This window comes from Sabethes cyaneus, chromosome 3, assembly GCF_943734655.1.
Source record: "Sabethes cyaneus chromosome 3, idSabCyanKW18_F2, whole genome shotgun sequence".
Taxonomy (NCBI): Eukaryota; Metazoa; Arthropoda; class Insecta; order Diptera; family Culicidae; genus Sabethes; species Sabethes cyaneus.
This window is the reverse complement of record NC_071355.1, coordinates 193,082,670-193,226,848: the sequence shown is the minus strand read 5'-3', so window position 1 is coordinate 193,226,848 and position 144,179 is coordinate 193,082,670. Positions and strand designations below refer to the sequence as shown.

The following is a 144,179-nucleotide window of genomic DNA, read 5'->3' as shown; positions in this document are numbered from 1 at the left end:
GTATCAAACCTATACAAATAATGCACAAACATGCCGTTGTTGGCGCATTTGGTGCGCACCAACGTAAACAATCGCAAAAACAGCAACAAAGTATATGCATAAAAAGCGTGTTCTGAAAATACCGGAGTCACGGTTCAGTTGCATCATCCACAGTTTATATTATTGTATGCATATCGGTATTAGACAGAAGGTAGCTGTAGGCATAAGCGCACGTAGAAAGCAGAGTTTCTGCTTCATTCCGGTGGCGCATTTTTGTTCCGCTGCGGGCATTCACTGGCAAGCACGCACACAGACACCAGTCACAAAATGTGGTCTCTAGGGCCCAACTCCTCCGCACAACAACGCATCGTGTTGGTGGAAAACCAACGCATTTCCCAATCAATCATCCGATCGAAACTGTGCACTGTGCACAAAAGGATGGGTTGAGCAAGAGTGCATCCACGGAGTACCTTTACCTACCTATGTTGCATATGGTTGGAAAAAGCCCGCTAGGTGTTTTATGCCGTTCAACGTGGAGATAAACTAAAAAATTGAAAAGTTTCAATTTCGAAGGGTAGATCGGAATAAATGGGGAAATTTGACTAAAAATTATTCTAAATATTTTGATCGGTTTTTGAAAGAATTCTGCGTCCTTAGCTAATATTTGATTTATAAGCAACCCTTCATCAGTGATTCCTAATAATAAACTGCTTAGTAATTAATTCTCACCGTGTTTAATTTAAAACTAAAAAAAAAGAAATATTTGTTCGATATTTTCCTAATTTTATGCTCCAAGTTATCTCACCCGATTTGCACTACAAACTGTTTTCCACGCGCAAGTATGAGTGGTATACTAATGAAATGAACTTCTTTTTTGCTCTTCCCCTCTTTTAGTTGCAATGATTTATGCATCTTACCGTCTATGATAGATCTTATCGGATTTAGTTAATAATAGTGTATCGATGCGAAAATATACCACCGTTTTCACAGCCCGCAGTCGAACAGTCGAACCAGGTCTATTATGAAATCGATCGTATCTAGGAAAATGGTCTATTTTTCATCGCTACTATCAACTCGATCGTACCGTGGACACTACTCTCATCATTAGCATATGTTTCGCTCTACCGCATCAGCCAGTCAGTGCCAGCATAGTTGAAACGGAGAACAAACATAAACCATTAAGCCACAGGTTTCGAGAGTAGAAAAAAAACTGCTAGCGTGTGACAATTCATCACTCGTGTAAACTCCATCTGCTACATAGACCATCTACCGGTTGTTGTTCTCAGCGGACCCATCAAATGACCACTAGTTAGTATGCTTCACCGAACACTGCGACGGTGGTGGTATTTTCCCATGCTCAGGTGATCCAATTCCAATGTAAAAAGCATCGAATTGTATTATGTGATACTATCGCGCAGCAGAGGCTGAGTATTAGAGGGTGGAGAACCACCACAGTAGTGCATAGAATTCATATAATTGCACCGGCTTCCACCTTCAAAAAGTGAAGAATACACGTGATTGTGAGAAATTTGTTGCCTATGTGTGCTGCAGTCGACATCCAGCACGTTATGGCATTGGGAGTTTCAGTGCTACCGAATTGATGTGCTGGTTGCTGGTTTTGTTGGTGTCGCCGAGAGTTGGGGAGTGCAAAAATCAGCGTAGATTATACTCAGATTGCTAGTTTGCAGGTGGCACTCGTGTGGTGAAAAACTGTAGGTATCTGCTGGGGTATGTTCTGAACAGCGATAAAATTTGGTTTCAGTACTGATGTGGCATTTAAATCGGATGAAAGTGAAATGGACCTGTGAAGTTGATGTACAGCTCGAGTTGGGACGGAACTTGAACTTTGTAGTGTAAACAAACGAAAGTGAAAATAAAATGATGATGTAGTGCTAATTCTCTCTAACCGATCTCTGTTTGCTGGTTTTCGAAGAAATAACATATGATTCTAGCACCAAGAATAAGCTGTTGCAAACACTCATCAAACATGAGCAAACAGGTCATAAAGGTAAATCGTTTTTAAAACCTAGTTAATAAAAATTTTTACAAATCAATTTTATTGGATAGATAAAGTGCGTACTGGAATCATTTCTTTATTTTAATGACTAAAATCCAAATTTAAATATTAAAATCCTTTACTGGAATTTGGAGACTCTCAAGAAACCTTAGAAGCAAAATAATAGTAGCATTTCGATGTATGTGAAGTACAATACCACTTTCACTTTCTCCACTTTAGAAACGAAACGTATATTTTTTATAAAACTGAGATGTCAGAGGTGATACCTAAAATTCTCTAACAATTTCCAATCACTAAACTGTTTAGTGATCTGCGATCTTTTTTACTGAGACCATTTTTTCAAGCTCGTTATAAATAATAATTAACTTATACAACAATCAAGTGTTAGTTCATTTTTTGTTCTTACCCATAATTAAGCTTTAGGGTAAGAATGTGGTCTAAAAAGTTTGACGAAATAAATAAATAGATAAATTTAAATAAATAAAAAATTTGCGATCAAGTGTTCGTTCAAGTGCCAATTAACCGTCACGTCTCTGCTGCCAGAGGAAAAAGAAAAGGAAGACCAAATTTTATTTTTTCAATCATATTTTTCCTCTGATTTTTTTAAAATTTATTCATTTATGACCCCTTAGCCTTAAGAAAACGAAATGTTGACTAAAGTTGGAAAAGCACCCCTAACTCTACCAAACCACAGATAACCGAACCTTGAGTCCCCAAGGTTCGTGTAGATAGTGGTCCTGATGCGTCAAATTCATGAATTCACTATGATGGATGTTACCTACATTTTTCTTGAAGCCGTTTGAACCAGACTTGCTAGTTCGATTTTACGTCAAATTTTACAGCAGCTGTAAGCATTACGCAATCATACGTCATCTGTGTCATCTGTTTATACCGGTGGTGCCCAGGCATAGGCATGGTACGGGCCAAATCAGATCTCCCATGAATGCCGCGGGCCGCAATAATCTCTGGCCATTCCTGTGCATAACAAAATGTAAAATAGGCGACAACAAAAACTATTTTCTTGGAATCACCATGAGATTTAAACTGGAAAGCATTCAGATTCACAACATGCGCGAGGCATAACTGATGGACTCTTATGTCATCTAAAAATTTTCTCCCAAGTTCACCATCTTTCAAATCAGTCCGCGGGCCGCACGAATCATCTCAAAGGGCAATCATCACAAAGGGCGGGCCGCAGTTTGGTCATCACTGGTTTATACCTATCTTGTGCTTTACCACTGAACCACCGACGAACCGATTAACATCCCATGTATTTTCCTTAAATAACTTATGTCCGAAAATCTGAATCATAATAGGGTAATTTGGGGTAATTTGGACACCCTAAGCGGTGATTTGCTATTATCCCAAAATCTAAGCATAAAAACTCAAAAAAGTTGAATCATTTACTGTGATTTACTTGTTTTCTGTTTACTAGCGGAGTTTAACAATTGTATCTAGCTTAGTTTCGCTAAAATATGTTAAAATAAAAATAATGACTTTTGGCATCAAAATTTTGTTTGGGGTGATATGAACACGCACTGGGGTGAAATGGACAATATGTAAAAAACTGTTGTTTATAACGAAATAACTTATTGTGGCTCATAGCAGATAACTTAAGAACACATTAACTAGTAATAGTGATTCGAACTCAATTCCGTCTGTCTGAGTGGAAAAGCTAGTTCATAAATTATAACAATATCACTTTAGTTTTTTGCAAGTAAACAAAACCATACTTCGATGAATTTAGATCTTATTTAAGGTCTTATTCCACATTTGTTACATGCAAGTACTCCTGTATTGGTTTCTGGTGGCTCAGAGAGAGTATGTCAAACCTAAATCTGAAGATAGAATGGCAGTTCGACATATCGATTGGGATAAAATACTTACGATGATTAAATGAATGTGACATTGCATTTTGGACGACCATGGAGGCATTGGAGGCATTAGCCCCGAGTGCCGAACAATTCACATATATTAATATGAAACTGAGTATGAGAGGCAATGACTAAAGAAATATTTCATTCATTTTGTTCTCATACACATCGAAACCCAATTATTAAAAGCCTTGACTTTTATTGCGAATGCTTCCTTTAGCGATCATACGTTATTGCGTATTGCATTGCGGGCGGGATTGCAAATACTCTTAAATACTCAAGATCCATTCTTGATTGCCTATAATGGTCTTTTCGGTGGATTTTTGTTTCAACATCACATGCACATCTTTTATTTTTTTTTTTTGTACTTTTACGGCATCTAGAATCAATTAGACCGAAGAAATATTTTAAAATCAATTTGACCATTTCACCCCAAAAAAACTGTCCATTTCACCCCACACAGCATACAACAATATGAGTTTAAAAAATTGGATTTATTTTTATACAATCTATACTATACTTTTCTATCAAACAGTTTCACTTATGTAGCCAGAACTGCACTGCACAATAATTTGAAAAGTTTGTTAAATCACTGAAAACCCCTTAAAACCTAGAGCATAAAAATTACATCTTGTGTCGTTTTGGGCAGTTGTTTTGTTTACGTTTATAGTTAGCAACGCCTGTCAAAGTTAAGACCAAATTTTTTACGTTAATAATGGTGTAAGAAGATAAGGAAGAAGTTGAGAATAGTGTGAAAGCAGAGAAACTGGAACTTTCCGAGATAAAGCACCAGTCCATTTTACCCCAGGTATCCAAATCAACCCAAACGACCCTACGTGGAACAATAATTCCGTCTACATATCAAATTGGAGCTACCCCAAATGGTATAAAAACATTTGGCATAATGCCAAATGTTTTTATTTGTCTAAATAAAAACGTTATTACATAAAAAGAAAACTTATCCAATTTAATTCTACCATGTATATATATTCTTGAAAGATACGTATTTCGTACGTCTGTTTCCGAAGAAGCCTGCAAGTCGTAGGCGAAATACGTATTCGTAAAGAATAAATATACACAGTAGAATTAAATTAGATAAGCAGGTTTGGCATGCACTTTTCACTTTGATGCAACTCTTTTGACTACTGCACCTCAGCCAAGCAAAATTTGAAAAAGTAGTGTATGGGGTATTTGTAGAACAAGTAATTGTCTACAATATTACTGAAGAGAGTAATATTTTATCTTTTGTATTTACGGTGCTATAGGGCTACAATGCCATTGCTAGCAAAAAGAGCGGTCTTTTTGCTACCAATAGGGTAGCAGCCTTATAGCATCGTAAATCAAAAGATAAAACATTAGTTTCTTCAGCAATATTGCGGATAATAACTAATTCTACAAATACCCCTTACACCACCTTTTCAAATCTTGCTTGGCTGAGGTGCAGTAATCAAAAGAGCAGAATCGAAGCGAAAAGTGTATGTCAAGCCTGTGAATAAGTTTTCTTTTTATTTAATTCCAGGTTTTGTATTCTACTAAGACGCTCCAAAAACTTCAGTCAATAACGTTACAGGTATACCTCGATAGTACGTACCCTCGATAGTACATACGTACACTTTCCAGCAACACTTTATTTGTTTCATTCCAAGTTTCACAAAGGGCAAAATCATTGATTTAAAAAAATTAAAATATACCCGCCATATTAAATCAATACCACTAAAATATATATTTATTCAATAGTGTATGCAAATTTGCAAATTTCATGCAATATTAAGCATATACATCAATGCTTCAAAGCCTAAGATTGTGATTCGATAGTATGTAGATTTCGGTAATACGTACGCTAAACGAAGCAAAGGTGTACGTACTATCGAGGTATACCTGTATTTGGTATAAATCCATTTGTCATAACCATCTTTTGGTATAATGGTCATTTGGCATAACGACTTTTGACGTAGGACTACGTCTTTGTTTACTATACTGGGACTGGGTAGCACTTTGTGAAAACGAAAATAGAAATGTAACGGTTGAATGAAAGATTTTAAATACTAATAACTACTAAACTACTGAACGAAACTGAACAATTTATATGTCGTTGGATAGATAAAATGAACAGCAATTTTCTGAGGGTAAGAAAGCAATTTGAAGGAGGGCGTAAGACGAGGGGGGCTCCTATCCAAAAGGAACACAAATTTCCTCAAAACTCGAGAACTAATCAAGCAAAAGGAACCAAATTTGGCATGTGGGGGTTTTTGGAAGTAAGAATTTTTCTATAGTGTACTGAGACCCCTTTCCCTTCTAAGAGGGGGGGGGGGCTCCCATACAAATGAAATACAAATTTCCTCATAACTTTAGAATTAATCAAGCAAATGGAACCAAATTTGGCATGTGGGGATATTTGGAGGCATGAATTTATTTTATAATGGTTTGAGACCCCTCACCCCTGTGGATAAGGACTCTCATACAAATAAAACAGAAATTTTTGCGTAGCTGCCATATTTTCTGTTATGTAACAAGCGGTAAGCTGTGAAAGTAAACTAGTAAAACCTTCTCGGAGCAAGATACAGTGAATCGGCGCCGCTAACTTACGTGCCTATTGCCATTCATGTCAAAAGAAAAGGACATTCGAATGACACATCATATTTGCGATGAACGTGCTTAGGCTTTAATGGTATTTGTAACCAATGACCCTTTTAAAGGCCACAAGCGAGTTAAAGTAAGATTATTGAAACATGTCAAGCTACGCATAATCATATTTCATATAATCATCTGTGGGCTGGTCATTCATTACTATTTCAACCTTAATGATACACACAAGCAATTTTTAAAAGAAATCTCTATGTCTCAATGGTTGAAGGCGTTGTACCAATGAACCCCCCCCCCCCCCCCTCATTTTCAAAGTTACCATTGCATTCAATATGAAGAACTGAAGCTGAATATTTCGCTCTTCTGTTTTCAACATTCACTTAAGGGGGCATAGTACTTTTTCAACATAAAAAAATCGAAATTTTTTTTAATGATTATTTCGAAAGGTTAACATTTTGACCATATGTGTTTCAAGTCATTTCAATGAATTCCAAAAATTGACAAAATTACAGCTATTTGTACCGTGCATGTCTGGAGCGATTACACGGCGAATAAAAAGTTCAACGTCGTTTTTCTCGAAACCAGGTTTTGAAAGTCGGTACCATAAATATCTCAAGAACGGCTCAAGCAATTCTCATGATTCTTTTTTTGTTTTAAAGCCAACAAAATTATCTAGTGTTTGACCCATTCTTTTTTTGATATTACTATTTTTGTATTTTTTAGAAATGTTTAAAGTCAATTTTTTCGACTAAAAACCTTACTTTTATGTTTGAATCTCCGCCATTTTGTTATGCGTTCGAATTTTAAAAAAAGGATGGGTCAAACACGAGATAATTTAATATACTTTCATGTCGTTTTGGAATTTTGCAATTCGGATAAGACCCCCAGCGCCAATCCATGGTACCGCAAATCATGTTTTTTTCGAACGATCATGTTCAAGGAGCCGTAGGGGAGAGGGGAAGGGGTTCACATATGCAAACAAAATTGTAAATATTAGTATAAAGTGCAATGTTTGGAATGCAAAAAACCCGAATCGATTCGCTTTTCGCGTTATCGAGAATAAAATATTTGAAATTAGGCAAAAAATATGGTGTAAAAAGTACTATGCCCCCTTAAACAATGGCCCTCACAGATTCTTATAAACATACATATGCCAGAAATGCAGTTTACATTAGTCTTTAATAATCTGATATAGTCCTACGTCACCCTTTCGTACAACCCTTAGGGATGTATACCTTGAAGTTTTTTTCATTACTGTTAATTTGGTCAGATTTTATTGTTTAGTGCTTGCTAACATGAGGTAGTAAGGCAGTGCACAGAGAAGTATTTGGGCCAAAAAACTAGCCAAAATAAGGAAGATTAAAATTCGTTCCATCACTCCAATTAAATGCCGCTGTTTTCTCAGATACCTATCACACAATGTAACGTCCACTTTCAATCCATTTCCCGGTGTTCAAAATACCGTTATTAAAAAATAAAATAGGCCATTTAAACGGAAAATGCCAGTTGGTTTGAATTTTCATTCTACACATCTGAGCCAATTTTTTAAAAAATCTATCGACGAATTTTTGAGTTTTTGAAGTTTTAAAGAGCAGATTGCTCATATAAAGTAAATAAAAATCTTCAATGACACTTCCAAAATAATCGTAAATCACAGCCCGTATTGACTTTTTATTCAACATATGCTGTTTAGCGACCATTTTAGGAGTTTTACGCTGTATTGGGACTAACCGGAAATGTTCCGGATTAAGTTATCGCTGTGGGAAATGGCCAGTATCGAACATGAACAAATACTTATCATGCGACACCTCAAATTACGCCAGAATTAAAGTCCGATCAACTACCTAGCGCCACGTTGTATCTGGAGAAGTTCCGGAAACTTCCAGGAACACCCTGTTTCGTCCATGATCAGAAACTTATGATGCAACATCTTAAATCACATTATAATTAAATAACTAAATCAATGGAATCCAAATTTGCTATCTAGAGTCAAGTTTGATCATATCTGGACATGTTTGAACATGTCTCGATGTAAGACAACCTCGACATAAGACAAATTCCTTTGCCATAGCTGGTAACGGCACCATAGCTAAAACCAGGCTTCATTTTCAATTTTTTGCTCAGTAGATGCTCATTTGACTGTAGCGCCTCAACGAAACATAATTCGAAAATGTGGTGCGAAGGACAATTGTAAAGCTAATTACTATCTACAGTATTGTTGAAGAAAGTATAATTCTACCTTTTGTATTTACGGCGCTCATTTGGCTACCAACGGGGTACCAATCGCATAACACCGTAAATACGAAAAATAAAATTATACTTTCTTCAACAATAATATAGATTATAATTAGCTCTACAATTGCCCTTTAAACTACTTTTTCGAATTGAAGCTTCGAGAATGAAGCTTGGCTAAAACTCAATGCTAGCTCAAACAATAATAAAAAGTTAAAAAAAAATACTCAACACAGACGTAATTGGCGACTGCTAATCCAAAAAAAAAAATAAAAAAAAATTCGATACAGTAATACCTCGACATATAGCAACTTAGATTTAAAGTAATTTCGATATACCGTAACTTGATATGAAGCATTTTTTACATCGATATAACGTAATCGAGAGTCTCAAAATTAATTTAACAAAAACGGAATTAATCCCTCTAGTGGTATAACATCGCCTTTCTACTGCGCAAGAACCACTACAATAATTTTAAATTTTAAAGTACAACTACGTCTTACCGCAGGGTATCACTCCAAAATTTAGATTCAGCCAGTGTCACTAAAGAATGAAAGATTTTGATCGTTAGTAGCTCTTCCAATTCAGAACGGATTTTGCTGATTCACATACCATTCGATTCACAAAATATGCAGCAATTGTGTGGTTTTTATGAAAAGATAGTTTTACAATCGTTAGATAGTGAACATCAACGAAAGCCTATCGAAAGCCTGCACCTATCTCCGATATCCGCATTCCACCAAAAATAATCCGGAACACCTATCGTTCCAATGTATATCTTATATCCGTTCATGTATATCTTCCGTAAGCAAAGTTACAGTCTCAAGTCCGTAGAGGACTACCGGTCTGATTAGCGTTTTGTACATTGTCAACTTTGTGCAACCAACCCCGGAGAAAAAGTAAGATCGCACACGAACAGGGAAAGAGGCACTCATAAGTGTCGGCACGAGAAGTTATAAGCCTTGCGAGTCATAAACATTTGTGCGAAGGTTGACGCTTCCTCAACCTGCTGAGCTTCTGCATGCATTCTGGTGAAGTTCATGACAGCGTCTGATTCGGAGCGGATGTCTAAATTAAGAAACGTGTTGTCTCGGCACTAAAACTTCTTGCGCAGAAAGGGCACAACTGTAAGCAGAACTAAAATTAGTTGTTGTAAGAGAAAATAGTTATTGGCATCATTCGGGGCCAGAGCAACCAAGAGGACTAAAAAGAAAGCGAAAGCTCTTGGTCGCTGCAAAAGCAGATTTCTCTGTCTCTTAATGATTAAGATAAGCAAACACAAGCCAGTTGATAAATAGCGAAAACGAAAGGGGGCTGGGAATACCCCCACGCTATGTCCAAAGGAAATTATTATTTAACTTTCATGCACCTCAGATTTTTCTTCACAGGATGTTAGGATTGGTCAAAACAATTAATTTAGAGAAGGTCTTAAAATATTCTATCTCAGGTTTTTACAAAATTCAATTTTCAAGGTTATATAGGGGTAATTCCCTCTTAAGTGATCATATCCGTTGTAATCGACCATCACCGATTTCATCCAAATTTGGTATAATTACTTATTCTGACCCCACATTCAATTTCCTAAAGTTTTGTACAGATTGATCAATCCCCCTTGCAGTGACATGCAATGAAAAATGAGTTTTTTCGAAAATCTAAGAAAATTGGAGAAGCGTCACTGCAAGGGGGATTGATCAATCTGTACAAAACTTTAGGAAATCGAATGTGGCGTCGGAATGAGCAATTATACCAAATTTTGTTGAAATCGGAGGTGGTCGATTACAACGGATATGATCATTTGAGAGGGAATGACCCCTATATAACCTTGAAAATTGAATGTTGTAAAAAACCCAAGATACAATATTTCAAGACCTTCCCCAAGTTAATTGTTTTGGCCAATACTAACATCCTGTGAAGAAAAATCTGAGGTGCATGAAAGTTAAACAAAAATTGCCTTCGGACATAGCGTGACCCCCTGAGGGACGTTAGAAACATTCGTAAGCACTTTAGAACTACTGTGTTACCTGACTCGCTGCGAATATGCGTTGTATTCGCGGGATCGTGTTGGTTCGAAAGGTTTCGAAAAATATCGCCCTTGTATCGAAAATATCGTTAATTTTGATCACTAAAAATAACGTACTCAAACGTTATATTTCATGTGCCAGTAGTACGCAATAATTGTATTGTGAAACTGATTTGTTATTTATACAACTTTTTACAAATTAAATGCAATAACAAAAGCACAACTTATAAAAAATCGTTTGTTATCGATATTAACTGCATAAGCGTTATAAACGAATAAAACGTATGGTCACGTTTTATTTCAATAATACGCATATTCGCAGTGAGTCAGGTAAAACAGTAGAATATTCAATCTCACCGCAAGGTAATCTGTTTGACAGATAGCATTTGAACTATAGGCGATCGATGAGCGGTAGGTTTTGAGTTTCTCTAATTTGCCCATCAGAATTTCGTGATACATTCGATCACATACTACCTTGAAACCAGTGTATACAGCATCAACTTACCCGCCATTGTCCATTATCTTATACAAGATTCTTAAATAATTCCGAGTGGCTCTCTTGTCACCTGTCTTGTGAACGAGGATCATAAATAAGGGTTTGCAGGAAATTTACTCTCTTGCAGTGACCTGTTGAATAATTGCATAAATGGATCAAGTAACATTCCCGAGTGCAAACTTCGGAATGGACCCTGGAATGCCATCAGTGCCAGCAGCATATAAAAGCGATTACCATTTACTGAGATGGTCCAGCCCTGGCATTATGTCAAATGGGCGACCCTCGTGTATTTTTATGTTTGACTAGAAATAAATGATATTTTGTTTTCGCAGTAATCAAATTAAATTATTTTAAATTTTAATGAAAAAAATTCATTGGTGATTTCGTAAATATTTCGACCATTTCTGATGACATATGAACTTGCGCTAGCAAAGCAATATTTACTGTAGGGTGGATCAGTTACAGTAGGAAATATTTACATTGAGCGAATGACTGAAAAACAGTGCTCATTTCTTGATATTCACATAACTGCTCAATTTTCTAAGTCGTTCATTTTTTTCTTGTGATTGATTAATTACTATGTTTGCTACAATGTAACAAAAAACAAACAACATTCAGCTGAAAACAATCTTTAGAAATAATAGGAACGCGCTATATATAACCTGTGCTGAAAAAACAGCAGATAAGTAGCAAAACAAACAGCACGATAATTACTACACCGACTTCTGTTCGTTTACCAGCAGAAACCTTTGAGCCCAGCATGACAGAGTACAAGCATCCTGCGTAGACCCCATGATTCGATCACGATAAGATGCTTGGAGCAAAAAGCTACCCCAACCAGAAGTGCAACTATGAGCTTACTTAATGCCCTACCTTGTGCTTAACGGATCTGATGGTTTGAATAGGGCCAGCGCCAGCACCAGCAGCACCAGAGCTAGCATACCTCGTGGAAATGAGCAATCGAAAAAGGTTGCAAGTTTTGCGAAAAATGGCACAACGAACGATTCGCTAGAAATTAAAAAACGATAATGCTCTAACCGAGACTGCACTTCATTCAAGCAGTAAATCAATTTTATTTTGATTACCAATGAAATAGACCGCGGAATGGAGCGTCTGGCAGAGTTTCAACATTTTTTTTGCTTGTTTCTATTCTGTTTTGATACTCATATTTGCGTGAAGATTTTTCATCAAGATTTTCTAACGCTATTCGGTTTGGGATTTTTTCAAATGAAAAAAAAAACTCATGAAAACTTTTAGAATTTTAGAGAATTATTAGAGATTACTATTAAATAATATTAGAGAATAAAATAAAATTATATTCATTAGATCAATATAATTGAGTACTTTTCTATGATCTTTTAACGTATTCATCAGAGAAGAACAGAATCAATTAAACCATTGAAACAGTAGTTTTTCAAAATTGTGTGAGTAGACTTTAACCAGTTCATTCCAGAATTAAGCTGCGTATCCAAATTAGTCTTTCCCGGGGCAGCTGGTGCCAGCCAGTCGACCATAAATCTAGAGCGACCGTGAATAATTTTCCGCCCGAATGCTCGCGTTGCGAGCCAAAGTCCGCGCCAGCACTTTCGGACGCGCCCCCGCCACGAAAATTGTTTAATCGCAGAACTGCCGTTCTTCGTACACTTTTACCAATGCCATTCTCGGTAACCATAGTTGTTTCCACAGCGCCGGGCGGGTTCCATTGTTGGGGAAGAACGTGTTCCCGCCATAATTTGAAACACACAGCAACTGTTCTGTATGTACACGGGTTTCGTGCAACAAACTTTAATCAATGCTTCTCGAAAAAGTACACCTCAAGCATGGTGGTTAGTTATTCCTATGCCGTGTATAGGTTGGGTTCATTGCTCATAAACGCGAAACCTTTCACGATTCAAATTGGTACGGCATTCCGTTCGTCTGAAATGCCATCTCGATAGTTTTTCTCATACGCCTCGAAAGATTTCGTTCGCTACAGCGACGAACCTAACGAAAACTACAGGCGATCCAAATAGAACCAAAGAGCAGTTATGTAATTACACTACAGAATGGTGACGAACTCTGGCCAGCCAGCGCGCGGTAACGATCGGGGCAAAAAGCATTTTCCTCTGTAATGGCTGATCCCACCGAAACAAGCACCAGAGTAAAATTATTGCTTCTGACATTTTAACAGACAAGTTATAGCGTATTTCGCTTCGTTCCCAGCTCATTCGTTTGGATCTGGTTCGTGATAGAATAGTTTGAAACAGCAAACGCGGAGTGGAAGATAGCAATCTGAACTGTAACAATTCAACTAAATTACCGACCATCCGCATGTCGAATAGACTTAAAAATCCCACAATGGAAGCAAGAATTAAAGAAAAAAGCATTCAGTAATTTTGTCAATTAAAAATACGCTGCAAACGCAGCACCCATTAGCAAGAACATTTGAAGCAAAACGATTCGTTTCAATAACATCACGTCCCAGGAAAGTTTCGCCCTGCAGTGATGGTGATCTGGTTACAGTACAACGTGTCATTTTGCTTTTGTTTTGCAGCTAATTTACCGCATGTTATTGTTTGTTATTAAAAAATAGTACATGTTTACCAATACGAAAGGTTTTTTTTTTGCAGAATCTAAAACTAAGTTCAACTAATCAATTTAGTTCATTCCAGCCGCTACTGTGGGATCAAATCCAGACTATTTTACGGTAGTTTGGATTTTTTTTGTTATGAGATCAACCGGCGTGACGCTTACCTGTGCCAGAGTTCCAATTTTCTACTTGCTCAGTTGTCAATTTTATTCCGCTTATTGCCGTCTTTAGCACGACCCGACGCATTTTAGTCAACCGGAAGTCAAGCCACCTCGTCGCGTTGTGTTGGTCCGATGCGAAAGATGTGAAAGGAAAAATTGTTATTAATTTGAATGAGCAGTTTATTGTGTTTCGTGGATGATCTCGACCTCTCATGCTCACTCAACCTCGACGGGTTCTGCTGGTACCTGGCGTACAATAGCGGAGACGGCAGTAAAAGCTGCTGTCTCTAATTTGGGGGTTTAAAATATGTAACTGTCTTTTGTCGTTCGATCGAAAATAGCACATTGAAACTAGGTTTACGGTTTTGATTGGTTTATAGTATTTTGTGTTGTGTTGTGATTGTTGTTTATTGCGTTTTTTTCGGTCTTTAAGGTTCATTTTTTATAGATGCAATAAAACTGCTGTAGATTGTCAATACATTGGCCTTATTTATAAGCATTGCATATGTATCTATTGTTTTTTTATTGGAAAATTTTCGACTCTTTGGCGCTTAGAGCGCTTTTTTATTTTTTTCCTAAAAGCTTAACATTTTTGCAGAACATGTAAGAAATTTTGCAATAATATAATGAAGACGCATGGTATTTTGTTTTTGGTATTTTGGCCAAGAACAGTTAGCAACGGAACTTCACTGGATAATATAAGGGGTTGGTAGGAAGAGAAACTACCGGAGGAGTACGTGGAAGGTGTGGTTAGTCCCATCTACAAAAAGGGCGTTCGGCTAGATTGCTGTAATTTCCGCAGCACTACGCTGGTCAACGCCACCTACAAGGTGCTCTATCAGATTTCGTTACGTCATCTATCCCCAGTTCTAAGAGAATTCGTAGGGCGGTATCAAGCCGGCCTTACGGAGGCCTGTGCTACTGCGAATCAAATTTGCACGCTCCAAAAAATCCTCCAGAAATGTTCGCAATACAACGTACCCATGCATCATATATTCGTGGATTTCATGGCATCCTGCGATATAATCAAACACGACAAACTGGACAAACTGACGCGGCTGTTCAAAGTTACCCTGGAGTGAGTGATGTGTTTCGAAGGCACTCTTGAGTATCTTCGAATCGCGCAGAGGGTTGCGGTAAGCGGATGAATATCGATATTGTAGGTGTGTTCCGGCGACTGAGCATCGAAACGAGAAGAACGATCTTCCGTAAAAGTAGCCAACTCGTAGCCTGCGTAGACGACCTCGACATTAGACATTACTAGAAACCTTGGAACGACGGAGGCAATTTACGACAGACTAAAAACGGCTAGGAAGATTGTGTTACAAATTAATGCGTTTAAAAACCAAATATATGGTAGGAAGAGGTTCCAGAAAAAAACAACGTGCGTCTCCCACGTCAGTGGCTATTGACGGCGATGCACTGGGAATGGTTAATGAGTTTAGCTGCAAATCGAGTCTACTTTTTCCACCGCAAGACGCTTCGATTAAGGAGCATACGCTTCCGTCCAAAGCAGGCGATGTACAGAAAACTAATATGACGTGTGCTGCCGCTACTCGCATAACAGTCCCATTTATATAGGAAACTCCATAGAAAATGGGACTGTTATGCGAGTAGTGGCAGTGTATTCGTCTACTCACTTGAAACAGTAACTTTGCTTACGGAGAACATACTTGCACTTGCCGTATTTGAACGAAAAGTGTTGCGGACTATTTTTGGCGAAGTACAAACGGAAAGCGGAGAGTGTCGTAGGCGTATAAGCCATGGGTTGCCACGGTTAAAATAACGACGAGTATTTCTTGAGAAATGATATAAAAGAAATGACACAAAATAAATTCATCTCACTCAAGTTGCGGATTAAGGGCCGTTTCTTCAATTACAGTATCATCAATGTGCACTGCCCTCATGAAGGTAGACCCGATGACGAGAAGGAGGCGTTCTACGCGCAGCTGGAGCAGGTGTATGATGGGATTACCTACGAATGGCCGAAACACAAATGGCCGAAATAACAAATAGGCATAATATATCTAATGGCCGAATCACGAACGGCCGAATCACAAATGACCGAATCACGAATGGCCGAATCACAAAAGGCTGAAACTCGAATGGCCGAACGTCATATTCGGCCGAAAATAATCACGGCCTTCAGTCTGCACAAATGTTGGGTATATGCTGTCCTTACTCGCTGCCGCTCGTTAGGACTCAACTAAGGGATAATCCCTACTAGTCAGTAAACCAAGAAAAATGCATGCCCCTAAATAGTAGTGGTTTCTGCGGGGGGCTGCCACAGTTTCGTAAACAAAACACAGCTTGGGAAAAACGAAAAAGAAGAAAAATAGATGCCTGAAAAAATAAAATTTTGTCTTCTTTTTCTTTTTTCTCTAGCTGTGTTTTGTTTACGAAACTGAAAAGTTATAAAAGTCTTTGCCAAGCTACTACCAACAAAACAAAAAAAAAGTTTGTTCCAATACGTTGTGTAGTTTCTGAGAAAAAGGTACATAAAGTTTGAAAGTCGTGGTTTTCTAGGAGCGGCGTTTTATTCCGCCGAAGTTGTTCCACACCGCACTGGTAGGCTTATGTGTATGATCGTTTTTCGACCACTTCCCATGGTCGGATCATTACAAATTTAGTATCAAAATAAGCGGAAAAGATTGCAAAATCAAAATCTGAAACCAAATATTCTTGCTTGTAATATATACGTTATTCGAATGATTGGGATTTTGGCCGTTCAGTCATTAAATTTTAGTAGACGTTATATTTGCCTTTTTACGCCAACGTTTCGACCCGGATTTGGATCTTCATCAGGGCTTCTACGTATATACGTTATTATTTTCCATGTAAACATCTACGAAAAAAGACAAAAACAAAAAAAAATTGTTCGGCCGATCACTCATTTTTCGAGTTTTTCAGGCTGTAGAACCCACAGTCAATTGATTTCATGAAAAAAATAACTCATCCTACAAATTATTTTTTTGTCCCCCCATTTTTCAAGCCAATTTCCAAGGAGGGGAGGAGTGACAAAAACTTTTAAAATTATTTGCAATGGCCTTAATGCCATTACACATCTAATTTAATGAATGTTTCTTGTAGGATTTTTTCTCAGCTTTCCGAGCTAAAATCGGTTGGCGAAAATAGCGATTTTTTGATTAAATCCGACATGGCGGCCGAATCCAAGATGGCCACCAATTTTTATTTTCACTTTGTTTAAAAGTCCTATCGCTCCTCTTTACACGGTTGTCGTTTGTAGTTTGTTTCATAACAAATTTTGGAAATATCACAATAATTGTTTGAAAATTATGGAACTTGCTACAGATTACTGGTTGTTTTATTCAGTCAATGCCATTGTCCAGCCAGCACCAACTCGTATAACAAAGTACAAAAATTATCGGAAATATCTCTTAATATACTCGGAATCATAACTAATGCTTAATAAAGTGCGCCCAAGTTGATTTTCTGTCGTATATAATGACAGTAACTGACACACAAACGATATTCAGCACAGAATCATATAGCAGCACGGAGCGAGCCGGGCATAATCGGATATTATCGTATATAATTATTCATATAGCTGAAACAAGTATAAAAAAATTTTTTTACTCCATTCGAAAGCTTTGTTCATCTTTACAGCACAGGGCAATTTGTTAATTGTTTTATTGCGAATTGCTAGTTGTTTTATTGCGAATTTGTTAGTTGTTGCTAGTATTGCGAGGTTTACTGAAAATTCAACTTTGTTTGAAACGGTTAGGCCTCTTGGCGAACGAGGGGTCCACTGTATCGAGGTATGAAAAGTGGAATTCTCATTTTTAAACCATTTGCAGCCAATTTAGTGCAAAAGTTGCAATATTTGAAGACCTAGTGTCAGTAGTGGCCTCGTTTCAACGAGAATTACTCACATCGATTGTTAGGAACTGTAACGTTTGCTCATAGGATCACATAATATATTCGTTAATCAGAAGATTTAGGTCGGTAGACTTAACTTTATTGTCAACCTTCAATCTTTGACAGAAAAATACTAAACTGACAATAAATGCATTAAAATTATATATAAAGGATAAATTCATAAGTGGGCACCACATATAGTTAAAAACCTTTGTAATAGCATCTCGCTTGTTATTTGAAATAGAAATCGGCACGACTTCGAAACATAATTCAATTGTATGTCATCGCTTTGTTAGTTGCTTCGTTTCGTATCACTCTTATTGACATAAATTTAATCTTTAAAAATAAATTGAATAAATTCCTGGGAAATTATATTCTGCACCATAACTTAGTTTACTAACAGTCAAACAGATTGCTCACTCAGGCACACTTAAAATAGGAGATTATTTTTTCAAGAGAGGTAATATCGTGTTGATGACATACGACTCATTGTGTTGTTTTAGGGCTTTCGCTGTACTATTTCCTCTTTAATGCTTACAGTAGAGATCTGTACGATATAGGGTAGGGAACCCATTTTAAGCAGTTTAGGCAGATCACTGGTTGTTTCACCTTATTAAAAGCGATGGGTTGAGTAAGTAGGGGATATCGACATACCAATCTTCTTATTAACTTTAGTTCTTCAAGCTGTTACCATTGAAAGCCACTATTAGTAAGCTAAACCTTCAATTTTTTACATTAGACATTAATGTGCTGGAACTAATTTTCATCTGCCCGAATACAATTTGATCACCAACATGCTTTCTTAAGCTGTCCTGAACTTTACAGATGTATTGCAAACTTGTTCCAAATTATAAGCTGGTTAAAGCTTGTGACTATGACATCAAATGACGTAAGCGTTCACCTGTCCGCTACAATATGGTATGTGAAAGTTGGGTCTTTACTTTTAGAAATGCTGTAATCAGTGCTTATGTAGTGAGGTGGTGAACAAAATACTGAACAAATACTCATTTATTTTCAACTGATTAAAATAGGCGACCCCTGGTTGATCCGTTCCTTACCCTACATAAATTCGAAACAGGGTTGTCTAACTGTAATGCAGTAATTGCAAATTGCCGGGAACTGTTACCGTTTGATGGCCAAATGTTTAAGTATATCAAAACTAGATACCGTCTAAATTGGATGCAAATTAGCAAAGTTATGATAATGTCAAATTATGGAGCTGTTATGCGGGTACTTTTAATGTGGGCCCACGTGACTTTTTGTTTTTCTTTTTTTTGTTCTAAACGTGTCACTTTTAATATGTTTTAATAAAGTACACTAAAAATGAAGATTAATTAACCACTTAACTCAAAAATGGTGAAAATCAATATGGGACTCATATGCGAGTATGAACAGTATAAGTCGAGACAAAATAACAATCTTAAATCAGTTCTTACGTTGCCACAGAAATTAAAGATTTGAACTTTCTAGTAAAAAATATATTACCGCTAATTGCAAAACAATCCCATTTACTATGGAATTTCTAACACATGGGACTGTTATAAGAGTAGCGTTTATAAGAGTTTATAATTAGGGAAAAGTATTCGTTTTTGGTAATAGTTGAGGTGTATGTTTAAAAGAATTGCGGATATAGTTTGGGAGAACTTTGTTAGTTTAACATAATGGTTTGGTCCCTCTGAGTCTGATCCAATTTGCTTTCTTTTGGATGAAACCCAACGCTTTCAAATGGTTGGTAACTGTTGCTACGGCCTTCTCATACAATCCAAGTTTTTTATTTAGATTTATCTCTCACCCATCGATGTAAAACGGGAGTTCGACAATGACTTTAAAATTTTACCTTTTACTTCAGTCAAAGTTTCTCACCATATTTTTTTACCAAATTTCACCAAATTTTTCTGCATATATTTTCCTCTAGAACTTTAAAATACGTTACAGGAATAGGTACCTACTACATGTCCATTTAATCCGTGATTGTACCCGCAAATATTAATACCTTCCAACCTGAACCACACGTCAACTTCCCTGTAGCAAGCGAGAAACCCCTCTCCATCATTAACATTGTCCACAGCAGTGTAGAATGTGCGCGAAAACATATAAGGAGCATGCGATCCGTGATCCATCGATCGGCACACGGAGAGTCACGCTGCTGCCTCGCCGCGCTCTGCGAAAGACGTGTTGTTGAGGCCGGTCGGCCCCCGGTCGGTCGGTGGAAAACACTCAAGCCAAAGCCAAACGCGAGCCAAAAGAAAAATGTTCGGTGCTCATTCTTCTGTATTGCAGCAGGCACACAGCCCGCAGCAATTGTAGGTACCTGTGTAGTTGTATGGGAGCCACGGTATGGCTGGCTAGCCAGCCAGCTAGCTTTACCCACGAAGCTATTTTTCCCCCGATTCACATTTCCAGCACTGCGAATGAATGACTCCGCGCGCCGGGAAGCGTTGTGCATATCATTTTTGTTCCACTGCTCGACGTGGAATGTTTGTGCCCGAATCACGCGCGCGTTGCCCCAAGTAAACTGGGTAGGAAAATTAGAGCCAATCATCCTAGCGGTCTGCGGTCTGCGGAGTACGAATTCAGTTCGGTGGAATATCTAATACCAACCAATTCGGAACGGGTCAAACAGTGCACCTTCAAACAAGCAAGCCAGCCGATCGGCGAAACAGAACGTAGTTCACTGTGATATTTCTGTGGTTAAGTTTTGTTGTTAGGTTTTTCTAGAATTTGTTGACATAGTTGACACAAATCGAACAACTCGTCAGTGTGGTGATACTTTATTTTCGTTACGGTTAAAAGGAACCGAGCTTAGTGCAGAGTACAGGAGAAAAATTCGATGTACAGTTTGTGAGTGCTATTAGCTTGGATTTCAAAATGCAGATATTGGATATTAATCAGAAAGACTATGTAGGTATTGCTTAATATTATGGTTAAAAAAACATTATCCTCGGATTGAACAAATATTGTTTATCCTTTAGAAGTTTAAAAATCTACAGGTTTATAAGAAAAAGCATACATCTGCACAAAAGAATTATTCTGTTGATGGTTAAAATCTGTAAAAATAACCTTTGTTTTAACTTCCAATAATCTAACTACTAATGGTTTGTATTTTATCAGATATCACACAGTATTCAAGCGCTAATTGAGGCTTAATTTCTTATATATGCGCAAGCCTTGTTTAATTTTAAGCGCATCGTTTCAACTTACAGCATTGTTATCTAACAACTACTCATGTTAACATTGACTACATGTTCGATGTCGTGATAACTGATAACCCTCACCACAAGCACAAAGATTACTTTCTGAGAGTCCAAAACGACGTAGATGTGCCTCGAACCAATAGTGTTAGACGACATAAGTCGAGGCATTATACAAATAAAATCACAACTTGCATCCAAATCTCCGAACCACGGTTTGGTCGATACTTTAGGAATAATAGAATGTAACCATCTTCCTAGATCATCATTATCCCAAGAATTTTGCCAATTGATTAATGTCCTCTGATGCAAGGAAGTAAAAAAATTCATTAAAGGCAACAGGTCTCTCAGAAATTTCACCGTTCATTGCACCTGCTGTTGATATTTTGGAATTTGTTACAAAATATTTGGGGGATTTGTAGTGTGCGTAAATGATTGGGAATACTACGAGTATCTTCCAGCATCGACGTGTCGAAAAATACAGTAGAATCGTAAATATTTGGTAAGTTCGCGGAATTCGAGGAGTATGTAGGATTAATATTTTGAGTCTCTTGGTTGTAATAAATTGTCATAAAACGAGTTTGAGGCTGAAGCTCGAGTAGTCTTTCAAAATTTTCAATTACCAATGGATTCGAAACTTCGCATTTAATTAGAATACGAGGGGTAAGATTCCAAAAGCGGTCTTTTAATGGGAACCCCTGCTAATACTCCTAAACTCATGGTGTGGGTTGAGTGCATACATACTAAGGCGATACGTGAACAACGATACTGTATCCACTCAAGCTTAAGGGGGCATAGTACTTTTTACACCATATCTTTTGCCTTATTTCAAATATTTTTTTCTCGATAACGCGAAAAGCGAATCGATTCAGGTTTTTTGCATTCAAAACATTGCACTTTATACTAATATTTACAATTTTGTTTGCATATGTGAACCTCTTCCCCTCTCCCCTACGGCTCCTTGAACATGATCATTCGAAAAAAAACATGATTTACGGTACCATGGATTGGTGCTGGGGGCTTATCCGAATTGAAAAATTCCAAAACGACATGAAAGTATATTAAATTATCTCGTGTTTGACCCATCCTTTTTTTAAAATTCGAACGCATAACAAAATGGCGGACATTCAAACATAAAAGTAACGTTTTTAGTCGAAAAAATTGACTTTAAATATTTCTAAAAAATACAAAAATTGTAATATCAAAAAAGGATGGGTCAAACACTAGATAATTTTGTTGGCTTTAAAACAAAAAAAGAATCATGAGAATTGCTTGAGCCGTTCTTGAGATATTTATGGTACCGACTTTCAAAACCTGATTTCGAGAAAAATGACGTTGAAGTTTTTATTCGCCGTGTAATCGCTCCAGACATGCGCGGTACAAATAGCTGTAACTTTGTCAATTTCTGGAATTCATCGAAATGACTTGAAACACGTATGGTCAAAATGTTAATCTTTCGAAATAATCAATAAAAAAAATTCGATTTTTTTAAATTGAAAAAGTACTATGCCCCCTTAATGATGTGGAGGTTTGCAGCGAAGCGAAAACAGAAACAACCATATTCTAAAACAGATAATATCGTTGTTTTGTAAAGTTTGATGAGGTCTCCTGAATGAGGTTCCATGTTTCGGTTACTGTACGAAGGAAATTGATTCTCTGGTGACATTTCTCAATCAAATACCTTATATGACATTTCCAAAGGCATTTGAAGTCAAACCAAAGACCAAGATATTTATGTACTAAAACCTGAAAAATCGTTTTATCCATCAGTTGAAGTCGTAACTGTGCTGATTCACGTTTTCTAGAAAATACTATTGATTTAGTCTGCAGAAAACTCTATACCTAACTGTGAAGATAAAGTTGATAAATTGGCTAAAGAATCATGCAATGGCCTTTGTAAATTGTTAGCTGTAGGGTCGGTAGTCGAAACTACACTATCGCACAGTGGTTCAAACAGCGAAATACGTGATCGTGTGATATTGCGCCGAAACGCGAAGTTTTTCGCATGTGCAAAATAAACTTAAGTTAGTTATTTGGAAGCTTTTCTCTTATTAATTGCGTCAAAAAATTTTAAGTTTACATTTTCATTTTCGAATCGGAAATAGGCGAAAAATTGTTAACTTAACTTGTTAGAAAGCGATTTTCAACGTAAACAAAATGGCGTTTATTGCATCCGAAGTACAGTTTAATTGTTTTGTAAACACGACAGAGATGGATTTTTAAAACAACTATAACATTTGAGGATACAAACAGATACAGACAATTGACATTTGCTTTTACAGGTTTTCCGTTGTACTTTTAAGTAGAAGTTGTCTGATCTGCCACCATTTGCCACCTTGGGAAATATTTAAGCTCAAAGAAGTACTATTTTTCACCAAAAAAAGCTCAAAATTTCCGAAACTTTAGAAAATAACATATAATAATGTTCTACAGAAACGTTGATTTTAGCAAGATAAACAACTTTCTAGAACACCATGAACACATAAAAATTGACCAGAATAAGTCAGGGTTTAAAAACTGTTTTAAAAGGTTTGTCCACGAAGAACGCTTCATAGATAATTTCCATGAAGAGATACAAGTATGCTGTCTTTGACAAAGTTGTTGGTATTGATATTTGCTACAATTTTGCCGAAGGTACCAGACCTGTATCTCTAATATACGAGAAAATAAATTTCATATCTCAATTTTAAGGGAATTAATCACCAAAAGATTTTTCACACAAGAAGGGGCTTGTTATACCAAGAAAAGTTTCTAAAGATACTACATGCGAAAAACTTCACGTTTCGACGCAATATCACACGATCACGTATTTCGCTGTTTGAACCACTGTATATCATCTACAAATTGCCTTTTTTTGTTTAGATTATAGTCACTTTAACCAGTTTTGGGTCATTCGTGACTTCTGCGGGGTTGAGATTTGAACCCGGGTCCTCCGCGTGAGAGGCGTGGATGCTAGCCACTATGCCGGGACGAAAAAATGAATCTCACATTCGACGTAAACTGAAATCCGATATAAGGTTTTTTTTCTAATTCCCGTCGTAATAAGTAAAGCCATTCTAATTTTCATCATTTGTTGGATGGATTTAATGAATACTCCAAAAGTTCTTGTGCTGATTTGACTTAAGCACACTTACCTTCCGATCCGTGAACTTTGAAATCACTGAAAAGCGACTATTAAAGCATATTATCGAAATTACGCAACTGACTTTATTTCTAAAATTCGTCGTACCGTTTTAAAATCCGTCCATCAAAATTTTTCATCGTCCGAACCAAACATCACAACAATGTTTACGAAGCTAACGCGCATGTGTTTGTGTAGAACGGCATGACAAATGTTATTCTACAAAATTTCTGCAGGTCAGGCAAGTTTTCCTGGCTGAAGAATAACGACAATGCCTTGCGTGAGTTATTTTCATTTATGAATGTTGGAAATTAAAACGATTGGTTGACATTGTCTTCTTCGTCGCACGAAAAAACGTAGAAAATTTGGCTGGTAGGACTTCTTTAATGATGAAAAGCATTTAAATAGATCTCAGCTCACTTTGATTGATCGTGTATAATAGACAACTAACTAAAATATTAGGGAATAACTAGTTTTGCATTATGTGTCATAAAAATGCTGATATTTTTAATAATTTGTGTGGGATAGGACGGGAATAGGCAATTACGTCAATGTAGCAACATACCCTATTTTTCCATTAAATAAAACGTAAACAGCCTAACCCGTTTTATAAGATGTATTTTTACATCATACTAAACGTAATAAATAAACCTTTAAATGAAGTAACACGTAATTTTATATGATTTGCGATGTTCCATTTATGTGCATGCCAGAAGACGTAAAATTACAAGATTTGTTTCAAGTGTGTAGCTGAACTTCTGTTGAAAGTGATGCAAGGCAATCATGTATTCCTTTGGCTCTGCGGAGTCCGAATTGGGAATGGGATAATACATCATTTGACTCAATCCAATGATTTATTCACCTTAGAATTATTTTTTTATATACTTGACCGAATTTTAAGGTCAAGACTAAAACACGAGGTTAGCCTAACTAATTAAGCCAAATGAGCACATTAAAATAACATTAGCGAGATATTTTGCGAATGGATTTTTTCGAAGTACACCTGGAAAAACCCGGAAAAGGCAGGGAGTTTTATTTAATTTTCGCTACATAATCGACACCATGAGATCGCAAATGATAGAAAATTGCATGTTATTTCATTTATAGGCGTAAGCTGTAAAAATATATCTTTAACAACGGTTTAGGCTGTTTACTTTTTCTTCAATGGAAAAATATACCTGATTTCAGTTTACGGAGAGTGTGAGATTCATTTTGTCGTTCTGTGTACTGTTCGGTGATTACAACCTGTTCGACTTAGTTTGTAATGTTCCTGTAAACGGTTGCCTTGGCATCGACTACTAAGGCTCTCACGCTTCCGCTGCTTATACCGCGCTTTTAGACGGTTTCTGTTTCCACAGTTTGACACAAATTAATCCTGCGTTGAACAGATGTAATCGCTTATTAGATCTGATGCTTGTCAATGATCCTGCCATACAACTTGGCTCGATTACCGAGGCGGCTGAGCCTATATCACGTTCGATGCCGATCACCCCGTTGTTGATATTACATTGAGTTTGCCATCTTCCGCCATATTTGAGAATGTTGTCGACGGCAGCGGTTTAGACTTCTACCTGACTGATTTTAACGGCCTAACTACAGCAATTGCATAGGTTGACTTGCGATCCTTGTTATTTTCTCTTGATGTTGACATCGCTGTCACCGACTGCGTTCCAATACACCGACCAGCTCGCAAGTTTCCATGGGGAAACGCGCAACTCCGTCGATTGAAATATGCAAGATCTGCTGCTCTACGCGCATTTCAAAAATCGCGCGGCCTAGCTACCAAACGACACTTAAACTGTTCCTGTATTAATTTTCGAACGGAAAACCGTCTTCTATATAAACAGTATGCTCTACGTATGCAAGGAAATCTTCACAGAAATCCGAAGAAGTTCTGGTCATTTGTCAACTCTAAGAAAAATGAAGATGGCCTGCCGGTAGATCTGTTTCTGTACGATAAATGTAACCTATTTGCTACACACAGCACAGCAGGTTTTTAATTGATTTCCTGCTTCCTTGAAACAAATTGCCTCCGCTGTTAAAAGCACTGCTAACGAAGTTGTCAACTTCAACGTTTTCGGGTAAATGAGGAGATCTTCGAGGATGCCATCAACTAACGAACTAACGAATAATGTTAGTAGCTGGACCTGACGGTATTTCATCTTGAAGCCTGGAAGTGTTCTACTGTTCTAGCTGGACCTCTTTCACTATTGTTCAATGCTTCATTCCAGCAGCGTAAGTTCCCTACTCAATGAAAAAATTCAGTTATGTTTCCTGTAACACAAGAAGGGTGATAAGCGCGACATATGCATCGTTGTACTCCAGCAAGACTTGAGAAGCTGGGAGTTTCGTACTACAATCGTACTTAACATACCTTAGGCTTAGTGTGAATATCGGGTCTCAGTTTTCCGCCTCGTTCTGTAACATCTCTGGCGTACCACGGGGAAGTAACCTTGGACCACTGCTTTTTTCTCTTTTTATAAATGAACTATCAGCTCCCCTGCCACTGCTGTAGGTCCTTTTTGGCCGACGATGTAAAAATCCTTAAGGTAATCAAAATAAATTCCGACTGCATTGAACTGCAATTCAATAGCTTCTGAAAACATTTTTTCTTGATGCATGTATAGTAGCAACACGTGGCATGACTGATCATCAGAAAAAATATCAAATATCTTGAAATTTATGCCACAAATTAGTACATTTTTAATAACCTTACGTTACTTGCACCAACTTCGATTAATAGGTATGGTAAACCAGAATAGAATTGAGTGCAATACAAACGCCGCTTGGTGACAAACTTCTGAAACTTTGTCCCAAGACACGCGATTTTTACTTTGAAATTGTCATAACCTTTGTTCCACTGGAATGATTTCAAGCATTGGCCCGACAAATGAAAAGTATTTTATTGGGATTTCCAGGAAAAATATATACGTGGGACTTTTTTTTTTGAAACAGCAACATTCTATTAAACTGTAAATTCTTTTTTTACTGTTTTCTTTGCATATTTTTTGGTGTAGTAGGGTATGTTGCTACATCGTCGTAATTGCCTATTCCCGTTTTATCCAACACAAATTATTAAAAATATCAGCATTTTTATGACGCACATTGCAAAACTAGTTATTCCCTAATATTTTAGTTTGTTGTCTATCACATGCGATCAATCAAAGTGAGCTGAGATCTATTTAAATGCTTTTTATCATTAAAGAAGTCCTACCAGCCAAATTTCCTACGTTTTTTCGTGCGACGAAGAAGACAATATCGACTAATCGTTTTAATTTCCGTCATTCATAAATGAAAATAACTCACGCAAGGCATTGTCGTTATTCTACAGCCAGGAAAACTTGCCTGACCTGCAGAAATGTTGTAGAATAACATTTGTCATGCCGTCGTACACAAATACATGCGCGTTAGCTTCGTAAACATTGTTGTGATTTTTAGTTCGGACGATGAAAAATTTTGACGGACGGATTTTAAAACGGTACGACGAATTTTAGAAATAAAGTCAGTTGCGTAATTTCAATAATATGCTTTAATAGTCGCTTTTCAGTGATTTCGAAGTTCACGGATCGGAAGGTAAGTGTGTTTTAGTCAAATCAGCATAAGAACTTTTGGAGTATTCATTAAATCCATCCAACAAATGATGAAAATTAGAATCGCTTTACTTATTACGACGGAAATTAGAAAAAAAACCCTACATTGAAAAATGTTTATGATGGCCATGCTGATCATTATGGTCGTTTCTTTTCAGTTTAATTCGAAAATTAAAATGTCGGAATGTTAAGGAAAGTTTTAAGCCTATGAAATTTTGAAGCCAAAAAAATTTGAAGAAAGTCTAATTAACGTTGGAATTTTTGTCGGTTTTTTGTTGCGAATGACACACGTGTCATTTAAAACTTTGTTCAGAAACTTTATTCCATAAAATCAACATCAACAGAAAAATATTTCAATAAAACCGTTTGACAAGAAAATATATTTCTTCTTAGAAAAGATTATAAAGCAAGTAATGTATATCTTTTTCCTCGTTTTTCTTCGCTTTTTCAAATGTGGAATATTGCACCAGCAATGCTTGCCATGGTCCAATTTGCACAAAAAAGAATTGTGCAAACCAAAGATATATTGAAAGAATGCAAAGCGCAAAAAAGTGGAACAAGACAATTTTATCTTTCAATTGAATTGCTGAAGCTTCTATGGGAGGTAAAATAAATCATTTTCCTTTGGACAATGCCATGTAATTACCAAACATTTCACAGACTTGATGCCGCTCATATTCAGCTATTATTTTCTTTACGGACAGGAAGAAACCAACTTTTACGATAGTAATCATTGAAGTTACGTCTAGTGTCGACAGGTTTATGAAAACCCTCATAACCGCGTGCTGTCGGCGGATGTCCCAACATTCATGGCTGCAAGCATCATCTTTCCCGCAACAGATACAAACCGTACAGTCACATCAGCACATTCAGAAAGTAGAAGCTAATGACTTTTTTTATACTGCCCTCAGCCACGGATACTCTTGCCGGATCATAAAATTTGCGTGATTGCCAACGCAGATGGAAAATACTATCTTTAGTTCTATCTTCTATCTATGTACAGTTATTCAATTCCAGTGTTCTGGCTGGTAGCTCGAAGTAGTATAACCATTAATTGCTCTAATTATAAAAGATCAAATGTACAGCACCATAAACGTATGGGAAAAAGTAACACAAATATCGTAGCGGAAATTCAACTAGCCGGGTTTTTTTTATGTATTGCGACTTGCAGTTGCAACCGGATTGATGCAAACTGACGACCATTTCACTTTCGTTCGAAACCGGCTGCAGTCGAACAGCACCTCGGCAAGACACGTAAGGCTCGCATCAGTTAAACGGGTGCAGATGCGTGTTTGGTTTAATTTAAACAATCTGGTTTTTCGAAGCGGAACAAGCCCCCGACAAGTAAATGGTACCTACTAAGCGAATTTTATGTCCGTTTAGTATTGACGTTGCGCGAGAGTCTAATTAGGAGAGAGGACTTCGAGAAACGATTTTTTTTTAATTTATTTAAGACTTCTATTAAAAGTTCAATTTTTGATTGAAAAGTGACATTACAATTATAAGTAACTAGCTGACCCGACAAACTTCGTATTGCCACAAATTAACCTGCGTTGTACATAAATCATGAATCTCGGATGATCTTTGTCACTATCTCGAGTTTTGCAAGCCCCCCAGTGGGCGGCGCTTCCGACGGCGGGTCACCGGCAACACTCGCAACCGTCTCGTCCTGAATGATCTAGTGTTACTATAGATAGTTTTTGTGGTCTTGTTATTGATTAATGTTTTATGGAAGAGTCTCGAATTTCTCGAGTTGGATTAGTTTTTGAGTTTCGCAAAAATTTCTGTTTTATTTGTATGAGAGTCCATATCCCCCTACCACAGGGGTGAGAGGTCTCTAACTATCATAAAATAAATTCAAGACTCAAAAATCTCCTACATGCTAAATTTGGTTCCATTTGCTTGATTAGTACTCAAATTATAAGGAAATTTGTATTTCATTTGTATGGGAGCCCACCCTCTTAAAAGGGAAAGGGGTCGTAATACACCACAGAAAAAAAATTCTGCCATCTAAAACTCTCACATGCCAAATTTGGTTCCATTTGCTTGATTAGTTCTAAAGTTATGAGCAAATTTGTATTTCGTTTGAATGGGAGCCCCCCCCCCTCCTAAAAAGGTAAGAAGTCCTAATTCATAATGGGAAAAATGGTTGCCTCCAAAAACACCCACATGCCAAATATGGTTCCATTTGCTTGATTAGTTCTCGAATTATGAGGAAATTTGTATTTCATTTGTGTAGAAGCCCCCCCTCTTGAAGTGTGGAAGGATCCTAATTCACCGTAGAAAATATTTTTGCCTCCAAAAACCTCCACATGCCGAATTTGGTTCTATTTGCTTGATTAGTTCTCGAGTTATGGGGAAATTTGTATTTCATTTGTATTGGAGCCCCCCCCTCCTAATGTGGGAAGAGGTCCTAATTCATCACAGAAAAAATTCTTGCCTCCAAAAACACCTACACGCCAAATTTGGTTCCATTTGCTGGATTAGTTCTCGAGTTATGAGAAAATTTGTATTTCGTTTGTATAGGACCCCCCCTCCTAAAGTGGGGAGGGGTCCCAATTCATCATTGAAAAAAAAATTGTCTCCAAAAACACACATATGCCAAATTTGGTTCAATTCGCTTGATTAGTTCTCGAGTTATGAGGAAATTTGTATTTCATTTGTACAGGAGCCCCTCCTCTTAAAGTGGGGAGGGGTCCTAATTCACCATAGAAAATTTGCTTGCTCTCGAAAACCTTCACATGCCAAATTTGGTTGCATTTGCTTGATTAGTTCTCGAGTTATGAGGAAATTTGTATGGAAGCCCCCCCTCTTAAAGAGGAGAGGAGTTATAATTCCTCTTATAAAGAGGGGAGGGGTCTCAATTCACCATAGAATAAATTCTTGTCACCAAAAAAAAACACCCACATGCCAAATGTTGTTCTATTTGCTTGATTAGTTCTCGAGTTAGGAGGAAATTTGTATTTCATTTGTACAGGAGCCCCCCCTCTTAGAGTGGGGAGGGGTCCTAATTCACCGTAGAAAATTTTCCTGCCCTCGAAAACCTTCACATGCCAAATTTGGTTCCATTTGCTTGATTAGTTCTCGAGTTATGAGGAAATTTGTATGGAAGCCCCCCTCTTAAAGGGGAGAGGAGTTACAATTCTCCTTATAAAGAGGGAGGGGTCTCAATTTACCATAGAATAAATTCTTGTCACCGAAAACACCCACATGCCAAATTTGGTTCTATTTGCTTGATTAGTTCTCGAGTTATGAGGAAATTTGTATTTCATTTGTATAGGAGCCCCCCCTCCTAAAGTGGGGAGGGGTCCCAATTCATCATAGAAAAAAATTTTGTCTCCAAAAACACACACATGCCAAATTTGGTTCCATTTGCTTGATTAGTTCTCGAGTTATGAGGAAATTTGTATGAAAACCCCCCCTCTTAAAGGGGAGAGGAGTTATAATTCCCCTTATAAAGAGGGGAGGGGTCTCAAATTACCCTAGAATAAATTCTTGTCACCGAAAACACCCACATGCCAAATTTGGTTCTATTTGCTTGATTAGTTCTCGAGTTATGCAGAAATTTGTGTTTCATTTGTATGGGAGCCCCCCCTCTTAGTGGGGGGAGGGGTCTCTAACCATCACTGAAACCTTTCCTGGCCCCAAAAACCTCTACATGCAAATTTTCACGCCGATTGGTTCAGTAGTTTTTGATTCTATAAGGAACACAGGACAGACAGACAGACAGACAGACAGACAGACAGACAGACAGAAATCCTTCTTTATAGGTATAGATTAAAAAGAATATGAAGTATTTTGTCTCGTCTTATAATACAAAATATAATTTTTTTATGTAGATGAGATTCAAACGCAAACTATTTTTTAAAATCTTATTTTACCTCAAATGGGACAAAATCAAATATTACTTTAAACTTCCTTTTAAATCAAAACTGAATTGACAGAATATTGAGATTGCTATAAACAAATGACTCAGAAATTGGACTACGTTGACATAATTTGTAGATCAACCAAACCGATTTATAAATGGGGTCAGTCACGTAAATGACGTCGTACCCAGCTAGCTCAATTATGACTGCTATGGCAAAAGTGCCATCAACAAAATCTCAGCTGATCCACTTTCGACGCGATTTTCATACCGCGAAAGCGGACACTATTTCGTATAATTTGCGGTGTGTGAAAGTAATTAGTTGTCATAAATTAATTTTCGTGATTGGTAAAAATAATTCTGAATTACTGAAAAATATTTTTGTACGGAAAATATAACAATAAATTTGTACAAGAAAATCCTAAAACCCAGAAACTAAAGATAAATTAAAAATATAATATCAAAGCACTAATCTGAATAAAAACAACTGCAAGCTTGAAACGAAAACAAAACCTAGTTCTAATTTCGAGATCTTTCTACTACAAAGCATATCATCTATCATATCATTCGTATCCAATCCGAGTAGTTGGAGGCAACATACCATCAGGATTCAATAATAATATATGAAGGCAAAGAAACACCTTGAAAGCCGACGCTAACTTCAAACGAAAAGCCTCAATCTCGTTATTATTATTTCACACGCTGGCTGGAAGCATTTCCACCGCAACCCACCGGCCGTTTTTCTCCTGCACTTGAGTATCGAACCATTTTCCAGCGATCGTCACAAATCCGCACGCTCTGCGCAAGTAAACAAACTGCACCGCCGCCGTGCCGGTAAATATACTCATTCATCATTGGCATTGGCCGTTCGGTTCTCTGTGTACCCGCGACGACCGACCGACGGCAAGTACCTACTGGCACGCGAAGATCGGAGCGGCTGCTGCCTGCAAAGGGGGAGCACGAAAGCATGAAAATAACGTTTCAAACCATTGTTAACTGCCTTCGGTCGGAAAATACCTTGGACTTGAAGTTTTCCTCCAGCGAACCAGGTGAACCACATGCGCAGTTACTGGTTAGATTGAAACTAATTTTTTTCTGCTTTTTAAGCCCTCTGTATGCAAATTAGGTTGTGTTTTCTCGCGCCCACACTAATCGAGCGGGAAAAATGCATTACTTTATGCTGGTACTTTCACGCATTATCACCGGAGGAACTGCATGTCCGGAAAAAAGTACCGTATTGAAAGTTTATTCACCTCAAGCGTTTACGATAGTTCACTGGTGGAAATATTTGCAAATAATCGTTTTGCGAGTCACACAGAGGCAAACAAACTTTGTAAATTATTTGCCTGCTGATAGCCTCCGGTAAATGAGGATAGGTGCTACGGACAGTATCTGCTTACAAAAATTATAATGCTGTCGTACATGGTCAGAGCTAGCAGTAGAAGGTCTTTGTGACGGAATAAGAAGTGATGGGGGTTTCACTGTCAAGTTTAGCTGCATCGTCGGTGGTCAGCAGGTGCTACATTGTTGTCGCAATGTACAGGTTTTTGTTCAAACGCAAAGAAATTGGAGCCTCATGATTTTCTCTTTAGTTATAATGATTATAAACATGCTGTTGGAGAGAAAATAAGTTAGCTTCAGCATTTTACCTAATGATAACCAGAATTTGACCGAAATTTAATCTTTTTCGGATCTCCTTCAACGTTACAACCTTCCGAGGACCAAATTTCTGATTTGGCGCATTTGACCTTGTATTGTAATTCGATTTTATGCACACCTAAGTACAATTTACCCCTAGCGAATTTGAAAACAAATTTTCAAATGCCTTATAAAATTGCACGAATTATACACGATTGTATATTTTATCGATTTTTGTACTTAAACGCGAGTACGTTAGGTTAAATAAAACTATTTTACTTTTGGACGCATTATCGAGTTGCTTGGAATCCATTATATAACGGTGATTAATATTGATTCTTAACATCGCAATTTTATCCCTAGTCTGGTAATGTTATCTGATATTTTCCTTCCGGGAATCTGGAAGATTTCTCTCGTCATTCCGATACATAAGAGAGGGGTTAAAGATGATGTAGAAAATTACCGTGGAGTTGCTAATCAATCGACTATTCCGAAGCTTTTCGAGTCGCTGGTTTATAGTCATCTTTACGATAATATAGTTGACCGCGTTTCTGAAGTAGCAGCTCGATTTCGTATTTTGGAGGGTTCTATGAAAACTGCGGATTAACAGTTAATCCGACTAAGTCTAAGTTCAGTGATAACAAATACTAGGGAAATTAACCCCGTAATCTTCGACTACGTTCGTTCGGTTAGTACTATACTGCGTGCAGAATATGTACGTGACCTAGGGGTAACATTTGATAGGTCACTATCCTTTGATAGACATATCGACAATGCGATTAACGAGAGCCTGAAACTTTTTGCGCTTGTCAGGAAGTTTGGCCGTGAACTCGATAAACTGTATGCAATACTGGCGATCTACAAAGGTCTCGTCAGAAGCAAACTTGATTTCTGCTAGCGTTATTTGGCGTCCGCAGTATGCAAGGCATACCGCGTACCCCCGCTGGTATAACCTTCTTTAATTTGAACATATTTAATCTGAACCCCGGTATACGCTAAGTAACAATTTGGGTTTTATTACACTCTTATGATAGCATTTAGGACCAAAATTGGTCATGAAAACCGCCATAAAAGTACAATATAACTCACATTGTTGATTCGGCGTTCACATTAAAAACTGATCAAGTGTCATACACAATTGACGGTTAAGTTGACCGGGCAAATTAAAAAAAGCAAAAAAAAACTTAATACGTTTCCTCTTGTTCAGCAGTTTTGGCAATATAGCTCATATGCAACTTACCTCTCTAGCACCAAAAATAGACCATTTTAGTCGAAACAATCGAGCCAATCCCTTCTTCTACAGTCCGGACGTTCAAAATTCGCAAATATTTGAAATGATTTCAAAACGTTTGTTTTCACTAAATCAAAACAACAAGTTCGTCTTGCGCACGAACATACTCGTAGGACAAACAGTTCGCCAACCTTCGAACATGTGATTAATTTTCAACAATAGCCCAGTTACACTTCGAAGACGTGAATCCTTTGACCCCCGTTTCGTTCTAGAAACTATTCACAGCAAGATTCCCGTTTTATGAACGCCTTTAATGCGGTCCAGCATATTATAGCTACTGACATGAGCTCGAATAATATTAACCATAGGCTGCATACTACAAGGACTTGTTTCTCTATGTAAGATTTGTCCTACAATTATTTGTAAATTAGTCTTAAGAAATGATAACGGGCTCATTCATATACGGGCCTATATTCATATTTAAATACAAATAACAGTTCAGCTGAGTGTTTGGATTGATTTGGGGTCTTAAAACTTTATTCGCATGGTGACAGAATGGAAAAGTAATTAATCAAGCAAAATTGTACCACAAACAAACAGAAATAATAGCCACTGTTCCAATCTTCTCACTCTATAGAAGTCATGTCAAATTTAAACACTTGTTTGTCCGAAGCGCGAGTGCGAACGTGCGAAGCGGAGTACAAACTGAAAGCGGAGAGTGGCGGAGGCGTATGAATCACGAGCTACAGGAACTGCTTGGGGAGACTCTCATCGTACACCTAAAGCGAAAGATAGCAGGCTACGGTGGGCCGGACAAGTCGTAAGGATGCCGGACGACAGTGCGACGAAAATAGTCCTCTTCAACAACCCCACCGGCACCAAGAACAGGGGGGCCCAACGGACACGATGGTTCGACCAGGTCGAAAGCGATTTGCGACTTCTAAGACAACTAGGAAATTGGCGACGAGTGGCCCAAGCCCGAGTTGAATGGAGACGAGTGCTTGAAACAGCACGAGCCACCCCGGCTCTATGCTGAAGAAGAAAAAGAATAAGTTGTCCGAATCGCACTGTTGTTATTAGCTTACTTACTTAATTGGCATGTCGTCCTAATGAATAAAATTACTACAATTCACGCGGTTGCGGGCACCGGTCTTAAATTCCTTAGACACCGTGATACTCTCCGCCAAACCTCGCTTCACCTGGTCTAACCATATTGCTCGCTGCGCCCGTGGCCGTCTTACTCATACCGGATTTTAAACAAGCACCATTTTTGCAGTGTAGTTAACCGGCATACTAGCAACATGTCTTGCCCATCGTATCCGTCCAGCTTTAGCTACCTTTTGAATACTAGGTTTGCCATAGAGATGTACGAATTAATGATCCATCCATCCATACTCCAATATCCTGTACGCCGCCGAAAATCATTCTATGCACTCGTCTTTCAAAACCTTCGAGCGCTCGCAGGTCCTCCTCGATCATGCCTGCCTGTATCATGCCCGTCGAGAGCAACCAGTCTAATGAGCATCCACAATTGCATGTGAAGCACATAGTAAGCACGACTTCCACTGATAATACGCCTCCGAAACTCATGGTTGGTGTCATTGTCCGCTGTCACCAGTGAGCCAAGATAGACTACCATCATCAACTACCTCAAACTCATCGCCGTCGATTGTTACACTGCTGCTCTAGCGGTGTCAGTCGGCCTCGATTCCGCCCTTCAGCATGTACTTTATTTTAGACGTATTTGCTCAATCTTTTCTGCCTAGTGCCCAGTGCCTAGTCTGGTGCACTGCTCAGCCACCGCTACAGATGTTCTGATGATAATGTCATCGACAAAGCAGACTAATTGACTAGATTTGTAGAATGTCGTACTCCGTGTATTGATAAACGTTCATAACACCTTGCGCTATATTTAACAACAAGCATAAGAGACCTTGATGAAGCCCTCTGTGTGATTCGAATGAACGTAACAATCCACCCGAAATCCGAACACAGCACTGTGTACCATCTATCGTAGATTCAGTCAGTTTGATGAGCTTCCTGGGGAAGCTGTTCTCGTCCATGATTTTTCATAGTTTTTTCCGGTTGATGGTATCATATGCGGCTTTGAAGTAAACGAACAAATGGTGCGTGGGAACTCTGTATTCACGGCCCTTTTAGAGGATCCGCCGCAATGTCAATATTTAATCCGTTGTAGACCGACCTTCGACGAAGCCGGCTTGCGAAATACCCACAAATTTGTCCGCAATTGGTGACAGTCGGCGGAAAATGATCTGGGACAGCACTTTATAGGCGGCATTGAGAACAGCTAGTTCTCATAGCTCAACTTGTCGCCCTTTTTATAGACCAGGCAGATAACCCCATCTTTCCGCTCCTCCGGTAGCTGTTCCGTATCCCAAATTCTAGCAATTAACCGGTGCATACAAACGGCCAGCTTTTCTGGTGCCATTTTAATAAGTTTAACTCCGATACCATCTTTCCCAGCTGACTTGCCGTTCTCTAGCTACATGATGGCCTCTCTAGCTTCGTTTATCGTTAGGACTGGCACCTCTTCGCCGTTTTTTGCACCCAGGGACCGAAACGTTTAAATTTTTTCTATACATTTGCCTATATGCAGGTCAATGTCTGAATCACAGCCAATACCGTCGCTTCGTACTGTTTCTCTATCGAGAAAGCCTATCTCTTGATGCGTTGAATTTAGCTTGATTACGTGCATGACAATAAGTAAACATTTTTATGTGTACGGTGACTGCCCGCTCAGTTAGCTCCGGGGTACGATGCTGGCCTAACAAGCCTGTCGTCGTATATTCGAGTCTCGACTGGGCGGTGCTGCTTATAGAGTCAATAGCATCTTTGCACTAGCCCCGTAATTTTCCTGTACTCTAATAACCAGTTGCAACGTCAACGTCGATAAAGAAGGGCCAAGTTCTTAAGGACGTTTATACCCATGACGTTGTACGATGACCAGTCACGAAAAATGGCGCAGTATAGAATACGACACGACGAGCAAGCGACGTTATCGCTATTCTGGCATTTCTTCTCGTTGCATATTTGAATCGGCCGCATGACTGATCGCAAGAAATAACGTTAAGTGTCTTCAGATTTTGGTCACCAACGAGCACATTTTACGTCCCTGGTTGCACCGTCGAAATCGTATTCCCCGTCGCCTTGGTTCTTCGCCTGGGTGCCATTCAGGTGTTCGTCGAAGTGCTGCTTCCACCTATCGGTCACCTCACGAACGTCCGTCAGAATACTGCCATTCCTATTCCGACACATTTCGACTCGCGGCGTAAAGCCTTTGCGGGATCCGTTCAATTTCTGGTAGAACTTTCCGCATATTCCTGCTCTTCCGGATAGCGCTTTTTTCCCGAAAGATTTGGTTCCACTGCGTCTTCTTCTGTTCGTTCCGACGTGTGACACTGCGCATCTTTGTCGTCCGTGCAGCGTTCTCCCGTTCCATCACCCTCCTACAATCATCGTCAAACCAATTGTTCCGCTGATTCCGTGCGACATGACTGATGGAGCTCTCCGCCGTCCTCGAGAGGGGCTTTGTCCAGCTCGTCCTCTTCCGGCAGCGCAGCTTCGAGTGAATGCGCGTAGTTTGCGAATTTCAATTATGCCAAAAGATCGTTATGCCAAATGGCGATATGCCAAACATCATTATGCCATATAGGGTAGCTCCGTGCATACGTCCCATTGTGTCCTACAATTTTAGTTTTATTTTAATTGTAAAGTAGATTTCAGAGGTTCCGATCTTATTCAAACCAGACATCGTTCGAAGTTACCCAGGTAATCAATAAGCATTTCCAGTGCAACTCAAATGCAAGCCAATAAGCATTTAAGTTGCCTTAAATGCTACTTAAATGCTATTTTGGTAAAATATGCGGCTACTTTACTGCTAGTCCTCTTGTAGTGCTGACAATGCTTATTTGCAGCTAGTTACCAACAAGAAGAATTTGAATAGAATTGTGGATGCAAATTTACAACAGTTATGCAGTCAAAAGGCTGATAAACAGCAACCTGCAGTATAAAACGCCAGGGATGCTAATAAACGATTGATTTACTGCTTATACTAATGCTTATTGGTTACCTGGGCAGTATCTCACTCACTAAACTAACATGATTATTTTGTTCCTAATTGCAGGACCAAAAGCGGCCGATATATGAGGACATCAAGATTGACACTGCGTTCCGAAAGATCAGTCCCAAGGCGATCGGCTTCCACGTTTGGCGAATACAGAACGATCACGTCGAAGCTCTACCCAAGGAGCAGTTTGGAACATTCTACGATGAGAACACGTACGTGATATATTCGGCTTCACTAGCCGGTACAATTTCCGACAAAAATACCATCGTAAGTCCTGTTTTTGTTTATTCTCAAAGAAGTGAAAATTTTCTCATATTAATTACAATTGAATGGTTTCGCAGTGTCGTGAAATAAAAACCCCCGGAGCAGTCGTGGAACGTTACATTCACTTTTGGCTAGGAGCCAACATCACATCCGATCGGTCGAAATCTGCGGCATACAAAATAATCGAACTTGATCTTCACCTCGACCACAAAACTACTCAGTATCGCGAAAGTCAGGGCCACGAAGGGATTCGGTTTTTGTCTTACTTCAAAGAAGATGGAATTCTGTAAGTCTATATTTTTTTTGGTTTCTTATAGACCTCACACTAAAAATTTTGTTGGTATATTCTGTAGTATTCAATCCGGAACCGACCCGTCTTCGTATCCCCAGTTTCCACGATTGTATCAGATAAAGGGTAAGACGACACCCCAATGCATCCAGCAGAAAGCAATCACATGGCAGCACTTCAACTGCGGTCACGTGATGATCTTACAGACGCCAAAGATCGTCTTTGTCTGGGTCGGCCGAACAACCAGCTCGTGCGAACGAATATTCGGACTGAAGATCGGAAACAAATTGAAAGAATCGTTCAAAATTCCGGAGATTGCCATCGTTGACGATGGCTACGAGCAATCGATGAGTGCCCCTCGTAAGGAGGTATGGAACAGTTTTCTGAGTTTATCCCAGCGCTTTGTTCAACCGATGGCACTGGTACCATCCAATGCGGATATTATGTTGAAACTTTACCAGTGCGATACCGTTAATGGAGTTTTTCGGGTTGAGCTGGTCAAGACGGGTGCGCTGGAACAGTCGGATTTGTATGGCCGAGACAGCATCTACATAATCGACTACTTCTGCAATGGAGTATGGATTTGGATTGGCAGGAGTTCGCATAAACAGAACCGAGCAGAGGCGATGCGTCATGTACGGGGTTATGTAATTAAGGTAAAACCAAACTTTAATGTTAAATCAAAATTTATAAGATTTTTTTACCTTCAACAATTTAGAAAGGTTATCCTGCGTCCACACCGGTCGCACGTGTCATCGACGGTCTTGAACCAGCCGAATTTACCAGTTTGTTTCCAAGCTGGATCAGCGCGGATGTTAACGGAAACTCCATAAAAGGATTGTCGGAAAAATTCGATGCTCTCACACTAATACAGCGTCCCAAGCTGGCCGCGCAGATACAGTTGATGGACGATGGAACGGGTGATGCTACCGTGTATCAGATCGGAATTGATGACGTGAAAGAAGTTCCGAAGAAATATGCCAAAACGTTCTACTCGGGTCAGTGTTACATTGTTCACTATCAGTTGTCTTGCACTTCGGAGAATAACATCTCTTCGTTGGGAAGTTCCATAAAGAACGTTGTCTATCTGTGGATCGGATCTAATTCTTCCATGGAGTACCGCCAAACGGGAGAGGCGTTTCTAGCAGAAATGTGCAATCATTTGAAGAAGAATGTAGTTCAGCTTAGAATCAGTGATGGGATGGAACCGCCACATTTCTTGCAGATTTTCAAAGGTGGTCTAATAGTTTTTAATGCCAAGAGTCCTGCCGTAGAGGGAAACATGAACATCCGGAAGTATCCAAGCAGCTTTGTACTGAAGGTAGTAGGCAACTCTACGTTCACATGTAAAGCTGTCCAGGTTTCGAGTAAGACCTTATATTACCCGGAAGATTGCTATATATTGAAAGCTCCCGATAATGAAATATGGATTTGGTGTGGGCAGTATTCCACCGGAGACTCGAGAGAGATGGCAAAATCGATTGCTTCCATCTTAGGAGAGTACAACCTAGTGATGGAGTCGAATGAGACAGACGAGTTTTTCAATTCAGTAGGGGAGAAATTCTTGAAGCAGTTGAGAAAAACTCATGGAAACATTGTGACCCCTACTATGAACGTATCTTCAACCTGGGAACGGCAGAGGATCGGGTTGTACATGTGTTCTTTGGAGCAGGAGAAATATGTACTGAGTAAGATCTTTGGATTCAATCAAAAGGACCTAAGGCCGGAGAACATTTTTTTGCTTGATGCTGGGAATATCGTCTACGTCTGGATCGGTGAATATGTTGCTCCCGATGACCGACTCCAGTGCTGGGATCTAGCTAAGTACTTAATTTCGACGCATCCCGTCCAGAGGGATGCTAATATGCCCATCGCTGTAATCCGTCAGGGCGAAGAACCAATAACTTTTGTTGGATTTTTCGATATTTGGGATAAAAAGTATTATGAGGTATATTCTTTGCTTAAATCCACCGAACAAGAAACAATGGACGTTTTTTTTCGTTTCAGAATTACATTCCATTCGATAAAATCCGTGCTGAGCTGGAAACACCCGGAGTGCCGGTTCCCGTTCCCCGTGGATCAGTCAACAGTGAGAGTGCCACTGGGGATGACTTCGATCGCTATCAGAAGTACCCCTTGGATATGCTGCGCGGTGACCCATCAAATCTACCGGCCAGTATCAATCCTACCCGTAAGGAGGTGCACCTAACACATGACGATTTTGTGACCGTATTCAAGATGCCTTATCATGACTTTGAGGAACTGCCCAAATGGAAGCAGGTTGAGCTGAAGAAGCAGAAAAAATTATTCTAACGTAAACAAAATTTTCCACATACCGATACAAGAAGTGTTGAATATTTTATTGTAAAATAAATGGTGCACTATTGTTTTAATTTTTTCAGCCAGCTTCTGTCGTTAATATATCATGTCAAAAAGGTAGAAATACAATAAAACTAAAAATTTCGATCAATGGCTTAATTGACATAGAAGTGCAGTTCCTCGTCGAATCCAGTGTTCCTGGGATGATGTTGGTTCACAGTCTAGCGATAGGGCGATAACGAAGTTTGTACTGTGACCAGTAGTTGATAAAATTCCCCGACGCTCGGCGGTTTTGTACACGGGGCAGGTGTACGTATGTCTAAGTACCAAATCATCTTTCTTAACGGGAAGCATCCATATCTGATAGAATTGAAAATAGTTATCATTATTGTTATTTTCTAAAAGTTGACGACTTAAGCTTACATGTGGCATACTGTCATATAGAACCCTTGGATACGACTCTTGAATGTATCCTTTCTTCCTGTCCCATCGAGCACCTTCCAGATACAAACCATAAACATACACGCCATCTTCCGGAGGTTCCTCGAACGTGTTCCCCGTCAGCATGGTATTATCGAATACGAGCAAATCAATCGGAATGACATATTTGCGGGCAAAATTCTGTTGTGCCCCAGTTAGGAAAGCCTGCGTAAAAAAAAATCCCGACAGCCAGAAATCAACCGGTGGTCCATTGTCGTACCACCGGCGTAAAAAGTCCAACCGGGCGATGAAGTCGATTATGTAGCTGCCCAACGGTTTCAAACTGGGATAGGAACGTCTGGCCCACAGTTCCGGAATGCGTCCGACCAGAAGGGATGCAACTACTTCCTCGATATCGGCGGACATTGCCACCAGACCCTGCATGGCTTTGCTTGCGGTCATCAGACTATTGCGGATGCAATTGAGTAGTACGTTGAATCGAACCATCTCCTGGACTAGAACGGTGTTCATGCTCTGCAAAAAGAATAATTAGGATTAATTTTCTTCTCAGTAGTTCTGGCTCGGCTTTCGGGGCTTGAAAACTCAAAAACTGGAAACTGGCGTGGCGTTATATTACTCTGTATCATTTCCAAAGTATTCTGCGAGATAATCCTCAATCGGGCCCAGAAATATATCGATAAGACGTAAAGTGCAAAAAATAGGTTGGGAAGGGTCGTTGAAGTAACGCTCATTAATTTGTATAACGTTCCTGTTTACCCAAGCTAGGGAGTGCAACCTTCACGTCTTGTTTCCCCTGATATACTACGAACATCTTTGACTCATTACTTTCTTTCTCCGTTCTCTCCGTCGATTGCATGACCTCAAGAACTGCATGACAAGTCAAGAACAAAACGTGAGGTTGGTTTAGAAATCGATGCTACTCTTCGGTGCCCGTTAGCAAGGTTCCATGGTGGCCGATCGTGTGTGGATCATATCATGACGCTACTCATAAAATTCGTGATTGGTGGCCACACACTTAAATTTCTAATTCGGAACTTTATTGCCGATGCCGCCAGCCGAGATTCGCTAACGTAGATAGAAGTCGGACATACTTTGAGGAGAGGATTCCGTGCTGACCGATCATGTGTAGACCATGTCACAACGCTCCACATTATATTGTAGCTGATCAACGAATTCCGGGATTCTCTTCTGCAGGTGTTCGTTGACTCCGAAAAGGCGTTTGACCGACTCAACTAAGACACCACAGACACAGGCGTAGAGAAGTTCCAGATACGCTAGGCCATCTAATCGAGGCTCAGTACGAGGCGTTCTCGTGCAAAGTTTTGCACAAAGGTGTGTTGTCCGACCCCATAAGGGTTACTGCTTGCGTGACACAGGGCTGCATTTTATCCCCGCTTCTGTTTCTCATCGCTAAATTACCTCGACCTAGCCGACGACATTGTCTTGCCCGCACAACGCCGAAACGATATGCAGAGCAAGTTAGATAACCTCTCCAAGAGGTCCCAGCCAGCGGGTCTCACAATCAATGTAGTAAAAATTAAGTCTACGGTAGTGAACACTGACAATCCCACCAACTTCATAGTAGCGGGACAACCAGTTGAGCAGGTGGACGCCTTTCAATATCTTGGTACCAAGACTGGTATAGCCACACGGATCAAGAACCCCAAAGGGGTGCCTTTGTAGGTCTACGAAACATGCAGCGACAGAAAGAAGAGCGGCTTGCACATTCCCTTCTTGCTGATCGTCAACCAAAGAAGGACCTTCGTCGGGAACTTGGTGTAAAAGATATAGTTCGCGTCTTCACTCACCTCCCTAATGTGGGACGTAAAGTACATAGTTTCCTGCCAGTCGTTACCGTCCAGCGTCAAGTAGGTCTCGACATCTAAGAAGGCCATGCCATCGTCCTTTGCCGGAAAGATATTCACCAACACCTTCAGCTGGTCCTTCTAGGTATTTGCCTGCTGCTCAGATACGGCTGACTTTGACTGACACTTCCGTATAAAAATGTCCATTTTGGCCAGGTACTCTTCGCTATTTGCCCAGTTGCTCCGACCTTCCGGCCCAAGACGCGAAACGATGTACGTGTTACTCTCCAGCTTCTGTTGCACTGTTGCATGACCGTAAGTGCAGCGCCGTCTTGCGGCTAAAACCGGACTCCCATTCGACGTTCTCACCTTTCTTCAGAAGGAAAAAGAATATCGTGAATGACAGATCGGCAATATCCATCGGACACGACGTGCCTCACGATGTCCAACTTCTTTACTTCGGGGTGGAGCCGGCAGTACGAACAAAGAATCGAGCGTAGTTGACTGTTTTCGCTGATAAAGTCAGTTGGGCAGCTGACCGATGACCGTTTGCAGCGGAAAACCTAATTTCATCCTTTTGTTCTGCAAGACCGAGGAACATATGCTCATAAGCAAGCTAATTAGTGAATATCAACGTATCATCTACTGAACAACTGCCACCTCGTAGAGGCAAAGACGATGCAGCGAGTAACCAAGAAACCAGCTAGAAAACTTGCGTTGAAAACGGACTTGAGATTGAAAACTCAAAACATTGAACTGGCGGTCTTTGAATTTCATAGGAAGTATCCACGTGTCGCAGGAAAATTGAAGACTCGCGAGTTCGACACCGTAGCACTGCAGGACGATGCTATGTAGATATAGGTGATGGATGACTTGCAGAAGAAAAGCATCGGACGCTGGCTTGATGTCAAGATTCAAGTCCTCATTGGCAGGCTTGTTATTTCCTCACTCATTGTGCAAAAAGAGCAACTTTTTTTGTTCAACACAATGAGCAGAACTGCTTTCAGAAATGAGAAATAAATCCACACAATGAGAAACAGACTAAACACAATGAGAAAAACTGACGGGCAGAAAAACTTCTTAATGCGCTCTTTAAATGAGCAACTTTCGGTTTTGCTCCCGGTCCTCTCGGTAGCTACAGCAGTAAACGTGAAAACAAAACAACCGGTGCGCGTACAGCAACTATAGACTCAGAGGCGTCAAGACAATCAAAAGTCGTTAAATTTTGAATCTTAGCGGAGAATTGCCTTTGTTTATAATGGGACTTTCCTGTTGGTGCGCGTCAAGAAGCAAATGTATGGGAATTCAAATGTTGCCATATCTAAATAACATTTTTCGCACTGTTGCCGTTGTGACATGCCTAACCATATGATGCAGTTGCGTTCACGGGCAGCCAAACTCAACTGAATATACTAAATGTAAGAATCATGATTCAACTGCATTAATGGATTAATATTTTTCTGATGGCAATGACCGCTACTGACAATCGTCGTTTTTTCTCAACGCACTACCCATGTTAAAACTACCCGTAGTTGTCATACGTCAGCGCATCGCATCAACGTATTCAAAGTGTATTAACATTCTCCTCAATGAGTAGCACAGTGTGCAGTTGCTCATACAACTGCGTTCAGCAAGAAAGAGCACAGTTAAAATGAAACGGAGCAGAATAAATCGCGTTGAAGACTGAGCACAGTTTGAATTTTTCTCTTCTCTTTTTTTCTTCTGAGGAGGTGCCATCCCTGCTCATTGGAAGCTTTCATTAATCAGTTCGGTCAAGAACAGGAATTTCAATCGCTGATTGGAAAATTCAGCGCATACCAGCAAACGACTGAAAACGGCTTGTCGTCTTAGTTGCCTCTAAGAGCATGGCCATATGTAGTACCATCTTCCAGCACAACTATCCACCATCGGTACACCTGAAGACCATTTAACCTAGCCACCCTCACCTCAGCCACAGACCCATTTGATTTGTACAGTCATCCAAGTGAGCAGAGTCATCTAGGTGACTCTCAGAATCGCAAAACGTGCTCTCATCTAAAAAAAATTAAGTGAGGTGACTGTGAGAATAAGGTCCATCATCTCAGCTTTCCCTACACTGACACTCTCTAGTTTCGCAGGAAAAAAAGAGTAAATAGGTATAAAGGTCAGTAAAACTTGATTACCTGATGATAACTAGTCGGATATTTTTCCAATGCAGCATCGCGGTCGAACTCCTTTGGTAAGCGCTTCAAAATGTCGTTGGACACACAAATCACTATTTCAGCTGGAGTCTCACGAAATACTCCCGTTGACGTAGTCTAGCACAATAAAAACGGAATATAATTAGATCACACAAACAGTACAAAAATATAACAATAAAAATGTAAAGCACAAAACTTATATACAGCAGCAATAAGCGTACGCTTTCCAAAGTCGGAATCGATTCCAAAGTGGTGCTGAAGCTGTAACACAAAATGTAAACCAAATTTTGACAGATAAATTTTGTCCAGCCGGTAAAGGCTTGGTGGCGGTCAAACAGTTTTCTCTACAAACCTTGAGATCCATAAGAAGCTATTGATTTGGATTTGTTTTTTTTAGGGAAAAATAATTTTGTTAGAGCAAGCTGGCAAAATAAATTAACTTCCTTCGACAAAAACCTACCTTCATTTCGTACATGTCCTGGGAGCGGTAATTACAAACAAATAATATTATTTTTGTTCCTAAATAATTATATCAAAATATCTAAAATAATACGTTACCGTTCGATCCTGGTATGCATTCGTAAACATCCAAAATATCATTAATCTTAAAATATGATTTACTATACTAATCCAAACTCACCTGTGTCTTCAAAGTGCTGGTCAATAGCAAATCCGTTTCCTTTTGATCTTTTATGATATCTGCATTTTCGTGTAAACCAAAAACTCCGGGCTTAGCGATCGCAGGAAGTTCCTTTATGAACGTCATAAACTCTTCGTGTTCTTTCAATTCCGGAATCTTGTACAAACCCTGCTCGTCCAAGACGTACTCCTCCTGCTCGAGTACCGCACTGCAGTAGTACTTTCCCAGAATGGTATTCAAACATCGCCGATCCCAATCGTCTGTAACGCGCCCACCGTAGTTGCATTCTCCTGTCAGATATCTGAGCGCCACAAACTGCACCTCTTCATACTCATCCAAAAACATACGTAATTGTGTCAAACTGATACTGAGATCGGTTTCGTTGAACTCATACGGAATATTCCATCCAATAGGACCAAAATGGCGACGTTCTTGAACTATTCCATGGAAGAAACACAAGCTGAAAAGAAGCTTCTTAAAATTGGCTGATTGTTTGCATGCTTCAAACCATTCCACGTTGGATATGGGATCTCCCATGTACGATCGGACGACGTTCATCCGTAAGCCCTTCGGAGGCTCGTTGGTAATTTTGATTCCATTCTGCAGCACTACCACGGGAAAGTGTTCCGTTGGGTAGGAAGTAAGCCATAGACGGAAATCCGGGTGGGTTGTGTCCGGTTGGAAGCTTTCGCAAATTCGTTCCATAGTTGGCATCCAGCTTTGAGCTAGATGACAGTTTTGTAAGAGTACCCAGTTGCCAAATTTGGTTCCTTCGTCGATCATTTTGGCTGCAATTGGACCCTGACCTTGACCCAACGAAAGGGAATATAGACGGTTCGAACCGATACCCTGAATATCGGCGAAACGAAGCAATGTGGCAGTTGGATCGGCACCAGGGGTAAGTACAAAAATTAGTGGAACGCAGCTGTTGGACTCTTCGTAGGATGCTGCTAAATTGAAAGGCGGAGGCTCAACGTACTTCCTGGTCATGATACTTTCCACGTACAATTCGATAGCCGGAACTAGTTTATCCGAACGGAAACATCTTAAAATGAGTAGTTTTTGGAACGTGGTCAAACTGGATTTCCAAGGTTCCGGCAGCTCTGCACTTTGTGGCGTATCTTCGTCGAAGTACGCCTTCCACCGCCTAATGTTAGCTACTACGTGCTCCTTTAGGCCTGAAAATGCTTCGTATTTTGTTAGACGACAAACTTCGTCCCAGCTTTTGACCGGGAGCCATTCGGCTGGATTAGCGTCAGGATTATCAAGTCCAACTCCGCCAGTAAGCAGAAACATAAACTCCGCCCTATCAAATTTTCCCTCTTCATGCTGCAGGTTCGTAGTGAGTAGAAGCGAGAACAAAATCTTATCCTTCTCAAACAGACTCCTGCAGATATTCTCATACAGACTGTACGTGAAGTAAGTCCTAAGATCCTCCAACCGGGCCGGGACCTCGTCAACCTTTTCGGTGTTGTCGATCGCTGCCGTAAACAGATTCACGAACCAATTTAAGCTATACTGATACATCGGGTCGATGTTCGCCAGGTCTGCAATCGTGAAGAAGAGCACCGTCGAGTGGGCCGCTATCGAGGTGTACTGCAACCGTGCAATATCGATCTGACGTTCAGTTGTCTCGGCAATGATTTGCTTTTCGTTGATCTCGTTGGCTAGCGTCTTCGAAGAACTTAGGACCGACACGGCTGTTTCGTCTTCGAGAATATTGCCCTCGGAGCTGAGTACTTGCAGGATTTTGTCTTCTATTTCCTGCAGCTGGCGTTTGTTTTCCGCGCCCTGCACGATCAGGGCGTTCTTCTCCGTTTCGAGATCGGGCCGTTCGCGGGCGACCGTTATTGATAGCAGCTGAAATGGAAAGGAATGATTGCTAAAAATGGGATGACTAAAGGAGATCTAAATACTTGATCTTGTAGGCCAGTTTGGGTGATCATGAAATTTAATAATGTAACTTTTACGGCTATTTCCGGCAAGTAATGGGGATTCCTCAATTTGGTTGTTATGTAAAATCTGTAAGAGAAGGTTATCTAGTTTAAAACTGGTTCTTAAGAAAATATCAATACCCACTTGAAAGAATCATTATATTCAATGATGGAATCACCCAGTTTAATACACATCGTTCCACCTTGACGAAAAACTTGCTTTAGAAGTATTGGCTCTAAGAGGGGTTCAATTTCTTCTCCCACATTTTCCAAAAGTACTGGCAAACCGAACTGGATGGCATTCTCCAGAACTCGTGTGTAGTCCGGTTGATTGAAGCGAATGATACAAATACGGTTCGCCTTTTCCATGTTACGAACCCATTTATTGGCTTGCCCTTGAGGATCGATCATCAACGGCCACCGTCGAGCATTACTAAAAAGGCACGCACAGTAAAATTCAGAAACCTTTCAGTATACTTCATAAAACTTACTGTATTATGATGGCACTTTCCACAGAAAACGCATCACTCGGTAGGCCGAAAATGTTCCAGGCTCGAATATCAACGGGATTTCCCAGCACTGTAGATAACTGAAAGTCCTGCGAACACACTATTTGCTTAGCCTTGCAGTTTTCGATCCACCGTTTGATCTGCTGAGCTCTAAATTGATTTGTGAATGGACCTAGATAAGCTACTACCCCGGAGGCAATGAGTACGTCTCCCGTTAAGTTGTCATACACTTGACCCAAGTGGCTAGCTGCCTGTTCCCAGCGATCTTTCTCGCCTCCTAGTCCGGTAATAATCTCTGTAGCACGCTCCAATTTTTTCATGCACAGATCCACGTTCGCTTGTAACTTACTATGCTGCTGGATTTGTTCATCCAGCTTTCTCTGTAACTCGGCCAAGTTCTCCTCCACAATTGCCAGTTGTTCCAACTTTGCATTGAGAATGCTCATAGCACCGTCATATTTCGCTTGTGCTTCTTTCAAAGCAATTTTTTTCGGCGCAATCTCCTTGGCCACTACATCATACTTGGAAATGGCAATCACCCATTTGCACAAGCCTTCACAGGCAGTGGACGCCGATTTTACCTTCTCCGGGTCGAAATTCTCATTGTTCAATATTCGTTCCTCCAGCTTTTGCATTACTCTCGGAGGGATGTCATCCTTTTCGAAGTTCAAAAGACCTTCCATAAATTTCATATCCCCCAGAAGCTTTTTCGCTGGACCCCAGTAATCCTCCACCATACCCATACCAGACGGGGCCTGAACACGGTCCGGTTTGATATCCTTCAGGATGCAAACCGCTTCCATTACGACTTTCACACCGATCGGTGGACTCTTCATCGTTTTCACGATCGTTATGTCCGGCTGAGTCAACGTGTTCAGAGCCTCCAAAGCTGCATTCAAGATCGGCATCGCATCTGCCAACTTCGCATCGCACTCCTCTTTGATCTCGTTGGCAGCTGCTGCCTGTTCCTGTGCGACTTCCTCGTCTTTCTTGACTAGTTCCTTCTGTACGGCCGCAACCTCACTGTCTGCTTGAACCTTGGCCATCTGCTGGGCCACCGTTTCAGCAGCAATCTTCAGCTGGGGCTGTACAGTCTCCAGCTGCTCTTGCATCACCCCGACCTGTTGGGCTGCGATTTCCAGCTGCTTAAGTCCAGTCAAGTAACGATTCTTGCCGGTTAGGACCTCCCTATAAACAATGAAATGATGAGTACAGTGGATAAATAAAATGTTGGGAAACCAAAAACGAAACAACAACAAATTACGTTCTCTTTTTATCCAGCAACGTCTTAAAGGTATGGATTAACTCGAGATAGGAGGTTGGGGTCACGTAGTTATGTCGATTCAAGCGAATCATGAACTCATCCGAAAGCTGCTGAGTCGACGTGTGAAACTCCATACACATGTCAATGCACACGTTTCGTTCCTTTTCGGGCATTTCAACGGTTGAGAGGAACTTTGTGGCCACCGCCACCAGCGCATCCTTTGGCCACGGTTGAAACCAATCGATAGTGCAGCAGTTAACTATTGAAGGAAACTTGCGAACTCGATTGCGGAATGAGTCCCCGATTGGTGACATGGAAAGAATAATGTGCAACTGATCCCGGGTGATCTAGAAATTATGACGTTTGCAATGAAAACTTTAAATGAAAGTTTTAAACCAATAGAACATATACCGTTACAAACAGATTGAAAAGCGCCACCGGGCTTCCGTCAGTTTGCTGTGACTTTTCCTTCTGCCGATCCATTTGTCGCATTTTCTCTATGATTTCTGATTTCTCCTCATTGTTGAATAGATTAGGTATTTCACCGGAGTTCAACATATTGTTTACATCTTCGAGGAACGATTCGTCCTTTATCTGAGTATCGGTGAATAGAAACACGAGATGCTGATCGGAGGAAGCCACTTTTTTCAACAGATTCTTCATGTCCTCTCGCCACTCATTCATCCCGTACTGTCTCGATATCTCAACCTGCAAATATATTGCGGTGCAGTTTGACATTTTGAAATTTTATATCAAGGTTATACCTGATAAAGCTCATAGGAACATATGTGAGAAGCGATTCTTGCCAACGACTGCCTTCCTGATCCACCAACACCAACCAAAAGGGCATGGCTACGTGGCTGCTTAATGATTCTACAAATTCTAGATAAGTGTTCGATTGCAAATCGGAACAAAACCAGTGTCATTGGTTTCTTGGACATATTATTGAACTCCACAATGTACGACTCGATTACAAAACCCAACTCTTCCATGTCCTGTACTTCAAGGTACAGTTTGGTGTCCGCTTTGGGATTGGTGAAATCGCAAAACATCATCGCACGAAGATGGCTTTCGTGCAGCTCCCCGTTTTCGACAAATCTGTCGAAAAGATCCTTCGGTTCTTCGTGCATATACTTGTCGATAACGGTGCAAAGCTCATCGAACAGCCATTCGCGATCTGTATCGTCCACCAATCTGTCACCGTAGACGCGAAGAATTTCGTGGGCCCATAACCTTCGGATCGAGTTGAGACTTTCTGTGCCCTCCGGCACTGACAGAAGCACGCCCTGCAACACAAAAAATTAATAACTTTCGTTACTGGGATGAAACTTCAAAAGCTCACTCACCTGAATCACTCTGGAGAAATCACGCAAATTAAACAAGTAGTGGCATTTGGCCGGCGTCGGTAACAGAATTCGTCTAGCTTGTCGGTAGATCTGCAGTGTGGAGAGTACAATCTCGTCGATGCAGGGATCGAACTCTTTGGAAAAGCCCCTGGTATCCAAATGCCACAGCACAATCTTACTAAAGATGGCCGTCAGAGTTTCGTCGTCGAACTCGTCTAATGAAATCGTATTGAAATGTCGGGAAAATCTTGGCGTAACTGTATTTCCGGTACTCGGCGGTCCCATGGCACATAGCAGCTGTAGGTCCACCAACTTCATTGGAACAATTTCCTTTCTGTCGTACCACATGGCATGATCGAGAAACATTCTAACGATCTCGATTGGCGGTTGTGCTCCGTAGGTTTCTTTCAGTGGCATAGAAACATCATCAATAAACACGACACATTTCTTCCCTAGTGGTGGTCCATAGACACCCTTCCGACGTTTGTCTAGCTTAGACATAATGATATCCTGCACCTGATTAGCTGAAGTTTGTGCCGAAAAATTTATCAAAAGTGGTTTGAAAATATTTGTATCATTCCTCTTCAGGAGAAAATCAATCGTGTAGGCACTTTTACCGGTACCAGTAGGACCTACCAGCAACAGACTCTTACTGTGTTGAACCAAAAGCTCAAGAAGCGCTGTCGTTCGGATAGTTTCAATAGTCGGAATTATAATCTGATTTACCGGCATGTCGCGCTGAATATTAATGGTCTGTCCAATCTCTTCCGCCCAGGGACGCCATTTTCCTTTCCCTTCTTTTGTAAAATGATAATCGAAAACAGTGCCTCCTTTCGGTATTTGGAAAATGAAAGGTTTCGTCAGATTTGGCACCTGTAGGTGCTCGGGTATTCTGAATTTGTCATTAATTTCCGGTGGGAATATTTTCTCGGTCAGTGCGCGGAACAGTTCGCTGAACTTTTCTCTACTGACAGTCTCAAGCGGTCCTCCGATAGCCCAAATGCAAGAAAAGAAGAACACACCTTCTAGCTGCGCTCGTACGTCCACTTCGGACACACTTTTCATGTAGGTCTCGTTTCGATAGTCATCCATGAAACAGTCAAAAAGATTCATCACTGACTTCACCAGGTTCGAGTCGGAAGTTGGCATCATTTCCCTTGCCCCGCCCTTGCGAACGAACCACAGGAGAATGGGACAGAATCGCATGAACATTTGCGTTATTACTTGTTTGTTGACCGAGTGAAGAATCGGAGGCAAAGTGTTTTTCCATGATTCTAGCAGAGGTTCCCATCCGAGAGTGCTTGGTTCCAGATAGATCATTCCGCAGCGCGACACGGTGGCAGGGGACGCGGCATCAAGATCCATCACTTCAAAGATCAAGTTCGTTGTCGGTGCCAGCTGAATGATCTCCCCGGACATCAAGCAAAGCTTCTTATTGTCGTCCAGTACGGTGTTCATATTTTCTATCCAAATAGCATCCACCGGGCCGTCAAATATCAACCACTTCCTGTCGGAAGTCGTACTGACGGCGAACTGCCGGTAGTTGACTGCCAAGACCCCATCGCTCCACTCATGTGAAACTGCGTCAAATTGACCGTACAGCTGACCCATCGTAATAGCCTTCGGATTAATTACAGTATAGTGGGCCTTATGTTCGTTCATTTCTCCCAATTCTTCGATGTAACCCAGAGCCACTGCCAGCATTCGGTAGGCAGTGCTTTTTCCTCCGAACGGTGGTCCAACCAGCATCAAACCATGTCTTACGACAATCATCTCGTAAAGCTGTTGAACCTTCTCCATAAAGAACGGAGTACACTGCGTGTTATGCTTCTCACAAGCCTTTCGTAACGCGTCATTAAACACCTCGTAATCTGGCTCTGGTAACTCCACTCCAGGGAACAAATCCGAAATAATTCCTTGGAATAATGGGACGTCTTGGTTCAAAAATTTAGCTAGATTGACATCCTTGATCGATCGTAGTACAAGAATATCTTCCAATTCATCGGGATATCTCAGTTTCAAAGCCCCCGCCGCTTTCAGTACCGACTTAACCGCCCGCATTCCGTAGTCGTAGTGCGGTTGCGAACTCAACTGTTCGGAACACAAGCGATATGTTGCCACAATTTTAACAGCCAGCGGCTTGGCATTCAGAAAACCGTACGAATATAGTTCTATCTCGGAGATCAATGCGTAGTCTGGCACCATCATGGCTACCGATCGGAACAGTGCCTTCAAGTTATCGGGAAGCTCGGACCGGCCCGCATAGCCAGGATTCATCGTAATGAATACGGCACATGTTGGATCCAGTGTTAGAGTCGTTCCCTCAAACACCAACGTCGGTGAGCCGGAATTGATGCCACGTTGAATAGTGAGAATCTGCTGAGCGACCACCGACAATACCTCCAGATCGATTCGATTGAACTCGTCGAAGCAAGACCAAGCACCGCAGGATGCGAGACCTTTGAAAAATTTTCCCAGAGCAATGTAGTCCAACCCGTCGGAACAGTTGAACACGACACACTGCTTGGCGACTGCTTTTGCCAAGTCTTTAGTGGTTTCGGTTTTTCCCGTTCCGGCAGGACCTTCCGGTGCTCCGCCCAAGTGCAGATGCAATGCACCGAACAGCGTACGGAAGCATCGATCAGTCAGCGGAGTAATTACCAACCGGGATGTGTTGCCCAGGTATTCATAGCCGTACGCTAGCGTCGAATTGATCATTCTTGTGACGAGCTGTTTGTCTTCCATGTAATACCGCAACTGTGCAAGCCAATTGAAATCGTCCGATTTAGTTGTTTGTTTTTCAATCAAGTCCGTCAGCACATCACGCGCATGGACGTCCAGTACAATCAACGCTCCCAGAGTGATTCGATTCTGCTGGGCCAGCTTTCCTCTGACCAAATCGACTATATGTGAAATTTGTGTCTTGCAAGTTTCTTTGTATTCCTCAAGCGCTTCCAGAGGATCCGCACTATCGAAACACAAAGTAACTTCCAGTGTCCAGAAGGCGCACGAGATGCTTTGGACACACTGTCCAGGCCATATGAGAACCCACTCATGGCGCACAGTTTTGGTGTAAGATTCGTACGATTGGTCCACTTGAATGTGTACGCTTTTCTTCATCGATTTCTCCAGATCCAGTAGCCATTTCTCCACCTGTCCCTTTGCCTTACTGGTCGACACTTCGTCGGCCAGATTCACCTCTTCACCTTCACTTGATCGCATCTTAGTAATGTCAAGCGATTCGGTGAAGTGCAGCGTAGCGATACCTTCGAAGCACTTCTTCAGATGTGGTTGCACGCGGGTTGGATTCTTCGTTTCCGACAGAATCTCCAGCAGTTCGTCGTTGGAGAGGAAGAAGAACCGTGGGAAGTAGAGACGTTTCTTCTCCAGATACTCGTTGAGACCTTTCTGAATTATCTCCAGAAGGCTGTACGATTTCTTCAATTTCTCCGACATTTTGTCTATTTCAAGGACCGCCAGGACTTTGGTATCGGCGTAAACTGTCTTCATCAGATCCTTCCAAATCTTGTCCACGGCACTGAATCGACGACCCTCTTCAGGCATTTGCGATTGGATGTCCGGGCTAGAGAATATAGGCTCCAGGTACATCCACGTCGCCTGTACCTTAAGCCAGTCGTCTAGGATGTCTTGCAGGAGCATCAGCTTTTTCTCCCAAGCCCTTTTCCATGTGCAAAATATCGGTTAGTGTTTTGTTTCAAATTAAAGAACTTTGCAAAAAAAACTTATTTTACTTACAAAATATCCGCCTCAAAAGGTTTGATGTACAGCGAGCTCTTCATGGTCTGCGTTTTGATAATGTGATCGTCGAGCAATACCTGTATGTCATCCACAGCCGATAGGATATAAGTTCCGGTATCCCGGTACGGATGCACCACAAACGCCATGTCACTCCACTCGTTGACCATCTTAACCATTGCTTTCTCCAAATTGTTCTCCTTGGTTGCACTTTCCGAGATAGTCTCGAAACGTTGGATGTAATCATCCAAACCATAATCAATTACCTTCTCCAGCGTCAGATCCGGAGCAATTTTAATTGGGAAACCAATAATTTCCGAAACCTGCTCCCAGTGACGTTCCTTCATGCCAGGATTACCCAACGTCTGAACGATGGGCATATGCGTCTTAAACTGGTCAATGCGACTTTTGATCTGTAAAAAAAAACAAAGCTGTTGATTATGTAAAAAGAACGAATTTCAACTACCAACATCATGCGCCAATCGTTGCGTTTGATAGGAATCGGCAAATTTCTTCTCCAACTTGTACACCGTACGATACAGCGAGCCAACCGTATCTTCAACCTGCTCCGGATCGTGGGAACCCACCTGGGAGTGCATCCACAGCTCGTGTTTATCCATAAACTCCTGACCGGCATCGTAAAGCTGCTTATACGGTGTCAGTTTATCGTGACACTGCTTTCTGAGCGGGTACTGCGACAACTCCCAACCGTACGCGATCTCCTCGTCGTTGATGTGATCAATCTTTTCCAACGCCGCCACCAGCTTGTTGTCCAGAGTGGTGGCCTTCCGTTTGTACTTTTGCAAATGCTTAATATCACCCCAAACCTCGTAATCCTTGAGCTGACCCCAATAGATATCGAGATCGCGGCGGAAGTTTTCGATTCTTCTCTTCAGCGAGTCCTGGTATTCCACCATCTTTTCGGCGATGATATTTTTGTGGTCCTGGAATATTGTGGGCATCTTCCGATACCATTGGAATGTGTTATTGTTTTGTTTTATCTCCAGCGGAGTGAATATTGTGTAGTCTGTTAGATACAGCAGATGGTTTAGATTGACTTTAAGTCTGTTTTCCATGTCTGGAATAGTAGTTTCTTCCATTTTCAAAGCAAATTCTTTGAGTGACATCAGCTCAGATGTATCCTTCGGTATGGTAAGAATTTTGGTAGCAATCGCTTCATATTCCATCGCAAGTTGAGATGCAGAACTCTGCTGATCAGCGGTCATTTTTGTGATCAACTCTTGTTGCATGAATTTCGCCAAACCTTCCAGGGTATCAATCAATCCCTCTCGATGGAACTCGTACAACCCCATAGATATGACGCCGTAAATCTCCTTGGCTACGTTATCTTCCATTTGTTTGTATTGCTGAATGTATCGACAGTACTGCTCAAAACTGGGGCGCTTCTCCATAAATCGTTCAATGTCGTCCATGTCTGTCCCATTCATCAATGTCATGTACTTGTCAAAATCCTGCATCCGGAGCTCTGGACCAATTCGCTGCTCTTCCAGAATGTTATATATTCGCGTTTTGCATTCGGAGATCACCTCTGCTGATATCTCGGGCTGAAATGGGTTGAATGATCTTGGTGATTTACAGAGTAAAAGAAAGATTAAATAAAACCTTCAACAACGGTTCAGGACAGGGAACATTTGGCCTCAACTGTCTTTCGATTCGCTTGAAACTTTTCACGGCTTTCACAATATTGTCAATAATTTTCACGATTTCTATCTGAAAACGCGAAAAACTTGGTATGAAAGACAGGGTGTCCTGGTTTTCAAGCAAGATTGTTAGCCGAAATCCCGGATTCGATTTCTGTAAAACAGAATTATATCAGTTGAGCAGCTGAAGCACAATTCAAAACTGCTTACTCCAACGTCACAAATGAAATTAGTGTACGCAGTAACGCTGTTGACACATAGATTCTGTAATTGACGTGTCATCAAAGTGGCTAGTGAATTGAAGAATTTCCGCAGCATCTTTGGCTTCGTAGCTTCATCCGGAATCAACTTCTTCTTCACACCTCTGTTGAAGATGGTCTTTATTGAACCGTACCATTTTTCCGTCAACGTAATCTTCACTTCCTCAATCTGTTGGTTCACTGTTGACTGAAATTAAAATAATGTTTTCTTGAAATTACTGTTGAATTGTAACTTGAACCTGCCCATACCGTAAACTCCGTCAAATCATAGGCTTGCCCCTTCTCCTGCAGTTGTTTGATATCCACCAGAAGCAAGTTCTTGAACGTGGTATCCCAAAGTTCTAGAATCTGCTCCGAACAGGCATTAATGGAGAACAAGTTTCGCTTGATTTTTGCCCGATTCTCATCGTAGCGATGCTTCCACTTTAGTCTCAACTCTTTAATTTCCAGCCGAGACGGTGTTATGTCTTCCTTGACGGCATACTTGCTCATTGCGTCGCCTAGAACGAAATCCACGACAGCTTTTTTCACGGCGAGCGAGTAGTCGTCCTTGATTTCGTCGAAAATTGCTCTCAAAGCAACCTTATATTTGACAAGGTTTTTTGGTAGCAACTTTAAGATTCTGCAAAACTGAAAGTTTCAACTGTTTGATTTATTTGAGAATGTTAATGTTCACCTTTGCAGAACTCGTTTGTCAATCGGTGCCACGTGCACCGTATCGATTCCATGCCGTATGTAGTGATAGTACCTCAACAATTCCCTCTCCTCAACGTTCGGAAACGTGTTTTCCGCATCGTCTTTTTCATGTCCTTTGCGTACGATCAGTTTGATCAATCGTTTCCGAAACTCTTCGCGATCTTTTCTCAGGGCGGTATAGGATCTAATCTCTGTAAAAGGTTTTCAAAAACCGTTAAAACTTATCGTTTTAATAAGCAAATAAACGAATTACTTTTTTTCGCTGGAACGCCTCGGTCAGACTTCGGTCTTGGTAGCGGAGTTGGTCTAATTTTGGGCCCGTGCCTCAACAACCGTTCCGGTAGGGAAAATACGTTCGGACCTAGAAAATCGCACTCGGTTGGCATATTCAGCTCTTGCCAGATTCGTTTACTGCTGTACTCCGGATTGGCTTTTCGATTGATAAGGGAAAGGATTTTCGACGGGCCTCGAACGGCCATCGGTTCGCTTTTAGCGGTCTTTCTAATATCCTCCATCAGACGGGTTCGCGGCAGGGCCGGTAGCCTGCGATGCTGGGGACTTCTGTTCATAATTGTTCTACTAGCTCCGAAGACAAATCGAAGAACAAAAAAAGATGTCGGAAATGAGTTCGATGGTTACTAAGATTGTAGAGTGAACTCTACTATCCATTGGCATTTCTATGTGAAAATCACATTTGAATTATTGGCACTAAAATTACACAGACGGAATACCATCTGGGCCAGGTATATTCGAAGATTTTAACCTTTTCCACTATAGTTTTGGCAAAACTAAAGCTAATTTAATTATTGTCACGGTTGAGTTCTATTTCAAGGTATCATGCTAAAACAATAGAATAAATTAATTAAAATAATAAACCAAAAAAGAAATACCTTTAAGCGTTGTTTTATGTTTGTTAAATGGAACTGATATGCAATTGTAGACAGTATACATCTGATTAGCTATAACTTCTGAGGAACAGTTCAGTTTCGATGACAACGGATCGGAACTGGAATTAACCGGTATTCAACTAGTGATGACCGGCGGATATCGTTACCTAGAGTCAGTTGTTATAGTGAAAATATTCAATTAATATAAACAACTTACTTCAATGGAGAAAAAATTTGAAATTTTTCTTTTAAATTTAATATATGTAGTAAATTAAGCTACGATACTATTTCTAAACATTTCTTTTATATTTTGCTCAGATATTTTCAAATTATAGGTACTTGTTTCATTTCATTTTTCTATTTTTGTTGACTCTGCAAGCATTAAATGTTAAAAACCTACCTTTTTAGAGGCGTATGCTTAACCTAACATATTTCATCAATGCAGTTATTTTATTCTATTAGGTTTACGACCAAATCTACACTACAAAAATTTTAATAAAAATCGCACTCAATTAGCAAAACTTCACAATCCTCACGCAATTCAAACACAAATTACGAGTACATGTTTCAGAACTACAAAACATCACAATTATTATCACCGTCATACAAAAATGATTGCAATAGTTTATAAAAGTTTAGTGCACTAAATCGTTCTCAGACAATTAATAAAAGCACACCATCACCGGACTCTTTTCGAACCTGGAATGCGAAAAAATTGTCTTACATCGAGCCCGATCGATAGCGGCTAAATATTTAGAAACCTTGGCTACCTAAGCCGGCAACGGTTACCAGGATCAGCAAAAGCAACAGGCTGCCAAGCCACTTGTGGAGCCCGGATCAGCTGACCGGCACCTTGCCGGTTACAGCGTCCTTGACCTTGTAACGAAGGCCAAGCAATCAAATATCCACAGGTGTTTGCAGGAAAAACAAAACTTTGCCACCTGTTGGCATTTGTTTATTCCGAGTAAATATCTACAGGTTGCAAAAATATTCTAGTTTCATGGGTTGTAAATTGATGGTCGGTCAAGGTCGGAGGGTGAATAAACTTTATACGTTTAAGGAAGTGCTCAGGAAAGTGTTTTAATGGTAGCATAGAGTAGAATGGGTTTGACCGTCGCACATGAATGACAATTAACTTACGATTTTAAATTGACTAAAACTGTACAACATCAATTCATCGTCGAAATTATTCTTTCTCCTCTCTTAGTTGAGTTCGAAATAAATAATTACTGCGTTCCGAGTAGCTAAGCCGAATAATTACTTTATATTAAACTGCGGAAATGGAAATCCGTTCTATGGTCATTGCAGAACACTATAATTTACTGGTTCGATTTGCGAGCAAAATTATTTGTAGTCTAACTTCAGAACTGAACAGTTAGTATCTCGTAAACATGTGCGAATATCTTCCCGCGATCTGTGAAATGATAACGTCCATGATATTTGGAAGTGAGTATTTGAATGTGCTAGTTACCGTAAGGGAATAAATTATGATGAATCTTGTTTCCAGATACTGATAAAATTGATGAAGCGTACTACGATGAGAGCTTTGAAACTACATTCAAAACAGTATAGCATTTATGGGATTAGTTTATCAATCTAATATTTACTAATCTCTTATATATCCCTGTCGTAACATGAATGTGAAAAATAAAAACGTATGAACAATTATTTTATTTCAATTTTTTCAAATAATTACTGCAAAGGCCAGTAAATAAAATACGTATTAAGATTCCACCTGTTCATAATAAAGCCTGGCTAAAAGTAAATTTGGACGCATAGAACATGCATAGAACTTGGGACTGGAGTGTCGCAAAAAACTTACAAATGCCTGGATTGCAGTATTTTTATTCAGCTTAAAGTTTCACAGTGTTACATTATTGCATTTCTCTGGTTCTGATAAAATCTCGAACTGTTTTCTTAATAAAACTCATCATACCCTGCACAGTTGAAGATGCTACTGAACCAGCATGTTTTTTCCACTTTGAAACGCATTTCTTTAGCACTGTTGACTGTCCCCCGCTTCGCCAAAGTCGTCGTCTGACAATTGGGTTGTTTAACGGTATATGGGTTTTAATGGCATATGATGCAGATTGGCATAAAAAATAAGAAAACATAAACCATTTGGTTTTTTTTATTGTATAAACATCAAAAAAATATTTTTTAATGTTTAATATGTCAGGTCAATATTCGCGACATTCACTGCTTATTGCCGATAGTTTGTGACAACCTTACATTCAGCATCAACTATAGTCCGCCGCGTTTGCGAAACCTTTTGACATTTCTTGATGTCACAGTGATGGAATATTGTCCCTGTTGAAATCATCTCACGTGTCTTATGCATGTTTTTCAACGTAACTCACGAACGTCATTATATAATCGCAAGTGTCTTTTAATAAAAATTTAAAATAATGTTTTTTATAATATCGAAGCTGTAGACAATTTAAATGCAAAAATAAATTTTGTTATATGTTCTTGGAAGTGTTCTTCGTGCATAAATGTGTCTAAATGAGACATTTCTCATGCACTAAACAACCCAATTGCACAAATGTTTTCAATGGGTTGAAACTCCAGGCAATTTGAAAGGTTCATCTCTTTTGGCACAAAATCGACATCATTGGCTGCATACCACTCTAGCACCAGTGACAGCTAGCTAAATCAGGCCAGGATATAATGTTACCGTTCTATTTACGAATGAATGGCAAAATCCGTTTCTTCAAGCATTCTTCCATGTACAGACTTGATATTATTGTTGAGGAAGTGGTGAAAGGCTCAGTCTTCAGTCCACAGGAACATATTCTTGGACAGATCATAACCTTAGATTCTCTGCTAATTTATCAGCAAACACGAACTTGTATTTGCCTACACATCGCCTTACCCAGTTGCAATGTAAAATTTTTGACCGGGAAGTTGCTTAAAATCCATTTTCACGTAGGTTTCGTGGTCCATTAAAATACATCCGTTGAAATTCGTCAAAACTTGCTCGTGCAAACACCTAGCACGGTTCTTGGCTACCAAATTCTGCTTCCAGTGCCGATTCGTATTTTTACTGGTACTGCAAAGCGTACTCGAGCGAGGATATTCCGCGTGGTTTAATAGTTGGCATCGTACCTTCTATATCCCGGATGGAAATGCCAGGATTGGACTTAACACGCCTCAATATATTCCCCCTCAGCTTTCGGTCACTAGAACCGGTTTTCCTAAAAGTTCTTTGCCGCCATTTCACACTTAGGTTCTCCTTATAACCTTTTAGAACATTTCACACTTTGATCCCAACCCCGTTTAAAACGTTTATTTGAATGTTGCATTAGTATTGGTAATATATGTCAAATGGCAGAGCTTGCAAACATAAACACAGCTCATCCGCAGCCAACCGCACCGACTCCGAACATCCCGAAATATGCCTTCACCAAGGCATTCCGATTCGCGTTGACGGTATTAAACGATCTCTTGCACACTCATATAAATGCCCGTATGTACGTGTGGGTGAAAATCTGCCAAAATGTTTCGATCTCTTGCGCTCTTTAAGAAATTCCTTTTCCACTTCACCCAGGGGGGATCTATTGCTATCAAATTCCTTACATGTGTGCGTTACCGCAGGGCGCAGATGGTGTTTGGTCCATGACGTTTGAACTGTCATGGACCAAACGGCTTATGATTGATTTCGAGTCAGGTGACTCGCAACTCTATTTTTGTCTGCTGCAGTTGACAGAAACTCAAACCCAAACACGCAGCGTAATTGTCGTTTGAGTTGATTTGATCCCGATAATGCATTTATCTGCTCTTTAGCGTAAATAAAACAAACTAAGAAACTTTTCGCAAGCTACATCTACAGGCAAGAGCAGCAAATCGGTACGAAAAGAAGTAGCAAGAGCGGCATTGAAAATTATGGTCACCTGCCTGTCCCTTCACATGTAAGTTTCACACTTCCTTACCGATAGAACCCCCCTGACTTCACCCCTACAGTAAACTTTTGGAGGTGGCAGCAGCTTACGTTCGTCAACGCGAATTCATCTAAGATTTGCAGCAGCAATCCTATTGATCCTATGCATTCAATAGGATGGCTAATTAATCCGTTTGCATTGAAGGCGAGTTTTTGATTGCTGGTCAGCTGTTAGTTTGTTTACATTCTCTAAGCTTATCGATGCGGCAAAAGCCGAAAGCTCTTTAAAAGCTCATTGATCTGGCGAAACTTTGAGACCGTGGTGCTGTTTTATCGGAAAGCGCTAGCGCAACGAAATGTGTGCTCAACCAAATATCTATTAACCAATTCCAGATTATACGTTTTATGAACACGTAATGATCTATATGATCCGCTGAATTTATTTTCCATTAGCAATTATGTTTTGCTAAGCGTTTGTTGATATATACCGGGTCGATAAATGGAATGACAGGATTTAGGAAATTCTAACAGCAATGGGAGCACTGATTACGTGTTCTGCCAATACATATGCATCTTTAGGACACAAAACAATACATGTATCGAACGGTAGCCATTTATCCAGCAATCTTTGAGCCATTTTCGGTTTCCTCTTAAGCCTGCCCGATACTGCCTTTCGAATACTCCTGCTATTGGGGATAGACCGAGCAGCAAAACTTGGGAGGGCAACTTGCACGTTGGCGTTGACCAGCGTAATGTCACGGTAATTACAGCAATCTAGCCGATCGCCCTTTTTGTAGATGGGACAGACCACACCTTCCATCAACTCATCAGATAGTTTCTTCTCCTTCCAAATCCTTGCAACTATCCGGTGAAGTGCCGTTGCTAGCGGCTATTGGTCATTTTTGTAGAGTTCTAACGGGAATCAGTCCTTTCCGGCGGCACTATTATTCTTCAGCTGACCGATTTCTCGCCGGACTTCTTCGTGATCGTGAACCGGCACGCTGTTATCGTTTTTAGGCACTCCCAGGTTAACTTCCGTTGCGTCTCCTTCTGTTATATTTCCGTTGAGATGCACATTGAAGAACTGCTTCCACCTGTCGACTTCATTCCTACACATATCAGGTTCAGGTGTGTAGCCCTTACGAGTTTGGTTCACCTTCTTGTAAAACTTGCGCGTGTCATTAGCCCGGAATAGTTGTTCCAGCTCCCCACGATCTCTGTCCTCCTTCTGTTGTTTTTTCCTTCTCAGGATAGTGGTAAACTCATTCCGCGCTCGTCGATACTTGGTTAAATTATCCCTCGTGCATATGCTTAAATAGTTTTTCCAAGTTCTTTTTTCCCCTCTATCGCCTGTTGGCGTCCCCCTTCGCTTTATCCGACCCAATTATAAAACGCAACGGTTTACAAAACGATATAGACAGATTAAACTTATTTCAATGAAGTGCGTAAAATCTGCGCCGTAGCATGCGGTTGGCCAGACTGTCCAAGAGCCAAAGGCGCTAGCTCTTGAGCTGCCAAAAAGGGCCTTCGAACAAGTTGGACATGGCGAAACGCTTCGTATCCACTGAATAGAGCCAATCTGGCATCTACAACATCCTCTCCCGCGCAAAAGGCGAAAGTGTTGAATGGAAGCCTGGTTCCGGCCGCTCGACAGTTCTGCGCGACCGTAACGTGCAGCAGAAGCTGAATATAAAGATCGTTCTGCACATTGGACCGAGAGGTCGGCGCAACTGGTTAAACGGTGAAGAAGTACTTGGCCAAAATAGACATTTTCATGCGGAAGCGTCAGTCGAGGCAATCGCCCAGAAAACGGATGAAGGTGCTGGTGAAAAACATCTTTCCGGCGAAGCACGATGCCTTGGTCATAATGGGCGACGAAAACTACTTGACGCTGGACGGCAACGACTGACAGAGTACTGAGTTCTTTACTTCCCCCACCAAGAAGGTAAGCAATGACGTCAAGTATATCTTCCGCGTCAAGTTTCCGAAGAAGATCCTTCTGTAACTGACGACCAGCGAAAAGAGAATGTTTAAGCCGCTGTGTCGCTCGGAGTTTAGACTAAACGAGGAGATATGTACAAAGATACAGTACGAAGTGCCGCCTTAAGAAGTCAAGACGTATCGTGCAAAGGATGTGGTCTTCTAGCAGAACATGGCTTTGGCCATCATGCCAAAAGATCACTAGGGCTGGGAGATGATCCGGCTGAAAATAAACGTTATACCGACGATCACCAACTTTCTCAACGCCCCCCAACTGCAACCAACAGAAATTTTTTGGGCGAAGCCTAAACGGAGCATTTACTCAAATAATTTGGTGGCCAGAACGGAGAAGGAACCAATCGCCAAGGCTACGAAAGAGTTGAATGATATACCAACGTCTATCTTTTGATAGGCCACAGTGAAGGTTGCGGTGAATCGATATAAAGTCAGCTGGCAGGACGTTGAAAATTTTTTTTAGAAAGCCTAATAAACGTAGGATTTAAGGAAAATTTGTTTCATTGAATTATGTTCGTCGCCATCCGAAATTTGACCGTTTTTTCAATTGTGTAGTGATGTCTGGGACGGATAAGGGACGAATATGAAAAAATGATAAATGGAAACAACTAAAAAATTTATGAATTGTTCACCAATATTTTTCTTTTGGCAACTGCTCATACTTTTCAAATTTACTAAAACTTTTGTAAAAATTAAAAGAAAAACGCAGATCTTGGGAGCTAAGAGCTGAATCAAAATTTAAAGCAAACCCGTTTAACATTTGGGTGTACAGGGATACCTCGATATAAGACAATTTATAATTTCTAAAAGTTGTCTTATATCGAAACATGGTTTTTTTAAAAAAAAAATTGGATTGGTGGTCGCCAGTTTTGCTCTGTGTTATGTGTTTACGGTTTTTGAACTATTTATTACTGTTTGAACTATAAGTTTTATGCTATTTTTGGGGTTATTTTGAAATAATGAACATCTTCATGGCACCGATTTCAGAATGGAAAATCAGCTCTGGTATCGTTACCAGCTATGTCAAAGGGATTTGTTTCGATATAAGACAAAATTGTCTTATATCGAATTGTCTTATATCGAGGTTGTTTTATAACGAGGCTGTCTTATATCGAGGTATCCCTGTATTCGGTGTATGGACGCCCGGGGCGCATGCACTGCGCACATCTCTAAAAATTTCGTACATCTTCATTACCGACACATGTGACACCGAGTAGCCGGACGGCTCACGCTGGAATGTTTTGTTTTATACTGTTTTGTTATTACATCATTGATCATTCACAAAGGTTTAAAAATTTATTAATTTCATTCCTGCAATTCTACTAGTTTAATGATGTCCGCCAAAGCGAAACCCAACGATCCTAGTTCAACACCTCCCGTTCCCAATGCTGTTATCGATCGGAAAGCCGAAGGCGAGGATGGCAAATGGGGCTATGACCTGTATCCAGAGCGGCGCGGTGAAAAATATAAACCGAGCTGGGGCCGCATTTTGCTCGGAATCGAGGGTACTGAGTTTACCGATAAAATTAAATGTGAACAGAACGTCTACTCGTGCATTAAAAATAGTCCAATGGTGAAACTGATGATGGGAGCGCTCAAAAGTTCCGGTTGGTAAGTCTATTTAAGAATGTCAGTTAAAAGCCATGGATTTTTAATCCGTTATTTCTAGTGCAATCGACATTAGACGACACATCGCATGCGAGGTGTGTGATGTTTCCGTGAGCGGCGGGTACGATCCGGTCTTGAATCAGGTAGTGGTTTGCCAAAACATTGCCCGCAACGAGGGAATAGTACAGGGAGTGCTAACGCACGAGATGATTCACATGTTCGATTACTGCCGAAACGATTTGGATTTCAAAAACATCGATCATCTGGCCTGCACGGAGATTCGCGCTGCCAACTTGACTCATTGCTCATTTCTTAGTGCATGCACGCAGGGCGACGCGTCGCCGTTTAAAATTAAGCAAGCACATCAGGTGAGTTTTCAAAATTAACTGCAGAACGACGAAATTTCTAAGGTCAGTATCTTTGAAGGATTGTGTTAAAACAAAGGCCCTTAATTCGGTGCTTGCGGTACGGAAAGTATCACCAGAAGAGGCGATTGCAGCAGTTGAAAGAGTGTTTCCCAAGTGCTACAACGATCTGGAACCGATTGGCCGGCGGATACGAAGGAATTCCAAAGATATGTACAAAGCATACATGGAAGGTCCGATGTACGGTTACGACGTAGATTAGATATCTATTATTGATAGAAAAGATAAAATGCTTAGTAAAATATAATTACGTCTTATACATGATAAATGTTTTTTTTATTTGCATCTTTCGATCTTAGTGGATCTAAGTGGTTTGCCGTCCTAAAGGCCCAAATAGAACGTTGCGTCAACGCGTCCGTCAGCGTCAATTTAACAGTAAACCCATGGGAAAACTGTCAGTATAATGCTGACGGACGCAATGACGCAGCATTCTGCTTGGCCCTTAAGCAAAGCCATTTGAACATGGTTTCTCCAGTTAACTCGGTTATAGGCTACTATTCTCCAATTTCTCGAACAGCAAGTACTCTATCCTAGATCTTGCTCCACCTGAACTAACCATCTGACTCGCAGCGCTCCTGGTCGTCTTATTCCTACCGGATTTGAGGCGAACACCATGTTTGTATGGTAGTTGTTCGGCATTCTTGCAACATGCCCTGCCCGTCGTATCCGTCCAATAGTAGCCACCTTTTGGATACTAGGTTCGCCATAGAGCTGTGCAAGTTCATGGTTCATCCTTCGCCTCCAAACTCCGTTCTTCTAAACGCTGCTAAAGATCGTTCTTAGCACTTGTTCGACAACTCCGAGCACTCGTAGGTATTCCTTGAGCATTGTCCAAGTTTCAAGCCCGTGGAAAACAACCGGCCTAATAAGCTGTGTAATCTTCGATACACAGCTAACATTCAGACAGCATGTATCTTCTATCATCTACAAATCCTCTAGGACCATTGGATTCATTTTCCGAATCGCCAAGTTTCACAGACGTCTACTGCTTAAAAGCATTACACTGCTCCCTGGTCAGATCAACTCTGGAGTACTGTTCTGCGGTTTGGAACCCGAACTATCACAACAATACTGAACGAATCGAATCCGTTTAGCGCCACTTTCTGCTCTTCGTCGGCTACCCTGGCGAAATCCGTATCACTTACCGAGCTACGAAAATCGATGTATGGTGATCCACCTAGATACTTTCTCTACACGGAGAGATACATCTAAAGCCCTGTTAGTCGCTGATACTCTGCGAGGAAAAATAGATTGCCCTCAACTTCTAGTGCGAATCGACCTTAATGTGCAGCCTGAATCCCTTCGAAATACTCAAATACTGCTATGCTGAGGACGTCATACCACCGTACGAACTACAGTGAATACGGGGTCCTCAGCGGTCTCCAGAGGACGTTTGGCAAAGTAGCATTCATATTCGATTTCCATCTATCGCGCCAAACTCTTCGTGAACGATTGAACCGCTTCTTCAGCCGGTCCAATTAACTTGTCTATCCGTTTAGTTATATTTATGTGAATTTATTACTATTGATACACTTGACCACTAGTTTTAAAAAGTTAGACCATCATTAGAATCATGTAAGTCTGTTGATGTAATGAATGAATAGATAAATTATACTACTGCCCAAGCGGCGTCGGTCGGCCCCAATTCCGCTGGACAGCATGTACTTTGTTTTAGACAGTACTGTCAAATGAATCGAAATTGAGTCTAAGTGATCGAACCATTCCTGCTATGTATACAGAGTTGTCACGCACAATTTGTACATTTATTTCAAAGCTGCATATGATACCATTGACCGCAAAATGCTATAGAAATTATGGATGAGAACTTCCTAGGAATCTGATCTGACCAACCGTGAGATTCAACGACGTATTATCAGCGAATATCATGCTTACTATGGACTTATTAAGCAATTACAGTCGAATAGACAAAGCATCCGTATAAAGTGTACCTTGTACCAGCCGCACATTAGACCGGTTGTTCTCTACGGATATGAAACGTGGACAATGCTCGAAGAAAGACCTACATGTGCTCGGAATTTTCGAGAGACCGGTGCTAAGAAGAATCTTTGGCTGTATACAGGAGAACGGAGAATGGAGGCGAAGGATGTACGTCAATCCAAGGCATTGAAGGACGAGATTTATTATCACATGGAAATAACACTCGTTTTTTTTTTTTTTTTTTTTTTTTTTTTTTTTGAAACTACTTTATATTCAAAACATTTATTAATTTTGATAATATAATTTATAGTTTGAAACATTAAGGATACATTATACTGGCTGCATTTTTGTTTTACAATAAACAAAATCTAAAAACTAAGAGAAAAGGATCATTATTTTTCGTCGAAAGTATTACGGTGTGTTGTGTGTGTTTGTGTTTTTTGCGGCTCAGGCGCTTAGACCTGACCGATGAAAATAAAATGAAGCAAACTGCAAAGACACGCGCGTGTTGGTACGTGTGTACGTGTGCGATTGTCAAACAGAAATGTTAAACAAAATGGGTCTTACAGGGTGGGAAGGCAGGAAAGGGTTGAATTTATATGCGATTTTTCGATTAGTTTCATTTTTTATTGTTTCTCTGCACAATTTTTTGTTTTGTTTTTTTTATTTGTTTGTTTGTATGCTTGTGTGTAAAAGAGAAAAAGCGGAAATTAAACCTGCTTGACTTGTTGCTGTGTCACTGATGTAAAAGTATGGAAATCATGTTCGTTCTCACGTTAGTAATGTCTGCTGCATGCGGATTTGTTGTTTTATCTTGTGTTTCATGTTGTTCATGTGTGATTCATGTGCAACGAAGTTTGGCGCAGCATCCTACCGTATGTGTATTGTTGTTGCTCACTCGCCCTCTCTCACATTTTCACACTCGCTTCTGTTATACATATCTCTCGTCGTCACAGGGGTTTTGCTCTTGTCCGATGCAGAAAGTAATGGTCCCTAAATCAAACGATGACGTGTTCATTCAACGTGTATAGACGTGTTTGGGTGGACTAGTGAAATCGGTCCAACAGTAATTGTTGAATTGTTGAACACCTTCACAACATTTTATTCACATTATTCTAAATTAAATTTGCAGGGCTTCGTGAAGGGTGCGCGATTTTTTTATTACTCTCCAAATGAATTGTTTTGTTTAGTAGAAATGGCATTTACTTGTAGTTTATACCGATTCGCACTAGTACACTATTTACTGGTTCCGTTTTATATTACTCGTTCTCTTCATTAGGTATAAGTACGGACATGGCTGCGATTTTTTCTTCTTGTTTTTCTGTGTCCGTCAGGACACAGGGAGTAGGAAATAGGAATCGACTATTTTCTGCATCTGTCTAACGCACTCGATTTCACTATTGTTTTGTTCATGGAGGACATTGTGGTTCATATTGTAGATTTGTTATTTTCTTCATAAATTATATGAACTTTCTCAGAGCCTAAACCTAAAAGTAATGCGTGTTATTTGTTATGCACTAAAATATAAAAAATAAAACAAAATATTAAAAATAAGGAAAATCTATATAGGTGTTCTTCTTACAAATGTAATAAATAAATGTTATCATAAATTATTGCCGTCTCTGCGGAACGTAATAATTTTAGTTTCGAATTGATCCTTTAGTTTTGCTCTTACAGTAACCTTCTGCGTAATTTTATATGTTCGGCCTAAACTTGCTCGCTTACGATAGATCGCTACTTTTATTTGTTTCCGTATTAACACTTTTTTTTTTTTTTCTTCGAACTCCTATAATTCCGAATTTTCCTGTCCATTAGCCTAAAATACACACTTGCGCCTCCTTTTCTTCTGGTTATTTCTTTACGATTTACGAATTTATCACCGAAAATGTTTTTTTTTTCTTTCTTTTATTTGGACAGGCAAAGCCCGCAAAGTTTTAAAGTTTTCGGTACCACTCTCTATAATATGGATGCCCACCTTGATTTCTGTGCTGCGCGGCGCGTCGTTTCCCGCTCCACAATTTAATGTAAATTAAAAAAAATAACCTTCAATAGAAAATTCGTATAAAATGCAGCTTAGCTGCACGTGATTTGTTTTCATTTAGTCATAAAGGATCTTTTTATGTTCCTCTTTATTATTCACGATTTGCTTTACATTTTTCCGTTTCATTTTCTGAAAAAATTGTAAATAAAATTTCTTCTGTTTTTTATTTTTTTGTATATACAGCATTCACCTCCTCTCCTGTTTACCGCTCTTATTTTTTTTCTTTTTATCACTTCGTTTATCAGATTTTTGCTTATTTCTTATTCTGGTTTCAATTTTTTCCGCTTTTCGTCGCGCTCCTAAAAATCAAAAACGTAATTTGTAAAAACGGCGTGTTTTGTTTTGTGTGTTTTGCTTTTCTCCCTGTTTTTTCAGCCATTTGCGTAAAACTTGCATTACTTTTTATTTTGAGTAGGGAGAATTTCGTGTATATTTTTTTGCCAATATTTGTCCTGAACAAGGTCCATCCTTCAAAATTTTGCGATCACGTTATTTAAATTTCATTGCTGTTTTTACATGCTACTATCTCAGACACATACCTAAACTTTCTTTTTTTTGTCACGTCTAATTTGTAATACTACTTGTGTATGTGATTTTTTTTTACTTTATGATTTCCCCGCTACTACTGCAGTGTTTTGCGCATTGTCTCAACGCTCTCTCGTATGTGTTGTGGATGTGAATTTTCAACTGCTGCTTTTTACTTGTTTAATTGTTTTCACCTTATATACATTCACTATAACATCTTTTACAACAAAATAGTGTTTACACTTTTCTTCCCTAAAAATAAAAAAAATGTATTCACTGTCTTCTTTCTTTATCTGTGTGTTGTTGTATGATTATATTCTGTCTGCAATTACTAGCTTTAATAATTAATAAAGTGATCTCATCTGGCGGTTCTGTTGATTCGATTAAACAGAATTAATGAACCTAAAAACAAGGGAAACAATTCACATGAAAATCAAGCGTCGTTTCTTTCTGCTGCTGCTCTTCACATTTTCCACAAGATTTTAGATTTAGTCTACTACCATTAAATAGCATATTTTTTATGTGTTTATAATGTTCCTGAATCCTCTTTTCCATACTCTATTCTGCTATTTGTTTTGATGAATTTTGATCCTTAAGAGATAGTAATGCTCTTGATGGGCGTAGGTGATGGTGGTGAATAGTTGTAACATTTGTTTTTTTGTTTTTCTTCGATTATGCCGTGTCGTGGTGTTTTTGTTTTTGTCAATCAATTTGCGCGGGTGTGCTGTTTTTACATACCCACTCACTGCTCGCCAGGTGTGTTTGGGTAATTGAAATACTTCTTAAATGTATTTGTATCCTCAAGGTGCCTTCAACTAAAAACCAGATCAGTTTTGCAGTCTCTCGAATGGAAACTAAAGATTGTCGATTAGTGATAGAAACGAAAGCTTTTTTCTTTTTTCCTGTATGGTGAAAACCGGCATTTGCTGATGCTTGGTCATTCGTTGCTGCTGTTGATAGGTTCTGTGGGTGGTTAGCGGTCAAAGTGCTGTGTATAAATGTAGTTGGCTGACCGAAACACCGAAATCATTTCCGTTCCGGGGTTTGAATCAAAGATGTAGCAAAAATTCTTCTTCCAAAGATAATTTCATTCATTGCTTCGCTATCGGACAATTAAAAGCGCATTCCGCATTCACGCGTTTCGTCAAAATTGTCAGGACATAAACCGTTTTTCAGATCGTTATAAAAGAAGCTGCTTAACTGACTAGAACGTTGATGAGAAGTCTATCTGAAAATGCTGAACCAATATAATTGCACATTTCAACTGGCCTTTTTAGGAACTTTAAATGGTCTCATTCTTCAGTGCTGTGTTTATGTACAGCTACTGAAAGCCCGATTAGTACAAAAGTTGTTAAATGGTCGTCAATTCTATATGCTAGGAGTGGTCTAAAACGGTGTTGAACTCCCTGTAAGGGGTGGCCGATCATCGTCTTGTGTGCAGCTCTAAACAGTGCTGTGCATAATGGTCTTCAAAAGAGACAGAGGATTATTGCAAACAGGCACTATAAAAAAGTAAAAGAATCTGTGTCTCAGGACATAAATGCAGACTTGGCGAAAAACTGCGAATGTTCCTCTCTTCAATGTTGATACTATGGACCCTATGGAAAGGTCGGTTCGTATAAAGATAGGCACCAAATTTGAGTTTATTTTTTTCCCGAGTCATAGACAAAGAGCAAAGACAAAACATGAGTTTTACCTTACTTTTATCAACATTTTCTTCCAAGTCACTTTTTCAAACCAATATACTTTTCACATTCAGGACATCATAATCATATTAGTTGATTGAAACGTTAAACTTTTTATCCGAAAATACGAATTTCCAGTAGCTCTGTGTGTCAAAATGTCGCCTGGTGCCTGGGAAGTAACCTGCCTGGGAAACTTTTTGTTGATTTTCACTTGTTATCAATTGAGAACCAATATTGTAAACTGATGACCATACAATTGCTACAGCTTTTATGAAACGATTGGTATACTAAGCATTGAAACCCGTTCAGAACTGGCCGAGTTATTAGTATTCAAAATCTTTCATTATTTCGTAACGCTTGCCTGAATCTAAATTTCGGAATGACACTAGCCGGGTACAGCGGAAGTCGCGATGACAAGGAGAAATTCTACGTGCGTAGTTGTTCGAAACAGTACTTTATAGTACTTCAAGAGCAAGCACGATCAGCATCAAATTGACGAACGGACGATACGGAGGTACTGAACACAATCAGCCGAATTTTCATCATCAATTCCAAGTTGAAATGCGCAAAACAAAAAGCGACTCAGCATAGTCAGCCTCAAAAAACTGGTGGCCGAAACTTTTCTCCCTATAGTGTTGTTGTAGTTAGTAAGTAGGTGGTAGGTACTCGAAACGAGCGCGTGTTCATTCCTTCCTCACACTGCCACCGGTTGCAACGAGTTACACACGAGTATTTATATAGTTTAAACGAAAGTACAACTGAAACGTAAAATTAAAAAAAATTAAACAACAACAACAGAAACATTTGTACGAATTGAACTGTGTCCTTCTTTCTTTTGTGTGCTTCGGTTATTTCTCTTGCTTACTGCGTAGCAGATTGACAAAGGACGGATCTGACTTGAGCCGGACGTAGACACCCCGCAAGCAGATCCCTCGGTTGCCGACATGCTCTCTCCTGCTCTGCGTATTAGGTTTAGCTGCTTTCGCTCTGATGCTGTTTTAGAAAATATTGTTGAATTGAGTTGAGTTGGTTGTTTGTTTACTATTTACTTTGCGGTGGTTCTATACGATTTCATTTGTAATCTGGCTTATTGGTTTATGGTTCTGTTATTAGTGTAGTATCAGTAGTAGTAGTTTTAATAGAAGTAATGCTAGCTGTAGTAGTGGATGTATCTATACAACGAAAAACTATTGTAAAAAGAAAAACTTCTGTAAAACAAACTCAAGTACCTAAAATATCGAACACTCACTCGCTCTCTCTCTCTACATCTGTGTTTGCTGTCGATTTGTTGAAATATATATACTCGAAAACTTGATGGCTTTTCCATTTACTGCTACGTGTGTCTGTCTGTCTGACGGTTGACCCTATCGACAGATTTACTGAATTGTTTCGACCAATCTATACTGCTTATTTTGAGCTTAGTAGGGGTGTGTGTTTGTGTGGGCTTGTTAGCTTACATTTATAGGTTCTCTGTTTTTTTCTTTGCAATGTTTATTATCAGAAGAAGAATCTTTTTCCTGACTATTTTATTCTGTTTGCTTTAAAATTATTATAGTTTGTAGCTGGTAGGTTCGGGCAGAATTCAACTCGGCGCGAAACCGAACTGAATCCCGCCCGGCCTGTTTTATTATCTATTGCGTAGTATGCGTGAGTGTGTGTGTTTCTATTTGTGGTTAAAACTGGATACTATTGTATATAGATTCTATGGAACTATTGTTAAGTTATGGATAAATTAAACCGAAGGGTGGACAAACGTTCAAAACTTCGGTTCTTTCGCAGGAACGCAGATCAAAACATTCGCCCATCCTTCGGCTAGCGCTGTGTTTCACTTTCTATTGTGGAAATTAGAAGAAAAATCTCATAATCGCACTCATATGTCTCTCTTGTTGGACCAATCCAATGGTACTCGCAAAGTTAATTACAATACGAAAACACACAAGACATAGAAAAATAATTGTTCTGCTGTTTCTGTTGCTATTTTATGTTGTTTGGGTTTTGAAATATTATTACAAGTTCGGTTTTAGTTGATTCTGGGGTTTGTTCTATTGTTGATTATGTGTTGTAGGCTCTCCGGAATGAAGAGATTCCTTCCGCTGTGGATTTATTATCAGTGTACCTATTGTTTTTTTTTGCGGCTGTAGTGTGGTGATGATGTTGTTGGTTCAGGTGTTTTGTAGTTGTAGTTTCCCTTGCACTATTGAATAGATTTGTGTTAAGTTTGTGGTTTGCCTTTGTCCGGTGAATTTAGGTCAGAATTGTAACAAGTTATTTTTCATGTCCAGTTTTTTTTATGGCGGCAGCAATATTATGGCGACTTCAAAGTTAACGGCATAGAAGATGAAGTATGAAGATGGTTGGGTGGTGAATACGCACGTTTTCTTTTTTTTTTCATTAGCAGTAAAATTACGCTCACGTTTATGGTGCTCTTAGTTTCCAAACGAATATTTTTTTCTTGTTTGTTTCTACTAATAATAGTTACTGTGTAATGTTGTACTATTCATTTAGCGTTTGCCGCTGTTGTTTTTTTTTTTGTGTTGATTACGACTTTTCAGTTCAGGCTCGAATCGAACTATGGTTTCCTATCTCTTTGTGATTTCGGTCTGAAGTTTTTAGTATTTCCTCTCTTTTGTGGCCAGCAACGTTCCTGTATTTTTGACGTTTCTTCGATTCGTTCAGATTAACTTCCATTTATCAACTGCGGGGTAAACTCAATTACTATTTGTTTATTTCACCTATTTCAACAATTTGCTTATTTGTTTAAGTATTGATTTCTATGTTCATCTCGTAATAGCTTTACCTAAGGGTTTTCTGTTCTCTTTTATTCACTGTGTTTTGTTTTTATTTTATAACTGTGTGTGTCTGTTTTCTCTATCACGTCTCTGTGTCTGCACTGCACTGTTTGCCACGTATATCGGAACAAAACAGAGCGTTTCGAACAGTCAGTTTTGTGTACGATCAGTGGTTTGCCTGTTATTTCATTCCTTCGCTACTACAATCAATAAAATTCATATTCCAATTTAGATTACTTTCTGTATTCTTCTTTTTTTCTAAATTACTATTAGTTTGTGTTTGTGTCCAACTTGCTGTGGTAATATTTTTATTTATTACTTGTAGTTAGTTTTTCATCGATATTTGATATCGATCTATGCTTTATTTTCCTCGTTATTGTTTTTTCCTCTTGTGTGTATATATTTTTCTATATACAATCGCATAATTACATACTTTGCTTCTTTTTAGTACTTTTTAGTTGTCGCATACATGGTTCCACTATGTATATTACTGTTTACGAATAAGGTTCCTCCTATAACGTTAAAAACTACTAATTGCATATCTGTACTTCGTCCTCCAGATTGCAGGCTGCTGTCCTATTGTGTTTATTAGGTGTGTTTGTGTTTTCTTCCTGTTCTAGATTGTGTCTACAATCGTTTCAACGTTCCATTCTCGGCAGAACCGTTGCAAAAGACGGCATTGGTGGTGGCTGCGACGATAGATGCTGCAGCGGCATCGAGGTCATTTCAGTAAACCACCGAGTGCTCCTCCGACTGAGCCGCATTTAGGTGGTGCATCTGGATCGTACCGACCCGATTGTTGAGTCCATCTGGCATTGGATTAATTGTGCCAGCGTGGGTTATAATAGTAACCGGGACCGTATGGTGTTGTGGTGGCAGGGGTCCAGTTGGGCCCGGGACCGGCTGCTGCTGCGGCTGTTGTTGGTTTTCCGGGGGGCCCGGGGGGACCTGGGGCGGTCCCGGCTGTTGCACCGGATGCTGCTGCTGCGGCGGCGGCGGCGGAAGTGATGTACGAGGAGAAGGCTGTGCTCGGCCCGTTGAGGGTGAGGATTGTTGTTGCTGCTGCTGCTGTTGGGCCACTTGATGATGGAGGGCGAGTGCTGCCAATTGTTGGGGGTTTGGTGGAGGCAGATGCATCGGGGCCGAGATGTGGTGGTGCAGCTGGTGAGCCTGATGCTGATGGGGAATCGGAAGATGATGTATCTGAGATTTCTGTTCCATTTTCGGTTGAATGTGATGATGCTGCGATGGATGAGTATTGGAGATGATCGATGTGATTGTGGAGGTGGCCTGAGCCGGGGACGTCACCACCGACGTTGGCTGAGATACTGTTTTTAGGGTTTGTATTGGCATTGTTGTAGGTATATTCAACAAATGAAAATGGAGGAACAACGAGAGAAAGAGAAACGATCATTTAGTTTTTTTTGGGGGGAAAATTTCTTTGTAACTTTACACTGTTTGGTACAGGCTACGGCTACAGCACCGCTGGACCGAGCGTTACAATAAAGTAGAAAAATATCATCCATCTTTTCTTTCTCGATTCACATTCAACCGAACCAATGGTCATTGGGCTTCAAATCAATGTAGACATTAGGAAAGCACACTAGCATATAAGCAACATGTTAATAAAGAACCGATTCTTCCAAAACTTTATTCTACTACTTCTGCATGCAACGTTAGTAAGCTCAGCTCAGTATATTACACTTGCATCAAACCATCAATTTTGAAGATATACCACACGATACGTTTACCTAGGTTATCCTTCGTTTACCATAAAAATCCACAATCCGATCCATTTTTTCCAAATCGATAAAACTTCTTCGATCCGGGCTTGCGTGCTGTCTGTAGCTATAGGTTTCAGTATTAAGACTCAAACAGCTTGAGTGACAAAAAATTAATATTTCAATCGTTGCTCTTTTTTTGTCGGAAGGTTAGACCACTGCGAGCATTATTTTGATCTATTGTGGTGTTCTTTGTGCACCGATTTTATAAATTGAACTCTACCACTTCAGCCAAGCAAATTTTGAAAAATTTGTATGGGGCATTTATAGAGCTATTTTTTAACTATAAAATTACTAAGCTAAGTATTGATTTATCTTATGTATTTACGGCGTACTTTCGGTTTACAGCCTTTGTGCACAAAGTGCGCTCTTTGCGGAGCACTTAGTGTAAACCGGAAGATATTTGCTTACAAAAAATAAAGCAATACTTAATCCAACAATTTTGTGGATAATAATAGGCTCTATTTGTGCTTGGCTGAAGTTGAGTAAAATCAAAGCACCAAGAGCCCACATTTCAATTAACTTCATCACTGCTTATATGAGTAAAAATTTGACAAACAGTGCTATCACTAATTGCACCTTTAGTACCAATCTTCTTCACATAATTCATAATTCAATTCAACTTATAATTGAAAGTTCGTGTAGTTTCTCGATAATCTCACAAATGGATACGATTCTTTCCTACAATAACAAAAAATGGTGCCAAGGCTATTCCAAAAGCAAAACCCTACACCATACAACTTATGTCGAATTTGTTTATTCAATTCGGGTTGAAACTGGATGAATTTTATCTGTCAGATAGGAGCAAATGAACACAAAAAGTTCATCCAGTTCCAATCCGGATTGAATAAACAAATTCGACATTAGTAACCGGGATTGTTCAAATTTCCAGAAATCAAAAAGCCAAGTAACGGAGTTGCAGGGCTGGCCGTCATTTAGCTGTCTAATTTTAGGTGCAAATATTTTTTTTGTGTTTATGGACCAGGGCTTCAACAGATCCTTTTTTTTTCTACGGCAGTCACACCACCGCGCATTGAGATTCATTCCTTCCGTTGTTTAGTGGTGGACGTGGAATACGAACACTATGCATAAAATACAACCAGTGGTTGGCGCAGTCATACCTCCGATTGTACAGTAAAACGAAGCCGTTTTGATCTCTTTTTAGATTTTCGTTTCGATCAAGCTTCCTTTTTACCGTTTGGAGCAGCGAATACCTGCAAACAGTCAATTGACTGGCAGTCACCGCCCTAACGAAAAGCAACCGGGTAATCGTATTACTCAATACGAGAGAAAGACAACCCCTACACGTGCGTGGAAGCAGCTGGTCGGACGCCGTCCGACACAAATGAACATTTTGCTTGCGTCGGACCGGCGCCGGGCGACAATTTTTTTACTGTCGGCTACTCGGCTATTTGAGGACAAAGAGAATCGGAAAAATACGTCAGTTAGAATGTCTGAACACAAAGCAGGAGAACGGCTGTTTGCCAAGTGGATTGTAGGCTACAGACTTCGCAAGCGGCAGATTGACTACATTCAAAAAACAGTCAAATGATCGTGTTTGAAGCGCAAGTTGAATGCAGAAAGGGTATGCATTCATGCAGTCACAGTACACTTGCGATTCCTTTTCAAGCCTTAGTATGGACACCTTCATTGCAACCAGTATTTTGATGTTTTGTAATTCCGTCCAGATTTTATATACCGCACTTCGTTCTTTTTGCAGTATCGCTATACATTAAACGGCTAGAAAAGCATTGCAAAATTATTTCGCATTCTAAAGATAGCATTACTAGAAACTGGCTCTTTAAATGCGCGGAAAAGATTCTGTTAAACTTTATTGCAGCTTCAAAAGCAGCCATTTAAAAGTTCAAAGCTTGCTAAAATCACTAGGTTTAGATGTCTAGGAGCCAAATGAAAATTTTTCAATTCTATTATCCGTTATGTGTTCGACAAAAAAAACACCTTTAAGTGCTCGACAAGGGTACCCGGGTACCCACAAATTGAAACGCTTGTAACTTTGGCGATTTTTGACCGATTCGGACACTTTTACCACCAAAAGATTCAGGAACTTATCGACTTCCAGTGTGGTTATAACAGAGCCGGAAGTGGTTCATCTGGCTCCCGGAAATCCGGCAGTCCGAGGATGTGTTCCGGAATTAAAGCACTTTTTATATTTTTGGATGTAATTATAGTAATATGGGTGTCCAAAGTTCTTCCAATTACTCCGAAAGGTCATTCTTCATTGTTTTAAAACAATACAATGATATATCCTCGGAATGGCCATTCTGCGACAAGTTCCCGTGGGACCTCCTGTGGCCATAAAACTGTTTGGTTTGCAACACTGGCAATATGGGTGTCTAAATTCATGAAATTACTCCAGAAGGTCATTTTTCATTATTTTGATTCTATCTGATGATTTTGCCACGGCATGGCCATTCCGGAACATATTCCCGTGGGGCTTCACAGTTGTCCAAAACCAAAAATATGTGCGCATTAGAGTTTTGAGTGGGAAAACTTGATTTTAGGTTTATGGAACCTTTGGGAGAGTTTCTTGAAATTAAAAGTTCTATCGTATGGTGAAATTCAAATTTTGAATAATCCCCCTAAAAGTGAAATAAAAAATTTATTTTTCTGCAGCTTCAATATAACACATTGATGAGTTCTGCAAAGTTTTAGAGCATATTATTACAAGAAATTTTGCTGACGACCGTAACCTTCTATCTCTTCAGCGAAGATAGAAAAATCCTATTTCTTAGATGTGAATCGTCAAAATCAGTTTTTCTATTTTAGCTTTTTTTGTAGTAGTTGTATGACTTTTTCAGGTTTTATAAAGTTGCACAAATAGCAAAGATACACAGCTTTGCCAAATGTAGTATACCTCTATCTTTGCTTGTTTAGGAACTGTAAAACTTTTGATATAAAAAATACCCTAATTTTGATCCCCAATTACGCGACTATGCGCAGACGGATACACATGAAACTTCCTGACTTTTTGTAGTTTTTTATTTAGTTTCAGATTTATGTAATGTAATTTGTATCTGTTTGCGCATAGTTGAGTAATTCGGGGTCAGAATTAGGGTATTTATTATAACAAAAGTTTTACAGCTCCTAAACAAGCAAAGATAGAGGTATACTACATTTGGCAAAGCTGTGTATCTTTGCTATTTGTGCAACTTTATAAAACCTGAAAAAGTCATACAACTACTACAAAAAAAGCTAAAATAGAAAAACTGATTTTGACGATTCACATCTAAGAAATAGGATTTTTCTATCTTCGCTGAAGAGATAGAAGGTTACGGTCGTCAGCAAAATTTCTTGTAATAATATGCTCTAAAACTTTGCAGAACTCATCAATGTGTTATATTGAAGCTGCAGAAAAATAAATTTTTTATTTCACTTTTAGGGGGATTATTCAAAATTTGAATTTCACCATACGATAGAACTTTTAATTTCAAGAAACTCTCCCAAAGGTTCCATAAACCTAAAATCAAGTTTTCCCACTCAAAACTCTAATGCGCACATATTTTTGGTTTTGGACAACTGTGAAGCCCCACGGGAATATGTTCCGGAATGGCCATGCCGTGGCAAAATCATCAGATAGAATCAAAATAATGAAAAATGACCTTCTGGAGTAATTTCATGAATTTAGACACCCATATTGCCAGTGTTGCAAACCAAACAGTTTTATGGCCACAGGAGGTCCCACGGGAACTTGTCGCAGAATGGCCATTCCGAGGATATATCATTGTATTGTTTTAAAACAATGAAGAATGACCTTTCAGGGTAATAGGAAGAACTTTGAACACCCATATTACTATAATTACATCCAAAAATATAAAAAGTGCTTTAATTCCGGAACACATCCTCGGACTGCCGGATTTCCGGGAACCAGATGAACCACTTCCGGCTCTGTTATAACCACACTGGAAGTCGATAAGTTCCTGAATCTTTTGGTGGTAAAAGTGTGCGAATCGGTCAAAAATTGCCAAAGTTACAAGTGTTTCAATTTGTGGGTACCCGGGTACCCTTGTCGAGCACTTAAGGGGTAAAAAAATTCGAAGCCCCCCCATTCCACCTCCTTAAGTGCTACATGAAAACTTATTTTATGAAAAGTTGCAATTTAACTAGTTCTTAGATGTCACAGAGTTTCAGTATCCTTGATCAAAGAAAACTTTAGAATTTCGTACTTTGAAAGCTGAAAAGGTACCCGGGTACCCTGTCGAACACATAACGGTTAACAAACTTTCGTCCAGACAATAGCGGTTGAAAAGCGCCAACTTTATAAACATCCGATCAGCCTGAAATTGTTACTTGAGAAGTGCAAATATGAAGAAGCGGCCAATATAGCTAAGACCATTCCAAACCTCCTGCTTAGCGTCTCCACGTGGACATACCTAGAAATACTCCAAATTGTAATTGAGCCGCCAAGCTGGGAGGTATAAAGTTGTGTGGTCTTTGGTGCCTGATGTTACAACTGTAGTTTCAGGCAAACCATTGAACCAGACGATTTTATTTCAAGTGTTATCCGCAAATTGTTTAAACTAAGTTTTGGTTGTTGGTGCTTTTTATCTCATGTCACATTTCAGAGAGCTAAATCCTTAGCATATTGTAGTCTGGCTTCTGTTCTAAAATACCATTAATTCATTTCTCAGGGTCCGAAGTATCTTAGCTTATCTTTTATTGGCAAAGATACTCACAACTATTATAAACATATAATATAAGAAACGTTTGGTACACGGGAGGTTCACGCTTTCTTTTTTCCTTTTGGTTTCAAGAAGTTGAATGAAATTCGGGTTCCACTTGATTTCTTGGTATTTGCTCTGCGGTACATGTTGCGCAGTTGGCTTGACCATTGACAAGAAAATTGCTCCGTATGCTGAAGAGAATGCCGGACAGACAATTGTGCGGTGTGCAACGATTGCAATAGAAAACAGAGAGGTAAATATCAGCTGTTACTTGTAGACAGAATAGAGCAACACTGAACGTTGAGATTATCTTCACATGACGTAAGAAGCCCGCTTGATATTGACGGTACATCTTTAACGATGGGAAGTTTATAGGAAGCTCGTCCACTAAAAACTGTCAAGAAGACAGTAGTAACATTCAGGGGGAGGGGTGACATTCTCTTTAAGAATCATATACGGCCTGTGCGACGCTTGAGACAATTACTTTAGGTTATTTAACTTCAAATGTAGTTTCAATCTAAGATTTGTAATCGTCAGTGATCGAATCGAGGGTATTCATTGCTCAATTCTACATACGAAGTGGTATAATAATTTGTTTGTGGATTTCAAGGCAGCGTATGATTCAGTTAAACTTCGCGCTAGAACGTGCTATGGAACGAGTGGGTTTTAACATGCGGCACAAGATCTTCAATAAATGCAGTCAAATTATCTGTTTTACTGACGACGTAGACATTGTCGGAAGAACGTTCCGGGTAATTTTTGAGCAGTATACTCAGCTGAAACGTGAAGCAAGAAGGTTAGACTATAGATAGTAGAGCGAACATCCAAACAAGGTTAAACTCATTTCTTCAGTAATTGGTGAAACCTGCCGTTGTTTCATCGTTTGCAAGGGTTGTTGGCTAATTGATCAAATCTTACTTTACTAAATTGAAAATTTTAGAGTGAAAATACGTACAAACCATCAAACCAGTTTATACAAATTCAACTGCAGTACAGATGACACAAAATTTACTTTCTGTACTTGGTTGTCCATTTCGCACGACTAAAGTAAAACATAAAAGCATCAATACTCACGGCCTCACGAGACACATGAGACTCACGAAGCTAAAACTAAATACAGACTTCACTTAGTTTCGTCCCAATGTCAAGAGACTTAGCGCTTGCACTGACCTCGTTCAAATTCATTCTTGCACTGAAACTTGTTACTCACTGTATGGTAAATAAATTGAAAGATCACCCATATTATATTATAACATTTCAGCTTACAGCACAGCACGCAATAACAAAACTCTCAACAAATCCATGTCAAACCACGAGATGTTTATGACTATTTTGCTAGGCAAATTCTAGGCATCCAAAAGTTATAGTTTCCTAAAAGTACGTAGTTAGTTGATGCATGCATTACACTCTGAATCGGTAAGTAATAGACTAAAACGGTACTCGTTCTCTGAACCATTTCAACCTTTTTTTGTTTAGTAGATTGCTAGTTTGGAAGAACCATCCGTCAAATTTGTTAAAAATTTTACTTTTTTTCTACTTTATCGCAACATATGGTTAAGAGAAACAAAAAATTATCTCAAACTAAAGAAAACCAAATACGAAATTCAAACGCAACACTAATCGGTTAGCATTACCACACGGCGCATTGACAAAACACAAGAAAAATAATAACAGGTAAAAAAAGGTAACACTCACAGTACTCACCGGTGGACTTCGGTTCCACCTTGATGTGCGGCAACTTGGGCAGCACCGGTATAACCGCGTCCGGGTGCGTTTTCTTCATGTGCCGCAGCATGTTGCCACGCTCAACGTACGACTTGCTGCACTGCGGGCAGTGATGATTCTTCTCCCCGGTATGAGATCGCTGATGGGACACCAGGTGCCCCTTGCAGATGAAGTCCTTCGGGCACATATCGCAACGGAACGGCCGTTCCATCGGCTGACCCTTGGTGTGACTGCGCGCATGGAACAGCAGATTACCCTTCAGCGGGAACGACTTTCCGCATTCATCGCACTGGAACGGACGTTCGCCGGTGTGTGACCGACTGAAAGGGAACGGATTAGTCGCGGGTTTTTGTTGACAGCCTGTCGCACCAATGGTTCATTGGCTTTAATGGTACTAACCTCATGTGATTGATCAGATGTTCCTTGCGGGTGAAGGTCTTGTTGCACACATTGCAACAGTGAGGATTATCTCCGCTGTGCTGGCGCATGTGATTGTTGAGATGCTCCTTGCGCGTAAACGTTTTGTTGCAGTACTCGCATTTGTGCGGCGAATCACCGGTGTGAAGCCTGACGGTTGTAAATTAACGTTAACGATAAAATTGAGAAGAAAATATGTTAGCAACCAATTCCAAAATTTTAGTTCATTTTTGCGACGATGTTTGTGATGTTTTGTTCTTTGTTACATATATGTTTGATAGGTAGTTGAGGAACAAATCAGCACACCACCGAAGGAGTTTGCTTATAAATAGGTATACCAAGCAAATGGACTGTTGTTTAGGAATGACAGTGTAAATTCAAAACTCTAGCGGGAAATAGTGGATTAAAAATGACACAAGCAATGAACGAGAAACAAATTTCAGGTTTTTAGAGAAGGCGATGGTCGTTCGATTAACTGTTGTGAAAAAGAATAACCCAATTTTTATGAAAACAAGTAAAATTTAAAGTAACAGAATGGATTTGTGAATTGCTTCTTTGTTGCTCGAAAGGAGTGAATGTGATCTCGCTATCAAGTACAATCGATTTGCTCGTGGGTTCGTTGTTAAACAATGATTGATACGGAACACAGTTAAAACACAATGAAACGAGACAGGCACGCTAAATTTGGTGAAAATTTCGTTTGGAAAAATACGCACATTTTGACAGACACTGGGCAATCATAGCTCTCTTTTTGCATTTCGTCACAAGGAATGTTTTTTACATGATTTGGCACCGCCAATCGAGGCGCACCGAATGACAGTACATTGCACACAGGAAAAATGCTGCGCAATTTTAGCAAAACGAAATGTTTCACCAACCTCAGAGTGTGAAAAGTAACGCAGATAGAACAATGGATATTGCTTCGATCAAATATTACTCATTATGAAGTGACGTGTGGCAAGCGAGACAAACTTATCGTTAGAAGTGTACGAAACGTAACGAAAACGAATAGAAGTTACGAACGACCCTCACCTGACGTGATTCTTGAGGTGTTCTTTTCTGGTGAATGACTTGTTACAGTACTCACACCGATAAGGAGACTCTCCGGTATGCAATCTGTAGGGTAAGAGTGATAAATAACCAACAGAAAAATGACTTGGCTGTCGTTCCGACATGCGAAGCCATTTTTCCTGAATTTAAAACCGCTTCTTTTGAAAATAGAAATTAAATGACCGAAAAATTACAACTTATAACCAAAAACAACAACAACAGTTGACCTTCACTTGCTCTAGAACCGTAAAGTTGCTTCTACTTTGCTTGCTGTATTTGAATCGAACAGAAGGAAAAATAACTAGAAAACCTTCGTTTGAGTGGGACGTTAAAATTTCGAAAAACTAAACTGTAGAACTGAAAAAGAGACAGAAAAAAAAACACAAGAAATTTCGTTTTCCCTCACCTGATGTGATTGGTTAAATGCTCTTTTCGGGTGAATTTCTTCCCGCAATATGTGCACTGATATGGAGTTTCTCCGGTGTGCAATCTGGATATAGATTTTTAGGCATTTTTGTTTTTGGTTTTTGGTTTTTGGTCCGAGAGAGTTTGGTTGTGGGCGAGAGGGGAGAGAAAACGAGAGAGAAACAGTTGAAAACAAAACGTAAAATTTCTGTACAATAGATTGATGAAACTAATAATAGTGATAATAATAATAATAAAAATAACAACAACAATAATAGCAATAATACCGGAATTTAAAAGTGTCAAATAAATTTTACAGGAAGGGAAGGTTAGGGATTAAAAAACATAAGATACTTAAATTTGTAAAACCGCTTCCAATTTATGTGCAAAATTAACGCTTTAACCGTTTGGTTTAGTGGAGAGTATATGCACTGAAAGAAAAGTTTTAAGTTTCCAATATCGTTCGAAATGATAATCCTTCCAGCAATTATTAAATTTCTTAAAATAAACAGCTGGTAATGTTACGCTTATTTAGCTAAATTTACGAAAAATATGTAATATTGATTTACTTAAGCGTTCTACTACATCTTTATTTGCCGGTGATTAATTAATGAACATTTCAACTTGTAAATTTGAAATGATATTTCTATTGGTTTCGACGACGAGGATTTAATAAAAAATAAAAATGCATAATGAACTCTCCTATGCCTCTGATTACGCGCTTCTGGTCTTGTGTAATCATTCCAGTATATTGAAGTGAACAAATAAATAATGTTTTCTAGATAAAATTTCTTTCCAGATTCTTAGGTAGATTTAGAAATACGGAAAAAAAACTTGTTTTTATTCAAACATTAAAACTACCAATATGCCAAAACTTATGGATATCGCTGAAATAAGGACTTAAGCCCAATTATCAGACCGGCTTTTGCAATTTTCATAAAAATCGTTCAATTATTTGGCATATTCATAACTCATAAGTCTTCGATAATAGAATGTTAATTTCAAAGTTAGCACAATTTGGCTCATAAACAGTAAAAATAGGAGAAGAATACATTTTCTTTTGATATTCAATTTAGCTGGCAAACAATAGGAGTCCGCTGCAAAAATCCTAGAAAGTAGTAAAAATGGATTTCAAATATTTTGATACTTTTTAATGTGTTTTTTTTTTGTGACGCTGATTTCCAACGAAAGTAAGTTTGAAAAAATGCTTCAAAATATATTATATTGTAACAATATTTCAATAAACCAAACCAAATACAAGGAACAAGAAAATGGTCAATAATGTTACAATTATAAATAAATTTCAGTAATATAACAACAAAAAATCAGCCTTAAAAATAGACGGTAATGGTTTGATCAATCATCAAGTACAACTGTGGGCAGTGGTACCTAAGCTAAGCTTCGAAAAACAAATTGCAATTTGATTGATTACTATTACATGATGATTCATAAATTACAACTCAAACTAAATTATCTAGAATTTTAAACTTGATTATCGAGAATAGCGTGTTTATTTTTTGATTTTAAGCGTTAGCTTTAGAGAATCATAAAATGCTTGCAATCACTGATTAATCATCCTAAAGTGCGGAGGACTTGATTGTCCGTAGTGGAAAAATAAAAACTTGCTAATCGAGTTCGACCGGAAATGACAAGAAGTAATAATTTTCTGATCTACTTTCTTCAAATTTTATATGGTGATAACGAGGGATGGCACAATCACTTTGACTCAATTCACATTAATTTGACAGTACCGTCTCAGTCAAGCCGAATTTGAAAAAGTTATATATGGGGCGATTAAAGAACTAGTTTAGTTATTATCTACTATCAAATGCATCAAAATTGCGTCAAAGTGATCGAACCATCCCTGGTTCGAAATACCAATCCGTTCGAAATATAGAATACCGCCAGTTTCAAACCCAATTTGACATCTAGTCTAATTCCAATTTATGTTCTCTTTGATTCTCTTTAAATTTGAAATCAAATTGCAACTTCCTCTCAACAACTCAAAGTCAAATTGCAACTTCCAATGCGACCTATTTTTTTAAACAAAATGTTAAGTCAGAATTCAAATCCAAATGATAATCTAATGTCTATTCTAAGGTTCAATTTTAAGTTTGGTTCAAATCCAATTTAAATTTCACGGGTGGAACTAGACTGGAGGAACACACATCCCGGAGGAACAACACACCGATCTACACCGATAATTCGCAGACGATGTCCTCCACTGAAAACATAAATTCGTACTATTTTAGAAAAATATTCGTAACACTGTATTCGTAGCTAATAAAAAAGATTTCATACCCTTTACAAACATTATTTTCTATCGCAAGTGTTGTTATTACGAAAGGTTCGTATTCGGTACGAGAACACATTCGTAGCACATTGTGCACCAGAACGCATTTGATGCCCGGTTATTGTCGGGCTTCGTTATCGACGAGGTCGTGGTTCGCTGCGAAGATTGTAGGTAAGAGTTCAAGTGGTTAAGTGGTTTGCGGTGACGTCGGCTGTTTTTATGGAAATATGATAAACGAGCGCGACTTCGTTTCCCGATCATATGTCAGCTCGTTTGAGAGAAAGCAGAGATTTCGCTATTTTCTGATAGATGTCGATATTATACTACTTTTATCGATAGCTTTTATAACATTCGTATAATGCTCGAAGCATTTTTTTAAAATACAGTGATTCGTACGGATATACCTTTGTTGATATGTTGTACGAAACATTCAGGACTGATCTTACGAATCCATTTCGTGATACAAAAAAATAAAAGAATTCGTAAAATAAATGCTCGTTTTTGTACTATAAAACATGATTTAAAGGGTGTCCACGGTAAAATTGCAACACAATCACAACAAATGTCGACCAATATTTGAAAAGGGCGGATAAGCCAACTGTCAAACAGAACGAGTGAGAGTTCATTTTCCTATGCTGCTCCAGCAAAAAATAACTCTCGCTGGGTCTGTTTGACAGCTGGCTCATCCGCCCTCTTCAAATGTTGGTCGACAAATGCAAATGCTCGTAAAACAAATGCTCGTTTTCGTACTATAAAACATGATTTGAAAGGTGTCCACGGTAAAATTGCAACACACAAAATTAATTCGCAAAATTCGATTTCATGGCATCAAATGAGACAATTAAACTTAGTTTTAGCGTTTTTATTTTATTAAATTTCGCCTCCGTATCCGAATGCTGGTACTTTGGCTTTAACCCCATCCATGAGATCTTGCACAACCTCAAAATCGACATGGTTTGCATAATTACCCATACTTTCTTCAACTTCAACTGTTTTGACAACTTTAGGATGTTTCAGAAGATTCTGCTTCATAATAGCCTCGACATTATTTGCCTTATGTCACTCCAGCACGGCCTTTGCACAATAGCACGAAGTTGAATCCTACCAGAAGATCGTAGAACAGTTGTGAGACTTCAGAAGAGGAAGAAATCACTTTTGGAGGCACTCTTTCAAACACACCTTTCTATGTTTATGGTACCTGGGGTCGCGAAAGGTGTACTCCGCTTTCCACATGAACAAATTGCTTGCCAAATCAAGAATTTGTTGGCAAAGTTCGACATTTTCTGTTTTCGGAGGTTCTCTGGATCCTTTGCAGTAGGTAGAATTTAGGATTCACAGGACAGATTCTGATTTTCGATGTACTTGTGCAGAACTTTTTCGCAAACGAGCTGTTCTTTCGACGAAATTTTTCATATCTTTGCGCTCCTGACAAAAAGACTCGCACAGTATAAACAATACACTTTGAACTTTCTCCATGCAAATTTTTAGTTGATTTTACCCAATGGTTCAAAAGTTAGAGCAATTTTACTGTCCACGGTAAAATTTATTCTTTGTTTTTTGTGTGGAAAACACCACGATCTGCAACATCATCACTATGGGCATATGTTCTCGCCTGCAAAGAGTGATCGAAATTTGGACTTCCTCCAAGCTAGCTGAGGAAAATAAAAATTTTATTTTTTTTTCTTGAGAATGCATCCGTACTTCCCGTCTGTGATGACGTTTTTCAGCAAAATGTTTCTTACGAAACTTATGTGAGAATATCGATTAGAGGATTTTCTCCAGTGAGTTCTGTGGATACCTTTAGAAAGCTTATGAAAACATTTCGCAGAATACATAATTTATTTTCAAATAGTCCAAAAGCAGTAGAACTTATTTCAAAAACCTTATGTAAACTGGAAAAGATAAGAAAAGTTTTTATAGCTCTTATTGAAAGATTGAGTGTAATACCTAAGTTTTATTAGCAATTTTACATACATTTAATCAGAAAACCAATAACGTACTAAAATAAACCGTAAAAGTTCATTTGAACCAGCAATTTCCGTAAAACAATGATAGAACGAAATTTGTAAATGCTTAGATTGTTTAAGTAACTTTTGTGTACTGCTTCCTCTTAGGGAAATTTAAAATCCGTATTTTTTTTTATTGGCGTTTAGGATGCCTACTGTCCCAAAAATCATTATTTAAGAGCTTTAAACCACCTTTGAACATTTTATTCGTACGTAGGGTAAAGAACGGATTAATCAGGGGTCGTCAATTTTAATAGTTGAACATAAATGAGTTTAAAATGCAGTATTTTGTTCATATTTTCAGAATGTTTTGATAAGAACATCAACTTGAATCACTCAACCATAAATGTAATTCATGCAAACACAATTTACTGTTTTCAACTAGAAATATGACAAATTAAAAATTGTTTTCAAAAAACATTTTTTCAGCGAAAAAGCTGCGAATTGCCACCTCGCTATTGCTGAAAAAGATCTCCACCTCGCTATTTTGAGCACTAATTACGACATTTCTAAAAGTCAAGCACTCAATTTAAACATACCATATTGTACATATGAGACAATTGAGCGCTTGCGTCATTTGATGTCATGGTCACAAGCTTATAACAGTGATAATTTGGGACAAGTCAGTGAAATTTAGGACTGCTTAAGAAAGCACCTTGGTGATTAAAATGCGTTCGAGCTGATTAAAATTAGTTCCAGCGCCTCAATTTTTTATGTAAAAAATCAGAAGTTTAGCTTAATAATATCACCCATAACTATTCAGGAAAATAATAACAAATGTTGTATTAAAATAAATGCTGGACACTTGTCATAAGAACGATGTTGGAAACTTAGACTTAAATAGTAACCCTTTTAGGTACAAAAGATATTATAAAAGAAGTAAAATTCAAATACGAAAGCAGTAAAAATTAAAAATATTTAAACCGACCGTGAACTAAAACCGGAAAAAAACTATTTACCTAAAACAAAAAAAAATAACAAAACAAGTGTATTTACGAGAAAAATAGGACAACACAGGGGAAGAAGGAAAAACTAATAGGATATTACATTCTGGCATTGTTTTGCAATTGCTTTGCTTTGGGTGTTGCTTATATCACACGCACACAAGACAAGATGTCGTTACGTTCTATAGATATTAGTTAGTAGTGCTCTATTGACACGTGCAAATCAACCTCTCACCTGACATGGTTCGTTAAATGCTCTTTTCTCATAAATTTCTTCTCGCAATAGGTGCAATGATAAGGAGTCTCTCCGGTGTGCAATCTGTGTGATAAGAGGAAGATATACAACATTTGTTTTTTTAAAAACCAACGAATATAGAGACATGCGTTTCATAAGTTGAAGGTTTTCGGTTTTATGTATACTTTGGGAAAACGGGAAACAAAAACGCAAAACTGGTGGGCTTTTTAAATCCGTGCAAGACAACGGCGGGGCAGCGGTTGGACGATTGAAAAATGTACACTATTAAAAAAAACTAAACGTCCTTACGCGCTGTCTCCGTTGCTTGGGTTTAGGAGCTAACTACTTTGACTTGGAGAGTTTGGGACGGCTGTGTGACAGGTAAGGAATTTATTCTAGTATTTTGTATTGAACCCGGCTTTTTGATAATTTATGTTTGGTAATTTAGAACGATTCCATATGAAATCTTTTTTTTTATTTTGGTTGCAACAGCAACGCTAGACTGTGCCGGTTATAAACTTGTCTTGACTGGCTGTACTGATTGGACTTAATTGAAAAACGTAGACGGACGGCGTGACAGAAACAAAACATTAAATAAGAACTTTTATAAACTTGCGTTTCATTGGATTGGTCCTTACAAACTAAAGAATGCAATAACAACACATCATCCTCACCTGGTGTGATTGGTCAAGTGCTCTTTTCTCGTAAACTTCTTCTGGCAATATGAGCACTGATAAGGAGTCTCGCCCGTGTGTAATCTGAATGAAAGGCGGAAAATGCAAGCATACAGAGAGACACAACATTTTAGAAGAACGAATTTTTCTGAAATTTTTTCTTGTATTTTGCGTACCGACACTAAGCGTAAAAGATATGAGTATGTTTTCTATATTTTTTTTGGTTTTCGGAGGAAAGCTTTAGCAAAAAATAAGTCCCGGGCTGATCGGGTGCCACATTGCTATAATACAAGTACCCTTCGAGCAGATATGAAAGATAACGCGAGCTCCGCTCGGGATGGCTCTCGATAGTTGTTTTCAAATAATTGGGGAAAATTGAAACGTGGCTTGAGAACTTTTCGGGTGAACAATCATCAAGCTTTTTTTGTTGACAAGCACGGTGGAAACCACCACAGGATAAGCCAGGGTCTTATTTCTCACCAAGCTCTTGGACCTTCGACATTTTTTTTTGTTTTAAGGTGTAAAGGGGTGAGTGGGTGTTTGAATGAAAACGATTCTCACCTGACATGGTTCGTGAGGTGTTCTTTTCTCGTAAACTTCTTTTGGCAAAAGTTACACTGGTAGGGAGTTTCGCCAGTGTGCAACCTACCGGTAGTGAGAGCGCGTTTGGTATGGAAAAGAAAATTGCACAACATTAGCATTCAACGGGTTTTTTTGGCATACAAAAAACAAACACATCAACAGGTCGCCTGTCTTTGGGGGTCACTAGAAAGATGCGGGATGATGGTCTCTTGCAGGGAAGGGACCAACATCGTCTAACACAGGAGATGAGCAAAACACACAAATTGAAAATGAGTGAGGAGCTTGGGAAATTAGAAATTTGCTGAAATCCTGAATGTAGAGAAAAAAAAACGTTTAGGAATCTCTCACCTGAGATGATTTGTGAGATGTTCTTTTCGAGTGAACTTCTTCGAACAGTACGTGCATTGGTAGGGAGTCTCGCCAGTGTGTAATCTAGTTTGCAAAAATAACATTCGGAAGATTAGATTCGTCTGTTCTGGACAAAGCCTTCTTCATACGTGTTCTTATGAGGGGAAGTTTCGTGAGGAAGAATCTTGCTTCTGATTGCGAAAGGATGACAGTATGAAAGGTGGTGATGGTGATGAAGTTAATGCCTTACTTTAGCTTACTTTTATAAGGAGTAGTATTTTCGGAAAAGAAAAACAAACTAATCTGCCTAATTCGATACACCATTGTCCAACAGTATTTGAATTCGGGTAAGAAGTTGGAAAAATTGAACAACATTCAAAATCAAGACAAAGTGAGTATCGGTTCCTAAAGGGACTATGATGAATGAGGGGAAAGGATTTGCGTGCCGGAATTTAACTTACGACAAAAGAGAGAAAAAAAGGTCTCACCTGATATGATTTGTGAGATGTTCTTTTCGAGCGAACTTCTTCGAACAGTAAGTGCAATGGTAGGGAGTTTCGCCGGTGTGTAATCTATTTGCGAAGATAATCGGTTCATTGAATAATGTTAGAATTTGCACTTCAAAAGTCAAATTTTTTGCTTGACGGAATAATGAGGACTAATTTAAGAATGTTAGTGGGACCAGAATGATGCATGTGGTAGTAAAAAGTAATGAAGTGGTATAAAACCGCGGCTGGTATAGACTTTCACGCTCGGGCCAACTATTTAACACAAAAACAAGAACTACTGAATACCTCCACTAAGCATGGGCGTGTGATTTTTTTTCTTATAAAGGTTTTTTTTGTGAATTTAAAAATTGTAGAAAGCCTTCATAGTGGAGGTAACTTATTTTACTAACTCTACAGGTTCAGTGTACATCCTACATTAACAAGTGGTTTATAGTAACATTCAAATCGGTACAGTAGTTTCTATCCCAAAGTTACAACAACTTTACACATGTTTCTGTAGATTAATGTAACACATATTTTGGCCAGATTCCATATGCAATCAATAAAACGGGTTCCGAAAGTATGAGACCGATTTCGGTGCTTTAATTTTTTTTCGGTCTTATCGCAAATGCCGGGATGTAACGAATTTCAAATAACAGCAAAGAGAATCGAGTTGTTTTTATTTGTTTGAAAGGAAACTAGAATGATTATAATGACTAGTGGAAAAATGAAAAGATGAAAACAGAGTCATAACTGGGAACGGCGCTAAGGATGTAGAACGATGCGAGGGGGTGAGTCTCACCTGGTGTGATTCGTTAAATGCTCTTTTCGCGTAAACTTCTTCTGGCAGTACGTACATTGATAGGGAGTTTCTCCGGTATGCAATCTGTCACAATATACGGTTAGAAAGTGCAATTGGGAACGAAAAAGATGTGTGATGATGGGCAATGGGGAAGAAAATGACGGTTACAGGAAAAGTAATGAAATTAGATTTGAAGGAGATGAGAATTCTAAGATAAATGAACAAAGTTGTTCCGAGATCTAGCAAAGATCAAAAACTTCATAAATCTACGAGTACTACAATCTACTATCGCTACAAATCACTCAATGCTAAGAATCCTTCGTCCGGTCAGTAGTAGTAGTCCTAAGGAGAGGTAGTAATTTTGCGAAAAAAATTTTGGCCTTCTGTCATCGTAAGGGTCAAAACCAATTCTTTTGTTTTATCAAAGGAGTAACTGAGTAGTAATCGGTCTATTTTAGCTATTGTTGGAATCGTGGGGAACAACAACTGTCCAAATATACAAATATAGATGGAATGGTTTTAGATGGATGCTGATTTCTCGTTTGGCGGTAGCATGAACTTAATGGAAGGACGGAAAGCGGTTTTGGTTTTGGAACCTCACCTGACATGGTTTTTCAAGTGTTCTTTTCGCATAAATTTCTTCTCGCAATATGTGCAATGATAGGGAGTCTCGCCAGTGTGCAATCTGTTGAGTAAGAGAGTACCTTCTTTTGATACAGACCCCAAACCAAACCGATCACTACTAAGGATGAAAGGATTTGATAACGACACGGGATGCCCGACAACCCAAGGATGTTAGTTCTTAGTAATTAGAAAATTTTAACATCCAAAACATGCCTCAATCAATCAATATTTTCAAAAATTTGGTGTTTTCATTAATTTAAAATTAGAGTTAAAATTTGTCCAATACTAACAACCACAATCGGAAAGAACTATCCTTCTTGTACGGGATTACCGAACTACGAGCTCAAATATAGGGAATTACAAGGGGATTTTCATGTGACAGTGATGCAGCGAGTAATGTACAACACAACGCTCACCTTGTGTGATTGGTTAAATGTTCTTTTCGAGTAAATTTCTTCTCGCAATAAGTGCACTGATAGGGTGTTTCTCCGGTGTGCAATCTGGTAAGAAGTAGAATAAAAACTTAGTAGTAGAAAGTGCCAAGAACAAAAAAAACCGTTGCACTGAAGTGAACTTTTGGAGTCGCTAACAGTCTCTTCGATTTCGAAGGAATGCAATGGCGGAAAAAGGTCCATCCAGATATGCCAGCTTTCAAGTTTCCGTGTGTGTATTTTAACTATTCATCATTTTTTTCCCGAAAAAAAGGAATTCAAAAGCCGCTAGGGTTCAGTACAAAACGAAAACAAAACTCCGAAAACGATACGTTATTACATAAGGCCGGTAACCGAAAACTTGCACTTTGGGGTTTCTTTTTGCACCCTTGATTCCACGGAATGGTCACGAAATTCGAAGTGAATCCGCGCCAAAAGTGCATTTCAATACACAACTCTGAACAATTTTACTGAATCGAAACCAGAAATATTTATGTACAATAGAATAAATCGAGGAACGGAAGAAAATTGGTAAGTGGTTTTGTTGCGCTCACCTGACATGATTTGTTAAATGCTCTTTTCGCGTGAATTTTTTCTCGCAATAGGTACACTGATAGGGGGTCTCTCCGGTATGTAATCTGTTTGGAAAACGGGGGGAACACACAATGTCGAATGGAAGAAGAGAGAGAAATTGATATAGACACGGTTAATGTCCGTTTTTAATACAGTTCTTTTTTCGAAAAAATACTGCGAAGCAGTCAAAATGCAGCTTAAAATGCTGTTTTTTTTAGATTTTGATGAATGAATTCAATTTTGAACGTCCTTTTGTAATTTGATAATTGGAATACTATGTAGGCAGTTTGTCCAAGGAAAATCCTGTTGCTACGAGCAGGGTCAATCATGTTCCAAGTATCAAATTTCACGACGGATTATCGAAAAGTCGAATGAGAAGAAATGGATTTTTCTGTTTTTTTTTATGAGCAAAACGAACAAACAATAAGTGAATTATGGTGGTGGTGGTAGTGGTGGTAGTGGTAATAATAGTGGTGGAGGCTCTGCTCTTTAAAAACAGATGAAGCGCTCACCTTATGTGATACGTTAAACGCTCTTTTCTGGTAAATTTCTTATCACAATATGTACATCTATAAGGGGTCTCTCCGGTATGTATTCTGTGCCGAATTAAACAGAGAGAGAAAGATAGAGAGGGGACAAGTATTAATGTTTAAAGCACACATAGAAATGTCAAACATTCTTCACCCGGCTCGTCTTTGGGGGTATAATTTTTGAACTTTAAAATATTTTTAAGTTTTTTTTCGAAAATAACGGTCACGTAACGGTTGGTTCTGCTTTTCTTTGATTTGATTTACTACCTATTATTGTCTAGCCCAAACATCTGACGCAGAATGATTGTTCACTGTGATACATTGCTCCATTTGAAAGGACCATGCATTTTTCAGCCAAACGCTGATGGCAACGTTTTTCTATTTAAAAGAGGCCAATATAATGCCTACGGATATTACAAGTTACTATAATAATAAGCCAAGTCGCACAATTTTCCCAATTATCAAAAAACACGGGTTTCAATAGCCAAAATTTGCCAATTTCTTTCTCCTGTCGTATACTTGATATCTTTTTACTGGTGTATACTGTCATTTGGGGGAGTTCGTAAATTCAATTATGGGAAAGCAAATAAACGCTCACCTTGTGTGAATCGTTAAACGCTCTCTTCTACTGAATTTCTTCTCGCAATATGTGCACTGATAGGGAGTCTCTCCAGTGTGCAATCTGTTGAAGAAAGAGATAGAGAGAGAGACAAGATGATGTTATGCTGGAGACGTTCGTTATTTTCTTATTTTGCTGGCTTGCACCGGTATCAAGCTATGCTGCTAGGACACTTGTTTTATTTTTTTCCTCTTTGCAATACTATATGTACAATTGTTCTTACAGTTGAAGGAACGAAACAAACGAGAAAAGAACGGAAAAGTTAAACACGGTGCCTTGCTTTCCTTGGTTGTTCAACCGAGTTCAAATAATTCTCCAAACAAGAAGTAATCGAAAACTAACCGAATCCTACTCGGAATCTACCAAATTTGAATTTTCCAAAATGATCATCATGATGCGGGGCAGGGATTTTCGTGGGCCGAAAGGTGTTGAAACAGAGTTTTGGTTTGATTTGCTTTCAACAAAACAAAAAAATTTTGCTCCCTTTTAATTTGCCGTAATCATTCCGTTCGACATTGTGGAAATTCAACAATTTAGATCATCAACGTTTGAGCGTTTCATTGTGCTAAACTTTACTATAATATTAGTTGCAGTGGTATTCTGGCTAACTATCGACAAACTTTTGCGGTTTCCCGTTTATGTTTTAGGCACAAAATTTGTCACACATGAATAACCACCGCAAAGTTCTTATTCAGCTAACCAACCGCTCACCTGACATGGTTCGTTAAATGCTCTTTGCGGGTAAATTTTTTCTCGCAATAGGTACAGTGATAGGGCGTCTCACCGGTGTGCAATCTGTGTAAAAAAATACATAGAACAGAGACGCAGGAGAAGACATTTTAGATGGTTGCTTCGCTACACACAGTTTGGCCCACTGCCAGAGTGTTTTCGGTGCTTCAACACGATCGTACAGAAAAAAGCAGCGTCATCAACTGGCAAAAGTGGTTTCCCCCCAAATACGGGGTGCGGGTGATCGACGATTTTTTTGTGTTTGAGGAAAAAAAAGTTCATTTGCTTAGCTGTGCCAATGCCTGCGGAAGACGGTAGGATCACGGGGACTCAAAGACACCGGTCATCGTTTGCTGCCTATTTCCAAGTTTGAATTGAAGGTTGTTGAACATGGAACACTTTGAATGAGAGTCTTAATCAACTTTTTTGATAGTTGACTACAAAAAAAAACAAGATATTTCAAATAAAATAAATTAAATGCCGACGATAACTTTTCCTCAGTTTAGATAACTGGTTATAGAATTCAAAAAAGCCCGTGTCTAGTGGCAAATGATCTAAAATGATCAACAGATGAATGTTAGTTTCCATGTCCTTTTAATAAGTCCGATTTTAAAAGCGCTGTTGGTCTCTGTGGTTCAATCAATTGCAATATCGGGATGAATGAGAAATGGTGATCAATAAGAATTCAAAAATATATAAATGTTTTATCTCAAATGAAACCACTATGTGGAAAAATTCGATATAACCTGCTATTATTGAGGCGATCAAATATTAACGAAAAAAAATGGTTGAACAAAATTCCACTTTTGAATGTATGGGAGTATTCCTTATACTTTCCTCACGCTTCATTTTCAGGACGTCAACTAAATGTAGGTTTTGAACAACCAACATTGGTTGGCCTTATACAGTATTGCTGCGATAATATCAGCTCCCGATTAAATCAGTATTTTTTCCATATCACAAAGAAAATCTTTTTAAATTATGTAACAATTTCTTTGCGATCACATGAACTACCAAATTAATTATCCGTCTTTTTAGCCCGTTGTTGAACCCGTCTGGAACGTCATATGTGGTCCGCAATTTTTTCCAGATGAAGACTATTTCTCGCCAAGATATGCCATGAAATACTTTGATAAAATATTACACACTACAAAATTTGCTCGTTTCCCAAGAAGAATATACTTGCTAAAGAATACACTATTTTTCATCTAGAAAAAAACAAAAACTTTCATTGGGGAATTATCAATGGAGCTTCGGGAAAAATAGATTAAAAGTGTGTAAGTTTCATTAGAATATTCTATAATGATCAACGTTATTAATTGAAAAAGTATATTTTTACATGGGTCCTATCCTATTACGTAAGTCACGCCGAGTGTCATTTTAATCGAATGGTCTACTTTTGGTATTACTAAGTCGCACTCGACTCGATTTTGTCGAGTAACTCGACTGAATCGACCGCTGTACCGCTAGTGACTGAACAAGTCAGCGAACGATAAGTGAGCTTGTTTTGTTTTGGTTGTGTTTTGAGCTGCCTTGCTGACCGTTATCTCGAACGACTCTCGACACTCGGCAGTGACCCAGTCGAGTCAATCTGTTCGAAGTGACTTACATAACCTCTAAATGCCGCTGAGCTAGATGCAATCTTTTGATGACAAAAGAAATGTATGTTTATAAGGATTCTACTGGTGTTGTATTTGTTTACGACACGCGTCTATTTTTAGGTCGTTGGTTCACGAATTTTTTTTCGAAATTTTTTTCACGAAGTTAAAATCTGACAGTTTGATAGTTATTTCCAAGGAAGGTTCCGCAGGGCGTAACGAACGAATTTCTCTTTCTAGTCTATTGATTCATATTGCCTAAAACAGGCACCAAACACTGGCAAACTCAGGTTTCGAACGGACTAGCGTGGTTTTTGTAATGCTTATACAAATATCTTTCTTTTAGCATCAAACCATTGGAGCCTTGCGTCATTTGGAGATATTGAGATAAAGGACCTTTTTTGGGAAAAAAATCCCTACTGTGTAGTGTTATTGGCAGACAAACAACTTTTAAAACTTTATGTTGGCCATCAAATATCATCACAGCATAATCAATCGAGTTCCAAACGTTTTAAAATCATTTTCCATAAGAAACTGGGAACGCTAAAAAGTCGTTTAAAATCGTTACACGATTCTATAGAAAACTTGGAACCTATTCCTCGCGTAAAAACCCATTCGAATGTACACATTTTTCGAAATTTCCAACCCTAACCAGAACAAAATAATGCGAAAATCGGTCCGGTGTTTCCAAAATTGATACGAAACGTTGCTAAAAGTTGGTGTTATGAAATCTGCAGGACAGATTTAGACTCCAAAACGGTTTAAACATAAAAAGTGTTCGTTGCATGAAAAGGGATTTCAGTCAGATACTAATTTCAGTTAACCTTACAACCAAATAAATAAAAACTGCAAATAACAAGAACTCCGGAAAAATACTCGTAAGATAAGAACCAGATTTGAGGAAAATGGCAAAAAATGTCGTGATGCGTTGAAAATACATAGCAAAATGTACCTCTATTAGGGTAATTTGCCAATTGTTGCGCACCTAACGCAGGAACTTTCAGTTTTTCTTATCTCTCGGGGAAACTATTACATTACTCATAACAAAAATTTTCCTGTAAACAAAATGACCTTTCAGTAAAACATTGTGTATGTTTTCATAGCTTGAAATATTTCATATATTATGCAATTTGAGTTTTAGTCTCACATCATACATACCCAATTGTTGCCCACTTGTTTAACATCATTTGCCTAATATTGCACACGTTCGACCCAATTGTTGCACGGCACAGAAAAAAATTAAATTAGGAGAATTACCAAGCTCAGAAAATTGATATATAAAGAAGAACTCCTTAAACCCCGATTTACCAAATATAAGTACCGTACCGTTACCATTTTGCCACATTTTTATTTCAATCATCACCGAACATTGGTTGACTTGAATACAAGTTTACTTGGTACAAATGATTGCAATGATTCAATATATCGATTCATTATAATGAAATAATACATTTTTTCCGGTGTCTTTCCTTTTTCAAATTTAAACGCAGTATATATTTTTGTTTGAGATTTTGTTTTTTCAAAAGCAAAGTTTCTTGATATTTTTATATTCGAGCGAATAAGCAAAACCTCGACTTTAAAATTCATTTTTGCCAGAACATAACTTTCCCCTCTTCCTTTAATAGAGGCTGAGGCATTGGTTTACGTTATAATCTTCGTTTCTCAAGAAATTTTCATAACAAACCTCTGCACACATTGTTCCGCTAATCGACTGCGGATTACGGATACGAGAATTATTTTCCATTCACGAAAATTGAAACATGCCGGTAATATCATTAGGTTTTTGTGAATTTAGTGTCCAAAGAAATCGATAATTATTGGTATTGTTTCAATCGGACATCCAAATAGTGGTAAAATGTCAATAAGAGTTGGATCAACTAAGAATAAAGTAAAGTAGGACCTAGTTTAGCGGCATTTGCGGATGGTGTGCAGGAAATGGACAAAATCCAAAGATTTTTCCAATTATTAACCAATATGCATTAGAACACAAAAATAGGAACATATAGTTATTTATTTAATCAAACATTATAAATGCAGGTATTTTGAAAGGGATAGAAAGTAATATGAGGAAAATTTGCTTTTTGTTGACATCTAAAAGCTTAAAGTTGATGAGTGATTCCTTAAACCAAACTGTAAGCTTTCGGCGTATTTTGGCTCTACTAAGAGTCAGATTTTATGAATGAATTTTTCCTTGCCAAATATTTGCTTGCTAACAATCATGTTTACACATATTTCATGGTAATGACATATATTTGTGTTTTGACCGTTTGGAGTGCTGCGATAATATTGATATTCTCAGATATTATTCAAAAACCGCGAGGTGGGCAACAATTGGGTGGTGAGCAACAATTGGCAAACTACCCTAAAACTTGCGATTGGCTTGGGAAGTCTCTTGATTGAGGTTAAGTTATTGCTTGGGTATCAATGTCCGATAATTTTGCAACCGGCAAGAAACAATAAGTAATATTAGAGTTCGTCTCAAAATGGCTAAGTATCCAGGGGTTCCAGGAGTATTTTTGTACTTTTTATTTGTATTCGCTTTTAACGGGATCACAACAGCTTTTAAGATTTAAAAACAAAGTAAAAATATGGAGCAATTCCTTTTTCTTCTACTACTTAATGAGATCTTTACAGATACGCGTATTCCAGTTACGACTTGTAGCTTTCATCTGGGTGGCAAGTTAAGATCTGCCGCATTGATGAAGGTTACAAATCATAACAGATATAGGCGTATCTGTGAAGATCGCATTACGTATAAGTAAAATGAATATCATCAAAAATTTTTTAGTTTATTCATGAATTGTACCAAGATGTTCGAAAATAATAAATAATTATTTCGAACGCATAATACATGTTCAACGATTGCCGGTTGCCCAGCGAGATAATTTGGCGATATCTCCTCTTCCATTGCACGTGGTTGGCAACACTTTTTATCCTATTTTTTTTTTTTGAAGACTAAAATTTATGAAAAACATTGCACAATAAGAAAATACCGTCCCAAAACAACTTTCATATGTTTAATAGTGGCAATCTTTGAGTCGCTGTTTAATTTTATTATGAAATCGCAATTTTCCGAATATGCAAAATGTGTAGCACAAAAACATTGCACCAAGCTGACTACTGCAACTGCAAATGCTTCGAACAATAAACCTGCAAACTGAACCGAAATAGTCAAACTGTCAGCTCGGACACGCGGTGCAGTTGAGTGGCGCGCCAAATCATGTACTATGGACGCATTACGAAAACGGCATTATGTATTTTCTCCCCCAGCAGGCACCGTGTTCAAATGAATAAACAACAAAACAACAGAAAAGCTGGCAATTTTTTTCAAACTATCGGAAGAAAAGGAAACAATGATGCCCGGGCTTTGATTGATCCTGTTTTTGGTAGCAATTTTGGCAAATCATTTTTATCGGCCGAATGGGGAAAGCCTATTTTAGGTTTCAAATTTTTGTTGGTCCAATGGGTGGTGGTATTGTGGCATTGGGTTAGCTTGGCACAGACAGTAGCAAATGATTGTCGTAAATTTTGTTAAATCACTGAAAGATGCTAGCAACGTAAAAACTTCTAACAATGGGCGGGGGCTGTATAAAAAATTTATGATTAGCTGTAAAATACATTTAGTTGATCGCGAACGAAACTGATGGATAATGATACAGAAAAGTTTGTCAACGCTCACCTGACATGATTCGTTAAATGTTCTTTTCGTGCGAATTTTTTCTCGCAATATGTGCAATGATAGGGAGTCTCTCCGGTGTGCCATCTGTTGCAATAGGCGGTACGGACGGGCGGAGTTTTTATTTTTTTTTTATTGGAGAGCCACAACCCGAATCGAGAAAGAGAAAAAGAGAGAGAAAACAAATTCGACACGTTAAATCATACACAAGGTTTTCCTCCTTTCTCGGTTCCACAGCCACAGATCATGTGTCGTGTTTTTCCAAACGGTATCTCTCATCAATGCAAAATATACTATAACGAAGAATTTGGAAACCCTTCTCGCAGGAAGAAAAAACTCGGAAAATCTTAACCAAACCAGTGAGCCGAAAGATGGGGGGACGACCTTTTTTTTGCGGGGGAGGGGTGTAATTTTGAATAGATTTTTAATTTTGATTACTGCCAAAGATTTCGAGCCAAATTTGTGGGTGGTAAAATTTTGAATTTTGGGGGCGGAGCCTCTGGTTATAATTTTCCCAACTTTTCATCCGGGAGAAACTATTTTACGCCGAATGTGGTTCTCGACTCTACACGATGTGTGTGCGTGCGTGCGTGCGTGACGACGATTACTGGAGCGTGCTTTCTCACCTTATGTGATACGTCAAACGCTCTTTTCTGGTAAATTTCTTCTCACAATACGTGCACCGGTACGGAGTCTCGCCAGTGTGTATTCTGTTTGTTGGATTAGAAAGATATGGGGACAAAATTGATTATTCGCGTTCAATACGAGGAAAACTTTAACCCAGCTTTGAGCCAGTCGAGATCGTAACAAATTTCCCTTTCCCCCTTTTTATCGAGATTGAACTGTAACTAAATTTTTCACAAATGCGAAACAAAATCACAACTCTATATAAACGTATAAAGCAAAAACTGACTCAAATAAACAGTTAAAAACCCTCCTCTTTCATACGAGTTTGTTTTCCTTTGTTCTTCATTCGACCTTTTCTTTTTTTTTTTTTGTTATCCTTGGATACGATTTTTCCATGCCAAAAGAACCTTTCAAAAGAAAAGGCAGTGCGCTTCTTTTTGCGGTGGAGCCAGGTTACAATTTTCCCAATACCAAACATACACTGGACGACGCTCACCTGACATGATTCGTTAAATGCTCTTTGCGCGTGAATTTCTTTTCGCAATAGGTACACTGAAAGGGGGTTTCTCCAGTATGTAATCTGTCGGAAAGAATTCAGAAAAGGTTGGTTCCGAATAAGATTAAACGCCTCTCTTCTGTTGGTGGATTGGTGTTTTTAGTGTGTGGGCAGGAAGCAATTGTCGTTTTATTCTTTCACGTTGTTTTCTTCTTCGTTTCGTTTTTGGTAATAGGAAAACTCTAACCCAGCTTCAAGTACGTTCCAGTGTCTTGCGTGTTTCGGATTTCATATCAACGGTCGTATCGCATCATCAATCGATACGACAGTGGATGATTGTGTTGATTACGTTCGTGATAGCAATTGAAAATTCTACTAATTACATCACACGGTATGATAAAACAAAACTCACTCAACAAGGTTCAAAACACGACTTAAACGAGTACACTATTCGCAAGAAAAAACACTATCCATCACGTCTGGAGAGTCAGAAGAGCACTGACACCCAAAGCCAGGTTACAATTTTCCCAATGCCAAAAAACTAGCTACTGTAGAATGATCGTAATTGCTACTAGATTTTTTTTTTGTTTTGCTTGGAAAATTTTAACGTGTGAAGGAAACTACAAAATCGTACAACAAAAAATCGGAAAACGACGCTCACCTGACATGATTCGTTAAATGCTCTTTGCGGGTGAACTTCTTCTGACAGTAGGAGCACTGGAACGGCGTTTCGCCAGTGTGTAACCTGTTGGAAGAAGAGGAACGTTAGCCATTCGCCGGTTTGAACTGCCAATGCCAATCAGTAATAATGGTCGCTCGATCGATGCGCGCGTTTTGCATAAGCTTTTGTGTCAGCACGTTCCTCTTAAGTTTTGCGGTCGATAGCAATGGGTCATAAGACCGATGGGTCATTGATCGAATAACTAATAGTTGATCAAATGGCGATTTGCTGTTATTTTTTTTTGTATTTAAAACGAAAAATTGACTCCTTCTCGATCTCATGACCCGTAAAAGTGTAGGGAAATGCAATAAACTAAACGAAATTGTATTTTAACTTTTTATAAACTGTTGCAAATCGTACGCAACACCAGATAAATGTAGATTCATTATCCGGCTCAAGAGGAATTTAATTTGAAACTTACAACTAACAAACTACAAACGAGAAAGGTGGAAGAATAAAAAAAAAACTCTAGGCTCACCTCGTGTGATTTGTCAAATGCTCTTTTCGCGTAAACTTCTTCTCGCAATAAGTGCACTGGAACGGGGTCTCTCCGGTGTGTAACCTGCGGTTACGATGAAACCACGTGGAAACCAAGAAAGAACGAAATCGAGCGTTAGTAAAGCGGACAACAGAGGTCCAGTTTTGAAAAAAATAAATCTATCCGAACCCGGCAGGGTACGTGCCTAGGTAATTCGATCATGGAAAAACGGAAATCTGGTCATCTCACCTGACATGATTGGTAAGGTGTTCTTTTCTGGTGAATTTCTTCCCACAGTATGTGCACTGGTAGGGAGTTTCGCCCGTGTGCAATCTATCAAGGAAGAGAAGAAAGAAGAAAACAGCGTAAGTTCAATCGAAGGTAGCTTTGTTTAGCTTTGGCAATTATTATTTTGGAATGCTTTGTCTGCTTTTGACAGTTGTGTTTTTCTTTTATTCGGAAGGCTGAATATATTCCCAATAAAATGAACGACGACCACGCGGTTCCCTCAACCTCCCGACAGACCGGAGAGATCACACAAATTCCACGAATAGGCGAGTACAGTCGAAATCCGTTCGTAAACTTCTCGCTCACCTATCACCGAAAGGGACGCCGAGCTAATGAGACTATCAGAGAAGCAGCCAGGGATTGGAGGCGACTATCTTCTGAGGAAAAGGAACTATACCAGCTGCAAGCGGAAGCAGCTCCATACCGCCCAAAAACCCGCAACAAAACCTTAAACCGGATTATTAAACTACTGGATTCCTCAATCAAAAGTGAGGATCAGAAGAACCATCCGGCCAGAGGCCAAAATCTTATTAAAGCAGGGAGAATGATCCAACGCTGGAAGCTCCGCTCATATCGTTCCGCTGTAACTCAACCAGCTAAGGCGGATACAACGAGGAAATCTTACAGACCAAGGTGTTGTCCAGACATATACAGTTAGAATTACATTTTTTTCTCTCTCTCTCTCTTTTGACGTTTAAATTTCTCTAGTTGCATAACAAAATCAAATAAATAAATAACCCAAAAAACACAACTAAAAAGCAGACAAAACAAAAACCGTGGAGTTTTGCAGGCTCCTCCTGTTTTCCTTTTTTTTTAATCAGTTTTCTCCCTTAATCCGACTTACGACCCATACTCACCTTACGTGATTCGTAAGATGTTCCTTCCGGGTGAACGTTTTGCCACAGTACGGACAGCGGTACGGCGATTCTCCGGTGTGCTGGCGCACGTGGTTGGTCAGGTGTTCCTTCCTGGTGAAGCTTTTCGCACAGTAACTGCACTTGAACGGCGACTCACCCTGAGGATGCTGCTGGCGAATGTGGTTTACTGAAAAACAACAGAGCTTCCAGATTAGCGGCGCACCAGAACACTGGTAACTCTAGGGAGAGTACCGGAGAGTGCATCTCCGACGAGTCTACCTCATACATTATGTACATGGTGGAAAGTGAGTTTGGTTTGAAAATAAAATGAAAGATCTCTAAATGGTGTAATAATTTTCCTCAAATGAAACTACTCGACCAATAAAAAGTAATTTTTAACATGTTGTATTGCGCTGACTGTATTAAACGCATTCCAAAAACTTTCAGGAAATGTACTTGTAACGGTAAATTGAATTTCATAAGTACAACTCAAAAGTAAAAGTATAAGGACATAAATTCAAGTTGTTTTAACATGGAAACAGCACTACAGAGCATATACCTAATGAGGAATCAAAAGATACACCAAACGAAACTTATTGAACGACAAAAAAAAAGAAATTAAAAGTGCCAATATCAGAACAAAACTCACATTTACCATTACTATGACCGCCACTGGTCGTCGCAGTATTGGTAGCGGATGATGGCACTAGACTAGCGGTGGGGCCCGTTAGCATATCGGAAGGGAGCTTTCCGAAGACTTCATGGTACGAAAGAAATTGACTGAGATCCTCGATGTTGACTTTCAACATTTCCACATTGTTGGGCGGTTTGCTCGGATCGTGGTGCTCCGGCATGTTGATCTTGACGATCGAACCGTCCGGGCCGCGCACATCCATCAAGTGGGCTGGTATGGAGGGCACCTTGAACTCTGGCTTTACGATCGAGATCGGTTGCGGTGGCGGCGGATGTGCGGACTGCGGTGGCCCCTGCGTGGGCGGTGGAGGCGGATGGTGACCACTACCACTGTGCGCCGGATGGACCTGCATATTACCTAAATACTGGGGTTTAGTATGATCCGTCGGAACCCCTCCGTTGAGTTGCTAAACAAGCGAAAAACAAATTACTGTAGTGTGGGAAATTTTCCTCGGGATGGATTGATAATGGCATCACTGTACCTGCAGATGGGCTCCAGGTGGAGGCGCTGGATGGTTACTGCTGCCTCTACTACTGTGCGCACTTGAAGCAGGCCCGGAGAGATTCGTTAAGTGTGTCGATCCTGCATTGGGTAGAAATGGGGTTTGAACAAAAATGATTAACAATTCTCTATCTTAAAAACTATCGTAATTGAGAGCTTTGCTTCAACTGTGTTGGCTAGCAAAACTAGTGCACACCTATGGCCGATGTAGGTACAGTTGGTGCCGAACTGGCACTGGGTGGCGTTGGACCGGGAACGCCACCCGGATTATGATACAATCCTGGCGCAGGCCCGAGTGCGTGATTTGCACCGGGAGGATGTCGGCTTCCTCCGCCCTTAGACGACGTGGTCGATGATGGCGGCTGATGGGACGGAGGCGGCTGTTGATGTTGCTGTTGTTGCTGCTGATGTTGAGACGACGTCGGATGTTGCTGCTGATCCGACTGCTGATGGTGCGGATGCTCAACTTTAGGTATTGGATACACGTTTGAATTTTGAATCAAATTGGTCAGCACCCAAAATTTATTCATCTACAAGAAGGGAGAACGGGTTGTTAGAGTAGGCCGCTCAAACGTCACTAAACACTTGCTGCGGACAGGCGCAATCGGTATACTACTTGTATAGGTTAGGCTACGAGTCTAAAATGCTTCTTTACTGTTAGTTCGGGTGCGATTGGTTAGTGGGTCCTGCCTCAGACGGGACTTCTTTGGGTGTATTACTTCTGATGATTTCGTTCAGAGGGTAGGGCCAACAGCATTGCCAGCTGTACTGCTGCCAGATAGTTGGCAAGTTAGGACAAGCACCTCTTTCGGTGGCATTTAATATGAGCACTGTGCGGTACGGCGATTGCAACACTTGCATGCAGCTAACCGTATGTTTTGCGCTCCTACAAATTTTGGTAAAACAGGATTATCATCAGAAATAATGCCACACACTATTGGTTAGTAAAACGGGTGTCGTTTTGAACAGCTGATGTAAAAAGGTACTCAAGAAAAATATTGAGATTTATTTGCGTAAAAGCGGACGTTTATTTAATATCGCTTAGGTTGTTTTATTCTCCAAAAAGGATAACGTAATTAAATTTATTTAACACACTCTACAAAATATACCAAAGAATCCCAAAGTTTCATGAAATTTTGTACAAGCATATTTTATGGACCTATCAAACAAAATACATAGAAAATCGAGGGCTGCTCTTGGAAGTTTCCACGAGAAATTATAAAATATACTCGGACATCAAAGCAAAGCAAAGCCTCGGTACTACATTCCGTTATCGAAACTTGACCTTCTGTTTTTCTTTTATACAACAGACTTCGCAGCCAGCTGTTAGAGTGCAGGACAATCGCAGGGCCAGTTGCTACGATCCTATTGACTCTAACAGCCTCTCCCAGTCGAGATTCAAACATACGACGACTGGCTTATTAGGCCAGCGTCATACCTCGAAGCCAACTGGGAGGTCTACTCGGACATCACTTCTCTAAAAAATAGAACGCTTGAACCAAGTTTTTCAGAACGACAAATTGTAAAACTTTTACCATTGGAAAATAAAATATCGATCATCTAAAAGAAATATTTTGACAATTTTCCATGAGGTAGAACATTTAGAACCCCCTCAACTTTAAAAGGAAATGCTCCTCTATTTCTACCAACTTCGATGAACATGAATAAAGGTCAATCTCAGAGTCTTGTGAGCTACATATTTGCAAAGTTTTTGCTTACGTCTTCGTTGACGAAACTGCATCTGGCTGTAACATTTTTTTCGCAAGAAAGCACATCATTCTATTTAAGGTCACTAATTAGCGAAGATATCGAGCTGCTGTTGGAATGTGAGGCAGTCTTCAGTTAATATGCGGCATATGATAATCGTGCTTTTACGAGCACGAAGTTCACGTCGTTGAAATAGAGCAGGAATATGAACGGTCCGAGATGACTGCCATAAAAGGAAGTGTAAAAGAGGAGACATGACGAGAATATCTCATTTGCAGTTGGGACCTTTTCAAATCATGGCAGATTTGCCCCGTATGTCAAAAAGAATATTGCACAGACAATCGTATGGAATGAAACGACTTGCTCCGTGACCTTCAGGGCATACATTTGGTAGTGTTCCGACAGAAAAAGAAAGATAAAACTAACCGGTCACTCATTCGGCAGAGTGAAGGCAGCAAATGCAAAAGAAAAAAATCTTGTTTTTCAGAGAAGTTATCATCCACAGAGAGGGCGATCAATTCGTCCTCTGAGCTGTGCCAATAAAACGCTGAGAATTGAGATTGTTTTCAGAGCACGGCATAAGCCTGGTTTAATTTACACCAATGATGGCCAAACCGCGGCCCGCGGGCCGCATGCAGCTCTTGAATATGATCCTTGCAGCCCGCGGACTGATTTGATGGATAGTGGACGGGAACTATAGATTAAATTTATTAATGTCAGAAGTCATTCCGGCCGTGGATCTAATGAGGAGATCTACTTTGACCGGCATCATGCCTATACCGAGGACAGCACTGATTCACACCGTGAGTTGATTGTCCTTAAGGCATATTGGCAGCTTGGGTTTACCTCTAAGACTGAATGAAATATTAGGGATGCCCACCGTCTTAGATCTTTGTATTACGCCCTAGTTCGTTCACTGCTGGAGAAATGCAACTTGGTTTGGGTTTCCAAGTAGCTTACTTGAAATTCACGTAACGAACGATATTCATTGGATTCATTGCCACATCGAGACTCCTTTCAAAACTGCTCGAGATACTATAAGGGTCAATAGGATCGTAGCACTAGCTCCGCGATTGTCTAGTACTCAGAAAGCTGACTGTCAAGTCTGTCAAACAGCAAGATCAAGTTCCGAAAGCGAAATGTAGCCCGAAGGCTTTTGCGATAGCTTTCTTGGCGACATACCAATAACTTACCATCTTATGCAAGTATTTTTTAATTTTTAATGCGGTTTTAACGAATTGGTCAATCACCATCTTATGCAAATAGACACTGTCTAGTTTATCTTGACACACTCGACCACAGACGCAAAATGCGTCAGGCGATATTAGCGGTTAAACTAATCAAAGGCGAAATTGACTCCATGCCCTTTTACAGAGATGCCCCAGTCGATACAGTGACGCGAAAAACCGTCCACCGTCAGCAAAACATAATTTAAACGAAGAAATCAACAGATACAAATCATTCACAAACATGTTGAAGATGAGTGGACCAAGCGCACTGCCTTGCGGTACACCTGATGCAATTCGGAGAGCATCTGAATGTATAGAATTCACCGACACGTACTTTGAGCGATCCACTGGTCAGACGACAGCCATTCTACGTACACTGAATCGAGTTGTTTTCTTACTTGAACTATGCAAGATAAAGTAAATACATAGCACATTAAATTAGTATAGGGTCCGGCACTCGATATGCACTCGAAAGTCATAAATTCAATTGTGAAAATGATTTTTATTTATTTTAAAGTATGTATGAATGTATCTTATATGCTCGCTCAGAGAAACCAAGGGTGCTTTCGTAACAGTTTTCATCAGTTATTGCAAGCGAATCAAATATAATGTGACCTAAACTGATTGCGATCATTCCTTCTTAGTCTATCTTTCTTCAAATCTGCAAATCTGATTCAATTTTGGTTTGCCTTTTATCTTTGCGATCGTTCATGAATCGAAGACAACTCTCATCGTTTAAATCAGTTTCATTTTTATTCCAATATGTTATGTAACCTCTCCAGAACATACAAAATGTTTGAATATTTGAAATATATGGAGAGAATTTCCAATTTTCAATTGATTTAATAGCAGAAGTGGGGATAAATATACTACTAGTTGTTCGATGTCTGTGTACTCCATTCTTCGTCGTAACTTTGCTTACGTGGACATGTGCATTTGTGCACTTGCCGTATTTGAATGAAAGATGTTGCGGACTGTTTTTGGTGGAGTACAAATTGAGAGCGGAGGGTGGAGTAAGCGTATGAACCACGAGTTGCAGACAGGGACTACTCGCAAAGATTCCCAGCGTCACCTGGCGAAAGTTGGGAGACTATGGTGGACCAACCACATCGCGAGGATACCGGACGACTATACAGTGAAATCCGTTCTCTTCAAGAATCCAACCGGCACCAGGAATAGAGAGGTTCAACGTGCTAGATGGCTCGACCAGGTTGAAGCCGATTTGCGTGTGACGAGACGCTCAACGAATAGGCGAAGAGTAGCCCAGAACCGAGTACGGTGAATAGAAATTCTTGATACGTTAAAAGCTTTGTTTTTTCATATATTGCAAAAACGTCTATAGCCTGCGACCAAAATATTTATCTGCCCACAGCTTCAAAGCAGTTTTCGGAACACTTTTCCGATAATATGTGGCATTTACGTTGACGCTAGGCCCATGAAAACGATTGGAAAGTACCCATCCGCGGTTACAGCGGTTCAAATCATTATTTGTGGTGGATGTTACTTCCTGGTGATCTATGGACTTTCGATCAAGTAAACCCTATCGTTTTGAAGGTTTACAAATTGCTCAAGTGAGAAATTTTTCTCGTCATGAAACACGATGTTCGGAAAATGCTTCGTTAAAAATTGCTCAACTGTGACAACGTACAGCGACTCCCAGGCATATGTGTTGGCTTTATATGTGATTTCTTCTTTACAGGTTTTATTAATTAAGACTGTTCCACTTTATTACGTGGTAAAGGTTGGTATCATGTGCATTGCAACGCTAGATTGCCTCATACGTCATTGATAATGGCAGTGATTTGTCATCACCCTGAAAAATTCTGTTTTTTGATTTATCCTGGTGCCATGTTCTTTAGGATTTCACCTGCAAAACAATGTTTCGTCAACATACTCGAACTAGCCGTCTCCAGTTTTTCGAGTGTCCCACACATTCTAGCTCTTGCTCAACTTGGGCTAACCATCTAGCACGCTGCGCACCTCTGCGTCTGGTACCAACCGGATTTGAGGCGAACATTTGCAGGGCTTTTGTCTGGTATTCTCACATGTCCCATCCATTGTACCCTTCCAAATTTAGCCATTCCTTGGATACTTGGTTCGCCTAAGAATTGCGTCAACTCGTGGTTCATTTTTTCCTCCATACACAGATCTCACATACTTCACCAAAAAATGACGGAACGGAAAATGCTTTCAAGTCCCCGTCGAACACTATCCACATTTCGTGCCAGTATGGGACTACCGGTCTTATGAACGTTTTGTACATAATACATTTAGTACGGGGGTGAAGCTTACCAGACCTTAGGGTCTTGAGAAGTCCGCAATAGTAAACACGACTTTCGGTAAAAATACGTATTTCTTTGCTGATGTTGTTATCCGACGTCATCAACGACTCGAGTTCGATCCTTCTCCTGTCAACAGCACTTGGTTTTAGACGTATTCCCCACTAATCATGTCCACGTCGTCATTGAAACAGAAAAGTTGGCTGGATCTATTGAAGATTGTGCCCCGCATGTTAAAACTCGCACGTTTACACCTTCTAGCGCAATGGTGAACATTACCTTGTCGAAGTCCCCTGCGTGTCTCAAACAAGCTTGATAAAGCGCTGGATATCCTCACACTGCACTTTATACCGTTCATAGTGCCCTAAATCAATTTTCCACAGCTTTTTACGGTCGATAATATCATAGGCGTCCTCGAAATCTGTGAGAAGGTGGTGCGTAGGGACTTGATATTTGCAAAACTTTTAGAAGATCTACCGCAACATAGATTTGGTCCGTTGTCCATCGATCGTCCAAAAAAAACCGGGTTGACTACCTACAAATCTACTTGCTAGCGACGATAGACGTCGAAAGACACATTCCAACTTGTCACCCTTCTTGTATATTGGGCATACTACCCCCTCCTTCCACTCCTCCGGCAGCTGTTCTGTTTCCCAGATCCTAACTATCAGCCAGTGTAGACAAGTAGACAACTTGTCCGGGACCATCTTGACAAGCTCCTCTGCGATGCCATCCTTACCTTGTTCTTGAGCTGATGGCTTCGATCACTTCATCTCATGCGGAAGTCGGCACATCACCACCATCCGCCGTACTGATGTAGTCATTCTCCTTGCTGTCTTGCGATTCCGTCTCCGCACCATTCGGGTGCTTATTGTAGAGCTGCTTCCATCTTTCAATCACCTCACGATCATCCAACAAGATCCCTCCGTCTTTATTCCGACATGTTTTGGCTCGCGTCACAACGCCTATGCCGGTTACGTTCAGTTTCTTGTAGAATTCACACGTTTCCTGACAGCGATACAGCTGTTCCATGTCTTCGTACGCCATTTATTCCAGGCGACGTTTCTTATTCCGGAAAAACTAGATGTACTGTCTTCGTTTCTGTCTGCATATATCGTTCCACGCTTTGACGGGTTCGCGGCTGCAGCATCGAAACCGACACTGCATTCTTCGCATTAACCATTAAGAATTGATGAAAATTTCTGTTCAACGCTGAATTAATGGCAGTTGGTTATTAAGTCTCCATGTTCAATGAACAACGTTTTTTGCATTTCAAATTTGTCAATATTAAGTTCAAAAGTTTACAAAAAAAAAGTTTAAATCCATCCTTTATTTGAAGCGCAACATGTGCCTGGATAACTAAAATTCCGCTTTCAGAGGTTTTTCGAGAACTTTTTAACCTTTACGCGATATCAAATAACATGTGGCGATATTAAATTATGTTAATTTTTTGGTTTTTAAATAGTTTTTACGTCATACTAAAGTGTGAAATCTTCTTTACATCAGCTGTTTGTCGTGTATAAAAGGGGTATTAACACCATCTTACCTTTAAAAATAATTAACAAAACAGGGTAGGGGTATGACTGATCAAAATCTTTAAAAAGAACACAGTTCGTGTAACAGAAGGAGCTAGTTTTCTATCTTCCAATTATGACTGACATCTGAAAATGTTTCAAAAAAAAAGAAGAGAGAGAGAGAAAGTAATAAACGCTGTGTTAGTTTGCCGAAAATGAAAAAACATCGGATGAAATTTAAAAATAATTAGAGTGAACGGCACATATCACATCATAAAACATACTTATGAAAATGAAATAACAAGAAGGAAAGCGAGATTTTGTCGCAAATATGACACCCTTGTTTATGAAAATCGGGAGCAAAGAGGAATAGAAACAAAATAATCCTCCTTCCTCGCTGTACGACTCTATCGGTACCATAGGTTATGTTTTCCGGGGAACATCTACTACGGACCGACGAAGGGAATGTTTTCTAGCTGCTATACCGCACATACTTCGCAGGAGATCGTTCTACAAAATTACAAGAGGTTTTTAACCTTCTTCCCCTCTAACGCGACGACCAGACCAGACTCTCTCACACACGCGATTCAGACGAGCTTGTCTATGTTCCAGCTGCACCTGTATTGGTCAAAACAGTGGCGGGTTTAAAACTCAAAAAGCGCGAACCATTCTCAGCAGCATAGCATACACTTGAATTGAATCCCCTCACAGCGATCGGGAGGGAAAAGGCGCGTCTGCATCTCGCACACAACCCGACAATTCAAACAACAGGATGGGTAGGGTGTGGGCTCAAAACCCAGACAAGGAGCAATAAAGAGAACCCCAGAGCTCCCGCCGTCGTCATCGTCGTCGTTGTCGTCTTCTTCTTAACTATTGTCCGCCCGGCAATATTATATTTTGTATTCCGTGGCGCTGCCGCCGCCGCTGCTTCCTCCGCTGAGCCGCAGCAGACATCGTTTCGTCGCACCGCACCGTGCGAGACGCGTTGAGCGTGAGCACCGGGTTGATCGAAGAAAAGTACATTATATTCAGCACGCAACTGAAATCGCGAACGCTAGAGCGAGAAGGAACGAAAACAAGTGCGCCAGAGCGAGAAGAGGGAACACGAAAGGGTCTGAGGAGTGTTGAAAAGTTACCGTACGTCGGAGCTGATTTCGTCCGTCAGCCCGGCAGACGGCTTTCACACGATTGGAGAGATTTGTATGTTACCATGTGATTTGAAATAATTACATTTGATCTGTTTATAACCTGAAGAGGTAATATCATATACAGAATGAAGAAAAAAATATCACATAACTTTGTCAATACGAAAGAAAAAGTTGATTCTAGTATTTTAATGTTCGATTGTAATGTGGAATGCTATTGGACTTATTATTACAAAAGCTTTACTTCAGCCAACGCGACAGCATTAAATTAAAATTTAAGTACTTTTCTTCACACAGAAAAAAGATGATGATTTCGATCAAATTTCGTTTACCTATCGAAAATTCGAGTTAAAACTGCAACTTTGGTTAAAACAAAAAGTACCTAGTTGCTTTTTTCAACAAAAATGCAGGTTAAAATATTGAACAGTTGCCTGTTTTAACCAACGTTTTAGTGGTTTTAATCAACCTAGAACTACTTTCAACATCTTTTCTCTGAGTGCTACAATAAAAATGCGCGCATCAAAACATTTACTATAACGAAAAGAGGAATCGTTAGGTACTCTAAAGTATGATTGAGCTACTCCAAGATTAACGGATTAAAATCTGATTCTTTGACGTGCGTCTCTAGTAACCGTGAAATATTCAACTAATCATTACGCCGACCTACGGTAACCAGATTCCAATTCGATTTCCCTCTCCGCTCCGTTTGGTCCGGGCGCACAGATAGAGAAGATACCGTGTGGAACGAGGAACGAACATTGAAATTTAATGAGAAAAAGCCAAGAACGCTGAAACGCTTACATCAAAAGCTCTCCTCCTCCACCGCTGCTAGTACTAGCGGCAGTGCTGACAATATTCTGGATGAACGTCGAAGTCGCCGCAGCCGCTGCTGCTGCTGCTGTCGCTGTCGCTGCTGTCGTCGCGCCCCAACCAGTTTTTATTCGCTGTTGCTGCTGATGATGTTGTTGCTGCACTTGTAGTAGTGCTGCCGCCGCCGCCGCCTGCTGCTGTTGCTGTTGTTGTTGCTGGTGCGGCTGAAGCGGAGGTTGAAGATACTGGTAGTGATGGTGCTGGCGGTGGTGCTCTCGTTCCAAGTGTGGAAGAACTTGCTGCTGTTGCTGTCGAAGAAGAGGATTACCGGAATCCATTTGCCGGAACGGAGCCCCAAACCAGAAGACCACCCTCTAATTCACACAGCTCGGTCGGGATTGCTTCTTTTTTCTCTTTGTTCAGACATGCACTGGTAGCTTCTTCACTTGTCTCCTACACTTTCTAACATTTCCAATCAGATCACAGATCATTAACACTGATTTTGAACAATTTTCCTACTATTTCGCACACAGCACTGCTGAATATTCTTATTTTTATTTATAGACGCTTTAAGGTCCGCCATTGTTGTAATAATTAACAAAAAAGAGTCGAGTTAAAAAGAGGAGCACAGTACAGAGCATACCGCTTAACTAACGAACGCGACCAGCGACGACAAGAAGATGGTGGTGGAGTGAAAAATGCTATGCCTCCTGCTCGCTCGTTCGATTCATCGGATCTCGGCACAGCACAGCAGACTCGTCCGTCACTCGACTGATCTCTTCGGCTCTCGTAACTTCGTGCCGCTCGTTCGTCTCGTGCACATACACTAGTGTGAGCAGGCAGTGCTCTGCCACCCCCCGCCCAAGTGAAACAGATTACAAGGGTTTACTTTTCTCGTCGATGTTTGACTACGTATGTTTGGTTATTCTATTAGGATTTTCATCAAGAATCACACATTATAGAAAACATTTCTGAAGATTTTGTATTTGATCTATGTGTGCAATTGAATCATTTTTCGACTTGAACAAATAGTCTATATGATCTGTAGTTTGGAAAAACGCAGTGTTTTTACAAATTCCAAAATATTGCAATATGACACTGTTGGTTCCTTATAAAAAGGACCCAAATAACAATCCTATCTTTTAATTCGAATTATTTTTATAATTGTAATCCCGCAGATAAAAAAAATGATGAAAGAAAGTAATGTGGTTTGTATTCTGAATTTAATGGTTAGTGTTGTCGATCGCTAGCTCTCACAGTAAGGACATCGGGTTCAATTCCCGATCAAATTGAGTTTTTTAGAGGCTGTAAACCAGCTCAACATATTATTAGTTTTATTATTTTTTGCTAGTTAAATTAGCAAGGAGGAGCAGGAGCAGGAGCAAGCTGTAGTTAACTTTGAAAACTGGTATTTGAATTCTTTTTGTATTTGATTTTCGAAAGGCCCTTATTCCCTATCATTGCATGAATAGAGTAATTTAAGATACGTTTTTTGCTAGCTTACTACTTTCTTTTACCACAATTAAAACTTAAAAAACCATTGTTGTTAGCTTATTGTGATCAACGATTTTCGACGAAAATAAATACAAATTTAAATACCAGTTAGTCCGGACGTATCGATCTACTCCTGGATTTCGCTTATCCTCTGTGGACACTAGAACGTTATTATAAAAACATATTCACTCATTCAGAGCTTGTTCGTTCACTTGAACTCAATTTTGATTCATTTGACAGTACCGTCTCAACCGAGCAAAATTTGACAAAGTTGTGTATTAAACATATGTAGAACTAGTTATCATCTTCAATTTTACTGAATAAAGTTTAGCTGTATTTGTTATAGTTACGATGCTACAATGCTAGTACGCCAAATGAACGTTCATTTAGTCACTAAGATGCAAGCATTGTAGCACCGTGAATACAAAAGATACAGTAAAACTTCATTCAGCAAAATTTTGCAACTGGTTCTACAAATGTCCCATATATAACTTTGTCAAATTTTGCTCGGCTGAGACGGTGCAGTCAAATGAATCAAAATTGAGTCAAAGTGAACGAACCAGCCCTGCACTCATTACAAAACATACACTCCATCTCTTTGCAAACATATAAACTATTTTCGATTTTGCTCTTTTCTAAATTTTTGTATCACAGGATTGTACGCAACTTTGATTGTTACAGAGTCAATTTGTAATTTATTCAAGTTATTCCCACTTCCAATCTTTTTACAAAAAGTTTCAACTATCAATCTGGTACTGTGTTTAGTTATTTTTCGCGCTATACCAGGCTGGTATTACCAGCAGAGCACTATCATAATTGAGATTGCGCTGTTTTGTAAAAATGTAGCGTTAAACTTGTGCCACTAAACTTGTTACCAACGCTAAAGGCCCAGACACAATGCATACGGATTTTACTACGTTGCGGCAATTTGAGTTTTTCCATGGGTTTTCTGTCAAATTTCCGCAACGTAGTTAAATCCGTATGTATTGTGTCTGGGCCTTAACTCATCCCTTTTGAACATAAACTACACTCAAGTCGCTTTTTATGCGAAGGATACGTCCCGCGTAAATCAAAACCGCGTAAAAACGCGCAAATTCCGAAAATCGCGTGCGTAAAAAGCGACTTGTGTATTTGTTTCTTCCGCCGATAAAATCTTATTTTTGGTTTCATCATGATCGAAACTGAAAGTGAGATATTCGTTCGAAAATTGTAGCGCTGGATGCGCAAATTTCATGCCCAAAACCAAATAAACAAGTATTCCGATCGCTTGCTTTTCTGGATCAGTTAAAATGCATTTTCAAACTTTCTTTGAATTATCAACATTTAAACACCTGCAATTCGAAAAAGGTATGCAATTATCAACCGACGACTTAAATCATTTTTCCTTGTTTTAAAAAATCGTCATAAATCGCTTTTTGGATCACAATCCTTTGTCATAGGAATGTGATGAAAAAAGTACACAGTATCAAATAGTTTTTGGCAAAGAAACTAATAAAATGGATTTTTTTTAAATTTTTTTTACTTTTGTCATTGTTTATTCCAAAATTTAAAGAATAAGTCGTATTAATACCTACAAGCAACAAAAAGAAAATTAAAAAACTTTTGTGAATGAAATATGTTCAAACATGAAACGAATGAAACGATTCTTAACCCACAAAAGGTCAACAAAATATTTATCACCGCAAAATTCACTAGAAGGGTCATGAAAACAACATCAACGCTCGATAAAATAGCGATTGGCGACCATCTTATTATTTTTTTTGAAACGATAGTTCTACAATTGATGAAGGGACGGTAGGGGAAAGAAATGAAAATTTTTTGGTGAAGGAGGGGGAAGAGCGGAAAGGAAGGGGGGGGGGGGGTATTGGTAGCTATGCTTGACAAGTAGTCATTTTGACTCCTACCTTTTGTCCAATACTGGAAGGTGCATGAGTCGAACCAAGCTGTAATCTGAGATTACAACCGGATTCGAACTCACAACACCCGCCAGGGCATGTGGTTCGCTGGTACTTGTACCTTTGAACCAGAGGCGCTGGACAAAAGGAGACCGCAAAATCCACTTCTCAAGGATAGCTACGCGTGTTGGTTGTGTTATCGACACATATTGTGCCGCTTCCTGCATCAATTGCAGATTACCACCGAGCGAGAAGTTTTAATCTAACTACTATTTACTTTCAGGACGACGACACTGTGCCCGCCCTTACGACTTGCAAGGTACTGCACGTGACGCTGTTCGTCCGTCAGCGTATGTTAGCCGCGTTTCTCGGCGCGGGTTTTTGAGGGAAGGCCCCGTTCCTATGTAATAGACTAATCTCAAGATTTTAGTCTTGACCTTGGAATGAGGTCATACATATATTAATATTTTTTGAAACGATAGTTCTACAATTGATGAAGGGACGGTAGGGGAAAGAAATGAAAATTTTTTGGTGAAGGAGGGGGAAGAGCGGAAAGGAAGGGGGGGGGGTATTGGTAGCTATGCTTGACAAGTAGTCATTTTGACTCCTACCTTTTGTCCAATACTGGAAGGTGCATGAGTCGAACCAAGCTGTAATCTGAGATTACAACCGGATTCGAATTCGATTCCTTGAGAAGTGGATTTTGCGGTCTCCTTTTGTCCAGCGCCTCTATGGTTCAAAGGTACAAGTATCAGCGAACCACATGCCCTGGCGGGTGTTGTGAGTTCGAATCCGGTTGTAATCTCAGATTACAGCTTGGTTCGACTCATGCACCTTCCAGTATTGGACAAAAGGTAGGAGTCAAAATGACTACTTGTCAAGCATAGCTACCAATACCCCCCCCCCCCCTTCCTTTCCGCTCTTCCCCCTCCTTCACCAAAAAATTTTCATTTCTTTCCCCTACCGTCCCTTCATCAATTGTAGAACTATCGTTTCAAAAAATATTAATATATGTATGACCTCATTCCAAGGTCAAGACTAAAATCTTGAGATTAGTCTATGACCATCTTATGTTCCTGAGGCTATATAACCGGTTCCAGGATCCGGACAAGTTCCTTTTCTGATTCAAGCACGTAGCGCATTTCGAAGGAATTTGTCCACAACCTTGAATCGGCCATATGGCCTCGCAGTGACACAAGATGATCAAATTAACTAATGTTTATTTGAGCGTCTTAGTAGAATACCTGAAACAATAAAAAAGAAGAAAAACAAAGTTATTTATATCCTTTAATTTTACTAGAATTAAAGTAGAAGTAGAATTAAAGGCTATAAATAACAAGATGATCGCCAATCGCTATTTTGCCGAGGATTTTTGTTTTTTTGCGACAAGACATATATTCATGATGTTGAAATGTCATTTTGAGAGAAGGGGTCCGGTTTTACAGTATCCCCCAGATCCGGATGATTTGTACTATGGCTCGTAACTACAGCAAAGTATTTGATATGACCACTTTGGATTTGTTTAAGAAAATCAACTGGTTTCCAACAAATTCCCAAAATTTGGCATTATGTTCTAAAAAAGCCATGTCACGGTTCCCCAAGGAAGACCGGTATAACTCGAAAGTCATGTAACAGGGACAGAATCTGTAGGAATTATGAAAATAGAAAAGGTTTTTGAGAAAATTTCAAAATTCGGGAAATAAAAGTTGAAAAACAAAAAAAAAATTGCGAACATTTTAGTAAATTTTATGGTGATAAAAATGATGTAGACCTTAGAAAGTTTAATCAAACCGTGCTAAAAGTGAATGTTGTTTGAATTAAACTGGTGCTGTATGTGAAAATCAACTCTAGTACTTTGTCATGACATTCCTGTGTCGAGGCGAACTTTTTTAAATTACACAATTTGCTTATTTAAATTTTTGCCTTCTGGCCACAAACGAAATAATTTTAGACACATCTTTAAATTTTAATCGTCAATTATACCATTCATCAGCGTTTCAAATTATTTGTCTTACCTTTTTCAAAACCGCGAGGTGTTATAAGTCTAGTGTATTCAAGAAAATGACGGATTTACGAAGCCCAGTGCACAGCCAAAAGGTTAAGAACAATAGTTCAACCCACCACTTAAATATAGTTTAGTCGTGAGTTCAACCTTGCAACAAAAAGCAACATTTACCTATTATTGAAATTTAACACGTTTTAAAAATTTGAAGCGATTTTTAACAGACTCAAGCCTTTGCTCAAAACTCGAACAAATTTGCAAATTTTGTTTAAAATTTTTCATTATTATTGAGTTCCTGCGAAATTGTCGTTTAATTTTAAAAAACTTTTACAATTCTTTGCGTGGCAGTCAATAGTAACTCGTATTAATCTTCCTGCTAGTGGGATTCATTCAACATTTTTCCCATTCTCACTTTTTCGGTAAAGCTTTTGAATTAAAAAAAAACAGAGAGTTGAAATGAGAGAACACGACTACTGATTGAGAGCCGGTAACCGAAGCCGAACGAACGAGAAGACGAGACGGCGAAGCACGTAGCACGAAGTTCATACACACAGCTGAAGCCGCCGCCGCACCAGCAGTAGCAGCAGCAGACGCAGAAATGTCAAACTTTTTTTTGTCCCCGCTACCCTACCCTGTCCTAAGCTGACACATAGTGCCGTTGCCGTGCCGTGCCGTGCGGTGGCTGGCTGCTCGCTATGCTTTTCCTCACTCCTCTATTTGACTCATAAAATCCGACGGAACAAAAACACACACACTAATGCAAGTCCGTGCTGAATCGAAACTTTTGGGGAGCAGCAGCGCGCATAATATAGAACTTCATCATCGTCGTCGGGGAGCTTACTTTTTCGACTTGCTGCCTTTGCTCTTGCTCGCTCTAGCGCTATTTGGAAGCAACGGTGTGAAAGAGACCAGACACTCCGATCAATTCAAAGGGAAAAAATGGTTTAACAATCTTCCATTCCTTTCCCTTACTCAACAATTACTTCATTCGCACTATAGATCCACTAAAAGCTAACTAATTGAAATAAAACAGGAAAAACTTTGAGACAATCGTTTTTTTTTTCTTTTATCTTCTTTTGCACTGCTCAAAAAATTCTGCTTTTAAAATCACCAATAAAACTTAAAATCACACAACACAGGCTCGCGTTTCGTTGGAAAAATTTCTTTTCCTAGAGGCTATCGCTGAGTTGAGATCGAGCCGACCCGACGACTGTCATGGCGACCTTTTTTCCTTCGCCTTCCTCGCAATGCACGCAAACGATACGCGACGAGACACAACTGCTTTGCGGCGGGGGATCTCAACTCGGGCAAACTTTGCGGTCACTTTTCACTATCAATAGGAAACATGTGGGGTAGGAAAATATGTGCAAACGGATCGCCACCATGTACCGCGCCGGATGTGCACTATTTCGGCCGCCGCCGGAACGGATATCCAAGTAATTTTGGACACTTTTCTGCGAACCGCGCGAGACCGAACCTGCCTGCCTGTGTCAAATACAGAATTTTATCGACGCCGAGTGAGCGGAACGACGAAGACGACGGGAGCGCGTTGGCTGCGGGTTTGAAAAATTCTCTCTTTTTTATTCAGCGACGCTGCAAAATCCGGAGCCGCGGCTCTCTTCAACGCCTGCAGCCCAAGCTTTTTCGTAGCCAAAATGGTGGACGGGGAGCTCTCTGCTCTCGTTCTTCTCTTCTGCATTCACATCATCACTGGCAAATGGCAAAAGCGCAGTAGACACGACTGACGACGACGGCAGCCAGCCAGCCAGAAACGCACACAGCTTTACTACCGCCACCGTCTGACAAGCGGGCAGACAGAAAGAGATCGAAAATGTTGATGAATGAAGAAAGAGCTATGTGGGCATAAAAAAGATTCAATCACAAAGCGACCGTGCGGACCGTGTGCGGGCTACATAGTCTACGGTACGGAGCCGAGCCACAGCTCGGACTGTGGAATGGGAGCGAAAGAGAGTGAAAATATGCTTCATTGCTGCCGGTGTTTTATGCGCGGGGCCCGGTGTAAATTATGCTACGGAATCAGCTGGACGATATACTGCCAGCCAGCGATTTGTACTTAGCATATTTGTATCAGAACAATAGCGGCGGCAGAAAACAATTGACTTATGTGCACGGTGAAATGAACGTTTGCAGTCAGTGGCTAACCATCAGAGCCATGTAAATTATTGCGCTACGGTGGAACAAAGATAAGCCGCCTATAGGAGAAGGAGCATGACCTATGTAACCTTGTGAATGTCCAAATTCTTTAAGGTCAATAATAGCGCCGGTTGGGTTAGGTTAGCTTTCGGAGAGAAATTTTTCGGCGGAAACGCTGAATTGGGATAGAGCAATTTAATGCGAAATCTTTCTAAACATGTTGGAATCTAAAGTAAACCTTCCTGATTTGGATTAAATATCATCTACGTTTTAGATAGGCGGCAACATGCTCAAACATTGGCACTATTTTGACTTAAACCCCAGGTAACATTTTTGTTGTATAATAGCTTATAAAGCGCTTATTGCACAGGAATTATCAGTACAATAATTTAAAAAACTATTGTTAAACAAAAATGTTTGCTGCGAAGTCATTTTTAATAGTTATTTTAATCCTCTAACCCGGCCTTACCCGCCGTTTGCCGAAGACCTTTGCATTTGAAGCTTCTGAGCCGCATGCAAAATTTGTTTTTTAAATTAACAATATGAAAAATGTGTTCAGAAAAAATTTCTTGATATTTTGATATTAAAATCACAACATTCTAATCATGAGTTCAAGAGTTATTATTTTTCAAAATTTGAAGAAAACGAACATCTTGAACAAAATGATTGACGTCAAAATTTATTTAAGTAATTTAAATGCCTCTCTTTAATTTTGTAACAGATCTAAGGCCATTACAAATATTTAAAAAAGTTTTGGTCCCTCCGGTGTTGGGCCACTGAAAGGGGTGGGGGGGGGGGGGGCGAAAAAAAACAAAGAGAGTTTTTTAATCGAGCAAAAAAAATATGGATTTTAGGCATACTTACTTAAAATTTAAACGTGAAAACCAAATCTATTTTTGCTTTTAATAAATACGTTGTTATTTTTCATGCAAAAATCTACGAACAAAAAGACAAAAAGAGTTTCGGAAATTCCACTGTTTGAACTTCCATTTCTATTTCGTGCTAGAAGCGTTAACTCAACTCGTACAACTCATTTTTCGAGTTTTTCAGGCTGTAGAGCCCACAGATAATTGATTTTATAAAAAAAAATTAACTCATACCCTACAAATTATTTTTTTACCACCCCCCGATTTTTCAAGCCAATTTCCAAGGGGGGGGGGGGGGGTGACATAAACTTTGAAAATGACTTGCAATGGCCTAAATTGAAAAAATAACTGTACAGCATTAGATATGAAAAACAAAAAACAATATTGTATGATAATCAAAACTTGAGCTTCTTTTGAGCGTTTTTCATGAAGAAATAGTCATCAGCTTGATCGCGTCGTTTTTAGCATGTTGTCCATTAGAGGTTTAACATAAATTATGTTTGAAAATCGTATCCCAAAACCAACAGATTGCACCAAAATGATATCTAAGGATGAATAGAATATTGTTTTTAAAGATAAAAATATATACGAAATTACAAAACATGTTAATGTGCAATTTATAGTTTTTAAGATACGATTTGCACACAAAATTCCCTGAAAAACAAATATGTCCTTCTAAAAAATAATTCTTGAGTTAAAATTGTGCCAATACCCAGCTGTGGAAGATGAAGGGTATGAAATGGGATAGGCAAAAGAGAAAGCATCCAAGAGTTTTCGCCAGCCCAAGCTCCCACCTAGCGCCTCCACGCGACCATACCCGGCAATACTCTATTAAGTAGCTAAGCTAGGAGGTGCGATGCTGCGTGGTTCCCGGCTGCCTGCTGTCAAAACTGAGATTTTGGGCAGACGCCCAAGACTCTCCGTTGTGAACAACATTCGGTACCGACGCCAGCCTCGGTTAGATCTCGCGCGGCTGAAGCAGCCAGACGTCGCCGCAAACTACGCGCATTTACTCGATACTGCGCTTCCGGAAGAGGACGAACTGGACGAAGCCCCTCTCGAGAACTGTTGGAACACTATCAAAACAGCCATCAACAGTGTAGCGGAGAGCTCCATCGGGCATGTGGCCCGGAATCAGCGGAACGACTGGTTTGACGATGAAAGTAGGAGGGTGATGGATAAGGAGAACGCTGCGCGGGCGGCCAAGATGCGCAGTGCCACACGTCAGAACGTGGAAAGACACAAACAGAAGAAGATGCAGCGAAACCAAATCTTTCGGGAGAAAAAGCGCTACCTGGAAGAGCAGGAATATGCAGAGTTGGAGCGGCTGCATCGTTCTCAGGAGACGCGAAAGTTCTACCAGAAACTGAACGGATCCCGCAAAGGCTTTGTGCCGAAATGTGTCGGGATAAGACTGCCAGTATTCTGACGGACGATCGTGAGGTGACCGATAGGTGGAAGCAGCACTTCGACGAACACCTGAATGGCGCCCAGGGGGAGAACCATGGCGGGGGGGAAAGCGATTTCGACGGTGCAACAAACGGGGAAGAGATGCCAGCCACAACGATAGGCGAAGTTAAGAAGGCCATCATGCAGCTAAACAACAACAAGTCAGCAAAGATGACATCGGAGCGGAGCTTATTAAAATGGGACCAGAAAAGCTGGCCGTTTGTCTACACCGACTAATTGTTAGAATATGGGATACGGAACAGCTACCGGAGGAGAGGAAAGATGGGGTTATCTGCCCGATATATAAAAAGGGCGACAAGTTGGACTGTGAGAACTATCGAGCGATCACCGTTCTCAATGCCGCCTATAAAGTGCTGTCCCAAATCATTTTTCGCCGTCTATCACCAAATGCGAATAGATTTGTGGGAACTTATCAAGCCGGCTTCGTCGAAGGTCGGTCTACAGCGGATCAAATATTTACACTGCGGTAAATCCTTCAAAAGGGCCGTGAATACAGAGTTCCCACGCATCATTTATTCGTTGACTTCAAAGCCGCATATGATACCATCGACCGGAAAGAGCTATGGAAAATCATGGACGAGAACAGCTTTCCCAGGAAGCTCATCAAACTGATTAAATCTACGATGGATGATACACAGTGCTGAGTTCGGATTTCGGGTGGATTGCTAAGTTCATTCGAATCACACAGAGGGCTTCGTCAAGGTGATGGTCTTTCATGCCTGCTGTTCAACATAGCGCTACAAGGTGTTATGAACCGAGCAGATATCAACACGCGGGGCACGATATTCAACAAATCTAGTCAATTCGGCTGTGGCGGTGGCTGAACAATACACCAGACTAAAGCGCGAAGCAGAAAAGATTGGATTAAAGGTAAATACGTCTAAAATAAAGCACATGCTGGCCACCGGAACCGAGGTTGAACGACGTCGCTTGGGCAGTAGTATATTCATCGACGGCAATGAGTTTGAAGTAGTCGACGAATTTGTCTACCTTGGCTCACTGGTAATGCCGGACAATGATACCAGCCGTGAGATTCGGAGGCGTATTATCAGCGGAAGTCGTGCTTACTATGGGCTCCACAAGCAATTGCGGTCGAGCAGACTAAGTCCCCGTACAAAACCCCGTGCACCCTGTACAAAACGCTTATTAGACCGGTTGTTCTCTACGGGCATGAAACATGGACAATGCTTGAGGAGGACCTGCGAGTACTCGGAGTTTTCGAACGACGAGTGCTAAGAACGATCTTCGGCGGTGTACAGGAGAACGGAGTATGGAGGCGGAGGATCAATCATGAACTCGCACAGCTTTATGGCGAACCCAGTATCCAGAAGGTGGCTGCAAAGATGGTATTCGCCTCAAATCCGGTAGGAACAAGACGACCAGGAGCGCAGCGAGCAAGATGGTTAGACCAGGTGGAGCAAGATCTGGCGGAGAGTACTCGGTGTCCGAGGAATTGGAGAGCGGTAGCCCTCAACCGAGATGGAGAAACTTTGTTCAACAGGCTTTGTCTTAGGACGGCAAGCCACCAAAGTAAGCAAGTGAGTAAGAGGCTCGTAACTCGGCGATCCAAGTAGTTCTTTGATTAGCCACCGAGCCCAGGGTTAGGAAAGGAGGCCGATGGGAAAGTACGGAACCTGTCGATTAAAAGTCGAATAAACCTAGGAAAGATGGATTTACGCGTCGGGTGAATGTGGAAACAGTGACCGACGTGTTGAAAAGTAAAGCGGTTTGCAACCTAGGGGTTCTGAATGGGAGCGATCATGAGGGAGCGAGTTGCTGTGGATAAAACATCGGTGAGTTTGGTGACATACGAAACTAGGGGGGATATTACGGAGGATGAAGACGAGATATACATCACCGCATCCTCCGGTGCAGATGACGTTCGGGTTGGTGTGACTGTATTGACAGAAAGGCAAACTGTCACGACGGTTATAGTTATTGATAAGATTGTTTTGATCGAGGAATAGTGTGAAACTTTGCAAAATTTAAATTGCAAGTACAGAAGTATAAAGTATTTGCATGTACATTTGTTATTCTGGTTATGAAATGTCACTAATCTGAAAAAAATCCGATTTTTCCGACCTATTTTTTCTAAAACCCTTCCTCGTAAAAAATGTTTCCTGCTAAGTCGCTATTCATAATTTTATCATTTAGTTCACTAAATTGCCTTTCTAAAACACTTGAAAATTCTAAAATCAGTCAAGTTTTCGCTGAGATATAGCAGTTTGAATTTTGGGTCAAATTTTCCCCTATGAACAGACAACATAAGTTTTTCAATAAAATTGTCGCAAAACGTAAGTTTTCGAAATTTTTAGATCAAATAACTTCTATAATAAAAGATCTCCGATAGACACACCTAGTCGCGAAAACAGTAGATTAATTCATTGGAAAATAAAAGTTTTCGCTGAGATATAGCAGTTTGAACTTTGGGTCAAATTTTCCCCTATGAACAGACAACGTAAGTTTTCAATAAAATTGTCGCAAAACGTAAGTTTTCGAAATTTTTAGATCAAATAACTTTTATAATAAAAGATTTCCGGTAGACACAACTAATCGCGAAAACAGTAGATTAATTCATTGAAAAATTCTCTCACGATTTCAATTTCATAAACTGAGAGCGAGTCAGGGACGCTTCACTTTGAATTAGATGTTCATTTTGAGACAAAACAATTGGAGATATCAACTTTCGGACTCACTATCTACTCATTCTAGTGTTTGATGTAAAGTACGGCTTCGCTTGATCAATGCTTGTAGTGAAAGTGGCACTTCTAATTCTCTCGCCTACTACCCTGCTTCGCCTACTACACTACACTCATAGACTTCAAGGCGACATACGATTCAATTAAGCGACATGAGTTGTGACGGATTATACTTGAATAAGTTGCCCCGACAAAATTGGTTAGGCTGATACAAGCCACACTGGATGGCTAGATTGTTAAACGATCAGGTTCAATGTTTAGCAAGGAAGACGTAGGGTAGACGCACCATTAGTGGTGGTAGTACCAGTAGTGGTGGAAACTTGAATTATTCCATTATTTTTGCATATTTTGGTACAAGTTTGATAAGTATCGAACTACCAGTAACGGTATTATTTGATAAGTATCTAACTTGTACCAAAATCTGCAAAAATAATGGAATAATTCAAGTTTCAACCACTAATGGTACTACCACCACTAATGGTGCGTTCACCCTACCTAAAATTAAATAAAAAGAAAAAAACTTATGCAATTTAATTCCACTATGTATATTTTATTTTATTTTATACCTAGTAGAATTAAATTGGATAAGTTTTCTTCTTTTTATTTAATTTTAGGTTTTGTATTCTACTAAGACGCTCCAAAAACATCAGTCCAGAAACTTCAGTCAAGGAAGACGTGCTGAGAAACGATACCATCAATAAGAAATTTTACATAGGGTAAGGAACGAGTTAAGCAGTGTTACCTATTTTAATCAGTTGAACATAAATGATCCGAAAATGCACTTTTTTATTCATATTTTTAAAATCTTTTGATAGGATCATTTCACAAATTTCTTAACCATACATTTGATTCACACAAACACAATTTACTGAGTTTCCGACAAGAAATATGATGAATTAAAAATTGTTGTCCAAAAACGTACATTTTTCAGCTGCTCTTCAGCAATCGCCATTCGCCACCTCGCTACTAACGAATTCATCAAATTTTCAGCACTGATTACAACCACTCTGAAAGTCAAGCACAATTGACATACCATATTATTCACTCTCTTTCTTTCTATTATCTAAGGCTTTGTCACTAGCCAAAAGTTTTATTATTTTCTAACAAATTCTGAATTGACGGAACCTGTTCACTACTAGCAGCAGCTGCAGCACAACTGATAAGCTATCGTGTTGCCAAGACACTGTTTCAGTTCTGGAAATAAGAATTTTAAGTTTGAAATTAACTGAAACCTCCTATGGTGAAAACGTGGTTCAATACTTTCAAGAGAAATATATGTTCATAATTAATTTTTCTTTATTAAAAACAACACAAAAGACAGCTTTTTCAATAATTTTCGAAGATTTTCCCAGTGATTTAATAAAGCAACGATGTGTTTCAATGTTATTTGCTTTGACAACACTGTTCTGAGTCGGATCGTTTGTACTGCTATATGTTTACCTCTTTTGTTCTCCCACCATCTTTATGAACAGCGAGTGAGACGTCAAACTCGCAGTTTCCCATAAGAATACTAGAGAATAAAAGAGACGACGAATACCGTTTGCCGAACGGTGCGGTGAGTGTATGCCCCGATAAACAATTTAGACAGATGGCATTTTACGCATCTATGCCGATACGCTATGCCGATTACGCATCAGATGCCGATTAGTAGGTCGTGGATAGGAACGCAAACTTACTGAATAGGGGGAAAAGTTCGAGGGATTTTTTAAGGGGACGTAAAAAAATTCAGATTTCAGGATTGCTTAAAAAAGCACCTTGCGGGTGAAAATGGGTTCGGTCTGTTCAAAATTAGTTCCGCCGCTCCAACTTTAAAAGCGAAAAATCAAAAGTTTAGCTCAACAATAGTGTCTTCCAATGGTAACAGCTTGAAGAACTAAAGATAGCAAGAAGATTGGTATGCTGATATCCCCCACTTAGTCAATCCATCGCTTGTAATAAGCTAAAACAATCAGTGACCCGCTTAGACTGCTTAAAACTAGTTCTTTACCCTACCTACTGCTAGGTTTCGCGGACGACGACGATGTCATCGTTACAGTTGATTTGTGGAAGATACGTATGCGCATCTTAAGAGGGAAGCGAAGATGATTGGGCTGGCAAAGAAGCGGCAAGGATTGAGCTAGATTGCCCAACCGGATAATTTTCCCCAAGGTGCTCTATGGCCACGAAGCGTGAACGTTGAAAGAGAGTGACCGACAAGCTGGTATTTTTGAGTGAAAGATTATACTAACAATTCTTGGTGGATTGGATTATTGGATATTGGATATATTATTAGGAAAAGGACTAAGAGGTAGGCTCACGAATCACGAGATATACCAAATATTTGGAGACGCGGGTCGTGAAGCAACTACAACACGGCAGACTACAGTGGACTGGCCACGGCCATCAGAACAGTGACCAGTTAAGGCATTATTCAGCTGATAGTTCGATGGAGGCAGACAACCCCGAGGCAAATCTCAAACCCGCTGATTATTAGGATCGATTAACAGCCCAAGACCAGTAAATGTGCGAACCTATTCTAAACTAGGAATTAAATCGATAATCGAATTGCAGGAAAAGTAAAGTAAGCCGATTTTGGTTACTAAATTTCTACGAGACATCTCCTTTTCGTTTTCTTAAACCATCCAGTTTTGCTAGTTTTATAAGTCGATTTTCCGGTCCCATCGAAGCTATTTGACATTTTCGAATCAAAAATTGACAGTAGTTTTACGCAAAATCCTTAATTAAGTACATTCTTCTAAAGTTTGCTTACTTCGAAGAGAGAAGAAGGGAAAGTGAGAAATTTTTTAATTGAAAAGAAAATTACGATCAATGCTTTGCATACGTGCTCGAATCCAGCGTGTACTCCTCCCTTTCTTGAGGCCAGGATACATCGGAAAGCAAGCATGGTTACCTATAGTCTGTGCATGTTGAACATTATCATGCGTTTTAAACAGCTGTATCGAGTTTTAGTATGTTTTAAGTAATATGACAAATGGCAGATTAAATGTAATATTTGGTTAGGCTAAATTGTAGGTTGGATTGAATTGGATTAGGTATTACTAACAATTTTGTTTTAGAGTTATTCGCAATGTGACGCTTTCCAAAAAATCCTTATTTTCCCATTACTCATAACGAAAAATCATCAACCAAGTTTCAGACAAAAGAACCGAGAAGCTAAGACTGGCTATAAGCTGCAAACGTGTGAGCTTTCCGTACCAGGAAAATTTTGATTTTTCCCAGTAACATCACCGTCGCTCCGTATCTCATGGTGGCTCGCCTCACAGCACATAGGCCCTGTCGGCACAGTAACTGTGTCGTCCTTCGTTTTAACGGTCCTGGTGTGGGTAAAAAAAGAAGAAATTGCCCCAACCATACCATACGCATATCCGCTGGAGGAAAATGGCTGGCCGACTGGCGGAACGGCGCCTGCGTACCAGCCAGACACGGCCACGTGCAGCCGCCGCCACAACCAGCAGGAAGCAGAGTGTTTGATCGTTTATTACCACCATGGTCGTTGCGCAGACTGGCCGTCACTAATATTTGTCTCCCATCGGGCCGGTAGGAAGGAATGGGGTAATCCCTCCGCCTGCAGTTAACTGCCGCCCCCAATCTGTCTGCTGTTGTGGAAGGAGCGGAAGTGCGGACGATGATATTGCGGCGTGTGGGTGGGTGTGAGCTTTGCTTTCTTCCGTGTCATGCCTCAAGGATTTTGTCTGTGGCTTAGGAAGCGGTAACGCACGACGGTACCGGTGCGGACGGCGCGACGGCGTGGAAATTGTTTTTTTTTTCTTCCTAGCTGTCGTTCCTGCTGTTGATGGTGCGGCGGTCGAGGGCTTTGCTCCGGCTTGTTCGGCTCTCCGGAGAGAGAGATGATTTCCTTCTGTTCGATATCCATGACTTACACAGGAGGATAAGGAAAGGCATTTTCTCCAAATCAGACAACATTTTGAAAGTTTTGATATTGATCGTGGAACTTTCGTTTGAAAAATTAAAAAAAATACGCCCAATTGTTAATGAACGCTTGCTACATTGCATAAACGAAGAAACACCAAAAACATATGTCACATCTCAGACAGTTATTTTGGAGTATCTTAGTAGAATCTCAATTATGCGCGAAAGATTTTTTTCATTTAATTCTACTATTATGTATAAAAGTAGGATTAAATAGAAAAAAAAACGATTTGCCAAATCTTAGATAATTTATCTTGAAATTGTAGATTGTGATTTTTGTAAGACAGAAGTACCGTTGATATATTAGGGCAGAAGACTATTATTTCTTCAGTCTAATTATGTTATAGTGGAGGAACAGGTGGGTTTGATGTTTATATAATGAAAAACAGTCGCTTGCTTTCATTTTTGAGAAAATAGTTGTAGAATATTGAAGTTATTTAGCAGCTAAGTATTTATTTAGCGAAAGAAAAGGAATGAGGACGTCTGGTAATACGAATGGCCATTGTGTGGTTTTGTGAAGGGTAAGGTGTGTGGTAAAAATGCAAACCTTAAATGACTACCGGTCTGCTCTGATAATGTTAATTTCCTTGGAACGAAAATCCGGGCTCAGGTTATTATAGCAAAGGAGACCCTCGTGGTCAGGAAGCTAGACCGGCATTGAATGAGCAAGCCAAATGAAATATATGTTACATGACAAGTAATTATGAAAAGAATAAAAACTATAAGAATAACAAAAGTATATGCGTTGAGGGCCACAAGATTGCCACATAATTTACAGGATATAGTTAACTTAGGACGGCTTGTGCATTTCTTTGTTTTAGGAATTCATGTCAAAAGTAAGTTGAAATCAGAAAATGAATCCATGGTGTGTAGAGTGTATCCTATCCTAGGGAAACACTGAGGCACGTGCTTCGGCATCTGTTTTAAGGTTTTAAGTCGTAAACAATGATTTGCGGATGATGCTCTATCGAATTACAAGAGATTTCTCAGGAAACCAGAAAATATACTTAAAGTTTACCAATAAAATTGTTTCTGACATGAAAAATTGTTTAATATTTTCAATGCCTGATTTGAACTTAAAAGCAAATTAGAGATGGAATTTAAAAGCAAAATTGTCTAGTATTTCAATCTGTGGATTCCACAAAAATGAAAAGAACATTTATTAGACAAGTGACTTTAAAAGGAGCATTAGACAAAATATCATAAAACTGATCTAAAAATAAAACAAAAATAACATAGAACTAAAAATATAAATGACGGAACAATGTGTTTGAGCTCCGGGATGGGATCATGTGCCATATAGCCACGACCTGTAGAAATTATAAAAATAGAAAGGATTTTCGAAAAAATTCACAAATTTGGTGAAAAACTACTGAAAGACAAGAAGTTGCGACCATTTTGGTGAATTTTGTGGTACTAAACATGATGTAGACTTTAATTAATTTGAGGTTGAAGCTTTACTTCTACTTGAACTGGGAATTGGCCATGTAGCGGAACTTTGGTAAGGAATTTTACCTAATTTATGCATGGAACTCAGCTCCAAGTTGGATTTGAGAATGAACTTGAAGTTATATTTGAAATCTGACTTAGATTGAACCTTAAATTTGATTTGAAATTGGGCATAAATTGGATTTGAATTCGGCTTGAAAGTGGATTTAAAATTGGGCTTAAAATTGTGCATGGAATTGAAATTAAACTAAACTTACCGTTGAATTTGAAATCGGATGTGAAACTAGACGTGAAATTAAACTTGAAACTAAATAAATTGAATCTGTATGTGGACTGGATTTGATATTAGACTCGAATTTAGATTGATTTGTTTCATTTTAATTTGAACCAGGAGTCGGACTTGAACCAGATTTATATTTAGACTTGAACGATACGAGAAATAATACCAGAAGTAGTAATAGAGAAATAATAGACCAGCATCGTACCTTGACGATCTGGGTGACACCCCTCTTAAGGACTATTGGAATATCGTTAAAACAACGGTTAACACCGTAGCTGAGAACGTCGCGCCGTGTGGCACCGAATCGACGTAATGAATAGTTTAACGAGAAGTGCCAGCAGATATTGGATGAGAAAAACGCAGTGCGGATACTAATTTTGCGTAGAGCGCTTCGTCAAAACGTAGAGCGATGCAAACAGAAGTGGAGACAACAAACCCGAATCTTCCAGGAGAAGATAAGCATCATCAAAGGAGACGGAGTGCGGAGGAACTCGAGCAGCTGCACCGCTTTCTCAACACACGGAAGTTCTGTCAAAGACTCGATGAATCTCCCAATCAATGGCTTTGTGCCGCGGACCGCAATGTGCAGAGATAAGAGATGGATGTATTTTGCCTCATAGGCGAAGAAGCCATCCAGCGGCTGAAGAACAACCAAGCATTAGAAGAGGGTGGCATTGGAGCGGAACTTATCAACATGGACCCGGACAAGCTGTTTACACCAACTGATTGCAAAGATTTGGGATACGGAACGACTTGTCCGAAGTGGAAAGACAGGGTATCCCTATTAGCTCAGTTGTTACAAAGTAGTTGTGGTAACCGATATACGACCAATTTTGATCATAAAGAAGTTTATGCAACTAAAAGTGCTAAAATTGTACTGCTAAAAATTTTCCCTTCATATGTACAAGAAAGGATTGTAAAAACTACCAAACGATCACTATCCTGAATGCCGCCTACAAAGTGCTTTCCCGAGTCATCTTCCAACAACTGTCGCCAATAGCGAATAGATTGTTATCAGGCCGGCTTGATAGAGGGCCGGTCTACAGCGGACCAAATCTTAACCCTGCGGCGGATTCTCCAGAAGTGCCGTGAATTCCGAGTCGCCACGTATCACGCGTTCATTGATTTCAAAGCCGTATATGATAGTGTAACCCAACAAGAGGTATGAAAAATACTGGCTTTCCGGATAAAGTTACTAGACTTATCATGACTACGGTGGATGGGATCCAGCGCTATGTGAGAATTCCTGGTGGATTGTCGAACCCATTCGAATCTTCCAAGGGACTTCGACAAGGAGGTAGTTTATCCTGCATTCTACAGGTATACCTCCATAGTACGTACCCTCGTTAGTACGTACCCTCGATAATACGTACCCTCCATAATACGTACATTTTGCCTCGATAGTACGTACATTTTCCTGCAATGATTTTTTTTATTTTCTATATAAAGCAGAAACTTTTTTTATGAATATTTATGAGTCAATACAAGCAAAACCGTATTCAATAATTCTAAATTTTTGAATATTTTCTGTTATGTAAAAACCATTATTTTAAAATTAAAAACAATTCCTAAATAGTAAATTAATCAAATATACGTTCTAAATAACAGTTGTCTAAGCATTCTGATTTTGCAGATTTTTGCTCAGAAAATTAACCTTTTCTGCGATTCACAATCTTTCCAATTGCGATGGGGGGAACAGCAGGCAATGTTATATTCGTTTGTTTGCAGATACTACCCAAGCAACAATGTGAGTTTTATTATACTCTTATGGCGATTTTCATGACCAATTTTGGTCCCATAAAGCATAGTCTTGGGCTCAAACATCTTTCTAAGACTTGACCTTTCTTTATCGGCAGACTTCGCAGCCGGCTGTTTCGGGGTTAGTGCAACAATCCTACTGACTCTGTCTGGCAGCACCGTCTAACCGAGACTCGAACATTTCAGCTTATATTGGCAACTATGTACCAAACCTTTACCTAGATTTGTTCGATTAAAATATGTAAATTTTCAATTTGAGAGAGAATTTTACAAAAAAAAAATGTTTTTGGATTCGTTTTGCTTTACTTTTCAACTATTTTTTAACATTGGTAGTGTTTTTTCTAAAATAATTTTATCAAGATAATTGTTTATTTTATAATTAGCTTAGCTTAAGTAGAATGCCCGTAGTTGCACTCCGTAATTAGTCGAACCAGTAAGATTGCATAAAGAACCAATTGAATTAGTGCTTGGGAGCAGCATGACATACTTGTACATTTTTTACTGATTCAATACTTTGAAAATTGACCAATAACGACGCTGGCAACGACCAAAAGGCTGTACTACATGGGAAAAGGAAAGAATATTAGTCCGATACTTGTTGTTGCTAGGGACCGCAGGTATCACTGCATCTCCACAAGTATCACGGGATAGGATTTATGTTAGTAAGGTACAGATCAGGGTTCATCTTGGTAGATGATATGATCCAACGAAACAACGCGTCAGCGATTACATTTCATCTCAAGTTTTCGCGATCACCATTGTAAACAAATAGTCGTCTAGAAAATGTATGCGACGTATTTGGGCCTAAATTCGTTTCAATGATATGAATATTATGCCTTGGATATTTATTTCCGTAAGCAAAACATAAACCAGTCCCGCGCGAATCCACTGTGTGGGCGAATAATATTGCATCCGTCTTGTTAGATGAGTATGAGGTTTCCCGCAAAATCAAGATAAAGATATCGAGGTGGTCATCAAAATCACGCTTTCTAATTCGTTTACAAACCGTTACATATAAAAATAGGCTGCTCTGCGACTTCGGCCTTTCACCTGAGTCAATAATTTGTAAATTACAATGCAAACTACTATTCCAAAGTCCAAACTAATTTAAAACTGGGTAATTGTCACGGCTCCGAAAAAATTTTGTTATCAAATATTTTGCAACGAACGAGACACGAAAGCAAGCGATGCTGATCCCTTGCAATAAAATATTCCGAATTTGAACACCTCAGCACTATTAACGAAAACTGAGAATAAAAATTTGCTTCAATAATCATTGGAATTAAGTTAGGCATTGGACATTGACCATTGCGAAACCATTTCAAATTGTTGGCAATTTTCATAAAGACGTAGATAATCACACATTGCTAACTGGTCACAATATCTGACAACAAAAACCAGGAACAGTGAATCAATAAACCATTTCTTGAAGTAAGTGGTCCCTAAGTTGATAAGCATTTTCTCTTACCAACGCAAATATGTAGAGATATAGCGCCCTACACGCTCCCAAGATGATTATTTATTTTACTATATCTTAAAATTTGGAAATTTTAGACAATATTTAGCATAATAAAAATAATACTTTACATTGAAAATTGTGATTCGATATTACGTACGTTTCGATAGTACGTACGCTAAACAATGCGCGGGTGTACGTCCTATCGAGGTATACCTGTATTCAACAATGAGCTTGAAGGTGTTATAAGATGAGTGGCGATCGAAATGCGGCCACGATTTTCAATAATTTATCAGTTTATCTGCTTTGCCGACGACGTGGATGCTGCTGCTAGAACATATAAGGCGGTGGAAGATCTAGAAAACCAGATTAAAACGCGAAGTAGAGAAGATTAGGTTGAAGATAAATACGTCTAAAACGAAGTATATTCTGGTGGGAGAGACCGAGCGCGACAGGGTCCGCTTGGACAGTACCGTGGTAATCGACAGACGTGAATATGAGGTAGTCGACGAGTTCATTTCACACTGGCAATAGAGGATAACAACAGTCGTGAGATTCGGAGGCATCAGCCTACTATGGACTCCATAATCACTAGCCGTCGAACAATCTGAGCCTCCGTAGAAAATGCACATTTACAAAACGCTAATGGCACGGTGACACTGCTAGAAGAAGACCTGCGAGTACTCGAAGTTCGACGTGGTGCTAAGAACCATCTTTGGCGACGACGACGGAAGTTCTGTCACGATCGACGGGTGCTAAGAACCATTTTTGGCGGTGTGCAAGAGAACGGTGTATAGAGAAGAAGAATGAACCACGATGCGTCTCTACGGCGAACTCAGTATTCAGAAAGTGGCCTGTTCCGGAAGGAACAGGACATAGAGCAAGGTCTCCACGGAACCGGAGACCAGCTGTCATCGAATGAATTAGATGGAGGAATTACTTTATGCAGGCTTTGTCATAAGATGTAAGGCCAACTAAAATAGGAAAGAAGATCCACTTTTGCGGTAGTTTCTCCTGCGCTTAAATCCTTGAAATGCCATTACTAGTGGTTTTTTACCATTTTTGAAATGTACTGCCGAAAGTCAGTGCTTTCCGGCGGCTCTATTATTTTTCATCTGACCGATTTCTCACCGGGTCTCTTTGAGATCGGGAGCCGGCATGCTGTTATCGTTTATAGGTATTCTTAAGTCAACTTCCGTTCCGTCTCCTTCTGTTATATCACAATCGCCATTGAGATGCCCATCGGAGAACTGCTCTCACTTGTCGACTGCCTCGTGCTAGTTTGTTTCCCTTCCCATCCCTCACAAATCAGATTTCGGTATGTATCCTTCACGAGTTTGGTTCACGTTCCCATCGAATTTACACGTCTCATTAGCACAGAATAGTAGTTCTAGCTTTTCTTTACGATCTCTATCCTTTTTCTGGCGCTTTTTCATTATGTGCTCGACGATACATGGCCAAATTCTCCCTCGTGGTAATATTTAGATAGTTTTTCCAAACTATTTTTTCCTCTCCATCGCTTGTTGGCATTCTCCATCAGGTCTTGAGGTTTCTCCACCCAGCACCGCGTTTGCAACCACATAGACAGTCGAGCGTATTCTGTTGCATCCGTCTTCGAGGGTCGAAGCACCTACCTCCACAGAACATTTTGGCAAGAAATAAAAATTACAATGGTCAAGCATTATTTTTTAATAAATCAGTTTGTAAGCAACGTATAAATTTTTAATGTATGTATACAATACGTTTCAATAATAATACTACGTAGATCACAAAATAAGAGTAATATGAAAGGTCCAATATTGCTGTCGATGAATCACAAATTATGATAAATAATGGAATTCCTAGTCAGGAACTGAGGAAAGTCTGTGTTTACAATCCATAACAGACTGTATTGTTTGTGTTACACAATTCATAATTAGAGGCAACACATACCGTACTTATACTGGAACGCAGTGAATTAATGGGTACACTCCAATATTTAGGTACTAGAATCAAATTCAATAATTAACTTAGCAGCTATTATTTACATTTCATCGCTTTCGACCCGTTATTTATAATCTATAATCGATTATCTTCAATTATCAATTATCAATTATCATCATCTGTTCATAGATAACTGCTGAACCGTTTCGATTAGCTCACTGTTTTGCTGTAAAATCTTTTCGATTTCACGCTGATAATTAAACAAAGTCTGAAAGAAAAACAAATAAAATTAATCGACGATTGAATTGTAAAAACATCAACTAATCGCACTTTCAAATAGCATTGCCTCTCTTTGGATTTTTTCATGCACTCGATATTTTGCTCGTTCACCGAAGTTTCATTGGCAATCTTCGACACTTCACCGTCGTTCTTGATATCCTTCTTCAAATCTTCTTTGATCTGAATCAGCTGCTCACGAATATCGTGCAATTTCCCTTCATGCGATTTAACGTCCTTGTGAAGAAACTGCGTCTGCAGGAAAATTGTTTGCACTTTCTTATACCAGTCTGCAAAGCATTCTGCTGCCAGCCCGACTGCCGGACGTACGTCATCGTTCAGGAGTGCTTTCACTCGCTTTCCAGTTTCGGTCATTTTTTCCAATGCATGAAGCTTTTCGTCGTCAAAGATCAGCGAGCATGTGGAACATTTTGGCAGCAGATTCTGCCAAGACTCACGCAGACAGTCTACCAAATGCTTCGCTTTTTCATTCACCCGGTGCTTGTTTGGACTGCGTAAATCACGGTATGCGGTAATCCAATCACGGCTCAGTGACTCATCCAAGACGAAGCGATTGAATAGCTTCTGAACTGGAACCGACACACGCTGAAAGTCTGCCTTTACTACTTTCAATTCCGTGCTAATGGTGGTTGCTTTATGCTGATACGAGTCGTTCTGATTAAAAAATAATAATTACAATTTAGAATTAGAATCCATATTTTAAAGCTTAATAATACTCACATTCAACACCGCTATTTCCACTAGATCCGCTATCTCCCAAATAGAATTGCCCATATCCTCGAAATGCTTTACCCGTCTGCGAAAAATAGTTTACAATCAATCATTGTAAGTAAAATAAATACCCATTTCAAACTTACTCCTGCAATTTCATCAGTAAGCTCTTCAGCAATCCTGCAAATTGCTCCACGGCCTTATTCATCAGGGTGTCCAAACTGGAGAACGTCTCTATACGACGCTTGTATTCGTGTCCTACACTACAAGCAACCTTCGCCAAATTCGCGTCGCTCTCCACCGGTATACCACTGGGAAACGAGGGAAACTTCGGCAGATCAAGCTCGGCCGGAAGAGAAACGTTATTATCCTCAATATTGAACAACATAAGCGGACTCTCTGCTTCACTTTCCGGGTAACCATGAGCTGTGAAAACGAAACATCAGAATAGTTGCAACCTGTGATAAATTATCTTCAAAGAAAAAAAAACTAACCAGTACTATCGGCACCAACTTTAAGGTCATGTAACTCCGTGTCCATAAGCAGCAGTTGTGCACTATGAGGAACTGCCGTCTGCACGAAAATATGCTCCTTTAGATTGAAGCAAGTTTCCTTCGGGTCCATGTAAACCTCGATGGAAGTTGCCCGATTTGCATAGAATATATTAACGCGTTTCCTATTCAGAATGTGTTGGACTTCACGGAAAAAGCGATCAAAGGACCACATTCTTGTTTGATTTACCTCCAACAGCCCAGCGAGCAGCGGTGTTACCAGATACTTCAACCCTGCCTTCAGTTGACAGTGAAGTGGCAGATCACGAGACCATTCGATGGGACTATTTTCGCTGGTTTGTGTTCCGGAAATGATACCTGGTTCTTTTTTAGTGGTTATATGGTGCATTGTTTTCTTATTTTTTCGTCCACCAAATGGTCGAAAGGGAAGGTTTCCCGTTGCAACGTGATAAAGTGTTACGCCTATGGACCACAAATCCACGTTTGCTGTAAAGCTCCGATTCGTGGACTTTCGAAGCACAGCTCTCTCGTACATATCTGGATGCAAGTACTCCTCTGTACCGTACAGCGACACAAACTGCTGATTTTCTTCCAATTCTCGTGCCGCTCCAAAATCGGTGAGTTTATATATTGTGCGGCCATCTTCTGAGATGTTCTTCACAATATTACCTGGCTTTAAATCTCGATGAACAAGATTGTTATCTCTCAAATGCTTCATTCCTGCTGACAGATGTTCCAGCACTAGCAGGAACTCACGTTGTGGTAACCCGTAGGTATTCTCCGGATCATCCAATATATTGAGCAAACTGCCACCAGTGCATAATTCCATTACAATTACCTTACCTCGACCTTCCTGATCATCTTCGATATCCAGCAACTTTACGATATTGTTGTGCTTCATCTTTCGGAGCATTTCGAGCTCCCGCATCTGTACATTGTGAAGTTCCGTACAGCTGGACCGGTGGAATACTTTCACGGCAACTGGTTTTCCATTATGTTTATTAACGCCTTGGTAAACCGCAGCCGTTGCTCCCTTTCCTAGAACTCCCTTTTCTTCCGTACACCAAACATAGTTGGTAGATTCTTTCAAAACGGAACTCATTTTGACGATGTAACGGGAATGTTTGTTTTATCTTATTAGAAGGTTGTCAACTATACACTTAATGTGGATACTTTGGTAACCTGAACTCAAGTTAGCTTTTAGCTTCAGTGACTAATCTGTTATCGGAAAAAGTAAAACAACATTTCAGAAAATTGTATCAAAAGATCAAAACCATCAAAACCGATGTATATAAACATTCGATTGTCGACTGTCGACATTACTTTACTACTACCGCTAGAGTGACTATATACAGATCAATGAGGTTTAAAAAGGTGTGGCAGATGAAGACATTTGATGGTATTCGTAGCGAAAAATCAGAAAACGACGTCAAACTACAAAAACAAACCGCGTCGGACAATGGGGTTTGTTTTTGGAGTTTGACGTCACGCTTCATCGTGATTGGTCGATTTACGATTCCACCCACACCATGATGAAATTTCTTCATTGCACTAACACCACTTAACCAACATTGCCACACCTGTATGTATTACATTGTATACAGATCACTCTAACTACCGCGTGTTGACCGAAATCAATGTGGTATATGCAGGTGTGGCGATGTTGGTAAAATGGTGTTTGTGCCAAGATGAAATTTGATCATGGTGTGGGTGATATCGCAAATCGACCAATCACGATTAAGCGTGACGTCAAACTCCAGAAACAAACTCCATTGTTCGGCGCGGTTTGTTTTTGTAGTTTGATGTCGTTTTCTGATCTTTCGCTACTAATACCATGAAATGTCTTCTTCTTCCTCACCTTTTAAAACTTGGACTGAAATCACTGAAATTATGCCATCAGGATCAGAAACAGGATCAGAGATTCAGAGCACAGCCAAATTTCGCGAAATGGTTCACAGCCTAAAATCAGTGAACCATTTCGCGAAATTTTTAACTTTTTGGTTAAAATTTGACAGTTCGATGGTTTCTCTAAAAGGAGCCATTCAAATATTACGTAACGCTAAAAATGCCATTTTCACGAACCCCCCACCCCCTTGTAACAATTTGTAACAATTGGGTCCTAAAATTTGTGATAAAAAGATGATTTTATTAGAAGGAACGATAAAGCTTCCCATTATGACTATCAGAGTATAGTTTTTTCTTTTTTAAAAAGATGCAGAGCACTAAAAAATTAAAAAACAAAAATATTGTAATTTATTCTCCCTTGACATTAGAGATCTTCCTTGACATAACGAAAATAACACGTTTTGGCAACAATGATAACTTTTTCTCACTGGCAACTCTGGTTTGACATTAGAGCAGCTGATCGTTTTGACAGTTATAGCTTGGCAGTTGTCTCTTGTGCTTGTCTGCGTTTTGCTGGTCGTGAGGAAGTGGAACATCTAATTTGTACTAGTTATCGGATAAAAGTTTTGATTCGGGCAATGTATTCCAATCCATCGATTCACGGTGCTAGTCTTTGTCCAAATCTAGTTTGCGCTAAGAATGACTAAACGATGTCAAACTGATGGCCAACAGTATAATCTCGGTACAATCGACCCCGCAGAACAGTATGAAAAAAACGCCAACCGAAACTGGCACCGTATTATCAATCAGATTGGTATGTTCTGCTACTCCGATGTGAATCAGCAGTAGGGCGAACGGCAGACCAAAAATTTCTGTGCGTTTCTAACCAAACACGGTCGCATCTCGATGGCGGGTGTTGCATCCGAAAACTGAAGCCATCCACGCTGCGACCAAGTGCAGTCACTACGCTTATTGCTGATTTTGACAAAGGCCTTAATTAAACTGAGATGACCGGAACCGGAAAATGAGCTGTAAACTCAGAAAATGTTTTAGGTCGCGATTGCCAAGCCATTTCCTGACTTTGCAACTTTTGACTTTTTGACACACTATCACATGAGCGTGAAGGTAAACAAAAAGTTTTCCGTGACATTTCAAGACATACTATGGTTTCTTTTTATAATTCGTGTTGTCTAGACACCGCTTGACA

General features: G+C 39.6%; 6 protein-coding genes across 28 annotated transcripts; 2 read left to right on the top strand and 4 right to left on the bottom strand.

Annotated features, from left to right (window-relative positions):
• The first annotated feature begins 20,678 nt into the window (after positions 1-20,678).
• LOC128740534 (villin-like protein quail) lies at positions 20,679-41,402 on the top strand. Its single transcript, XM_053836082.1, has 6 exons — positions 20,679-20,711; positions 38,594-38,803; positions 38,878-39,086; positions 39,154-39,745; positions 39,808-41,037; positions 41,097-41,402. The coding sequence occupies exons 1-6, from the start codon at positions 20,679-20,681 to the stop codon at positions 41,400-41,402; spliced, it is 2,580 nt and encodes an 859-aa protein (XP_053692057.1).
• Positions 41,403-41,555: 153 nt separating this feature from the next.
• LOC128742580 (dynein axonemal heavy chain 7) lies at positions 41,556-58,469 on the bottom strand. Its single transcript, XM_053838982.1, has 21 exons — positions 58,154-58,469; positions 57,881-58,091; positions 57,454-57,826; positions 57,155-57,391; positions 56,907-57,098; positions 55,754-56,848; positions 55,284-55,696; positions 51,528-55,206; positions 50,946-51,467; positions 50,593-50,889; positions 50,182-50,528; positions 48,900-50,105; positions 48,554-48,841; positions 48,391-48,496; positions 46,475-48,334; positions 46,393-46,401; positions 46,295-46,312; positions 46,187-46,204; positions 45,817-45,951; positions 41,832-42,362; positions 41,556-41,768 (listed from the first exon to the last, which is right to left on the bottom strand). Exons 1-21 carry the CDS (start codon positions 58,467-58,469, stop codon positions 41,556-41,558), a joined length of 12,066 nt encoding a protein of 4,021 aa, XP_053694957.1.
• A 7,475-nt stretch (positions 58,470-65,944) lies between these two features.
• Positions 65,945-66,924, top strand: LOC128743505 (mitochondrial inner membrane protease ATP23 homolog). The gene is made up of 3 exons (XM_053840102.1): positions 65,945-66,273; positions 66,332-66,638; positions 66,697-66,924. Exons 1-3 carry the CDS (start codon positions 65,993-65,995, stop codon positions 66,895-66,897), a joined length of 789 nt encoding a protein of 262 aa, XP_053696077.1. The 5' UTR covers positions 65,945-65,992; the 3' UTR covers positions 66,898-66,924.
• A 2,024-nt stretch (positions 66,925-68,948) lies between these two features.
• LOC128743736 (zinc finger protein 420) lies at positions 68,949-123,103 on the bottom strand. 23 transcript variants are annotated; one of them, XM_053840364.1, is made up of 30 exons: positions 122,464-123,103; positions 116,223-116,798; positions 114,309-114,423; positions 107,744-108,077; positions 107,528-107,628; positions 107,002-107,452; positions 106,353-106,539; positions 105,457-105,540; positions 105,208-105,291; positions 104,670-104,753; positions 104,009-104,092; positions 103,512-103,595; positions 102,889-102,972; positions 97,594-97,677; positions 96,862-96,945; positions 96,246-96,329; positions 95,715-95,798; positions 95,146-95,229; positions 94,707-94,790; positions 94,106-94,189; positions 93,304-93,387; positions 92,816-92,899; positions 92,447-92,530; positions 91,886-91,969; positions 91,212-91,295; positions 85,735-85,818; positions 85,311-85,394; positions 84,261-84,428; positions 83,832-84,181; positions 68,949-77,001 (listed from the first exon to the last, which is right to left on the bottom strand). In XM_053840364.1, the coding sequence occupies exons 4-30, from the start codon at positions 108,075-108,077 to the stop codon at positions 76,400-76,402; spliced, it is 3,873 nt and encodes a 1,290-aa protein (XP_053696339.1). In that variant the 5' UTR covers positions 114,309-114,423; positions 116,223-116,798; positions 122,464-123,103; the 3' UTR covers positions 68,949-76,399. The 23 variants fall into 23 exon arrangements, with proteins under 23 accessions (XP_053696339.1, XP_053696354.1, XP_053696345.1 ...); XM_053840379.1 differs by having other exon boundaries at positions 68,949-76,849; XM_053840370.1 differs by having other exon boundaries at positions 83,841-84,181.
• On the bottom strand, positions 116,219-116,569 carry LOC128740532 (uncharacterized transmembrane protein DDB_G0281039-like). Its single transcript, XM_053836077.1, has one exon. It carries the CDS (start codon positions 116,567-116,569, stop codon positions 116,219-116,221), a length of 351 nt encoding a protein of 116 aa, XP_053692052.1.
• Positions 123,104-139,432: 16,329 nt separating the features above from the next.
• On the bottom strand, positions 139,433-142,361 carry LOC128742330 (serine/threonine-protein kinase TBK1-like). Its single transcript, XM_053838662.1, has 5 exons — positions 141,110-142,361; positions 140,762-141,041; positions 140,625-140,700; positions 139,938-140,558; positions 139,433-139,875 (listed from the first exon to the last, which is right to left on the bottom strand). The coding sequence occupies exons 1-5, from the start codon at positions 142,227-142,229 to the stop codon at positions 139,783-139,785; spliced, it is 2,190 nt and encodes a 729-aa protein (XP_053694637.1). The 5' UTR covers positions 142,230-142,361; the 3' UTR covers positions 139,433-139,782.
• Positions 142,362-144,179: the final 1,818 nt, after the last annotated feature.

Coding starts and splice junctions, on each gene's coding strand:
- LOC128740534 (XM_053836082.1), top strand. CDS start 20,679: ATGCAGATATTGGATATTAATCAGAAAGACTAT. Junction 20,712..38,593: donor ATATTAATCAGAAAGACTAT/GTAGGTATTGCT, acceptor TCCTAATTGCAG/GACCAAAAGCGGCCGATATA. Junction 41,038..41,096: donor GGGATAAAAAGTATTATGAG/GTATATTCTTTG, acceptor TTTTCGTTTCAG/AATTACATTCCATTCGATAA.
- LOC128743505 (XM_053840102.1), top strand. CDS start 65,993: ATGATGTCCGCCAAAGCGAAACCCAACGATCCTAGTTCAACACCTCCC. Junction 66,274..66,331: donor GCGCTCAAAAGTTCCGGTTG/GTAAGTCTATTT, acceptor CGTTATTTCTAG/TGCAATCGACATTAGACGAC. Junction 66,639..66,696: donor AAATTAAGCAAGCACATCAG/GTGAGTTTTCAA, acceptor GTATCTTTGAAG/GATTGTGTTAAAACAAAGGC.
- LOC128742580 (XM_053838982.1), bottom strand. CDS start 58,469: ATGAACAGAAGTCCCCAGCATCGCAGGCTACCGGCCCTGCCGCGAACC. Junction 51,468..51,527: donor ATTTCTCCAGAGTGATTCAG/GTGAGTGAGCTT, acceptor TTTGTGTTGCAG/GGCGTGCTTCTGTCAGTGCC. Junction 50,529..50,592: donor TTTTCAATCTGTTTGTAACG/GTATATGTTCTA, acceptor CATAATTTCTAG/ATCACCCGGGATCAGTTGCA.
- LOC128743736 (XM_053840364.1), bottom strand. CDS start 108,077: ATGAATAAATTTTGGGTGCTGACCAATTTGATTCAAAATTCAAACGTG. Junction 107,629..107,743: donor TGTACCTACATCGGCCATAG/GTGTGCACTAGT, acceptor TACCCAATGCAG/GATCGACACACTTAACGAAT. Junction 102,973..103,511: donor CGTTTGACGTATCACATAAG/GTGAGAAAGCAC, acceptor CTATTGCAACAG/ATGGCACACCGGAGAGACTC.
- LOC128742330 (XM_053838662.1), bottom strand. CDS start 142,229: ATGAGTTCCGTTTTGAAAGAATCTACCAACTATGTTTGGTGTACGGAA. Junction 141,042..141,109: donor AGTTGGTGCCGATAGTACTG/GTTAGTTTTTTT, acceptor TCGTTTTCACAG/CTCATGGTTACCCGGAAAGT. Junction 140,559..140,624: donor TGGAAATAGCGGTGTTGAAT/GTGAGTATTATT, acceptor TTTTTTAATCAG/AACGACTCGTATCAGCATAA.
- LOC128740532 (XM_053836077.1), bottom strand. CDS start 116,569: ATGGATTCCGGTAATCCTCTTCTTCGACAGCAACAGCAGCAAGTTCTT.